This window comes from Hippocampus comes, unplaced genomic scaffold (genome assembly GCF_001891065.2).
Source record: "Hippocampus comes isolate QL1 unplaced genomic scaffold, H_comes_QL1_v1.1 scaffold72, whole genome shotgun sequence".
NCBI lineage: Eukaryota > Metazoa > Chordata > Actinopteri > Syngnathiformes > Syngnathidae > Hippocampus > Hippocampus comes.
In genome coordinates, this window is record NW_017806030.1 from 588,750 (window position 1) to 710,449 (window position 121,700).

The 121,700-nt window shown below is 42.0% G+C and overlaps 10 protein-coding genes across 13 annotated transcripts; 7 read left to right on the forward strand and 3 right to left on the reverse strand.

Moving 5' to 3' along the window:
* Positions 1-365: 365 nt before the first annotated feature.
* Positions 366-17,514, reverse strand: kiaa0753 (KIAA0753 ortholog). The gene is made up of 19 exons (XM_019892805.1): positions 16,881-17,514; positions 16,046-16,348; positions 15,213-15,410; positions 14,930-15,136; positions 14,432-14,668; positions 14,284-14,346; positions 13,967-14,188; positions 13,713-13,890; positions 12,154-12,275; positions 11,947-12,077; positions 11,445-11,597; positions 10,037-10,126; positions 9,830-9,917; positions 7,938-8,009; positions 7,726-7,848; positions 7,573-7,648; positions 6,658-6,778; positions 3,642-3,863; positions 366-646 (listed from the first exon to the last, which is right to left on the reverse strand). The coding sequence occupies exons 1-19, from the start codon at positions 16,986-16,988 to the stop codon at positions 487-489; spliced, it is 2,874 nt and encodes a 957-aa protein (XP_019748364.1). The 5' UTR covers positions 16,989-17,514; the 3' UTR covers positions 366-486.
* A 140-nt stretch (positions 17,515-17,654) lies between these two features.
* On the forward strand, positions 17,655-19,089 carry txndc17 (thioredoxin domain containing 17). The gene is made up of 4 exons (XM_019892806.1): positions 17,655-17,905; positions 18,031-18,112; positions 18,706-18,781; positions 18,859-19,089. The coding sequence occupies exons 1-4, from the start codon at positions 17,761-17,763 to the stop codon at positions 18,925-18,927; spliced, it is 372 nt and encodes a 123-aa protein (XP_019748365.1). The 5' UTR covers positions 17,655-17,760; the 3' UTR covers positions 18,928-19,089.
* A 2,309-nt stretch (positions 19,090-21,398) lies between these two features.
* Positions 21,399-51,739, forward strand: nxn (nucleoredoxin). Its single transcript, XM_019892691.1, has 8 exons — positions 21,399-21,900; positions 41,166-41,283; positions 45,819-45,952; positions 47,308-47,408; positions 47,487-47,593; positions 49,576-49,755; positions 50,398-50,522; positions 51,220-51,739. The coding sequence occupies exons 1-8, from the start codon at positions 21,592-21,594 to the stop codon at positions 51,400-51,402; spliced, it is 1,257 nt and encodes a 418-aa protein (XP_019748250.1). The 5' UTR covers positions 21,399-21,591; the 3' UTR covers positions 51,403-51,739.
* Positions 51,740-51,987: 248 nt separating this feature from the next.
* Positions 51,988-54,405, reverse strand: mrm3a (mitochondrial rRNA methyltransferase 3a). Its single transcript, XM_019892689.1, has 4 exons — positions 53,962-54,405; positions 53,220-53,464; positions 52,649-52,810; positions 51,988-52,585 (listed from the first exon to the last, which is right to left on the reverse strand). The coding sequence occupies exons 1-4, from the start codon at positions 54,312-54,314 to the stop codon at positions 52,044-52,046; spliced, it is 1,302 nt and encodes a 433-aa protein (XP_019748248.1). The 5' UTR covers positions 54,315-54,405; the 3' UTR covers positions 51,988-52,043.
* Positions 54,406-54,831: 426 nt separating this feature from the next.
* On the forward strand, positions 54,832-57,848 carry glod4 (glyoxalase domain containing 4). The gene is made up of 9 exons (XM_019892692.1): positions 54,832-55,010; positions 55,101-55,150; positions 55,212-55,332; positions 55,435-55,579; positions 55,664-55,800; positions 56,366-56,452; positions 56,693-56,806; positions 57,179-57,265; positions 57,584-57,848. Exons 1-9 carry the CDS (start codon positions 54,873-54,875, stop codon positions 57,647-57,649), a joined length of 945 nt encoding a protein of 314 aa, XP_019748251.1. The 5' UTR covers positions 54,832-54,872; the 3' UTR covers positions 57,650-57,848.
* A 1,442-nt stretch (positions 57,849-59,290) lies between these two features.
* LOC109529358 (protein KIAA0100) lies at positions 59,291-80,946 on the forward strand. Of its 2 annotated transcripts, none has more exons than XM_019892693.1 (40): positions 59,291-59,421; positions 59,903-60,015; positions 60,095-60,221; positions 60,429-60,478; positions 61,080-61,224; positions 62,005-62,123; positions 62,197-62,257; positions 62,321-62,501; positions 62,664-62,787; positions 62,869-62,993; positions 63,063-63,130; positions 63,202-63,338; positions 63,453-63,607; positions 64,257-64,450; positions 64,529-64,814; positions 64,886-65,091; positions 65,386-66,424; positions 66,838-67,029; positions 67,348-67,550; positions 68,380-68,498; positions 69,262-69,485; positions 69,573-69,763; positions 70,645-70,744; positions 70,896-71,095; positions 71,176-71,473; positions 71,812-71,969; positions 72,744-72,950; positions 73,568-73,667; positions 73,902-74,084; positions 74,155-74,276; positions 74,390-74,545; positions 75,277-75,398; positions 75,493-75,673; positions 76,380-76,466; positions 78,070-78,180; positions 78,253-78,388; positions 78,909-79,033; positions 79,554-79,655; positions 80,225-80,359; positions 80,755-80,946. In XM_019892693.1, exons 2-40 carry the CDS (start codon positions 59,945-59,947, stop codon positions 80,944-80,946), a joined length of 6,732 nt encoding a protein of 2,243 aa, XP_019748252.1. In that variant the 5' UTR covers positions 59,291-59,421; positions 59,903-59,944. The 2 variants fall into 2 exon arrangements, with proteins under 2 accessions (XP_019748252.1, XP_019748253.1); XM_019892694.1 differs by having other exon boundaries at positions 63,489-63,607.
* Positions 80,947-82,348: 1,402 nt separating this feature from the next.
* On the reverse strand, positions 82,349-85,514 carry sae1 (SUMO1 activating enzyme subunit 1). The gene is made up of 9 exons (XM_019892697.1): positions 85,291-85,514; positions 85,060-85,171; positions 84,418-84,591; positions 83,973-84,118; positions 83,804-83,906; positions 83,208-83,313; positions 82,935-83,079; positions 82,789-82,858; positions 82,349-82,580 (listed from the first exon to the last, which is right to left on the reverse strand). Exons 1-9 carry the CDS (start codon positions 85,389-85,391, stop codon positions 82,488-82,490), a joined length of 1,050 nt encoding a protein of 349 aa, XP_019748256.1. The 5' UTR covers positions 85,392-85,514; the 3' UTR covers positions 82,349-82,487.
* Positions 85,515-86,458: 944 nt separating this feature from the next.
* On the forward strand, positions 86,459-98,275 carry zc3h4 (zinc finger CCCH-type containing 4). Of its 2 annotated transcripts, none has more exons than XM_019892695.1 (14): positions 86,459-86,796; positions 89,928-90,237; positions 90,951-91,058; positions 91,127-91,325; positions 91,812-91,957; positions 92,032-92,110; positions 92,212-92,345; positions 93,314-93,427; positions 93,528-93,639; positions 93,721-93,830; positions 94,141-94,592; positions 94,786-94,997; positions 95,149-95,352; positions 95,792-98,275. In XM_019892695.1, the coding sequence occupies exons 1-14, from the start codon at positions 86,717-86,719 to the stop codon at positions 97,408-97,410; spliced, it is 3,879 nt and encodes a 1,292-aa protein (XP_019748254.1). In that variant the 5' UTR covers positions 86,459-86,716; the 3' UTR covers positions 97,411-98,275. The 2 variants fall into 2 exon arrangements, with proteins under 2 accessions (XP_019748254.1, XP_019748255.1); XM_019892696.1 differs by lacking the exon at positions 86,459-86,796 and adding an exon at positions 86,803-87,909.
* Positions 98,276-105,171: 6,896 nt separating this feature from the next.
* zgc:154093 (cdc42 effector protein 2) lies at positions 105,172-109,114 on the forward strand. Its single transcript, XM_019892794.1, has 2 exons — positions 105,172-105,355; positions 107,902-109,114. Exon 2 carries the CDS (start codon positions 108,068-108,070, stop codon positions 108,830-108,832), a length of 765 nt encoding a protein of 254 aa, XP_019748353.1. The 5' UTR covers positions 105,172-105,355; positions 107,902-108,067; the 3' UTR covers positions 108,833-109,114.
* Positions 109,115-111,040: 1,926 nt separating this feature from the next.
* On the forward strand, positions 111,041-120,283 carry ercc2 (excision repair cross-complementation group 2). Of its 2 annotated transcripts, none has more exons than XM_019892791.1 (23): positions 111,041-111,173; positions 111,340-111,439; positions 111,981-112,058; positions 113,648-113,710; positions 113,795-113,908; positions 114,289-114,405; positions 114,479-114,595; positions 114,768-114,891; positions 114,970-115,066; positions 115,202-115,335; positions 115,406-115,574; positions 115,654-115,772; positions 116,049-116,118; positions 116,532-116,601; positions 116,679-116,780; positions 117,221-117,284; positions 117,684-117,805; positions 117,909-118,001; positions 118,082-118,154; positions 118,777-118,847; positions 118,933-119,076; positions 119,258-119,401; positions 119,845-120,283. In XM_019892791.1, the coding sequence occupies exons 1-23, from the start codon at positions 111,169-111,171 to the stop codon at positions 119,935-119,937; spliced, it is 2,283 nt and encodes a 760-aa protein (XP_019748350.1). In that variant the 5' UTR covers positions 111,041-111,168; the 3' UTR covers positions 119,938-120,283. The 2 variants fall into 2 exon arrangements, with proteins under 2 accessions (XP_019748350.1, XP_019748352.1); XM_019892793.1 differs by lacking the exons at positions 111,041-111,173; positions 111,340-111,439; positions 111,981-112,058 and adding exons at positions 112,560-112,692; positions 112,859-112,958; positions 113,500-113,577.
* The last annotated feature ends 1,417 nt before the right edge of the window (positions 120,284-121,700 follow it).

The following is a 121,700-nucleotide window of genomic DNA, read 5'->3' on the forward strand; positions in this document are numbered from 1 at the left end:
CCTGTATATATATGTATACATATATATCTGGTTCAAAAGTACGTGGTCCTATGTGACCCCCAGTAGCGCTGATGAAAAATTGCGGCCCCCTTCATCAATTAAGCTGTCCATCCCTGACACCGGTGGAGAAAGTGGCAAAAGTCATTTGACATGCAATCACACACTACCATTATTCCCGGACGGAAATAGAATGTGTGAGTAATCCGCGCGGGAGATCCAGTAATCTTATAATCCCTCCACCATAATGTAGTAATGGTCTCTCCAAGCTTATCTAAACTAATTTTCCCGGTGGAATACAATCTCACAGAACCGATGGTGTAGGAAGAGAAGCAGCCCTCAGATCAAAGGCAATGCGGCAATCTTCCTTGTTGGAGCTTTAGTTTATTTAAAAAAAAAACAAATAACACAGACACGCATACTCCCAATTAATTCAATTCCCTCCTGTACAAAATAAATTAAAAAGACAATCCCATGAGCTGCGAGCACCTATTGGTTGACCAAGGAGGAGGAAGAGGAAGCGACGCGAGGCGAGTGGATCAGTTGCAGGAACTCGGCGGTGAAAACGGCCTCGGCGCACTCCTCCATCACGTCCTGGAATTCAGCCGCCACGTCACCGGCCGCGTCCCACAACAACTCGTCTGCCAGGCTGCAGCACGACAAAGGAGACGATGACATAGAGACACACGCACCTCTTGGCAACTGCCTTGACCAGTTTTTGTCTTTTTGTAAATTTTGGAGTGACATCCAGGTCTTGATAATGTCACTGCTGTAGTATGGTAAATTTAATTCCTTGGAAACTCTATTGTCCCTTTCCCATGACTGATATCCTTGAGCAATGAGGTCTCTCTGACGCTGCAGACCTTGGCTTGTGCTCTAAGGTGTGATGAAAAAATGTCAGGAAATATCTAACTCATCAGCCGAACTTTCTTTGGGGTTAATCAGGGACAATTTAAATGATGGCGGGTGTGTGCTGACTCACATTTCACATGAATTTGAATGTGACTGATTAATTTTGATCACTGCCACATACCCCCTAATAAGAGGATGTGCACACTTGGGCAACCACATTATCTCAGTTTTTAATTTTATGTTCTCTCTGTAAAAGATTTGATGTCCTTTTCAGATGAGTTTTACAGCCCTGCATTAATGATTGAAAGCTTTACAATTATTATTTTATTTTGGTTTAATCATAATTATATAAGATGAATCGAAAATTGATATGCCCGCAAGCTGCATGTATGTAAAATAGCACGCCTAAAATGAGCTTCCAGATTCTTGTTTGCCTGAGCACCGCGCCGAGGTGAGTGCTTGTGAATATTCATAAAGTCAAAGAAATAAGCAAGTAAACAAGTGTTTTGTGCGGCTGAGCCGCAGGCAGATGTGACGTACTGACAGTGTTGAAGTGTTTCTGCAAATTAAGCGCAACGCGGGGCACAGATGTGTCTTTCCAAACATTAGCGGGGGGACGCATAAAATGGATTCATTGGTCTGTTTGCGCTCCAACGCAAACTGACTATAAAACCATATGAGGAATCTTTGAGGACATGTAAATGCAAGAGTGGGTGAAAGAGCGCGAGAGTGAACTATAAAAATCTGCTTCATCCGCTTTGGGACTGACAATGCCATGTCATCAACATACACATTCGGCAGTGCAGTTTAGTACAAGTCTAACTGGGATAACCACACACAGGGTTTTCGCTAAGCACAGAGAAGGAGGGTCTGAAAGAAAATATGCAAATATGTGTCACAGGTTGGATTTATACTGCAGGGCAAGTGTGCAAATCCCCATTTCATGTCGACATCCCATTTTTGGGACTGGCTACTTCCAAAGACCATGTGAGTAACTCCACAAGCATTAACGGTGGGTAGTGACGATACAGAAGTAAAGAATAACACACAAACCAGACAAATATTAAACATGATACACTACTCCCAAAAGGTTTGGCATTCAGTTTCGGCTTTCGGGTGAAATTTCAGGACGAGCCTAAAATGCATTCAAGCCGTAACAGGTGAACTTAATGTGACCTTCTCTCAGCTTTTAAATGCACATGTCCAACTGTTAAATGTCTCAGTACTTTTTGCACAAGATGCTGTTTTGTAAGGAGGATCTTAACGGCAAAATTCACAACAGGCATTTGATCCTTGAATCGACCAAGGAATGTCCTGTTTCAATTAGAGATAGTGTTGAAACAGCCATCCGCACCATGTTGTTCGCGTTTTGACATCTTGAGACCAAGACGACACCTCACAATGGATCAACAGTACCTTACCATTGTAATGCTACAAACAGGTCGTTCTCAGACAGAAATAGCCACTGAGCTTAGACTGTCACAGAGTGTCATCAGCACATTACAACAGAGATACTGAGAAACGGGAAGAGTCACAGAAAGATGTCGAAGTGGACGTCCTTTGGTCACATCCCATGCTGATGATCGTGAACAATGCCCTGAGAAATCGGATAATGAATGCCACTCAACTCCAGGCACGTTTAAGGGAGGTGGGGGGCACCCAAGTGTCACGTCAGACCATTCGAAACCGTTTACATTAGGGGTGGCCAACCCGCGGCTGTTTGGCTGGTTCAACGGGGCTCTCGGGCTTTCAAGCGTTGAAAATGCCTCGGCGGTGGCGCTGCCATTCAAACAACGGCGCTAAGTATAGCAGAATTTACGATGTCAGTCTATCATGAATCCCGTTACTTGATTGACATACAGGGCAACCAGTCAGATGACAGATGAATTCTGACCATTAGGTCACCACTCATGCGCAAACAACGGCGCTTAGCTAATCAGCGAATTACCTCTGATTTTAAGGCAGGTGTGCCCAATACGTCGATCGCGATCGACCGGGAGCCAGTGGACTGTTCCCTGGTCGAAAAACTTTGGCGGCCCCTGCCCTATGTTGCAAGCTAGGCACCCTAGGACTAAGTAACCGCTGTAGCTCGCATCCAGACAGTGCCTGCTTCAAGCCAGATTTGAAGAGGATTGTTCAAGAGAAGGAATGCCAGAAGTTCCTGCACTAAGCCGCTAAGCAACATGCATAGTAAGAGAAAATTATTATATTTTGGTTGGTGGACTTGGTTGAACAGGGTTTGTGTGTGTGAGGCAGTGCACACAATATTCATTGGCCTGTGGTCTTCGTACTGTAGGAGTCAATTCCTGTCATTATCATGTCGGTGTGTGACATTTACAATAAATGTGGCTGAGCAGAGGTCTGTGTGTGTCTGTGTGTGTGCGCGTGTGTGTGTGAGAGGAAGGGATGGGGTGATGTTTATGTGCGCCCATGTGTATAATGTGGCTCTTTGCAGTAACACAGTAAAAAAAAAAATGGCTCTTAGTCTCTGACTGCATGGCCACCCCAGGTTTACATCAGAGTGTTCCGCATGCTAGACGACCTGCAAGGGTACCTGACCACACCACCAGGCACAGGCGTCATCATCTGGCATGAGCCAGGGAGCATTTACGCTGGACGAGGGACCAGTGGACCTCATTGCTGTTCTCTGATCAAAGTCGATTCATGTTGAGCAAAAATGGATGCCTGCCGAAATGTGCCCACTACATATGACCTCTCATGAGCCAATTTCAGAGGTTTGCAACCAGAAGCTTACTACAAAGGCATAAAAAAGCATTTGCGAGTCTTGTTACCTGTCTGCGATGGACCAGAAGTTGACATCGCCATTCCCGCTCTCATTAGCCGCACGGTGTAGATATGAATCAAAGTCGTCACGGTAGTGTCGAATGCTTCTCAGCATGCTGCCGGGCACGCTGATGACCGTCCTCACCGCGCCACCCTCCTTGGGACCGGGGAATATCGGAAGGCCGTCTTCCTGGGATGCCTCCTCCATGAGGCTGCTCTCTGAGACGACTCTTTAATGAGACGAAACAAGAAGATGCTTGTGTGTGATGATGGCTTTTCTTCACCCTGAATTTTTCCACAGGAAGTGGGCAAACTTTTTTGCGCAATGGCCATGCCCCTCCCCCCCAGATTTAGACAGTGCGAGCTAGGTCAATTTACTCAGGGGTGGTGTTGTCTGAAGTCACGGTAATGAATTTGTAAAGCGACGGTTTGCAGAGGGCTCAGCTGGGCATAGCTGAGCGCTTTCTAATCCTCCCTACTTGGACGGATCGGCCTGCTTCTTGTGCTCTCTGAGCTATATTTAGTGTTGCGACAGTTCCGACACACACGCCTTTATCAAGAACCACTTGTGCTCCTAAAGAACTGACTTGTGGCCCAAAACATCCTCAAATTTGCTTCATCACATCAATTCTCCGCCCCCAACATTCGCAGGGTTTTTTTTGCTGGTTGTCTTTCCATTTAAGAAAGGGGAATGGGGTTAAGTGTTGATGCACGGATGGCGCAACACCGGGGCTTGGGCCCACCTAGAAAAACATCCTGGAGCCATCCCTGAGTAGATGCGTACTCAATGCAATTTCTTCTCTCAGGAATACGCTAGAAAGACATCTTTTGGTGCTTGACAGGCATATAAAAACAAACTCCACAAGTTTTGAATCATATTTTTCATGATAGACACTCACGAGTAGAGTCTCAACATTGATTCAAGGATGTGTCAATAAAGGAAGACTGAGGCAGAACTAAGACAAAGATAGCTTCAAGATAGGATAGCTCACAAATGGACTGCTGAGCTTTGGAAGAGTTGAAAAAAAATCAATGCTGAGGTAAAAAAAAAAGAAAAAAAAAGGTGTTGTGGTGTGAGGTGATTATTTCAGCAGTCTTTGACATTGACAAACACTTTAATGCTTGGCAATCAATGATGTCCTGAAGTAATTGTGTTGGAGTGGAGAGCACATTTTCTGGAACTGCAGCCCGTCAAACAAGAGAGGCGAGGGGATTAAAATAAAAGAAAGAAAGAATGCATGAAAGGTTTGGAAGATTACTGAGTGGGTCTTTCATCTTTCTATTGGTTATGATGGAAGATGCCTAGGGCCAGCCGGGGTGGCGGCCTGACCGGCGTCTGCGTCTCGACTCTTCACCATGGATACATAAATCTTATCTTGCACCATGAAATCGCTCATGATTCTATCAGTGGCCATGTGGAGTCATTGTTCTAGGTCGCTCCTTGCAAGAAAGAGGACCGACTGTACACACCGGACAGAAGGAATACAGGGGCTTTGACTAATACAGTCCGATTCCTTCCTCTTGAGGAACAAAGCATTCTGACGTGTCCTGATGAATGGATACTGGATATGCCAAATGTCTAATCGAGGTCGTCATATTTGAACACTAAATTAGACAGGCGAAGGCTTAAATAGCGGCAATTTGCAGCCTGTCAAAGTCAACAACTAAACACTTTCTGCATTTATCTCACCCCTAATGACTCCCCCATGTTCAACTTATTTGCCTTGGAGGGAGCTGGGCACGCACTGCACTTGGGAGGGACCAAGTTGCTTCATGCACATTGTATGACTTGAGAGCACCTCTGCTCCTGTTCTCCAGTCAATACAAGTGTCATCTATTTCAGTCAGTCCTTCTGGTAAGACTTGAGAATGATGCTAATGTAATAGCACTTAGGAGTGCTAAGTGGTATATATAAAAAGAGAACATCTATCCATTTTCAGATCTGCTTTTCCTCACAAGGATCGCGGGGTGTGCTGAAGCCTATCCCAGCCGTCTACAGGCAGTAGGCGGGGTACACCCTAAACTGGTTGCCAGCCAATCGTAGGGCACACATAGACAAACAACCATCCGCGCTCACACTCACACCCAGGGACAATTTAGAGTGTCCCATTAACCTGGCATGCATGTTTTTGGAATATGGGAGGAAACCAGAGTACCCGGAGAAAACCCACGCAGGCACGGGGAGAGCATGCAAACTCCACACAGGGGGTCTGGAGCCAGAATCGAACTCTGCACCTCTGTACTGTGAGGCCGACGCGCTAACCAGTCGACCGCCGAGGCCGCCAGAGAACATCAAATATCACATACTATGAAGATGTGTGGGGCGTCCCGGCGGTCGACTGGTTAGCGCGTCGACCTAACAGTGCAGAGGTGTAGGGTTCGATTCCGACTGTCGTTTATAAAGCACATAGTGCTAGCTAAGTTAGGTGGCAAAGGACACACCTAAACTTCGATATTTATTTACTTGATTTATACAGGAAGGATTTAACTTGACAGGCGTTGCACCTTCTGTGTGTGCAATCTGACAGGCAGATGCAGAGGTGGACCACCTTTACTGTATGTGCTGGTGGGAGCATCAAAACATGCAGTCACCCTGTGCGACCAGACGACATTTTCACTAGCACACACGTAAAACAGGGTAGGATTTGCGAGTATAATAACCGCACTTTCAAGCCCTGAAGAAGGGAGGCCTCCTCCTGGGAAAGCACTTACTTTGACACTTCACCAGGAACAAAGCGGAGTGCTGTAGGAAAAAAAAAAACATTTCATCCAGTCTCGAGGCCTAATTATGGAAAATAGCCAATGGCCTCCTGTAGTCATTTGCACACGCATTTGTCCCTCAAGCTACAATCTACACTACAAAAAGCCCATTTTTGTCCTCAAATGCAACCGCTTGTAGCATCTGTGCTCATCATGCATGTACATCTTCTTGGTTGCTAAAACGGCTGTATCATTGAAATGGATAAAAAGAAGAGACAAATGACAGCAGAATACAGAAAAAGATAAAAGGACATACAAACCCACCCTATTTCTACGGGTTCACCCAGAACAATATCAGCGGCCGCAGGCTGGCTTGGCATTCGCTTGGTCATTCTAATTGGTTGTGGAGAGCTTGGCCTCGAGCCTGGAACCTCGACCTGAGAGCCTGGGAAGAACAGCAAGAGGTCGAAGGTGGAGGAGGAGGTGAGTGTGAAGAAATAATTGGATATGGTTACCACCGTAACACGTTCTCCATCTAGAGGACATGTGAGGGAAACTTAAGGGCATCCTCACACTAGGCCATTCTCCATGAATTATTTCCAAACTGTTCTGTTTATTTCTAGTATGCAAAGTGGCGGTTATCCTCAATAACTGCTGAGGGAAGCAATGGCATTATTCACACGACACATTCATTCCACTTGCGCTTGTGACCGATCTTGCCATGGAGGTTTTTTTGACTGTAGTTTATTTCAAGAGGTTATGTGTATTTCTTAAGTGCAAGCTGATGGTTTTCATGAGTATCTGACAGGAGGACCAATCACAATGTGCTCAGTGTCATGAGTAAATGTGTGACTATCTGTGCCGTGGGCTATTTTTTTCAACTATGTGGAAGATTTGGAGTCATTCTGATTATTGCTGTCATGCAAGTGGTGGTTATTATTAAGTGGTGAGAAAAGCAATCGCATTAATCATATGACACAGCTGCATGTGAATGTGCGCATGTGCATGTGTGCGACAAATGTGGATTTTATCACTCTGTTGATTGTTTCTGGCCCACCTTTTCCAATCATGCCAGAGGAGGGGGAGTGTACTTTCTTGAGCATGCAGAAGAACACTCAAACCAAGATGAGTTTAGGTGTCGAGTAGACCGACACATGGCCCAGGTTGAGCTCGCCCTAATTGCCTGAGCGCAGTTAATAGAGCGTTTAAAATGCTTGTGCATGATGAGATGATGAGTACCTGCTGGCTGCTCCCATTGATGAGCATCTGAGTAGGCGATCGAGGCGATTCGTCTCCTCACTTGCTCATGGTCCCTCTGCTCCGAAATACATTCGGTAAAGACATTGAGCCTCTCCGCCGCAAGCAGTAGGGCGTTTCCACGGCGACCTTTACCTGTATCTCCTCCATGCGCTGCAGCATTCCCTCGAGGGTGGGGGCTTGCAGAACCCGCAGCGCTGCCTCCTCTAAGTGATCTTCCGGAAGGAACCCGCCCGCCTCCTCGCCTCGCTCGGCCACCTGAGAAACGTGAACAATTAAGGGAATTGAATTTAAGTGCATCTGAGGTTTGTTTAATTGCCCAGCTAAAAATAGCCTTTATAGTTCACCCTCATTGCAGCCTGCTCTGACAGCTTATTCCTCAGCGGCAAGTCACTCCTGCTCCAGGACTCTCCGATATGCTGAGGTAAACACACAAATGAAGATAATTGGCACTTCAAACGCGGTTACAAAAGCCCAAAACACACACCGAGACACACCGAATCGTTGAATAATGCATCATAGCGCGTCATAGCAAGCCAAAGATAACACAAAATATGTCCCCTGAGGAACTGTGAACCGAAACGGGCGATGAGATCAGACCCACTTCCGAGGAGTCCTGAATGCACTTGAAGATCCTTTGAGATTGGCACGCCACTGTTATTTGTCAACATGATCTTGTCTTTGATGTTCAAGTGGGAAAACCCTATGTTCTAGCATCATTTTTACCAAGCAATACAAATGCTGTTATGTACCATATGCATGTGTGTCTGAATCATCGAGTCCCACAATTTAGTTGCCTTATGAAGGCCTAATGGTAACAGAAGAGACGCAACAGGCACATTCATTTGACCTTTGGGGGTGAAAAAGTCCAGTGATTATACTGTTAATTATGTGGGGGGCGAAATAACACAACCCGATTCACATTTTGTCTTTTAATTGCATTTCAATCGGTTGAGAAATGGTGACACTCTTAACCACCTTTCAAATATTTTGTGTCTAGCGTTTTTGTTGTTTAGTTTTTGTTCCAGAAGAACCTGAGTGAGACTTTCGCTCTGCAATCACTCAGCTAATTTATTCACGCATGAAAGTAAACAAAGGCAGCTGACAAATCAAGATTGAGGTTGCCGCCAAGGCCTTGAATCTAGATATGCACACTTAAGAGTTTAATCTGAGAAAAAGGGGATGTAAGATGAAAATTTTATTTTTTAAGGTTTTCTTTGCAAAACAGTTGTGTCTCAGGAGGGCCTGTCCACCCATCAAGTGTGAAATTAGACAACCAAGTAACGCTGCTGGTTTATTAAACAGTTAGATAACAGTGGGGCTAATGTGCATAACAACCACTCGAACGTTTCCATGACATGACCTCGGCTGGTCGAAAAGAAAGCGTGGATGGGGGCTTTTGTGTGCCCATGTGCTAGAAAAACACTATCATTGTCCTGCTTGCTTGCATTATTGGGCTCTGCTAGTACAAAGCAAGAAGCTGGGCGCTATGAACATCCATCGTTTGAGATGGCCAATTGCTAGCAGGAAGGATCCAGCTCGCTGGTGGTCAATCAAACGAAAGCTGGGCTCACCATTGGCCCAGCAGTAAGCAGGGTTCGGATAAGAGCTAGCTCACTCCATGAGACAGCTCTACCCCAAAAATGAATTTCACCAGGGCAAGAAGTACACAGTAAAAATGTCTCCATATCATTATCTTTGGGGTACTGTGACGTTCGCATGTCCCAGATGTGTTTTATAAAGACACCTGGGGCCTCATACACAAAAGGTGCATACGCATAAAAATGGGGCATACGCACTTTTCTACACTCACGTTCAGATGTATCAAGAGTGAAATGACCATGGAAATGTGCGGTGCTCCAAGGCAACTAGTTGGCTGGCCTACATGTTTTTCTTGCTTTAGAGCCATGGAGAGACATAGAGATGATGCTGGGCAGTAGCGGGCGGGTGCAGTGGCGCGTGAAGGAACAATATATGCCCGGGGTGAATGGACAGTTTCAATGCCCCTGAAAACTTTTTCTGTTGACGGGCTGTCGCAGGGGGCGTTTTGACTATTGCAACGTCCACCCAACTCGGGGATCGAACTCATGCGGCCACCACTTCTCCGCTGAGCTAAAAGTCCAGGCTGCCATCACTGCTCAGCACCCAATTAGAAGTTAATAACTCAGTTAAATGTTAAACTGTGAAAAAGATGAAAAATAATGTCTACACGAGACATACAGTGTGATATCGCGCTCACCTTGGCCTCATCTAGAAGCGGTCCGATTCTCTCTCGCACCTGCTGCTCAGCCCTTTCAGCCCACTGAGTCGGCGAGACAACCTCGGCCCTGTATACCAAAACAGTTTATTAGTTTCATTTGTATCCAGTTGTGAGCATGTGCTCTCTTCCTCTGAGGTCGCAATCAGGCCAGATCTGCATGCATTTGCCCGCTGCCTTTACCCGTACCTCAGTCGTTCAATGCGTTCGGCCTCCACTCGTGTCAGCTGGTTAAGGTCCTTTAGTCGTTCCGCGGTGAGCTTGTCCAACCATGCGGCTCTGTGGTGAACAAAATGTTGTGTGTTCAGCATTTTGTCATAATAAGACTGACAAAACCCAATTTGGTGGCTCCTAAGAGAACCAGTGAAGACATAGGGAGAAGTGTGACCATAGCCAGAGAATAAGAAATGTGTTATCGCAAAGGGCTTGTACAACATGAGCTGTGCAGTTAATTCATTCATCCATCCATCCATTTCCAATATCACTGATCCTGTTCAGGGTCACAGACAGGGTCCTGGAGCCTATCATGGCTGGCTTCGGGCGCAAGGCGGACTAAACCCTGGACTGGCCGTCAGCCAGGCGCAGAGCACATATAGAAATGGACAACTACTCACGCTCACATTCACACCGTCACTGAGATGGAACTGAACCCACACTGTCTGCATCCGAGTCAGGTGAATGTACCACTCCGTCAAGAGTGACCAATGCAATTAATTAGACCATCAATTACACACGATCATGTTAATTTGACAGAGTGAAATGTATATAGCTAATGACCAAAGTGAAAATGAGGATCAGGTTTTTGCTGCATTTTTTCCCTCCTGTTTTCAAAAGGTGTGATAGTTTTGCTATATTTTTGTTTTATTGATCAATTTCACTTCTACAGCTTTTTTTGTGATGTCACCACAGAAAGTGTCATGATAACAACCACAGCCCCAGCACAACATGAGCAATACAATTAGTTGTATGATAATCAACCAACAATAATTAATTTGAACAAGCAGATGGTGGCATAATTAGCATGTAGCACAATCAGAGACAAAAGGTAATAATTTGGACATTTTCACCACGCTGAAAACATGTTCCCCTTCTGTCTTTCAGATGTATTTAGTTTTATATTGACTTATAGGTGTTAGCTTCTCTTTGTATTTGACTGTTGAAATGCACGTTTTAATTACTGCATATTTATTAAATATTTTCATAAGCTTCTGATTCTTTGGGAGGACCAATTGTGGTAATGATGTTTTGATTAAATAAACGTACGCGGAGCAGAAAAACGGGCAGTGAATTAATCTCCCACAAAGACATACGATCTCGATTTAGAATTGAGCGAGCGGTTTGATTAATTTATTGCGGATGGCAAAAAAAAGTGATTGGTGAGTGATGCCTGCGGCTGCGGGTAAGTCCAATCTGACACAGGACTTGGAAATAACATTGAGAAGACAAATGAGGGACTTATTAAACTGCCCTTTGTTCCAGACTTGTTCTCTTGTGCCAACTACTGCTGCAACAAAAAACCCAACTCAAATCTGCATAAATATTTAATACAGAAATACGGTTTCTGTTAAGCATGAAAGAAGACTAAAATTTATGTTACTTGAGTGCTTCATTCTGGGCTTGTTGCTTCTTTTCTGAGCTTGGGTGAGCCGCTTCGCTGAATCCCACATGGGCTTTCTCGGGACTCGAGGAGGACAACAGCTTGGCCGGAGATGAGAGGCATCTTGGCTCGGATGTCGTCTTGTGACGGGAACTGTGGAGGTCCATTACAATCTTTCATTATGATGGGCTTCATTTTAAACATCGACATTCGCTACAATACATTTTTGCAAGATAAAATACTCTCCTATGTAGTTAAAAAAATACAATAACATAAATTCGCTAATAAAAGTAAGGCTACTTTTTTTTTTATATAAATCCTGTTTGCAACCATTCATTATGTCTTGGTGTCCCTAATAAAGTGTCCAGTGAGTCTAGCCAAAAGGATATAAAATGCCTTTTAGAGCAGTTCAAGAACATCCTGAGAGTGTAAGTATAACTTCAACGCTACACAGATTCCATAATCATCACATATTACAGGAATAGACAGCAAAGAGGCTCACCGTGGCGGCGAGAGAGAACACGACGCCGGTATCCACGGCACAGACGGCTCCCTGTGAGGAAACTCATTGACTCGGAGGCGAGAGGAAACTGTGGGTTCTTTGAAATGTGCGTCCTCCTTCCCAAAATTGCCCTAACAGGACATAAACCATTTCATATGCTGCGTGTCAGCGTGGGATAATTGTGACATTTACAATTCCAATAAACACCTTCACTTTTGGAGCCTGGTGATTTTTTTTGCCAGGGGAGTTTCTCTTGAACTGTTGCGGCGCCCCCTGCAGGCCAACCGGCTTGTCCAGTCCACGCCGCTTCTGCATCGCCATTCTCCGAACTGCCAACATAACAAATGGTTGACAATAAATAAGCGGGGTGCCTAAATTAATTTGGGGCAGGAGTACCTTTGAAATTATAGTTAGGGATATCAGCAATTGAAACAAACAAAAACGATCCCACGCCAAAAGATTGAATTTGGAGTTCAACCTAAACATTCTGGAAAAAGATGCCTCAAAATTTAAACCTTGCATACATGTCAGCAAATCATGTTTGACTTCAGCGCCTTGGGCATTTAAACCAGTTTTTCAACCTTATTGAGACAAAGTGCACATTTCACATTTGTAAAATCTCATGGCACAGCACTAAACAAAAATGTTAACATATTCCCAGGGGAAAAAAATCTACTACAGGTCAATTTTAAAAAATATAAAAAAAAAAAAAAAAATTAAAAGTTTTTAATTTGTACAAATGCACTTAAAGATATTTTTAAATCAATGAAAAATGCCCAGAAACACTATTGAATTAAACACAATTACATAAATCCAAAATGTATTACATTTTTAAAACCTCATTAAATGAACAGAAATTCCATTAAATAATTACAAACTTGACCATAACATAATTTTTAACCGCTACGTTTGGAAATTCATGATAATAAACACCGAATAGAGTCAATGATTATTTTACATTTTAATATTTATTTCTTATTTTATCGAATTTATTGAATTTAAACGTCTTTATATTCCTTCAATTTTGGCACCCAGCTGCAGTGCACAAGTTCAGTGAGCTCTCACCATGGCTACTTCTCGGTGGATTGCTGGCCTTCGGGGGTCCGTGAGCCACACCACTTCCCCTAGGTGCTTTGATGGCGGGCAACATCCTGGGATAAGTGGACGACTTCTTCTGTGAAGGACAAGCTGGATCTTGCAAGGCTTGCTGTAAACCTTGCATACATGTCAGCAAATCATGTTTGACTTCAGCGCCTTGGGCATTTAAACCAGTTTTTCAACCTTATTGAGACAAAGTGCACATTTCACATTTGTAAAATCTCATGGCACAGCACTAAACAAAAATGTTAACATATTCCCAGGGGAAAAAAATCTACTACAGGTCAATTTTAAAAAATATAAAAAAAAAAAAAAAAAATTAAAAGTTTTTAATTTGTACAAATGCACTTAAAGATATTTTTAAATCAATGAAAAATGCCCAGAAACACTATTGAATTAAACACAATTACATAAATCCAAAATGTATTACATTTTTAAAACCTCATTAAATGAACAGAAATTCCATTAAATAATTACAAACTTGACCATAACATAATTTTTAACCGCTACGTTTGGAAATTCATGATAATAAACACCGAATAGAGTCAATGATTATTTTACATTTTAATATTTATTTCTTATTTTATCGAATTTATTGAATTTAAACGTCTTTATATTCCTTCAATTTTGGCACCCAGCTGCAGTGCACAAGTTCAGTGAGCTCTCACCATGGCTACTTCTCGGTGGATTGCTGGCCTTCGGGGGTCCGTGAGCCACACCACTTCCCCTAGGTGCTTTGATGGCGGGCAACATCCTGGGATAAGTGGACGACTTCTTCTGTGAAGGACAAGCTGGATCTTGCAAGGCTTGCTGTAATTTGTGTTTGCTGATGGCATAGTCCAAAATCTAATGGGAGACATAATCGTCAAGTGCACCTGCCTGTGATGTGACACCATCATTTATACGTTCATATTTCCTTCACCTCTAATTCACGCAGGATTTCGCGAGACATCTCTGGCATGGGCGAGCCCGGCTCCACTTGTATCCTGGCTGAGCACAGGGAGAGCTGGCAAATGAGCCGGCTCAGTTCTGCACAATGAGGTGGCAGTTTGCTATGACGCTGTTCGGCAAGTTGGCAGTTGACCACCTGCAAAGCTTTCAGGGTGCCACGATGGGCACCTGCAAGACGCTGGATGGCTGTAGACTGTGTGATTAAAAACATCACAGAGGTTGATGTTGACCATTTTCATACCTGATGCTTAGAGTTCTATTGATATTACTGGTACTCTTAAAACAAACCTTTTTATCATCCCACATGCTCTGGTTGTGAAGCTTCTCAATGTACTGTTGTGTCGCTTTGATCTGAAGGAAAAAAAAACAAAACTAAATGTTATTCTAGGGACCCAAAATTATCTTTTTGAGTTTATGAATAGCCAAACTGAAGTACCTGCTGGTGGAGAGCGTAGATGATCCGTGACGAGCGCTCGGACTGCTTCTGCCAGCGTACCTCCAGCTTCTCCTGCTCACCGGGTTCCAGATCTTCCGCCACATTGTGCTCATTTTTAACATATGAAATGTCTCTGATAGACAGTTTCTCCACTTGCTGGATGAAGTTTTCTAGCTCGGCGTGAAGCTTGTGCATCTCTTGGCCTAAGAGATCCAGCTGGCTCACGGACCCCGATGGCTTCAAAAACACACCATGATCCCAATTACAAGATGTAATGGCATTAGCGTGCATCAGTACTTGGTATCAGTGAGTAATGAAATGCTACTTAGACTCGTATTTGGTCTAAAATAAATTGGTATTGCTGTATCCCAACAATTAATAGTGTCTGAGAGGAGTAATTCCATTCATGACATGACAAGTACTTGGCACAAGAATGTGCCTTTTTTGGGTTTTTTTTTTTATTCTCTAGATAAAAAAAAGTAACAATGTAGTAAATACCTGTATTAATGCACTCTCAGAGTTCTTTTGCAGCTTCAATATCTCCTGTCTCAGGAGATCCTCCTGGTCTGGGAAATCTGATGTCCTGAGAATCATATGTCCTGTTGAGGGGGGCTGATGAATGTGGACCCTGGATGTCATGGGGGGCTTCTTGGCCACGTCCTGTTGCTGTCTGGCTCCAAGTGAGTTTACCTCTGGATCCAGGCCCTGCAAAGAAAGAGGTCATATGGGACTTAACACACAATGGAATGGATAAACCAAAATAAATGTAGGTATCAAGTACCTTTTTTAGACTTTCAAGTTCATTCTGAAGCTTGCGGACCTCCTGCCTTAAGAGATCGTGCTGGTTTGCACCTACTACCGGCCTTGTTGAGGTGGCTGGATGGCCTTTTTGCTTGGAATGCGCGGGATGCCTCTTTGAAGCGGGCTGTTTGGATCCAGATCTCGCCAGTCTCTCTTTCAGACTCAGTTTGGTTGTCATCTTCCATGGGAAAGAAGAAATTACCAAGTCATGGCAAATCTTGCTACTTTTTTTCAGCAGTTCACTCTTGAGGCGCATATCTGAAGCTCGCTAAGTGACTCGAATATTTGCTTGCAAACATAAAACCAAACAAAACAAAACAAAAATCAACCAAGCAATGGCTTGGAACCTTGAAGACTCATAAGTTGAGGTTCAACTGTATTAATAGTTTAAAAATTAAATATACCAACTCGTATCCCCAAACAGTTTATTTCAAACTCATTTTACACAGTACACTTTAAAATAAATGGTGCACTTGACTTTGAAAAAAATACACCATAAGGGCAAGAGTACATGCACATGCGGTGAAAACTCTCCATAATTTCTGAACAACACAGGCTAAACATAGCACCTCCCCAACATAAAGCTTGTCACAATTACTACTTTCTTTTTTGCCAGGACATTGATACCATCTTGTGGCATCATGAGGCACAACAGAAAGAGCACAGAAACCAAAAAATGGGAAAGTTTTCTCATCAACGAGCTAAGGATAGGTTCCCCAGAAAAGAAAAACACAAATAGATTAATTTTGGAATAGCAAACAACGAGTAGGTGGGGATTCACTACACTGTACACTGTTTATTCACATTAATTACCTGAGGCAGCGTACTATTGCAAATGTCCACCACGGAAGCATCTCCCAAAGAGTCTGTCGACGGCCTGCACATGGCTTGGAAACGTCTCCGCCTCAGATCCCTCTTGGCTAGGTCTACCGCAGCTTGCAGCTTTTCCTCGGAGAGACTGCTAAAGCCGAGCGAGGTTTTAACACTGCTGTCCACGTCCTTCTGCCGCTCACCTGGCGGTAGCGGGAGTAGCTTCTCAATGACTATGGCGGCCGGAGGACCCACAGCTGTGGCGCGGTTCCTGAAGCTGGCGGCCACAGCTTCATTGAACAGCAGCTGAGTAAAAAGGGACATAGCATGGAAAATCTTACATTTAAATTTTTGTAAACTAATAGTGTGCCTTCCTTACCCATCACATGTGAAATTTAACACCCAAGTGCATCTTCAGTTATCTGCGTATTTCTGAAAATGTTATCAGGCCTAGTGACTGGTCACAATAATTATTGTGTAAGCTTTAATTAACCATTTGAATAAGTAAACTTTTGTGACAGCTCATCGGGTGTGCTACTACGAATTATGGTCTGAAAGTTATTTATAGGATCATACATTTATGCCAAAGACTAATCGTGACAGGCACAGCAAGCAGATTATATTCAATTAGATAGTAAAAAGAATTAACCGCTGTTGCCATTGATACAAAAGAATGAGACAAGGCAATCACACAGTGAGTAAATCGAGATCATTACTATTTCAGTATGTATATATTCTGAGAGACATTTTTCTAATGTGTTGAAATGCCTTGGCTCAAGAAAAATTGGGAAAGACTGGACTGACAACAGGACAATGAGGATAAGAAATCATAGTTTACCTTGGTTTGGGATGTTGCAGTGTATAAATAGCCACCGTTGTGGGTGTTTCGGTTTGAAGCCAAAACAACCCATTCCCTACCATTAGTTTGCTGTCCAGTGGAAATCATCGCGGCGATTATAGTTTAAAAATGAATTCATAACAGCGGGAAGGACCGGCATGTCGGGTCAAATTAGCATAAAAATCGCAAACATCGTATTTTGTTGGACGTTTCCGTCCAATAATTAATAAAAACCAAATGCCGATGCTTTGATGAAACCTTGATATGTATAGTTTCTGTGCTTGAGTAATGATTTAAAAATCCAAATTTAAAGTTGTTCAAACCACTCCGTGATTAAAACAAAAAAAAAATAAACCTGTACCGCCATGACAACGAATCGTCGTTGACAGGAAGTACGAAGTACGGAAAGCGAAAGAGCTAAAATGGTACTGGAGTAACTTTTACAGAATTGTAAGTACAGCACCACTGACAGCAGTACATAACATACGATTTTTACAACAATAATGCATTCTTCCCCGTAAATAGCTCTATTTCCACAGCTCTGAGCAAAGTGATCTCAGCTGTAAGACAAAGAGCTTATAAGTTATAAGAATCGCTTTTACAAAAAAAATTAATGAATGGGTTTACGTAGCCACATAACGTATGAATTACCTTCTTATCAAATTTTAATTGATATTTGAAAACGATAATGACTTTGTTACCAACAACAACACGAACAATGAGGTACGCGTCTCTACTCCGGAAGTGCTCCTGTGGCCTTTTTTGCAACTTGACATAAAATGTTCCTGTCTTGGGAAATGCTATGTCAGCACAGCACAAACCGTAGGCGCCAGTTCTATCTTAACTTATCTCCAAGCTACTGTTTTCGCCGAACCGAACCATGGCCCAGTACGAACAAGTGAACGTGCGTGGCTATAGTGAATTCTGCAAGGCTGTGGCAGACAGACCGGGCAAAGATATTTTTGCGTACTTCTCTGGCGACAAAGACGAGAAAGGCAATAGCTGGTGTCCAGACTGTGTCAGAGGTAAATGTTTATTATGTCGCAACCTGGAATAATACTTTTACAATGATGTTGCTCCAAAGGTCGGTCCCTCTTTGAATACTTTGTGTTTCCTATGTTCATAACGGTTCCCCAATTTTTGCCTGCAGCTGAGCCGATTATAAAGGGAGCAATGAGCTCACTCCCCCAGGGCTCGGTCTTCATCTACTGTCAAGTTGGTGAAAGGAACTAGTCAGTATATCTGTTTTTTTTCTTCTCTGTACAATTTTCCTAAATATGAGGCGCTCTGATGTGCAAATGTGCAACAAGCTTCAGTCTCAAATAAATGGCCATATTCTCAAGAATAGAAAATGACCTTGTTGACCTCTTCTTACAGCCAATAAATATAAATGATGAGAATAAAAGAGATGCATGTGGGTTTTTTTTCCACATTCAGCAAGTCAGGGTTAGAATTACAAAAGGAGGGTGTTGACATCAAATTAGGGTATCAAATCTGGGTGAGGGATTCAAAGTTTTACAAACACAGGTACTGCAAGAAGGTTAATACGAACGTTTTAAGCCAAGTTGACAAAGTCACAGTAGTGCTTCAAGTCTAGATCAGGATTTGAAAATACAGTTTCAAATTCAAGTTAAGATTTTATGTTTGGATTAATGTTTGAAATTAGGGCTTCAAGACGGCCTTATGGTTTGAGAACAGTTTACGTGTTTAAAATAAGGTTTCAAGCCAAGGTTAAGGTTTTCAGTCGGATTACGAGCCTGGGTAGGGATTCAAGTCGGATTTCAAGCCCAGGATATGATTATTATGCTGCTTGTTTTCAATGCAGTTGGAAGGATTCAAGCAATGAGTTCAAGACAACGCTCAAGCTGATTGGGGTGCCCACCCTTCTGCGATACAACACCGTAAGAAACACACACACACACAAACACACACACGTACTTTAGTCACATATTTCGTGTGTCTCTGTGTGATTTTTCAGCCTCAGAAACTGGTGGAGGAGGAATGCTTCAAAGAGGATCTAGTGAGGATGATGTTCACTGAAGACTGAGAGACATGTGCCTTCAGCCACTGTCGGTTGGATCAAGAAACACAATAAAACACTTCTTAATCACACTCAATATAGTGACAATGTAATGCAAAAGCATTATATTATAATTATCCATGTTAATATCTTGTAGTAGCATTGAATAAAGTCATGCCTGATCATGCAGCTATTGGTCACTTTCTTTAAATTAAAATTACAATTTAAGAACATATCAATGGACATCATTCTGTATTTCAACAGGTTAATAATGATGAGAAAAGTAATCAAATTAAGCATGACAGTAGCGCTCTAGAACACTTTCATTAAATTTATCAATATTATTAATGTATGTATAGCAATGTGATTAAATACTAAAATGTAATAGAATTTCTCATTCATATATAGAACTAAACACTACGTTGAAATCATATGAATACATTTATTTATTTATTTATGGATGTATTTATTTAAATGTATGTGTGGCATGGTCGGTCAATTCTGCCTCACAGTACAAAGGTCAGGGGTTCGATTCAAGGCTTTGGCCTTCCCGTGTGGAGTTTGCATGTTCTGCGTGGGTTTTCTACGCGTGCTCCGATTTCCTCCCACAGTCCGAAAACCTGCATAGTAGGTTGATTGAACGCTCTAAATCGTCCATACGTGTGATTGTAAGCGCGAATGGCTCTTTGTCTATGTGTCCCTTGAGATTGGCAGGCAACCAGTTCAGGGTGTACCCCGAAGACTGCTGGGATAGGCTCAGAGATATGTCATAGTATTTCTATATTTTAAAAAGTAGAACTAGATGTATTTAATTTATGTCATTGTTAATTTCAAATGGCCTACTCCGTGTAGGTGTCTTCTGTGACCACTAGATGGCAAGGTATCATCGCGGATTATGAGTACGTTCACCTCCTGAACAATAAAAACTATATAATGTATACAGTACTGTATTTTGTGGTTGTTTACGGCAAAAAAAGACGACATAGGTGACACGAAAATAACGTAAGTGGATGTTTTTAAAGGCTATAACAAAACTATTTTGAGCATGTATTGCGTGTGAAGTTGTTTTATTATCGACCGTCACGTGACCGGAAGTCTTGTGAGTGGAGAAGAACCGCGCAGCCGCAGCTGTGCAGTCAAATTGCACGATACCGCCAATCTCATCGATAGTGATTACAATATCTTTCTGACGAGTAACGAACGCCTCACCAAAGTCCAAAATTAAAATAAAATGCATGTAATTAAATGGCATGAAGTGTAGACAACTAAATAATTTCAAATACTTGTTTTATATGCTTAATTAAATGAAATATTGACATAATTTTGAACTACATCAAGACTACAATGAATGTTATCGACATTTGTATTAATCTACTCCTTACTACGGGAAATGGCTGACTCACTGTGCGCTCCAAAATTAGACAATTTTGAGCCAGGATTATTGTTTAAACGGAGATTGGGTTTATAGTGAAATAATAGTGAGAGATATAACAAATGCCCTTTCATGTCAAATTCAGACTCGTAGAAACAATACTGAGATAGAGCTTGCGATTAAAAGCTATGGACAACCTAGGGTGTTCAATAAATTTAAATTGCACGTTTTAGGAATTTGGGAGAGGCTGGAGTACCTGCTGACCAGTTTTTAGACATTTAGGCCATTGATGGTTAAATCGGCCACTGTCATGAAGTTTGACAAATGTAAATAATACCCTCAAATGAATCAATAAAGACTGACAAATGAACTAAATGTCGGCATTTTATAAATTACTGATTTTAGTATCATGCAATTGGCTGGCAACCAATTCAGGGTGCTGCCGGAAAACAGCTGGGATAGGCTCCAGTACGCCCGTGACCCTAGTGAGGATAAGCAAATTGGACAATGGATGTATGGATGGATTTTAGTAGCAAGGTATCCTCACACTCAAGAGGTTGTGGGTTCGATCCCGGCTCCGGCCTCCCTGTGTGGAGTTTGCATGTTCTCCCCGTGCCTGCGGGGGTTTTCTCCGGGTACTCCGGTTTCCTCTCACATTCCAAAAACGTACCTGGCACGTTAATGGAACACTCTAAATTGTCCCTGGTGTGATTGTGAGCGCAGATGGTTGTTGTTCTTGTGTGCCCTGCGATTGGCTGGCAACCGGTTCAGAGTGTCCCCCCGCCTACTGCCGGAAGACAGCTGGGATAGGCTCCAACACCCCCGCGACCCTTGTGAGGATAAAGATTGATGGATGGATCAGAAAAGTGATGGTTGGGTGGATGGATAATAATCATCATAAGAAGAAGAAGTAATTCAATATTAATAATTTGTAATGGGTATTTATTTGAAAATTAACCTACATTACCAGCAAGGTGTGAAACGTTCCCGTAACTGAATTTAGAATAAACAATAATTATAACAAGTATTGTTCTTTCTCTAGCCATGGGAATCTAATGTATTGTAATTTTGAGTACGGGATATCGACACCTAGTATCGATTTTGCCACATTACTAACGAGACGCATTTAAGTGCAGCACATTCCTGTGCACGGCGCCCGCGGACCAAGAGTCACAGGCGGTGGAGATTCACCGCGACGCCTCGCTCGCAGGGGGCCGGGAGGAGCTCACCCCAAAGACAAAACTCACCTCGGACCGCTTGAGCAAGGCGGGGGGGATCGTCAGCCACTTATCCGTGGTTTGGGGGCCAGGGGAGCGGAGATGTCGGAGCTTCTGCTGAACGTGCTCGGGGAGCGGCTCGTCAACCGCGAGAAAGCCGAAGTGGACGTGCAGGCGCTGGGCGAGCGGGTGTCGCTGCTCGGCCTGTTCTTTGGCTGCGGCCTGAACGCGCCGTGTCGGCAGTTCAACGGCAGCCTGTGCGACTTCTACGGCCGCTTCAAGCAGACTTCGGAACACCGAGACAAGCTGGAGGTAGTGTTCGTCTCCTCGGACCAGGAGCAGAAGCAGTGGCAGGACTTTCTGCAGGAGATGCCCTGGCCCGCCTTGCCCTTCAAAGACAGACACAAAAAGGTAAGAAGTTGTACATTTACACGCATAGGTGCTATCATTTGGATGTCCCATTTCCAAAATGTCTTCTCTCCCCCCTTGTCTAATTAAAACTTCTCCAATTCATTTCGAAACAAGAAACATTGAAGAGCTCAGATTTCTTCTTCTCCCCCACCATCAAGTGTATGTTCTTTATATTTTGTCGTCATTCATTTAACTATATATGTATATGTATGTGTGTGTGTGTGTGTGTGTGTGTGTGTGTGTGCTGTATATATTGTGTGGAACTTTGGTTAGGTACACTAAGCACTCAGCTACAGTAGTTCATTGACCTGCATATATTATATATATATATATATATATTTTTTTTTTTTTTTTTTGAAAAATGCAATGGTTACTCCTTTGTTCACTGACTAGAAACAAGCAATTACAGTTTACTTCAATTGAATCTAAATAAAATTATAAATAAATAATAAACTAAACTGCCATAATGACAACAAAGAGAGAAAAGGAGGCCATCATATGCTCAAATGCAACAAGGCCCATACAAATTTTTTTTTACTATTTACCCTAAAGGATTACATCATCGAATTAAAAAAAAGATACTTTATTATATGTAAATGCTAGTATAGCTGAAACACATTTATATCAAATCCTTGAACTGTCCTTTTTCCAATGTCAGGTATGAGTGGTAGAAGTAGGAACTGTGTGTATTTTTAGCTGATCCTTATTTTTTATATACAGTTAAATTATATGTTTTTTATTAAGTCTATCTTCCCTTATCTGACACTGCAGAGTTGTTAAGTCATTGTTGTGTTATTGTTTGACTTGGAAGCAGTAGCACCTCCACCACCACTGACTTGTTATTGAATTTGTGAGAAATATCTGGCTTTTCGATAAAGGAATCATTATAGAAGGATGGAGACGGTCTCCTCCTGGACTCAAACAATGTCCGCTTCATACATAACCATGCATCGCTGTGTGCGTGTGTGTGTGCGTGTGTGTGCGTGTGTGTGTGTGTGTGTGTGTGTGTGTGTGTTTAAGTTGCCTTTGTTGTAAACAAATGGAGCAGTCAGCAGTATTTCAAACATGAGACATGTCCACAGCATGTGGTACATCAATTTCAACCCCCTTCATCAACATACATTATGCACATTACATTTAGAATGCATTTTGTTGAAATGCATTTGTGCTTCGTGTGTGTGATTTTTAGTTCTCTCTGCAGCATTGCAGCCCACCAGTTAAGGCCATATCTTTTTATATTTAAAAAAAAAAAAACTTTCATACTTGGAGTTTTTAATCATCTGTACTTGACTTTATATGGATATTTTAAAATATAATACATTGAGTATGTTAATTACACATTTGTATGTTATTTTAAAAATGCATTAAAACATGTATGGCCATTTAAAATGTGTACATTTAAAAAAAACACTTTTTTATTTCATACGAGAAAAATCAGTAACTTCTTTGGAGTTTTTTGAAACTTAGTTTTTGTGAAAATACAGATTTTTTTCACATATATTGTTTTCAAATGCAATTATTACAAAAAATGTTTTATAATGTAATGTAATTATTATTAAACTGTCGACATCATTTTTACTTTGTATGTACTTTTTTAAACTTACAGCATTTTTTCAATTTTATTTGTCATTTTTGTGAGTGTAATAAAATCGTTCATTTAACTTTTGTTACAGTAGTTTCTTGCTTTAAAAATTGTTTTTTTACTATTTAAAAAAGGACTAATATTTTTCAAGCCTCTATTTGATTTGTTTGTTAGATTTTTTTGAATAAAACTAATAATGAAAGAGTAGTTTCTGTTATATTTGATATACATTATACTTCATTGAAACTAATTTATTTAATTTTATTTTGTTTTATTTTTTTGCTTCTGTAAAAAAGTATTATCCTGAATGAATGAAGATAATATAAGGGTGGCACGGTGATTGACTGGTTAGCACGTCCGCCCCACAGTGCGGAGGTGCAGGCTTTGATTCCTGTGTGGAGTTTGCAAGTCACCCCATGCGTGCCTGCGTGAGTTTTCTCCGGGTACTCCAGTTTCCTCCCACATTCCAAAAACATACGTGGCAGGTTAATGGAACACTCTATATTGTCCCCAGGTGTGATTGTGAGCGTGAATGTTTGTTCGTCTCTGTGTGCCTTGAGATCGGCTGGCAACCAGTTCAGGGTGTACCCCGGCTACTGCGCGAAGACAGCTGGGATAGGCTCCAGCAAACCCGCGACCCTCTTGGAGATAAGTGGTTTCGTATAATATAATAGAATGTAATATAATATATTTTATAATTTATTTTGGTGTGTTTATCGCCAAATGTCCATATATGGTCATTTGTGTAAAATTCAAGATGGAAGTCTCCATTTCGGCAGTACTCTAGTGCAAGTTAAGATAAGATAAGAAGATAAGAAAACCTTTATTTGTCTCACAATGGAAAAATTCCCAATGGAGAAATTCCCAATTTACAGTAGCAAAATTATGAAAGGGAGAAGTAGAAGAACAAAACGTATATACATGAATATAAATGATAAAATATAGATAGAAGCATATTAAAAATGGGTGGGTGGGGGTGAGTCCAGGTTTTCAGGTCTGTCTTCTCAATAGCCTGACAGCAGTGCAATAAAATAAAGTGTGTGCTATTAACAGAACCAGTCTGAGGTTGCTGTTGTTGACCCAATGGTCATGTGACCACCTCAGGCCTCCAGCCAGAATCTCCTTGTTTTCTGCAGCTCAGCTCCAGCGCAGTGATTTGTCTTCTATTGTTCACACCAGCGCCCAGCACCCCCCTTTTGGAATCCCACACTGTACCTCCTCTTCCTGCTGTGGGTCCTGCCCTCACTATCTCCGCCCCCCTCGCCCCCTGGAAGGTTATCTGGGGTTATCCATCCAAGCCTTCCCACTGCAGGAAACATTAGTCATTCAGTATGTTTACATGCAGTGAAGAAAATCGTACTCATGCACCGATTGAGACCAGGTTTAAAAATGCATTTCAACTGGGACGTGGCACCATGAGATTGGTAAGCATGTGCATCATGAGTGGGTCGACATCAAGGTTTCAAAAAGCCACGTGTGAAACCACACAGGAAGTCAGCCTTTTTGTTTGAAGTTGCCAAATTAGCATCATTTTGGCCATTTCCTAGGGTCCTTCACAGATTGACTCAACAGAGAAAGTGATTTTGTCCAATCGCTTTCAAATATGACACATGTTCATACTAGGAAGATGGATAATGCCAAATTATGAGGGATTTTTGTCATTGTATGTGGAGCAGTCTAATTTGATGACTCGTCATGAAATTTGAAACTGGCTCATGAGTTAAAAAAAAAAAAAAAAAAAGATCCCCTGAAACCTGTTTGACGAAGCAACATGAAGTTTGGAAGACATATGTATGATGAGTAAGCCCACAAAAAAGTTTGAAGAAGCCATGATTAAAAACACACGAAGTTAGCCATTTTGGTTGGCACTGGGAAAGAATGTGAATCCACCGCACCAGGAGAAGCATTTTAAAACGGTACACATATGTACGATAGTTTTCTATCCTTAACACGCTGGAAAAGTGTCAGGTCTCTACTAAGGTAGATAGTGATTTCCTGTTCGCAAACTATTGTATCTATTTTTTTTTCCTGTTTCTTTCATGTTAGGAGCCATTATGGCTGTTGCTCATCATGGCATGTGTACATATGTGCGCGTAGGGTAATGGTTTGATCATGGGGGGTTGGTTGCTTGAAAAGTAGATCTTTGGTCAAAAAAGGTGTGGCACCCCGTGGAGTAGAGATTTCGTCTGATTGCTACCAAATTTAAACCACATGTACAGTACAGCGTGAAAACTAAATTGAACTTGGGAGGATCTGGATTTTTCAATGTTTGTGGGCCGAGCATGGCAACAAAGTTTGACGACTTTCCATAGAAGATGAAACAAGTGCTTGAATTTTTTTTTTCTAATTCAGACCCCAAAATCAGTTTGACATGCCAACATGAACTTTGGTTGACATTTCTATCATGAATAGACTTACAAAAAAAAAATCTCAATAAGCTATGCCCGAAAACACACAAAGTCTGCCATTTTGGTTTTTAAATGTCCATTTTTGGGACTCTTTCGAAAACAAAACTGTCCAGCAGATTTTGCTACCAAATTTGACCCACGTATGCTAGTCAGATGTGTGACAACATTGTTGTCATTAGAGAGAGCGGGAAAAGCTGTTTGCTTGCTGGCGCTGTCTTGACATGATGGATTCATTCTTTTGGAGTGTCACATGTGAATCAATGAGAAGCCGCGGCCAATGGAACGGCTGCTGCAGTTGGTGCTTTCATCTGGGCATTCAGCAAAAGAAAGGGAGCTCTTGTTCGAGTTTGGCCCACTGGACGTGCATTGTGCGGGCACAAGCAACGGCCCGCATGGGACCATCATGGGGGCTCAAGGAGGGCCAAGTGCACTGCAGCATGGCCACAGTGCCCGAGTAGAAGCGGCTCTAGTTTGTATGTTTGTTATAAAAAAAGCAGATAATAATCCAGTCAAAAATAACTTCACTGTTTTTCTTGGTCATTATTTTTATAAAACACACACACGCACACACTGCTTTCTTATGCACATTTGAGTTTGCATCAGTGAATGTAGCCATGTAGCATGAGATAAACTGACGCCTTTGCAGAATCCAAATGGTTTAATGTAAATGTTCCTCGTGTGTGTGTGTGTGTGTGTGTGTGTGTGTGTGTGTGTGTGTGTGTGTGTGTGTGTGTGTGTGCGTGCGTGCGTGTGCGTGCGCGTGCGTGTGTGTGGTCCAGATAACTTCATTCTCTGGGTTAGCCTTGCGTGAGCTAATGCAGTAAACAGCTGAAGATGCGCTAACAAGAAGTCTATTTTTTTTTTTTCCAGATGACTGGCTGATGTGTCATTCAATGAATGCTTTGGCTCCTTTTGCCAGTGTTTTGTGGTAACTGCCACAGTGCACAATTGAAATCGGCAGAATGGCATGACGTAATCCACTGAGGAAAACAAATCGGTGCCACACAGGAGTGCAATGCAATGCACAGATACATGTCATGTCATATAATTAATGCGGTCGCTCCTCTAGCCAGCTATTCATAATAACCATTCATTGCCTTTCACAATAGAAATCATCAGAATGCCTACAAAAAAATAAATAAAAGGTAAAAATTGTCCAGGTCATGCACAAGTGCAATGTACATGTCATATGATGAATGCTTCATTGTACACCCCTTAACAGTTGATCATCATCATCGCCGCTGTACACAATATAAATAAACAGGATGACCGGAAATAATCCACGGAATTAAAAAAAAAAAAAAAAAAATGCCCATATGGGTGAGCGCCATGTTGTCATGTCATAAATGATGTCTTAGCTTTTCTTACTGGTTATTCATGATGACTTTCACTATGGACTATACAAATCAACAGAAATGTATTTGGCCCAAAAAATGTGCATGTGCGTATTCAAAATTGTGTTGAAACTTTGCATTAAACATTTGAAAGTGGAGTAAATGGCTGGCAAGTCCCTGGAGCCGACCCCCTGCCGAGTCTCCTTTCCCGTCTCGTCGGGGGCTAATCGTCACTTCGATTGGTCTTTTCTCGCCCAATCTGTTCACACGCCATAGCAATGGGGCGGCCACGTTGAATGAAAGGCTTTCAGCTTAAGCCTTTTGTAAGAAGTACCGCAGTCCTCATCCTCCAAGGACTCACGCACACACAAACATCCAGCCAATTAGAGATGGTCGCACCACCAAAGAGAGATTAACTAACACGCGCACACAAATGCATACACATAGTTTATTACTCTTCTGAATTACATGATGACGTCTTCAGTATGACCTATAGATGAATGAAGTTTTGATCATTGCGGTTATTCATTATAACCCAGACCTTGCCGTATGGAAATGAACCAAACAAATCCACAAAGGCCGAGTCCACGGGATGCTTTTGTAGTCTGGTAGCTCACCCGGATGTCACTCATCACCTGCTCATGTTGATAGCATAGCTGTGTTGGTCACGGCAGGTGTGCTCTTCTGCTCTGATGATAATGATAACTTCTGCAATGACCGCAGTGCGACATCATCCTGCGCGCTCATATTTAATCACAGCCAAATGCTCTGGTGCACATGACCTCCTGCAGGAATAAAGAGGATTAACAGGGCGAAAGCCTGAAAATGTTTCATGTGAGGAATGTTGGCCTTTTTCCTCCAATTCCATCTGTTATGTGAAGTCAGGCAAATGTTGGCTTTTACTGGCAGTAACCCCTTACACACTGGCCAACTACCACCTTTTTATTGGTTCACTGTTCTGTGCTTAAGGCACCAATGCAGGATAAGGACGTTAGTTTATATTGGTGCACCGCTACTACTATAAGAATCGGAATCAGAATCGCCTTTCTTGTCATTGTATTGCATACAACAAAATTTGGGTGCCACTCCTCAGTGCATTTCGTAAAAAAATGAAAGAAAATAAAATAACGGTTTAATAAATACAAAACTCAACAACAACAACACAACAACAGCAGCAGTAGTGGTAGTGTGGAACTGAGGCTTATATTGCACACAGGACACATATTGCACATTAGTAGCATATATATGAGTTGCACAACACTTATAACTGTGTTAGAGTGGGCGACTGTTGGCAATTAACCAATTCAGTTCAAACTCAGTCGGTACGTGCCGGCCACCATTTAAAGTGCCTCTAATTAGTCCCAAATAAAATTCTAATGTTCTAGGTTCATTTTGATCAAAATTTTTTATATATACCATGAAAACATGGAGACTTATGCACACTGGAGTTCTACTAGTGCACCGTAGTCATTCCACTACAGCGCTGAATTGCGTTACAAATGGGGTCAAAGAGTGCACTACTACACGGACCTTAAGTTCATCTTGATGACTCATTCACTGCCAGCATAGTTAAAATGGATCTTCTTGGACTTCTGTAGCCGTCAATGGCAGTGAATGAGTTTTAAATGGCTTTTCATTTGCCGTCTGACACCAGCCAGATACTGTAAAACTAGAACACAGCAAAGTCCCGCTTCACTGAGTCCTTTCCTAAAGACTCAGACAGATAGAGACCGAAGCTCTTGGGTTGTGGCAATCTGGTGGACAGGCGATGGAAAAAAGGGGTTTCTGTTGGAGCTGGATTCTCTGCAAGTTGGGTCAGTTTCATCAAAGGCGTTTTTGTCGCTTCCCTTGTTGCTTCAGGTGTGTCAAGGAAAGACGTCATCATCATAAAGATGTTCTTCCTGTGGCGCAAACTTAGTGATGGTGTATGTTTATCTAGTCATACTGTCATTTCCCTTAGCTAAGAGATAGGGCCATGTAACCCACTTTGTGTTTTTTCGACAAAAGCGCTACGCTTTTGCCGTTCTTTTCGAGCCAAGTTAAACACGGTCATTTGGCGGGGGCCTTTAAAGCTCAGGATGTTTTTGGATCAAAAAAAGGAGTGCGTCTTAATTTAATGTGTGTGCCGAGATAGCAGATTCGACAGAGGCAGACCATGCACTTTCTTGGAACATTAACCCATGCAAACTCTGGCTTGCACACAAAAATCTGCAAAACACATTTGGTCAGTTGATCTTCTAGGTCTACTGTTTCATTTTTTTTCCCCTCCATTCTGGGAATTTTGAGTTGCTTTTGACTTTGAAAACCAAGTCTAATATTTTTAATCAGGCGGATCTGAAAGCCCATACAGTCACGTGGTTTACCCTTTGTGCTTGTTCTCTGAAGTGCACAAATGAGAAGAAGCGTTTTTTTTATCCTCGAATCACATCTTTGTTGTTCACGATGTTTAAACACCATATAAATATATAAATTCCGATTTCATTTGGATGTTTGCTTCAAACCAGCATCAGACAATAAATGACCAGATTTGGATGACACTTGGTCTGAACAAAGTACTAATTGATTAACTTTTGATTTGTGAAAGGATTTAACATGGATTAAGATTGATTTTTTATCATGTATTTGTATTCTTAATTCTTAATCTGTTTCCTTTTAATATTTTTCTTGTTTGCTTTAATCTGTCTAGATTTGGATGAAATTGGATCCGTAGCATGAAGTTGAATCATATTTGGTTGCTTGGTAGAGATAATGACACTTACAGGCAAGGGAATTGGATTAAATAATGAAACCCTCAGAGATCTTTTGTACCACTTTCATGTACTCATTCAACATTTCTAAGCACAAAGGACAAGAAACAATGAACATTTGATATCTAAGATGGTATCTTGACACATCCTTGAGTGGAACACGCCGGCGTTTATTCTGGATGGAGTGATTCCGACGATAGCCGGCGCAGTTTAATGCTGTTGGCACGCGGTCGAGCCGACGACTGAGAGGGAACATCCTGGCATTTTGTGCAAGGCGAGCAGCTGTAAGCGGACGTTGGATATAATTGCTGCCGCATGCCTGTTTAGTCGACGACTTTGCACTGCAGCTGTCTCTTTTGTCTGTACAAAGCATTGTTGACTTGGAGATCTTTTTTTTTTTTTTTAAATTTATTTATTTTGCAGAGTCCAGGCTACTTAGCAGGATGTTCCTCGGATCGTTAAAACATTTACAGTTTTCATTTCATATGAGCACAAAACCTTGAATCATAATATTTGTCAATCCCCGAGAGTCGTTTCTTCTTCTTCTTCTTCTTCTTCTTCTTCTTCTTCTTAGTGACACAAAGAGGACGGCACGAGCAAAGTGGGTCAGGTTTCTGTCGCATGTACTGCCATTTTCACATCACGTTTGTGTGTGATTGGCAGATCAAAAAGCAGCTATTATTGAGACAACCCGTAAGTGAACCATTTGTAGTTTATTCGGTGAGGCTTGACCATAGGGAGTATTAGGGCGTGTAGCTCTTATTCTGCTTTTATTTCAGAGCTGCTCTAATTGGTCGTGACTTTTAAGTGTGGATTTAGGGGTGGGTGAAATATATTGTCAATGATATCATCAACGTTGCTTTTTTTGAGTCTTGTTACTGTCTCAAAAGAAACACAAATGGGTTCACTGATTGGCTAGAAATGTGAAAATTGGCTAAAAGAGTTTTTTGCCACTCTTTTACTTCCAGGTCTTAACATCCGTATCTTCACCCCCGTAACTCATCATTGACCCATGAGAACCAGAGCAAATTTATTCAATGGACTCAACATTTGGTCAAGCTCTATCTAACCTTGTGGAGCTGACTTGTTCGAATTTTGTATTTTAATGCTTTGCCCCAATGCAATAACGAAAATTCAAATATTTGGCAATTTAGTGCCATCCATCTGTCAACTACAAAAGGTTCAAATTTTGTATAAATCTCAACACATGGCACCACACACATTCAAGATTTTCTTCCACTCACTGATGTCCTCAGAGACAGAAATCACACGTGATCTCTCAAAAATGTTGAAGAGATTCTGCGGGGACATCGATTCTGAAAAGGACCGGAGGCGGAGCGTTTGTAAGAGGGCCATGTCGGCAAGAAAAGACTTGCTTTGAAAAATACATTGCGTCTGAGGAACACGCTTTCATACAAAAAAAAAAAAAAACGACGTTGGCCACGACATAATTTGGTTTTATTTACTACCGCTTCCAAGAACAACCCGATTGTCTTTGTGTGTACTGGGCCTAAGTCAAACTGGCTTTGGGGGCAGAATTTTCAAAACACTTCCAGGATGTGCCACGAAGAGTCATTTTAATGACATCCTTCACCCACATCATGGAATGACCAAAAGTGAAACTGCCTTCGGGGCTGAATGGTAATTGTAGCTCATGTGAGGAGGGGACTCTCCCAAGCTAAAAATGGTTGACTGGAGCAACCCTGCCTCTTGTTCTTGTTCTGCTTGCTGTACTTCTGCTCTGCTTAATTCTGAGCAGACCATGGTGTCAAGATCCACTTGGAAAAAGTCATTAGTGCTTAGGGGGTGGGGGGGGGGGGGGGGGGGGGGGTGGTGTTTAATCATTAGCCGAGAGGAGGAAGTGGTGGTGAGATGAGCTTTTGTGCTTTTTCCAGGTGACGTCTGGCAGGAAGTGTGTGTGTGTGGGGGTGGGGGGGGGGGGTCGGCTGTGAGCGCATTGTTGCGGAATGCTGCTCTCCCGGAGCGCCTCATCAAGATCCCACCATGCTGAAAGAAAGACCCCCAGGGGAGAGGTGGGGGCTCTTTATTGAGCATCAATGCAGAGATTGACTTCAGTGTGGAAATTTACCAGAGCAGGCTGCTACGTGGGATCGTATCATAATGTCTGCGTGGAGCAGTTTAAGACTCATTACCCCAAGTTCTTTCCGCTGGCCCTTGTTCCTCTTCAAAAAATGTCATGTTTTTAATCATGAGGTGGCTTGACGTTTGATAGGAGTGTGACGGGCAGCTGCCCTGTTTTATTTGATAATTTTATACAGCAGCATGACTGGATACATTTCTCATTTGATACAGGTCTGCCTAATGTCACTTCAAAATAAAGTGAGAACAGTTAAGCGGTCATAGTGTGTTTTATAATTTATTATAAAGTAACTAAATATATCATGCTACATCATTATCATGTTAAGATTGCACGATTGTCTGTCTAATGTGTTGTCTTGTATTATTTTGTCATTTTATGTTAACTTTTCTTTTGATGGCGGCGCGGGCACCCGCAGCGGCTCCTCTTGTTGTATGTTGTGAGAGGGAAAAAATTTCATCTGTGCTGTATGTTGCACATACAGCACAGATGAATTTTTTTTTAATTTAAACAATAAAATTGTACTTGACTTGACTTGACTTGATATAAAATGGTCTATATCATCATAGAAAACGTTTCCGTCTTGCCCATCTCTCATATTGTTAGTCATGTAAGTCTGAGAAGCTCTGTACAAGCTCTCATTTTCCTTGCATGGATGAACTAGAGAGAAAACGTTGGTGTTCGCCTTGAGCAATTGTGTTTTTGTGATCACAAGGTAGTTCCGTGTTTAATATAAGAGTGACAGCTGCTCCCATGATAAGCGGAAGACTGTTTTACATTCCTTGCATGTGCTATGATTGGCTAGCAACCGGTTCAGGGTGTCCCCCGCCTACTGCCCGAAGACAGCTGGGATAGGCTCCAGCACACCCTGCGACCCTTGTGAGGATAAAACGGATCATAAAATGGATGGATGGATGGATGCATGTGCTATGTCAAAGTTCTCTGCTTTCTTGCCAGGAATAACTTCAAATTTCTATTTCTGTAGCAACATGTGTCTTCCTTGCCTGTCACTATATTTTTGTGGATTTAAAAAAAAAAAAAACACTGATAAACTGCAACATATTACATGGGTGTCAGGTTCAAAACGAACCGAATCCTCATCATAATGGCCATCCTCATGGCCATTATGTCCAACCAACCCCAACACACGGTTGTCTTGTTTGGCTCTGTTCTGCTCAGCAGGATGTGTATATTCCGGCAAAAAAAACACCATGTTCCTGCTCGTAAGCATTACATCGAGTGCCACTCAACAGTCTGCCAGCAGTGCTCAATCCTATTAGTGTGGAACAGCAACCAATTAGATCCGCTTCGCATTCGGGCGCTACCTCTGTATAACGTCACTGGTATGGTGTGATTGTGAACAGGCGACAGCAAGAGCACAAAGGACCCCCGAAATGTAGAACAACTTTGTTTATGGTGTCATGTTGCTATGCCAATGGAATGTTTTATTGGAGAAGTTGTAGGCTACAAGTTGGTTAATGTTTGTAATGCTTGCACGTATATTCGGTATTGGTACAAGAGCTTACAATTTTTTTTACTTGGACAAACCACATTTTCTTTCTAGTTTATTCCTCACAAGAAAAGGAAGATATGCAATGCAGTGCACAAGGTCGTCCGGGAATTGTTTACATTTAATTGGAATGGGGAGTACACAAAATGACCTTGGCTCGTGATGGTTGAGGCGAAGTTGCATAAAAACATGGAATACAGTACACAAGGTCTTCTGACCAACACTGCTGATGCTGCCACACTTGTAACTTGTAACAAGGAGCCGCCTGGCAAACACAAACGTACAACTTGTTTACTGGGAAACCGTGTTTCTCTGGGTGTTTCCGAAACACCCAGAGTTGTCCATTCATCCAAGTTTTTTTTTTTTTAATTCACTGTAATTATGGTATTGTTTTACTACTGTTACCGTAGGTTAGTGATGCACTCTTGTGCCTCCTGTCTTCTTTTTTTAAAGAATGGTGAAGAGTAGTTGAAACACAAGTAGTTGTGTGTGTGTGCGTGTGTGTGTGTGTATATAAAACTTGCATAAGTAAAACTGGCCTCTGAGGATAATTGACAAGTCTCTAGTATGTTTTTCTAGCCTCCTTTAGGTCATGCTGTATTTAAATTTTTGGCGGCAAAATGAGCGTATTTCAGGGATATATTTCTTTCTTTTTGTGGCATGAGAAAAAGTGGGTCACATTTTGCAAGCACAATCCAATTTTCCACATGGGGACAAACAGGACTTTATGCCCCTTGCCTTTGCTTTCCATTCATACGACGGAAATTTTTCAAAGGCAGTGACTGGCTATTGTTCAGCACCACACATTCCTCACTGGGTTGAGCCTGATGGATAAAAAGCAGGCCGATGTCTATCTAAGTCCTGAGGGATGAAGGCTTACAATATGGCAGATTGATTACCCTCTTAATGTCCTCCGGGCCAGGACCCCATCCTCACCGTCAAATTGTGTCACTATTTCCAAAATCACCATTTAAATTGACATGGAAAATGGGAGTTGCGCCATTAATGTGTCCATATAGCAGATGTATGAATGTTATGAATGCAATAAAACACATTCAGAGTAGCCGCTTGCTTGTTATTTTGCTTTTAGTGATGACGAATGGACTGAAGTTGAAGAAAAATGCCCAAAAAATCATGTTTATAAAGCAGCTTTCATTGAATGATTAATACTACAGTGACCTAAAAGCTAAACGAGGCTAATGTGCTCAAATGGGTGAACAAAGATGTTTTTAAAAAGTGATTTGAAGCTCTTATTCATAGTGATGCATCAGTAAAGGCGAAAAAGATAGGTTGGAGTGAGCGAAGAGGATGCTAAATGGGGCTGTCGACTAGCACAATGGCATCAGCGAAATGCTGAATTCCAGCAAAGTGTCAAATCGGAGTTTTCCGACGTCTAACCAGGAAAGGTACACTGAAACTAGGAGGTCTAAGTCGGAGAAAAAAAATATCTACGCCGACTTCGAGTGTTACTTTGAATGTTATAAAAACGCAACAAGGAAGTGAACATTTGTTGTAAAAAAGGAAGCGTGTGTGTGTGTGTGTGTGTGTGTGTGTGTGTGTGTGTGTGTGTGTGTGTGTGTGTGTGTGCGGTTTGGTTACACCTATTACACACTCGGGTCATTGTCGCAACTAGATGCTAAAAAGTAGGTCTGTCCCAATCACATGATCGTAAATTGGTCCCTATCACATCATTTTCAGCTTATTGGAATCGGGGATGGGGGTTGGGGCAAAATCCTTTTTCAAAATTGTTTGTTGTCGCTGATAGTGTAGTGGTTCACTCGCCTGACTTGTGTGCGGGCAGCATGGGATCGGTTCCCACTCAGTGATGGCGTGGGTGTGAATGGTCGTTTGTCTCTCAATGTGCATTGCGACTGACTGGCGACCAGTTCAGAGTGTTGTATGCCTTCTTCCTGACGTCAGCTGGCATAGGCTGCAGCAACTCCCAGTGACCCTGTTGAGGATGGCTGGATGTTATACAAAATTTTAAGGGCTCCAAGGGAACAAAATAATCCTGAGGGACACAAATATTGCCAAAACAAAAAATATACTGTATACAGTATTCGTTTTACACTACGTAACATTGCAATATGGTCAGAAACTGTAAACCTAGCTAGTGGGGGAACGCTGTGGGGTGAAGCTAGCGTGATGTAACAATGATACACTTAAATTGTCTGCTACTTTGCTGAATAAAGTTGGATACGCTCTGCATTAATGGGATTCCTGCGAGACTTCTCTGAAGTGTACTCAGTCACCCAAGCACTTTTAATTCCAGTCTTTCGCGATGACATTAGGTTAGTTTAGCAATTAGCATGGCTCCTCCGCCTTTCCATGTGTTAATTACTCCTCGTAATCCCTTCGCGAGGACCATACTTGTATAAAGTGTAGCTTATTCGCCGCCATTGCAGTGAGATGATGGAGGCTGTGACTGCTGAGTTAGTAGCAAAACCAACTACCCGGCTGCAGGTGACATGCACAGCCAACCAAAGCTTTTTGGGATGTCTCCGCTGTTCAGTTATCGCAAAAACGTAAAAAAAAAAAGCTATTTTTTTGTGTTTTTATGAGTTTCAAAATAAAATCTGCTATGCCTGTATAATTTTCCTTGAGATGTCCATAAATGGGCGGATCCTTTTATGTGCATGCAGCACAGTATCCCTCACCACCACTATCACCACGTCTCCAAGTTGGCCAAACATTCTGTAATGTGCAACCTGTCAGAAGCTAACCCTGATTTGGACCCCTAACCCAAGCTTGAACTCCATCTTGAAAACCCCTACAAAACGATATTGAATCAGGGCTCGAAGGTTACATTCCTCACTATTAAGTTTTGGGAAGGAGATGCATGAGGTAGGCTGCACCTGGAAACTGGCATACAGGAGGCAAACAGGTGTGAAGGTTTAACGAGGGGAGGAAAAGGCTTAACAACCCGGTACAGTATACTGTGTCACTGAGCTCGGGTAATGCACACACGGTTAACATCCTGGCCCTCAGGAAAGGAAAAGCCCACTTGTATTGTGCGTGGAAAAGCAAATAGATGTAACATGTAGGGACATGACTATAAATAAAGACTCTTTGAATGGACGTTGACATACTTAGCCCTTGGAGCTCTCTGTGTGCTTTTTTTTTTTTTTTTTTAATTACAAGCAGAGATCTATGTCACCATGATTTATGAGGCGACCACTCCGCTTCGGGAAGCAGACAAAAAGTGGGTCACAAAAATGAGATCCATCGTACGATCTGACAGTGTTTGTGCAAAATGTGCTTTGTTTAATGCTTGGCTTGAAAACCTCTTTTGAAAGTCGAAGGCTGGCTTGAAAACCTAATTTGAAACACTAAAACAGCTTCAACCCTTATCTTTAACCCTAAACCTGCCTTCAAACCTCAAATTGAAACCCTAACTTTGCATCAAACCCTAATTTGAAACCTTAACCCATTTTGAAACCCTAATTTTAAATCCTAACCTGGATTTGAAATCCTACTTTGAAATTGTAACTGTATCTTGAATCACTGCACCAATCACTGTGAGGCCGACATGCTAACCAGTAGTCCACCGTGCTACTGAGAAACCCTAACCCAGCAGCGTATTTAAATGTTCCCAACAATCGTTCCTGCGTTTGAAGCCCAGCAGCAATTTGGGTGTGAAGCATGTGCAGAAGAATAATCTTTTTCAAATGATCCTTCGCTGTGGCAACGAGGTGCAAAAGACTCCTAATGCGTGTGAAATGTTCCCCTTTTAAAGTGCCATCAATATTCATGTGTTGTGATGTCGAAAGCACGCGAGGAGGAGGAGGTGGAGGAGCTGTGGGACGTTAGATCCAGGGTCAAATGGAGGTCACAGCAGGGAAGCTTTCCAACCCACCCCCAACCTCCTTTTCTTGTTGCAGAAAGCGGGATACCACTTACTGCAGCCCTATGGAGTCTGCCGTGTGTGTGTGTGTGTGTGTGTGTGTGTGTGGGGGGGACGGCAATGAATGCTGACTGCGGCTAATTGAGCGTCAACGCGTACAAACGAAGCTCATTAATGCGTTTTGTGCAATTATTAATATGTTATGAAGCTGTAAACACTGCCACATTCAGCTTTTACGCCAGCCGCTTTTCCTTTGGGCCTTTTGAGCCTATTGCATCTTATTTCCTCGCGTTACTGCCGGCAGACACAAAGAATGCACCTGGCTTTCCAAGCCACGAGTCGGCCCACCAGATTCAGGCCTGAGGAAAGACATGGAGAGAGTCCAGCTGGTCCATACAAAAGTCAAACCGTTGGCTGGTTGCAGCTGGTCCAGATTACAACCAACCACAGGTTCACTTCTCTATGCCTGGTAGAGCAGGCGTTATTTCTTCCATCTCTGGACGAATTTAATCACCTGGAGTAATCAGTGAAATGTAGATTTTGATTGTTTTTATTATTTTTAATTATGATTATTATTGCTATTAATTGCTAATTGTTTTAATTTTACAATTTTGCCCACACCCTTCAAAAAAGGGGGACAGGGATGAGGGTGGTCTGACAAATGCAAAATGCTGCTCACTGACACATCTGCAATTTTTTTTTTTAAATATACTACCTTAACCTGATTTCCAACTAAGCAGAAAATAGATTGGTTGACATTGTATGTATTTATTTATTTTCATTTTAAATGAACATGTAATATTATTAACACTATTTTGAAAGTTGAACTTAATCTGTTCTTGAACCCCTAATTTGAAATGCTAATTTGAACCTCATTTGAAACCCTAATTTGAAGCTCTAAACTTCTTGTAAAATCCTCATTTGAACCCTAACTCTAGTTTGAAATGCCTATTTGAAACCTTAACTTAAACTCAAATTTGAAACCGTAACCCAATTTGAAACCCTAACATTAACCCATGTTTGAATTAGGGATAGGCCCTGAAAATATAAGTCCCCAAAATAAAAGCATCAAAACATTGAGAAAAAAAAAAGAAATATGCCAATCTGCAGGTTCTACCGTAATCGGTATTGGCCCTGCAAAAACTATATTGGTCTATCTTTACTTTGAAACCGCAAACAGGCTTGAAACCTGAATTTGAACCCCTACCTTGAAGCCGTAATTTGAATCCCCAACCCAAACTTGAACTTTGAAGCCCCAACCCTGTCTTGTAACACTTCTAACCCTCGTTTGAAGTACACATTTGAAGCCCTAACATAATATGAAACCTCAAACCCCTATTTCAACCCCCAAACCAGGCTTCAAACAAAAGGATGTGGGCAGAGCCTTTGACTGTCCGTGCAACACCAAACCCCAAACAACTCCAAAGGGCTCCAATCTTACTGCTCACACACAATCCCCGGTCCAGCGCACCTCCACCCTCCCGACTTGCCCAATGGTCCATTTCGAATAGTTTCCACATTACTCGTTTTTTTTTCTGTCACCTGCTCACTGACACATCTGCAATTTTTTTTTTAAATATACTACCTTAACCTGATTTCCAACTAAGCAGAAAATAGATTGGTTGACATTGTATGTATTTATTTATTTTCATTTTAAATGAACATGTAATATTATTAACACTATTTTGAAAGTTGAACTTAATCTGTTCTTGAACCCCTAATTTGAAATGCTAATTTGAACCTCATTTGAAACCCTAATTTGAAGCTCTAAACTTCTTGTAAAATCCTCATTTGAACCCTAACTCTAGTTTGAAATGCCTATTTGAAACCTTAACTTAAACTCAAATTTGAAACCGTAACCCAATTTGAAACCCTAACATTAACCCATGTTTGAATTAGGGATAGGCCCTGAAAATATAAGTCCCCAAAATAAAAGCATCAAAACATTGAGAAAAAAAAAAGAAATATGCCAATCTGCAGGTTCTACCGTAATCGGTATTCGCCCTGCAAAAACCATATTGGTCTATCTTTACTTTGAAACCGCAAACAGGCTTGAAACCTGAATTTAAACCCCTACCTTGAAGCCGTAATTTGAATCCCCAACCCAAACTTGAACTTTGAAGCCCCAACCCTGTCTTGTAACACTTCTAACCCTCGTTTGAAGTACACATTTGAAGCCCTAACATAATATGAAACCTCAAACCCCTATTTCAACCCCCAAACCAGGCTTCAAACAAAAGGATGTGGGCAGAGCCTTTGACTGTCCGTGCAACACCAAACCCCAAACAACTCCAAAGGGCTCCAATCTTACTGCTCACACACAATCCCCGGTCCAGCGCACCTCCACCCTCCCGACTTGCCCAATGGTCCATTTCGAATAGTTTCCACATTACTCGTTTTTTTTTCTGTCACCCTTTTCATGCTCTTTGTGATCAAACCAAGGAACAAAGAGCAGATAAGAGTGAAGAATGTACCCTCTGCCATTGTGACTGTTGGATGCCTGTCGAATCTCAATGCAGCACGTAGCTACTGAGAGCTTTTGTACTCCTTTATGCCTCCCCCTTGTCCTTTTCTTCCTATTTTTTTTTTAAACTCCATTAAAACTGTTCACCTTACAGAGGCAAAGTTTAGGGCCTCTATTCAAGCGAGACGCTTTTGTGCCCGCACATAAGGTTGCACGGAGGTGGTGCTAGAGGGGAGACCTCGCCTCTCCTCCACCTCCAACCCCCCCCCCCCCCCCCCCCCCCCCAGCACTCTGACATTCTAGCACCTGTTTCCCGTCACAAAACCATTAATTTATCACTGAATTATTAAGCGGGGGAAGCGCACACAATACGTCTGGCGCTCTTTTGACACCGAGGGGCAGGGAATGGTTGCCTTGGCAACAGGAGCGGTGGTAAAGGTGGCGAGACAGCGGGGAAAAGAAGGAGGGAAGTCATCATCGTCTCAAAATTGAATTTATCCCCCTGATCTCCTCGCGATTAAAATGACGGGATCAATAAAAGACGCGGCAATAGCGGGGAGACCCCTCATGTGATAGCGCTTAGATCAGGCGAGCCCACAGTTTTTTTTTGCATGAAAGCTACTTATAAAATGACCCAAAAAGGCAAAATTATATCAAATGTATCCATTTATTTATTTATTGATAAATATACTTACAATCCATCCATCCATTTTCTGAACCGCTTTATTCTCACAAGGGTCGCGGGGGGGTTGGAGCCTATCCCAGCTGTCTTCGGGCAGTAGGCGGGGGACACCCTGAACCGGTTGCCAGCCACTACATGTACTATATGAAGTTCAGTTTTATTTTCTCGGCGGCTGACTGAAAGAGAACAAATAGACCTGCTGTCAGTTGTCCTACGCACTCAAAAGTTGATCAAATTGTTCTGGCCTTTACTGCAGCAGCCGTTTTTAGAAGTGACGTGACGATAAAAGTATCCAGGTGACACTGTTTTCCAAAGTGGGGTTTTTTTTCCCCTTTAGAGACACCAGGCGTTATTGCTTTGTCTCTAATAGCATTCAATGAAACAATGTTTGTTGGGGATGGGGAGTGGATCAATACGGAATGTGATTGTTCCCGCTTATCGTCTCCTCCAGAGACTCTCACCGTGAAAGCTATCGTCTGCGCTCTCTGCCTGGTGTCCGAGTGGTTTGAGGGCAGCGCGGAAAATGCTGAGCTGTATGTTTAAAAATGGAAGACTTACAGCCATTGCTTTTTTTTCCCCATCTGGTGTGTTTGTAGATGAAGCTGTGGAACAAGTACAAGGTGACTAGCATCCCGTCGCTCGTGTTCGTGGACGCCGCCACGGGGAAGGTGGTGTGTCGGAACGGTCTGCTGGTAGTCAGGGATGATCCCAAAGGTGAGCCTTCGCGGTGGCGTAAACAAAATGGACACGATGACGTGGTGTGAGGAAAGGAGACTCGCTGTAAAGCCAACTGCGCATCGGCCCACAGTTGTGCCGTGATATTGCTCACGTCATTCACACTGTACGTCATTTTCAAGATTGTGTGTCGCTCACTGCTGTCAGGGTGTCGTTTTTCCCTTTTGCCTCTTTTCAGGCTTTTGTCGCCCGCTTTTCGCCCGCCTTCCTATGTGCTTCTTTTCGAGATTTTATGTGGCACACCGCTGTCACTCTTGATCAATTTCTCTCTGTGCTTCTTTATTTGTTATGTTTTTGCAGCAATTGTGTGCGCTATACTGCAGTAAATTTGTCAAATGTGGGCATATAAAGACCATCAAGACTCTTTTGTGATTCAGGGTTATGTAAATAACTTTGACTTGACGTGTCTAACTTCTCCTACTCTGTGACAATCTTTTTCCATTTTTTTTTTTTTTTTTTTTTATGGTACATTCATGGTACAGTGCCACTGCTACTTTTTTAGAATTTTGTGCTGTTAGGCTGCGTCATTTCTGTGCTTATTTTTCTGTTTCAGTCACACTGTCACTTTGCACTTCTTTTTCGGGATTGTGTGTCACACGCCACTGTCACTCTTTCATTTCTCTCTGTGCTTATTTTTCAGGTTTTGTTTTGAGCTAGCTTTTTTTCAAGCCGTCGCTCTGTGCTTCTTTTGTGTGGCACACTGCTGTCGCGCTATGTCACTTCTCTCATTTTAAGCTTCTTTTGTGTAGCTGATTTTTGATATGCTGGCACACGGCTGCTGATTTTATGGACTTTTGTGTTGTATGCCGTCTCATGTTGCTGTCAGGCTTTGTCATATCTGTGCTTCTTTTTCAAGATTTTTTTGTGGGATACTCCTATCATACTTTAAACACTTCTCTACACTTAGTGTTTCCTTGTACCATTCGGTGCTTCATTTTCAGTGCAGCACACATGCTGGCACTCTTTTTTCACCTTTTGTGTAGCACTTTCTAGTCATGTTTCTTTGACTTTTTTTGTACTTTTTGTACTTCTTTTTCAGGCTTAGGTGGAACACAGTGCTGTCACATTTTGCTAATTTTTAGGCTTCCGTAATGCACATTCCAGTCATGCTTTTTTACGTTTTTCTTTCTGTGCTTCTTTTTCAGGCTTTGTGTAGTATGTGGCTATTGCGCTTAGTCACTCTCTCACTTTGAGCCTCTTTATCAGGCTTTATTAATGCACACTCCTGTCACATTTGTAACCTTCTTATTCTGTGCTTCTTTTTCAAGATTTTGTGTAGCTCACTGCTGTTACAGTAGCATTCTGCTTCTATGTAGCATGCACTCCCGTTCTTTTTTGGGGCTTTTGTGTAGCACACAGCTGTTACATTTTGTCACTTTCCTCACCATGTCCCTCTTTTTCAGGCTTCTGTTTAGGCCACTTCTGTATGGAGTATTGAGATTAACGTAACGTTTACATTCTTTTCCATGCTGTCGCAACTTTAGTGGTGTACGAAAAAGCGATTAGTCATGTGAGAGAATTGTATGCTGAAGGCGACATAGTAGAGAACCAGAGTGGATTTCTTTTCTTTGTGACAGCTTTTACGGGCTGGCTAATGAAAGCCAGAACAACCCTGCGGTGCTCGTTGCATGATTCATTAACTGTGCTTGCAAACGAATTGGCGATGGAGAAGACATAAATCTCCTGTTGCAGAACAACAACATACAATTCACTTGTATTACGGTACTCATTATGTATGTATTTTTATTTTAAGGGGATTGTTTTTCTTGTTTTATGTTTTTATTTGCTTCACGGGATTTTTGTTCACATTTATTGCCATTTTTGTGTACTTAATTCATATCAGTTTACTTAAAAGAAGTTTACATTTTTATATATATATATATATATATATATATATATATATATGCGTGCATGTGTGTGTTGTGCACCAGTGATGACAAGTGGGGAAAAGAAATGTGAAAGTGAAAATTTACACAAGCAGGCATAATTGGATAATAATGTCTCAGTGAAGCAGCACGTGGCTCATTTTTGCCTTCACTGCTTCTGTTTCTCATGATCGGTGTAAAAGCAACTGGTGAGTTCGTGAGAAGACCTTGACGTCCATTCTGTGCGTTTTCTCGATAAAATCTCTCCCCTTTTTTAAGCAAGGTGTAAAATACAAAGAAACTTATGGTTTTGCTTCTTGGTGTTTTCCAGTAAACGTTTGTCACCACAACGCAGCTAAAGTGTAGTAAGTGTGACTGTAGCTGGCGAGTTCGTCAGAAATCCTTGTACACTGCATTCTTTGTGCTGTTGCTCCTCATTAAGAGGAATAAACTAGGAAGGCAACTCTTGGCATTTTGCCATATACGATGTATGTTTGTCATCATGAGTTTATTATAAGTCGCCGTGTGACAGCAGCTGCCATGTTAGCCAATGTGGGTGTATCGTGGCGAGCGTTCTCCGCATGGATGAAAAGACTGACTGGAGTGCCTGCAGCCAGTGTGAAAGATGGAGAGTGTGCGAGTGGCCTTTTTAGCCTCAGGACCACAATGAGCGGCTGTTGAGCCGCAGACGTGTCATTCCTGCCTAATGAAGCCCCGTGCATAAAGCCGCCATTATGGAGCGGCTGTACAGGCCGTTATTTAGGATTACCTCCGCTGCCCGCCCTCCCCGGATAACTCCACTTTCTGCTGCCCGGGGCAAACAATGAAGACACCATGAAAAGGAAGTGAAAGTGTGAACCAGCACTGGAAGGAAGGAGAGGATGAACTGCATCATATCTCTGTTTGCATGGACTGACAGCACTCTCCAAGACAGTTTGATTAGACGTAGCTAGATCAAATTTGATGGGCATGTAAGGCACAAAAAACGTCTTCAGAAGCCATGCATGAAAACACAGTGGAAGTCAGCCATTTTGACTCGAAGGGTCCAATTTAGGCTCAATTTCTGTTTCCAATGGTCCTTTGGATACTATCTTGCCCTAAAAAATGTGTTTGATTGCTAGCATTTGAAGCATATGTACTAGAAAAATTCTCAACACTAAATGTAGATTGAGTTTTCATCATTGTGTCATGGCAGGTCAAACAACTTCGCCCGCTCATGTTTTTTTTGTTGTTGTTTTTCAATTCAAACCCCAAAGCTATTTTGACTTTGTGACATCAAATTTGGGATGTGTGTTTATCATTATTAGACATTGTTATGAGTATTTGTGGTGTCAAACAAATCCGTTGAAGATGCTGTTTGATGCTTATGAAATGCATCTGTTACGTTCATCAAAAACTAAAAATTGCCCTCGATGGTTTCAAAAACACATTAGGTTCTGATCTCAAAGTTTCAAAAAACAACACCCATGTCAGGTTCATTCGAAACTCTCAACAGATTTCAACATAATCTGTGGTTGCTTCTTCAAAGACAGGAAATAGTTTTGGATGGCGATGGAAACATGTTCATTAAATGAATCCTCAAAGACTCTCCATAGTCTTTGTTTTTAGTTATCTTCCAGACTTTCCAGATATCCAAATAACTTCTAAAGTCTTTCGCACAGTGTGGAAATGTGCAATTGCGGAGTTCCTAAGACTTTCTCCATTGTATTGGGTATTGCTCATACCCACTTAAGTACAACTGTTTCACCTGATGATCGTGGAATTGGCACTTGTTTTAACATGTCCCCTCTCCAAAAGACTTTTCCAAAATCAAAACATTTCTCCTTCTTAGTTCCTACGACTTCACCACAGTTCTGAGCATTGGTCAATCTGTTTGCGTGCAGTTGTTTTCATCGAAGCTCTTGAAATCTGCACTTGTTTAGAAAAGGCTCCAAAAGACTTAACCCCAACTTGGCGCATACATCTGTAATTGTCCTTCTTGGGTCTTCAGCAAATTCCTTGGAATTTTCCTGTTGTTCTGCGTATTGGTCGACACTTAAGTTGCAATACAATACGTGCGATCATTTCCCCAGCATAGAATGCAGCAAATGCTGTTTTTATACTGGCAAAGAGCAAACTTCCACCTGCAGTCACTCATGATCACGAGAAGGAAGTTCAATAAAAAACAAATTGGGCCGGATATTCATTGAACTGATTTTTACATTTGAAAAATTAAAGAAAAAAATTGTGAGATTGTCACATTCAACTGAGGAAAAACTTCTATTTTCTCACATTCAGATGTCTTTACAAGTTTAAATTTTAAAATGCTCTTCTGGATTTTCATCAAACTGTGTAATGTTTAAAATGCAAAACTACAAGTGTGATCGTGTAACATTGTGATTTCTATGTAATTTTAAATGTAAAAATAGTATGCCAAATATTTATTCAACTTTTTACAAAAAAATAAAAATAAAAAGTAATACTATGCTATCGCTAAACTGTGCTGAAAAAAAATACCAATGACATCATTGTTTAATCAACTTCAATTTTGCAGTTGACTACAAATAGTCTTTTGTCATTCAAACTTTAGCAGCAGAGGTTCCAAATGGACCTCTAGGCCGGTATTTGGACAACACCTGCCTTATATTGTTCCCGCCCTCCTCTTCACAGGCCTGGAGTTCCCCTGGGGGCCCAAACCGTTTGCAGAGGTAGTGGCGGGGCCTCTGCTCAGGAGCAACAGGCAGTCGACAGACAGCGCTTCCCTGGAGGGCTACTATGTGGGGGTCTACTTCTCGGCGCACTGGGTGAGCGTCTTTTATGACGTGACATTATTGACTCTCGCCTCAGAGGCGGCGAGTGAGGTTTGCATGAAGTAAAGATCTTCGCCATGGTTGACTCTACCCCTACTTTCATCTTTTGTCATATTGTTTCATCGTCCATGGAGTTTGAAAAAAGTCACAAGACTTATTTGGCAAAGGAGAACAAAATATGCATACCCATGTTTGAATTTGGGGATTAAACGTGAGAAATGTGCAGGAAAATAAATACTCAAATACAGAAACATGAAAATGCTCCTAAAGTACAGTCATGATTTATTTTTTTATACTCTCATCCCAGCACTGGCGCAAACGCTGGTCCCAGTTGACCCTGAAGCTGCCAATAGCTTCTATTGAGGGGTTGGCTCGACCAAACCACAATCACGCATGACACTGAGATGGACCAGAAAGAGAATTGTTTTGCACCACAATACCACCAAGCACCAAGTCATTAGGACTGCAAAGGCAGAAAACGGGTCTGTCGTACGCCGTAAAGCGCCCCCAAGCGATGAAAAATGGAATTGCATTTTGGGGCAAAGGTTTGAATATTCCTTGAAGGGAAAAAACATCATATTACAATATTGTAGGAGTAATATAAGGAGAGTAAAATAATCAGTCAGAATCGTGAAAAATGGCATTGCATTTTTGGGGCAAAGGGTTGAGTATTTGGGCCTTGAAGGGGAAAAAAACATCATTACAGTATATTACAATGTTGTAGTAGTAATATAAGGAGAGTAAAATAATCAGTCAGAATCTTGCATTTATTAACACTTTAAAAAAATTCACAATTAGGACTAAAGTCGGACTTTACAAAACGAAACAAATTTCACAATTACACACCTTTTCTTGAAAAAATATACAACTGTAGTGTGAAACGAAAAAAAATTCTTCTCAACACAATTAGTACTAAAGTCGGGCTTTACAAAACAAATTTCACAATTACACACATTTTCTTGAAAAAATATACAACTGTAGTGTGAAACGTTTTCAACTATTTTTTTTTTCCATCCATCCATTTTCTACCGCTTCTCGGGGGTCGGGTCCTTCAGACTTCCCTTTGCCCAGCCACTTCTTCTAAGGGAGAGTCTGGACACCCTGCGGAGAAAACTCATTTCGGCCTCTTGTATTTCTATATTTTTTTTCCTTCATTGTAAATAATAACAAAAGTAACTTTTCTCAATCGATTACAACATTTTTCTTGAATAAATATGAGTACTACCAGGAAAAAGATGCTTCATCTTCATGATATACCTGTAATACATTGCTTTTGTCTTAGAAAAAAAATGACCACTTTGTCACAGGAATAATAAAGTCTACCTATTATCTGTTTTGATGTCTTTTAGTGTCCACCGTGCCGTAGTTTGACACGAGTGTTGGTGGAGTCGTATCGCACGGTCAAAGAGTCGGGTCAAAAGTTTGAGATTGTGTTTGTCAGCGCTGACAGGTAAGCTACCATTATACAGTGTACTGGATTAGGTCTATTTCTTGAGAGACACACATGTCTAATTTATCCTTCCTGTAGGTCTGAGGAGTCTTTCCAGCAGTACTTCAGCGAGATGCCCTGGTTGGCGGTGCCATATTCAGACGAGGCTCGACGCTCGCGACTCAACAGGCTGTATGGGATTCAAGGTGACAATGTGCTCCTCTCGCAGTGCATTCAGACACACGGTATAGAAACACAGTGTCCCAATTTAGGAGGTTTTTGTTGTTGTTTGTTTTGTTTGGGTTTTTTTTTTGGGGGGGTGGGCGAGTAACGATCGGTCTATTTTTTTTTTTGTTGTTGTTTTTCTCTTTGGGTTGCACATGAAAATTTGACCTACTTACGCGCTTTTTTTTCTTACCATGATGTCAATTCTGCACGCCTCCAAGCGTGCTGTGTGCAGTTTAGAAGATGTCCAACAGTTTTCGAAAGGAAAGGAACCAAATGTTGGCTTGAAGCTGTTTATTGCCATTCCCAGTTGAAGTTTACTGTCAAAGTAAACATAAAATAGAGAATTGTACGTTGTGTATTTAACCAAGCCACTTTACTTTGTCTTACATAAGCAACAGTACTGTTGCTTCAAACAACTGGTATGTGAACACAAATGGTGCAGCAACATGTACCGTATAGACCGAGCATACACACAGACATAAATTGAACTGCGCAACACCACATTTTAGTCAGAGATAGCTTTTTGTGTCCCTAAATGTATTTTCTATGCTGATTTAAAAGAAATACATCTTTGCTTTTTTTTCTAGCACCTCAAATTTTTTAAATATTTTCATTTATTTTTCAAGCAACTTGAAAGTGTTTACAATACAAAATATATGTGCTTGCTTGATTCATTTTAGCGTGTTTAATGGATTATAGTTGAAGAATTTTAAAGTGGCCCTTGCATCCTTGCATTTTTATGGATGCGGCCCTCAAATGAGAAAGTTTGGACACCCCTGCTGTAAATTAACAGAATGGCTATAAACAATCCATAGTCAGAAAATTTGCATCTGGAACATCTTTTTTTCTGCCTTAGTAGCTCTTTTCTGAATTGCTTAGCTACTGTAGAATCCACACTTATATTTTCACGGTTGACATCCTAAATTGTCAGGATTGTATCTCTCATTGCAGCTTGGAATTTTTATGAGCTCCTGGATTTGCTCTGTCATCCAGTTTGTGCTACTATGCTCCCCACTCTTCCTCTTCATTCCCTGACTCAAATAAGTGAAGCTAGGGGGGGGTTGCGAGGTTTTTCCTGCAAAGCATGTGAGGAATGCACAGAGATGTCAACGCTGCAACCCCCACCCCCCTCCCTCTGCCACTCCCACCTGCTTGACCTACTCTGGCCTGCCTGGAGTCCACATGAGCAGACAAGATTTTCATAAGATGAACAGTGACACTCGCCCCGGCTGTGCTCCTGCATCACGGCTGTTTCTGATAAGGCTGCTCAGATTATGATCACAAGATCCACAAGCAGCCCTACGGGGAACAATGTGTGTAGGCAGGGAGTCGACTGTTTCTAACTCCATGGATTATTTGATTACTTCTGTTGTGCAAAAGAATTGCAGAGGAGTGATTGCATTGACAGTCATTTTAGGACACGACACGTCTGTTGTGCACATGACTGAGTGTTCCATTCCCCCTTTTCTTTTTTCACTTTGTGGGTTTTTTTCTAGTTGACTGCGGAATAGTTGGAGGTACTAAAATGATCACCCCAAGTCAGCTAGGATAGGCTCCAGTCACCCGCGATCCTACTGAGGATAAGCAGGATAGAAATGGTCGGATCCAAAATACACTTGACCTTTGCCTTCTTCTGTGACATAAAATCAACAGAGCAAAAAGCATGCCTACTTTGGGGGTGGTCTAATTTTAAGATGTATACTGTCAAAAACACAATTTGTATTTTGGGGGCTCAAATAGTAATGTAAGTTAGAAAAACTTGAAAATAAAAATGTAAGTTGGGGTTCCGTAAAAGGGACAACTGTTAAGTAAATTCTTATTTCTTTGTTGTGAAAATAAAACAAAACAAAACCTTCATACAGCAAAACAAAACAAAACAAACAAAAAAAAACAGAATGGCGTCCAGACAATCATCCACTTCCTGTCCTGTTCTCTTTTAATCCCCTTTATCACTCCTCAGGTATTCCCACCTTGATCCTGTTGGACACCGAGGGTCATGTGATCACGCGACAGGGCCGCGTGGAGGTGCTGAACGACCCGGAATGCCGGCTTTTCCCGTGGCACCCTCGCCCCGTGCTGGAGCTCAGCGAGGCCAACGCTGCGCAACTCCACGAGGGACCCTGCCTCGTCCTCTTTGTGGGTGAGTCGGCGGCCATTGTCGATATCGATTGAAATCTCTCGCTGTATGTTGTCGCCCACCTGTCAAGGATATACATTTCCAATTTGGGAGCAGTCCAACTCAATATCTAGGACAATTAACCCCTTGAAGGACCCCTAAAAATGGCCGCTTCAAATCAAATGGCTTATTTGCTGTGGTTTTTATTTATTTAATTAGTTGCAGACTTGGCTTCGTCAGGCTTTTGGAGTCAACTCATGATAGATAGTAAATACCTAATTTCATGCTAGTAAGAAAAAATTGGTTTGGGGGGCTGCAATTCAAACAAAGAGCGAAGTTACTAGTTTCATGGGATGGGATTTGAAAATAATGAGTCTGTCAAAATGCTGGAATGGCCACTTCAACCCAACTACAATGCGTCAAGAATTTTGAAAATAGAGTGATGCGTTCTGGAGATGTTTAGATTTTTGTGTGAAAATTGGCCGACCTTCCGGGCATGGCTTCTTGAGATTTATTTTCCCTACACCCATGATTGACATGTCTTCCAAATTTTTGAAGAAGGAAGAGTATTTGGCAGGAAGCGACTAAATTCAACACCCTCCTGATGTGTGTCGAGGTCAAACCGTATAGCAAAACACGACACGGACCATCTGTTGTTCTCTTCAGACGCCGAGGATGAAGGCGAGCTGGAGCCGGCCAAGGAGCTGATCCGACCCATCGCCGAGAAGCTGATGACTAAGTACAAAGCCAAGGAGGAGGAGACGCCGCTGCTCTTCTTCGTGGCCGGAGAGGTGAGCAAAAGAAAACATCCTTTCCATCATGGGCTGAATGGCATTTAGCGCACATGTGCAAAGAAGTAGATTTGAGTGGTGGGAAGTAATCTGTAGATTCCAGTTTGTATTTCACTCAACAAACTGACAGGGGGGAGAAATGTGCTCTGTCTGCAGCCCATCACCATGTTGGCCTAAAAGTCTTGGTGTGAATACATCCTAAAAATGAATCCTTCATAAGCCAAATCAGATATTTTACATCCTCGAAGCCTTCAGTTTAATTTCCTGCCTTTACCTCTGTCGCCTGTGAAATCAGCAAGTTTCATTTTCACATCCTGATTGCGCTCACATCTCACTTCCTGTCTGAGGACGTTCAGAATACACGTGGCTCACACTCGTATACACACACACACGTACGTACACACTTAATCAGTGTCAAGCAAACTGTTGGGATTCAGTGGACAATGTGCTGCCCCCTCTGCACCTCAGAAAGCCCAGCAATATTAATCATTCCCCACAGAGGATAAAGAATATATGCCATGTGAGTCATAATATTATCTGGCGACTTGTTGCGCCACTATTTGTGTTCAAATATTCATTGCTTACAGGGTTATAACGCCATGACACTGTACTTATATTGGAGTTGGACGAACAGCAAATGCCCTCGCTGGCACCCACAGGACATGACGGGCCCCTAATGTCTTCATTGTCTCCGCAGGACGACATGAGTGACTCTCTGCGTGATTACACAAATCTGCCAGAGGCAGCGCCGCTACTCACCATCCTCGACATGTCAGCACGGGCCAAATACGTGCGCGACGTAGAAGAGATCACGCCGGACGTGGTGGAGCAGTTTGTTGGCGACTTCCTGGCAGACAAGCTCAAACCCGAGCCCATCTGAAACGGGAGGTCTAAATACAGACAAGAACGGGACTCTTCACAATCATCATTAATGCACTCCTTCAGCGTCATCCTTCACTTTTTACTATTTTAACTTTTTTTTTACTCTCTCCATCTCCTGTGGTGCCTTGCATTGACTCTATCACCCCTACAGTTAATATATATATAAAGATTATTTTGTTTTTCCACATATGGCATTATTAAAATAGCATTTCTGGATTCTAGCGAAGCCCAGCGGACCTACTTGTCACTCACATCTTTTTCACGCCTGGACCATGGAACTTTGAAAACAAACAAAAAACAAACAAAAAAAAGAATAAAGTGAATGCAGAATTTTGTTTGAGATTGTGTTCAACTCTCCTGCACTGAATTTTTAAAGGGAATGAGTGGAGTCAATGATATTGTCTGTGAAACAAGCCGGCTGTGTTCACTCCTACAACAGCGCAAACGCCCCTTTGTACCTGAACCCGTCTATGAAAGGAGAAAAACTCCACCTCCGTGCCGTGTGTGAAGTGGATTCAAACAAGGTTTGAATGGTCAACAGAAGGCATTTTGGTGTTTTAAAGCAAAAATGATTACTAAAGCGTTTGAGATAAGAGACATTTAATTTGGAAGTTGAGTACACAGCACAATGCCTTAACATTATGAAACGTGTCGTCCTGCATTGGTCGTCCACTTCCTTCCAGAGTTTTGCATAGCTGTCAACAGTTGCTTCCTGCCCTCAAACAACAGGATGCTGGCCGCCATGGCTGAGTTCAAGCTGTCCATGTGGGGAACCATGGGAATGAACAGCCTGCGTCCCACTCTCTTTTCTGCCAGTTCCAGCGCCTCTACGCTAAGCCCGTGTGTCTCTCCGCCGACCACCAAGGCAACTGGTCTCCTCGCCCAGTCATCATGGTACGGCGCAGCGTCCACTCTGGGCAGGGAGAGCTCTTCTTCATCGGAGTCAGATTCCTCGAAGTGGACGTCACGGTGAGTATGTGTCGTGCTGATCCAGCCAAAATCGCTGGGTTTGTGAGAGGAGTTCACTTCCTGGTTTTGTTGGCTGTCAGCCACATGAACACAGACGTGCTCGGGGAGATGATGCTCCACCTCCTCCCACTTCAAACTAGAATGAATGGGAAGGTGGAAGTGGGCGCCCATCGCTGCTCGCAGAACTTTGGGCTCCCACATGTCAACGCAGCCTGGAGATGGCGGGAAACCATTATTTCATAGAACAATTAAAATGTTCATACCTCTAGTATTACCTTTAGTGAGCAGTACTTGGTGGCAGCCGGAGGCGGCAGCGCATCTCAGTATGGTGCCCAAGTTGCCAGGGTCTCTGATATTGTCGCATATGAGTGATAGAGGCACAGAGTGTTTGCTGGCAGCAAAGCTCAGTCGAGATGCGTCAGGACGAGAAAATATACCTGCGCATACATACAAAACTAAATCAATAACAATACAAAACGTAGTATTAGAGTCACATTGGGGAAAAAAACAAGTTCATATTGTTTGTAGAGTTACCGTAACTTTTTTTTTTTTTTACAAGTTGTTTTAAAAAAAAAGTTTAATTTTGTGATGACTATTTTCTCTGAAAAATTACTTCATTTTCATCACTTTTACAAAAATAAGTGTTTATGGCAATGCAGTATTTTTTTCACAAGTCTTGGGGAAATGACTCAATTTAAAGATTGACTTTTTTGTCTAAGCTTTTTGTAATCTAAAAGAATATGTTCTTATTTTTTGGAGGGGGCGGGTGCAAACTTGGGTTTGTAATCTAATGAGAATTCCGTCTGAGATTAACCCTGTAACATTTACCGTAAAAGCCACTCTCACCTATGACTCCCTGCGGAGCCACCATGTCAGACCACAATTTGATGTCTTCAAACTTGACTTTCAACAGCGTGGCCCTCTTTAGCTTGTCCAAAGGAAGTTCCCGTAAGCGCTCGAGGGTGCTGAAGAAGATGGTTTGAGGAACAGCGCCCGCGTTCAAAGCGTCGCATATCAGACGACGACCCTCCAGCAGGACCTTGCCTTGGTGCTCCCGAAACGTTCTGGAACGGGCCACGCTCACCAACCTCCTGCAAGGCAAACGACATGACTCTGGTCTTAATAGTTCTATAAGGCATTACCGTAATCATTTTTATTTGAATTATATATTTTATTAAATCAGGCTGTCTCAAATACAAATGTTAGAAAATGGTAACTGCTTTTCCTATTATGCATGTATATGCCCACCAAAGAACTAGGTCTGCAACGTAAATTCCAGTACCTGTGAAAATATTTTAATGAGGGTTTTTTTTACACGTTTTTGCCGTTGTTTTACACATAGACTTTACACATAAAACATTCCCAATGTATCAATTGTGCATAAACTTTTGCTTTTTAATTCCATTAAAACGAAATAACAGAAAAACAAAAATTCGATGGATTGAACTCTTCTGAAAATAAAAATCTAACTTAATTTTGACATCATATTGTAATAATACCGAGAGCTATTTTGTATGTTATGAACCATTTGTCAGAAAAATCACAAGCAAGCCGAGAGAGGCAGTGGGGGTGTGCGAACAACACTCACGCCAGGCTCTTATCCCCAGGTGAAGCCCTCTCAAAGCGGATTCCATCAAGTTGATCACTTTTTCCACCCACATGAGCCTTTTTTGGCGGTGATATCTCGCCATTCCTGCGCTTCACACCACCTCTGTCTCCAAGGTTCTGCTCTGCTCTCAATGGAACTCTTACCACCTTTTTTTCCTCCGAAATTGGCAGCTTTACGTCTCCTCTATTTGGTTCATTTTCTGGAAATATCACCCTGACCGGCCTCCTTCTCAGTCCGCGCACGTATCGTTTAGTTTCCACGCTGAAGATATTACCCCGTGGAGAGAAAACAGCTCGTTCCAAGGAGAATAGGCAACTCATGTAGGTAGCCATGTTTCCTTGTCTTCTTCTCTTTTCGAATGTTATCACTGCCAGCCTATAGCGCCATCTTAAGTCTGGCAAGAGTTTTACGTACTACTGTATTCGACATATCTACTGTTTTTATTACCGATTTGCTTTACTGTTTGTTGTATATGTTAATTTGCTCCATGTACAGCACTTTGTATGCAGCGATGGCTGTTTGAAAGTACTCTATAAATACATTTGAGTTGAGTTGAGTTGAGTTGAGACATCATTGTGAGTACGATGTAATATTTGATCATAACCCCTCTTTTCTCTACTTTACAGCGCCCTCTACCTGTTTTGTATGGATAACTGAAGTATCGCGAGAGCTTGACATTTTAACCGAAACGAGCCTACGTTTCTGCTGTATTTTATAAAAATTATGTCATTTAGTAGTGATCTAATGCTATTTTACTATACAACAGTTTCTCTCGATCCAACATGTACTATTATTACCTGTTGTCACTAAGAAAATGTCGTGTTGGCGCTTTGCTTGCAGCTAATAGAAGGCAGAGAAATCGATCAAGGCGGAAGTTCAGTCTCAATCACATGACACAGATAATCATAATAAAAAACAAACAACGACAACGTCTTTCGAAAAACATGAGACGAGCGCTACATTTCGTTTTTAAAGTTGGCGACCGAGCCAAAACGGCAACATTTTACCGAGATGTTTTGGGAATGAAGGTGGGTTTTTTTCCTTATTTTTTATCATCCCCAATTAATGTGGACAATGGACGTGTTTCACAACTAAGTGTCCTCAAATGTGAATTGCAGGTTTTGCGTCACGAGGAGTTTGTCGAAGGCTGCAAGGCAACATGTAATGGGTGAGTTACACCCTTAACTTTGTGCACGTTATAAAGTTTTAAAATTAAACTCTTCACACAGTCCATACGATGGCAAATGGAGCAAGACTATGGTTGGTTTTGGTCCAGAGGACAATCATTTTGTTGCTGAGCTGACCTACAATTATGGGGTAGCTGAGTATCAACTTGGAAATGATTTTTTGGTAGGTTTGAAGACATCTTTGGAGTAATCGGGCTGAAGTGACTATCGAGTCGAGATTTGTTGTTGTTGTTGTTGTTATGACCGCTGGCAATTTGTTTTGAAGGGGCTCACCATTCAGTCAAGCCAGGCCGTCAGCAATGCCAAACGTTTGGGCTGGCCCCTCACTCAAGTTGGGGACAGCTTTTACCTGACACAGGCTCCAGGAGGGTATTCCTTCTACCTGGTAGACAAAGAACAGCCCTCCACAGGTGAGTGTCAAAGGTTTCTTTTGTGTCAGGGAGTCTTTTCTTCTTTTTCTTTCCATTGTTGCTATGATGATTTCTTTACTCCAGATCCTGTGCAGAAGGTTTGCCTTGGAGTATCGGATCTCCCAAAGTCCACTCATTACTGGTCAAAATTGTTGGGAATGACGGTTATTGAAAAGGATGATGACAAGAAAACAGTGCTGCTGGGATTTGGAGAGACACAGGTAACTCGTGTGTTTGAGGAGATCACAGATTAATTTGTTTTGTTTTCTAGAATAACGTTTTTTAAAGACATATTGTAAGAATAAGGTTGTAAATTTTCCAGATTCAAGTAATATTTTTCAAAGGAATAAACATAATATTGCAATCAAATATGAACTTTTTGAGCATATACCATAGTCATTTTTAAAGAAAAAGGCATAGTATTAAGAAAATTTGGTTTTTTAATAGCCATATTCATTCGTCGGGAAAATTTGTGTATTATTAAGGGAATAAAGTTGAGGAAAAGAAGCATTTAAGACAAGAAATTGGCATATTAGATTAGTCATTATTATTTCATAATATTCCAGAAACAACAGTAATGCTATATACTATGAAAATATCAAAGTCAAATTCTATCAAACATATACCGATAGTCTTTTTGTGTGAATACAGTATAACTAAAATAAATTTTAACAGGTGACGGAAATTCACTTTCAATATAAGACTTTTTTTATTTTCTCTGAATTTGAACTTTAATCTCAAAAGACTCCAACATTAATTGCCATCCATATATGTTTGTGTGTATAGTGTAAACTGGAGCTACAAGACATCAATGGGACTGTAAACCATGGAACAGCATTTGGAAGGATTGCCTTTTCATGCCCTCGGGATCAAGTAACATATACATTTTTTATTGGTATTATTTAATGTGTGAGTGACTTATGAATTAAAGGCTTTTTGTTGCGTAGCGGCTCACTTCAGTGGACAGGTATTCAAAACCTTTTCTCATCTTTTTGCATGAGACTTGTCAAAGTTGTGAATTGGTCATTACAGTAGGCACGAGTGTGTCTGGCCAAATTCTATTCAGTGGGATCATGACTTCCTTCAATATTAATTTGACGCCGATTTCCATAGCTTCCTGACCTGGAGGCCTTGATGAAAAAGGAGAATCAGAAAATTCTCACACCCTTAGTGAGCTTGGATACGCCAGGAAAAGCCACTGTCGAGGTGGTGATTCTAGCTGACCCAGTAAGTATTTTAGAAAAATACACATAATTAACTCTAAAAAATATATATTCAGTGGTAACTTCATTTACCCCGACTTACAAGTTTGTTGGTTATTTGAAAGTGTATAGTGTTTTTGTCCTGACTTACAAGTTTCTTGGGTGTGTTGTGGGTTTTTTTTTTGGGGGGGGGCAGTGAATATATTTTGGCAAATGTCTTTTTTTGTATACATGAGTCCTTAATGAGTCCTTAGATAGTGAGTGCTGAAAATAAGCGGTTAATGTCCATTGAATCAAATTGTTAAATCATACAAAGTTGAAAAACATAATGATGTCAAAGAATCTTGGATTAAAAAAAAAAAATTGACCTTTGGTTGTTTTTTTTCCCCCCTTTTAGGATGGTCATGAAATTTGCTTTGTGGGTGATGAAGCTTTTCGACAGCTTTCCATGGTGGACCCCAAAGGAAATGAGCTCCTTGATAAGGTCAGTGATTGTACTGCATTTCATTTGTAAGCGTTAGGACAAACAGTATCACAATGACGTAAAACATGTTGCAGTGACCACAGACCCCTAACTTAACGCTTCTAACCATTCCACCACAAACAAGGCAAGTTTGCCTCAATAACTGCTGAAAGAGAAGAAAAACACTTGTGAAAATATTGTCATTGAATGACACTAAAATATTTATCACACTGTTATGACCTGTATTGCAACAGACATTTTTGCCCAGAATGAAGTGCCCTAATAAGTGTGGAAAAAAATACATATAATGCTTACAGTCTTCTTTTTCTTCTTTTTCAGGGAATGGCTGATGACAAAAGCAACGAGTGGTTTGCCAAGCACAACAGACTGAAAGCTGCTGCATGAATTGAACGACGCAGTCTGGAAAAACTCAACTTTCACAGCACTTTAATACAAAGTCTGATCATAAGGTCCCTACACTTTCAATTGTGTAGCACTTAAGGACAAAACTCTTCATTTTTATGTCATGCTATGCTATGAAATTAGATGGACAACTACAAAAGTGAAGGATGTGGGTCTAAAATACAACATACATTGCACTGAGTTTGGAATATACTGTTCTTATTGTATTGTACAAATCCACTAATACAATACACAATACATCCTGATTTATATCGCGCTTTCACAACAGCTGCAGCTGTAACAAAGTGCTTTACAAAACAGTCAACATAAAGTAAAATAATAAACACAACAATAAATCATATTGTTACATTTGTTTGATTTGTAATAATAGAAAGCAATGATTTGGCACCACGTTTCCTGTGTTACAAGGGTCATTCCAGAATTGGAGGCCATTTTACACTCACACACACACACACACGCACGCACGCATACACACAACCAAATTATTCGTATTATTCTACAGTATATTGTTTTTCTATACTGTATCACGTAACAGCAGCAGTGGAAGCCATGGAGCTCCCTGAGGTGAGGTTTTTTTTTCCCCTCCATGTCACCTTCGGGCACAGGTGTCAAACGCAAGACCCGGGGGCCAGATCTGGCCTGTCACATCATTTGATGTGGTCCGCGAAAGCAAATCAAATACAGTATGTTGACTTCCATGATGATTGCTAAAGTTTTTAACAAAATTTCAAATTCTCGTATGTAATATAAGAGAGCTAGTGTAAGTTTTCTTTTTACTAAAACCCTCATTACAGTAACTTAAACTATAGTTGAATAAACCATTATTATTGACTTCCTTTTGTGGTTTCACAGTCATAACGGCCCTCCAAGGGAACCGGTAACTATAATCTGGCCCGCGACAAAAAGGAGTTTGATACTCCTGCCTTAGGGGCTCCGTCTGTAGCTCATGATGATGGTGGAATAGTTGCCAAATACCAGATATTCAAGTCAAATTTATTTATGTTGCCCCAAATCACAAAAGGTCTAAGGTCTTCGCATGCCCACACCTGACAAATATGATCGACACCTCTGATCTTAACCCCCAGGAGGGCAAGGAAAACATCTAGACTAAATGAGAACTCTTGAGAAAGGGCTGCTGATGGGAGAATCCCCCTTCCAGGGTGGCAAAGCTGCAATGGATGCCGACTTGAGTTGATCACGGAGATGACGACTCATGTCATTGCGACTTGGATTCGAATCACAGTTTTGAAGACTTGTGACTTGACAAAAACTCATTACTGAACTGCATTCATTAAGTAACTTGGTTTCCCAATGGACTTGATTTGATTTGACACGAGTTAACCCGTAACTTGACTAGCTTGAAGACCCGAAACTTTTAGTTGAGACTTGCACATTTGCGACTTGATTCCCATATGCGTCAACTAATTGTTCAAATCTATAAGACATTTAGAAACGATTAGCAATTCATTTTTTATAATTCCAATTATTGATCACCAAACCAACCTTAACTTCTAAATTTGTGAAAGCTGTATTTTTGTGTCAAGACAATTATTAGTCATTTCGATGAAGGGAAAGTACATGTTAAGTTACAAATACACTACTGTATATATAATTGTATGCTCCACAACGTCTCCTCTTCTGGAGCCGAGAGGGGCGGAGTGTTGACGCTCGCTGCGGGCTAAAATGTCAGCTGTCACCGCTCCGCTTTGCGGTGCCACAGGTAGCCCCTTGACGCCGTAAAAATGCCAGGCTAGGTGAGTTTGTAAACTTTGGACGGATAAATCAAAGACAGCCTCTATACACTGAAAGAAAGTTGATTCCTCTCTCCTAGTGGAAGCTAACAGCATTAGCCATAGCATTAGCCTGCTAGCACAGATTTACTGCAGATTTTTTTTTTTTACACTTTGATGACGAGGCGCTCCAGTTTTGGCGTAACTAAACCCTTACGTTATTATCTGACTAACTAATATACACTGTCATCTTTCACATGCACGTTAGAATTTTTCGCGAATTGTTAGCTTGATGCTATTCTGCGTTGCACTGTTTTTGTACACACTCAATTATTCACTTCTGTCAGAAAGTAGTAGTTTGCAGGGTTAATAAGTAAGCACATATTTCGTCTGACAATTTAATCCGTAACTGCGTGCGTGTGTTTTTGCGTCATACCTTTCTTAATATATTGAAAGTAAGAGATGTTAAGTTAAGAGTACCGTTATGTCTCTCTTTCCATGACAGAATCTGGGAAAATAGCTCCATGTCTACACAGCTTGAGACGTCATGTCTTTCCTGCTCATTACCTTCCTCATAATCCTGTTTCTTGCCATTGTCTTGTCATGCATCATATTCCGGTAAGTGTTCAATTTAGGAGCATCCAACTAACTGGCTGTCATGGTTGTAATTGTGTCTTACTTCCCCTTCCCATCTAAGATGGCTGGTCAACACTCTGGCAGTGCGACTCTTCCAGACAAAGCTGAATGCAGACTTGACGATCAAATCAGTGGGGCTGTTCTCAGTCAAAGGAGTCAGTATCCACTTTCACCCACTGCACACTGTGGTAAGTGACACACTGTCTACGTGGAACATAACTGCAGCCACTCTCATGTCCCTCAAAATATAAGTACAGGGAACACCAGCACAATGTGGCCCTAAAATTGACACATTGTGTTCGTGGAACATAACGGCAGCCGTTCCTATGTTCCTCAAATGATAAGTACAGGTTACACCTGCACATGTGTTCCTAACAGTTATTCCTTCATGACAGGAAATTGACCGAATATGGATTTCAAGCAAACTTGTGAACCAGAATTTACCGTGAGTAAACAAATTCTGCATTTTGACTGAATATATTGACATGTTGTGGTTCTTTCGGCATACTCACACTCGGCCAATCCTTCCTTGTGTTATTATTGATAACAGGCACCATACACAATAGAAATAAATTGAATGACTACAAATCATTCAGAGAGTTAAATAAAACTCCACAGCATGCACGGGCACATGAGCTTGTGCAATGCATTTTTCATGTGATTAACGTGATAGCCCCTCTGAGAAGTTATTCATCAGAACCTCATCATTGCGCAATAGCGACGCTACGCTTCAACCACACTCACAGGCACATGCCCGAACACAACATACTGTGCAGTTACTATGATGAGTTTAACAGTTTTTCATGATAACTGCAACTTTGCGCAATAGAAATGGATAGAAGCACTATAAGTCATCTAGAGTCAAAAAAGTTGCAATAATGTATCGATTGGTCACCTGCATGTCCTCAATGTACCTGTATTTGGCCTATGATTGTTCCTCTCACCAGTTAAACAGAATATAAATTGGTAAAATAATATCTAAAGTACAAGCATTTGTGTATTTTGGAGTGTGTGTTCGTGATGCTTTTTTTTGTTTGTTTTTTAAGTAAATACTTGGCATTATGCGTGGGCGAGACAAGAGTTCGCTTTGACCTTCAAGTGCCTCTCGGGCCACTGACGAAGAGGACGAGCCATGGGAAGAAAACGAGAAAGGTTTCCATCAGTGCTACAACACTTCGCTTCCTATCACAAGTATGTATCAGAATACAATAGAACCCATCCATCCATGACAGAGGATTCCATCCATGCACTCATAAAGTTTGAATGTTTTCGCACAGGATTACATCGATGTACACGTATAACACTTTGAATCAAATGCTTTCATAAACAACAGAGTTATTCATTGATTATCACACCTACTTTTTTTGCAAATCCGATAGAGAAAACAGGTCTTCGAAGTGCTTGTAACAAAGAATGCTTGTCGACACCGGTGTCAAATTGTGCGAGAACGAAACTGTATCATTACAATATTTTGGTCCACTTATGTGCCCTATTATTTTCTTTTGGCCACTCAAATAACTGTTTGTTTGTCTGAATGTGAGCAGTGCATTGCAACACAGCGCCGAGGCATTTCACCGAATGATTCGATAACAATGGCAAAGAGCACTTAACAGGTCAATCAACAATGCATTACAATGCCTGACTGGTGACTCGGCATTCTGTAAATGATGTCACTCGCCGGAGATTGCCAAACAAAAGCGTTTTTGTTGTTAAGCGCGTTGCCATGGGTCTATGGGTTGTGTTAAAAAAAAATTAACGAAAATATGCTTGAAATAATTTTATCCCCAAATATGACTGAAAAGATGGTTGGCCAAGTTTACTCCACGCTTGACCTTTAAGTTCAAGGTCGTACTGTAGTGCATTTTAAGTTCAGCTTGTAATTTCACCTGAATGTGTGCAATTTTAATAAATACCATGCATATGAGTTAAGTGGCTCAAAAAAGCAACTCACTTTCCACACTGTTCTTGCAGCTGTTGTCGTTTCACATCAGCTCGGTCAATGTGATGGTTCTTAACATGGCACTCTCCGAGTCGCTGTGGCACATGACCGTCACGTGCATCACGTTGCTGCTAGACCCCCACAGTAAGAGGTATAACTAACTGCTTTCTGGGCACACAGTTGTCTTAATTACTTTTTGTGAACCAACATGTTGCTCATTACAGGCTTTCGTGGGACTTTTCAGTGGGACAATTAAGCAGCAAAGTTCTCAAAAGCAGCCAGCTGGTGAGTTTCCCAGTACAGGCTGAATTCTAAATCAGCATGACTAATGTGGTCTCCATTTTGCAGGACATTTGTCTGGCAGAGGTGGCATTCAACCTGCTGCTGTCGGGCGATGTGACTCTCCCTGAGATGAGACCTGGCTTGCTGTCGCTCCGTGTCGGAACACTCCTGGCTGAGCTGCATGAGGGCCTCTTCCTCAGCTCTGTGCTGGTGACGAATGAAGACCCGTCTGGTGAGCAAATGCAAGGTAAGTTATTAGTTATTCCACTGAACGAATTAGGTTAATTGTAGGTGATTTCTATTACGTAAGGTGGCGGTTATTATGAATAACTGGTGATAGGAGCGATCATGTTTAAGCATTGCATAAGTACATTTTAACGTTTTTTTTTTTTTTTTTTGTGTTGTTCAGAGTGTATGGGCACAGAATTCATCCAAACAGAAGATGTTGAACAATTCCACAGCATCATCCCGCACAAGGCCAACATAGAGTTTGACAACACAAATGTCACCTTGTCCATGCACAGTCAGAAAAAGTGAGTCATGCTTTGATTTTGTATTCTGGCCAGAACCTGGTGTTCTTGACTCTTACCACCCGAACTCTTTCACTTGTGCAGACACCTGAACTGGACGCTGAAGTCGTTAAAGCTTTGCTACACTCGTGACAGTGAGCAGCTTCCTTTGAAGAGCTTCACCCCCGAGCTGAGCTTTCCGCAGAGTAGCCTGGGGCTCCTTCTGGAGGGTCAGTGCATAGCTGGGCTTCGCATGGTGTGCAAAGAGATCAACTAGTAACATTCCTTTTTTTTGGCAGATGGACTTCTTCTGTCACAAAGCAGGCAAAGAATCGTCTGTGTAAACACACTCAAAACATCCCTGCAGGCAAGGAAGCTTTTCTTTGTTGTGTGAGGAAAGCCTAGAAAGATTTGAAATCTGTGGTTCTTTGCTTGTAGGTCACATCCATGGACGTTTCTGGCTCCTTTGCTGTGAACACTTGCATCGTCCATTATCGTCACCAGGAGTTCTTCCACTGGCTCAATCTTATTCCATGGGCACAACTGATGCACAAGAAGGCGTCACGTCGAAAAAGGCAAGTGGTAATACACAGGGGGAAAATATTTCTTCTCCATGGTGATGATAATCCATCTTTTTTTTTGTTTGTTTGTTCCATCCACATCCGCATCATTCTGTCTATCATGTGTAGTCTATTAGATTTTTTGCCCACCCGTCTCTTCCTCAGGCGCCTTCCCCATCTGGATGCCCCCGTGATGATTTCCTCCTCCGTGTCCAGCCTCAATGTGTCCGTACAGCTTGGAGACACCACGCCCTTTACCCTCGGTTTCCTCTCAGCCAGCGCAGGTGGTACAGTCTTAATGTCATGGCGTGTTGCGGCTGTAATGCAAAAAATGGGGCTCATTTTACCTTTTATGCAAGTAGCAACTTTGCAAATATTTGCTCAACATAAAAACAGGAAGCGAGGGTCCCCATGAAAAATGGTGGATACATTAACAGAGGATAGGTAAAAAAAATACATCAGCAAATACAGTAGATGGATTCACCAAATGGCGACTCTGGGGGGGTTCTACTGTATCTTTTTTTTTTCCCAATGCTTGATTTTTATGTTCCTACTGCATTGTCACTAACACTGTATAAGCCATCAATTATCAAAAATTGATCTTTAAGAATGAGTTGACCATGCTGGTGACACATTGATTTGTGGGATGCAAGCAATTTTCTAATCCTTGTCAAACTTGTGAGGATAAGCAAATTAGAAAATGGATGAATGTTTATTTACTGACTATTTATTGTTAATAATATCCACAATTCAAGTAAAAAATGTGAGTGTGTGTATGTGTATATGTATTTTGTTTTTGTGTAACAATAAAAATGAATTTATTTTATGATCTTATTTAGTTTTTCTATTTAATGTGGATGTGGTACACCATTTTAGTCAAACATTCTGCTATCCTTACATTGATCTTGTTATTTTCGCCTTTTGTTTGTGCAGAATTACAGCATCTTTTGGACTTAAAGGTGGACCAAGGCAACCCGGAGTCTCGCAACGTGCACCAACGGGCCTCATTAAACCTGGACAGCTTCTGGTGGCGAGTGGGCCAGGGCTCTCATATCCAGCAAGCCCCACATCCTCCCGGCAAACATGTATGGGGTGAAGCTCTCGTTCTTGATTCGCTCGATCTTCAGGTAAGAAAATTCAAGAAAATCATGTCATAATGCATTTATTCAAGTGCTGAATTAAGCATAACTATTCTGTCAATCAAGGGGAGCTGGAATCGAGCCAGCAATGAGTTGAAAGGCAGCACTCCATCTTTGAGTGTGGAGTCCAGCCTGAAGGGACTCCAAGTAGAGTTGTCGGAGACCTGCGCGCTGTGTTTGTCTCGTCTGCTCTCTGTCATCTGCACTCCAGATGGAGTAAGGCTGTCAGATGAGCCCTCGCTGTCTCCCGCTACTTCCTACACGGGACAACCCTCCTCATCCTCACCTCTGCTATTCAAACTGGACTTCCATTTGGAAGATGTTAATGTTTTCACAGTCTCGAATCTAGCAGGCAGGTTTGATTTGAAACGGTCTTTAATGTGTATTTCGCCTTTGCATTAAGCCTATTTAATGTCAATTTAGGAGCTCTGTCTTTGCGAATGGATGCTGTCCGAGTGATGAGCTCGGCCGAGAGCTCGCAGGTTTCCCTGCAGGGCGTTGGCTTCTCCGCCATCAAGACACTCACAGAGAACACCGAGACATGCTGTCCTTCCTCGCAGGTTGCTGAGACCATTGGCAGACTCACCGCCATGGCACTCTGTTACCACGTCAGCACCCATACACTGCAGGTAGATGCCTATATTTCTTTCTTTCCGACGTATTTGTTCTCGGGGACATTTTAGATTAAATACATTTTCAACAATAAAATGTAAATGCACAAAATTAGGTTAGTTTGGCAACTAGGCCAGGTTGTACCATGCCTCTTGCCCAAAGTCAGCTAGTATTCAACAACTTGTGACACTAATGAGGACAATCGATGTAGAAAATAGATAGATGGCTGAAAAAAAAATGCCTAATATGTGTTCTTGAAGGTATACCATCGTACATATCCTTTAAGTGTTAACAAGTGTTTTTCCAAACAGGTCCAGTGTGAGGATAATTTGGCCGTGGTATGGACGCCAACAAACCACATGTTTTTGTATCAGCACACGATGGAAGCCCTGGATTGCTGGCATATACTCTGTCGTGAACGAGAATCTGAGTGCGCAATAAACCCAGACAAAAGGGATCAAAGAGATCTGAGTGTGCTGCTAGAACTGGGAACTGCTCGCGCGACGGCACACGTGGGCGAGCACAACTACATCCTCCTCCATGCCGAAGCACTGTCCCTCTCCAAGCACACCGGCTCACTGCATGTTCGCACACCCGCTGTGGCGTTTAACTTCGACGGCCATGATATCCTCTCCTTCAAAGGCTTGGATGTTGAAACGCATGAAGAGCTACCAGAGATGCAACTGCACAGGAATGGCTTTACCTCCTTCACCACGCCTCACAACCGTGTCTGGGTTTTCACCTGCCCATTCCTCTCCGTGGAGTTCCCCTACCAGTACAACTTCTCCGACACCTTCGACAGGGCTGTCAGCGTGCAGAAGTGGTTAAAGACCCTACACCGCCCGCCCTGCCCAAGCTCCTCTGTTCATCAGTGCCCTCCTCCAGACCTAATCTTCAAAATCAGCCAGTTTTCCTTCATCTTCCTGGACGACATCTTTGAGATCAAGCTACGTGACAACTACGAGCTCATGAAGGACGAGAGCAAAGAAAGCGCCAAGCGTCTGCAGCTGCTGGACAAGAAGGTGGCCGACCTACGGAAGCAGCACGGCGAACTTCTGCCTGCCAGGAAGATTGAGGAGCTGTACAGCTCGCTTGAGAAGAAACACATCGAGATCTACATTCAGCGCTCACGGCGCCTCTATGCCAACACGCCCATGAGGAAATCGCTGCTGACGTGGACAGTGTCCGACCTGGAGCTGGTTGTCCTGGCTGACCAGTCGCTTCATGGCCCGGAGCGGGTGAGAGAGCAGCTGAGAGACATCGACAGAATCAGCCCCTTCCCCAGAGAGGGGCTCCACTTGGTTGTCCAGTGGTGCCGCGCTTTCAAGTTCAAACTGGCTTCATTTTTGGGTTAGTTTCCAGAGGTGTCGAAATTACGCACACTTTATTCTTTCGAAGTACAGAGGCTTGTGATTAAAAACAGTGTTGACTGTAGGATTGAGCTTTTGTGCTCAAGTGAAAGTTGAAGTACAGATTCTGAAATAAATTTTTTTGGCTGAAAAAGCAAAACAATTTTGCTTTTCGTATTCCGTATTTTGACAAATACGGAATAGAATGTAAAGTTGTTTGTTTTCAAACGTAGGGGGTAAGAATAAATAGTTACCAGGAAACTAAATTCTCAACTAAAGAGTTGGAAAAAAAATTACTTGAGTAAAGAAAGTATTTGCTGTTCGTTACTTCCCACCTTGGATAATTTTACATAATTTCAACGAATAACCACTGACTTCCTGCCCTCACAGCTCACCTTTTTTGTGTTTATCCAGTGAGAATTCGGGACTACCCCCGCTACCTGTTTGAGATACGCGACTGGTCACTGTCGGGGCGCCTGGTCGGGACAGAGCAGGACGGACAGGCAAGGGCTCACCGGAAAGAAATGTTTTCGCTCGGCCTGCCGTGGGGAGATGTGACGGTGCACAGGAATATGCCACCCCTCAAGTTCTATTACGACTTCAAATGTGAGTTCATGTGCTTTCACAATGTCCCTTATATTGTGGCTTGCGGTCAAGTACACACATACCAGCAATCGAGGCAAATTTCAGCATTTTCCCTCCCGTCCGGTCAAAGTCAATGAAGGCCAGACTGTCAGATGTCTCTAAAACATGACCGTGAGAGATTGTCCTTTGTTGTTGTGTGTAAGAGTCATTATTCTGAAGTTTGAGGTGTGTTCAGATCCATCATTTGCTTGGTCTAGTAAGATGATTGAAATCACTGAGTGTACCTTGCTATACTAAGAAACCTGGATCTGCTGTTGACTTACTACTGTTTGTCTGCAGCCAACATTTGCCTCTACACCATCGTCTGGGGGCCATGTTGGGATCCGGCGTGGACCCTGATCGGCCAGTCGGTTGACCTGCTCACCAAAATGACGGCGGACCCATCGCCTCTGCTCACCTGGTGGGACAAAAGTCGCCTCTTGCTCCACGGACACTGGGTTATGGACATTGACCAGGCCAACCTGCATCAGCTTGCCACAGAGGTAAAACTTTACATAATAATTACAGTTGAATAACAAGATTTTAAATGTTAATTCAGGTGTCTGTTGGTGGTAGGTGCTGCCGATTTGATTCGAAACTCAGCAGTTAGCTTTTAAATGTCAGTGCTTGAACAGCCATGTCGATGAATGAGGTAATTACATTTAACATCATTTTTGTTCCCCTGATGGAGAAGAGAGAGTTGTCTGTTTGCAGGAAGGGTTTATTCATTCAACTCGATATCAGGATCCAGCAGCTGACTGAAACACGGCATCTTTTAGAGGAGGGACTATAATTTGAAGAAATACAATAATGTTGCGTGTCAAAAAAAATAGTTCTGACCTAAGTCAACACACAATAATAAAGCAGAATTCTTTCACGTTCATATTAATCCTCATAATTTGCATTAATGTTAAGGCGGTGATAGGTCAGTTTGACCCTGAACAAAATCGATGTCTCATGTTTATCAACATTACACACTGAAAAAAAAATGCACTGGCATTTAAAAACGTTGTCTTTTAAAGATATGTCTTTCCATGCATCTTGAAAGGTTTCACCTGCACTGTTTATGAAAAATGAGTGAATTATCCTCACTGAAGCATTATTTGTGCTAGATGAAGAACACAAATTGTCCTGGATGCAGATTGAAATAGTTATTGAGCCTAATAAAATTAATAATGATTACCGGTATCTGTTTCTGGAACTTTCGTATAATGAGTAAATTGACCTGGTAACATAATTACTGTTCCTGAAAAACATAACAGGACATTGAACAAAATGTTAGTCCTACTGTCCTTTCACCCATTCTAATATGAGAACTTTGCATTGGTACAGGATCCGTACAACACCACAGAGAATTTGCACTGGGAATGGAGCAAGCTCAACTTTGACTGGAACCCTGGCCAGTTTGTTTTTAAAGGAGATTTAAATGTCAATGTCAGGACGGCATCAAAGTGAGTATGTTTAGTTTGAGTCAGTCTCAACTTACAGTAAACATAGACATAAGATGTCAGGGATTTTTTTTAAACACTTGCCTGGTATTTTATTCAAATCACTCGGTTTTGGCGGATAGCGGGAAAGGGTCCTTGCTCATGCTAATGCTGAGCACAGTGCCGGAACATTGCAACAAAGTGAAGCTGACTCAGTGTTGCCAGCATAGCTACTTTGATACTATATTTAGTGGTTTTGATGCTGTATTCAACAACTTTAATGCAATATTTAGTATATTTGATGCCATATTTACCTATTTATCTGTTTTTCCTGCCCCTTAAAGGACTGTTAAAAAAAAAGTGCAACACCTGAGGCCTTTTTTGTGGCGTTCTTGAAGCCACATTTCCTTTGATAATTTAACCATACCCCGTCCATAGAGGTTCGATTGTGTTTTACTGGTGGTGAGTGCAGCAGCACTTCTTCATCAAACCACCAAATTTCACTTTGTCTATTACTGTAGCAGGTCTGTTCATGTGATTCATGCAGCAGGCACGTTGCCACTCACGGGCAACCCCCACTGCCATGCTGACAACTTAGCCGAACATTTCAGTGTGTACTTGTTATGAGAAGCTAATCCTGCAATCAAGAATTCTGAAGCTCTGTTCTGCATTTGGCTTTGACATGCTACCTTTGTGTGTGAGAGTGTCATTGTCTGTTTTACACTGTTTCAGTAGGAATGGGAATGCACCACTGGGGTTCACTAGAACTTTCTTGTTTCTATCTTAGGTACGACGACATCTGCTTTCTGCACCTTCCCAATTTATGTATGACGCTTGATCTGCAGTGGCTCTGCCATGGCAACCCTCATGATCATCATGCCGTTACACTCTGCTCTGCCGAGAACATTGCAAGTGTGACCTCGGGACAGCCTCACGACTCCTACAGGGCATTTCGCTCAGAAAATCTCAACCTGTCTATCACCATGGACCTTAACCAGCACTGTGGCTCTGGTAAGAGTGAGCGTGCATGCATGCTTACATGTGTTAGTTCCACATTAAAACTATCCTTCTGTTTCGCAATTTGCTTTTCTTTTCCAGAATCATCCCAGCCAAGAATCTTGCTGTACAGTAGCACTCTGCGCTGGATGCAGAACTTCTGGGCCACCTGGACCAGCGTGTCCCGACCCATATGCAGAGGAAAGCTCTTTCACAGCCTCAGGCCTGTGCGTAAGAAGCTGGGTCAGCATTACAAGCAGATGTCCTACACGGCTGCTTTCCCACAACTACAAGTATGTGTATAGCCTGTCCTCATTGCATTATGTAGGCAGTAGGGGTGCCTACATAATACATCTATTTAATCGACGTATTCATTGGTGCAGGTTGACATCGAAGTTGACCACACATCAACACAAGTCAATTTAATGTATGTAATTAACAACATTAAATTAGTTAAGTTAATAAGTTGATTTTACAAGATTAATACTTGTGTGTGTATATATATTTTTTATTTTATTCCACAAAAGAGAATGTTGAATATTATTCAGATATGAATCACTTTATGAAGAGTTTGTTTTCATTGATGTTTTAATGCAAAAAAAATCTTATTCTGTTAATAAGGCAAGTTAGTATATAAAAAAAAAAAACAAATGTAACATTTTACATTTTGGAATCAGTAAAGTTGAGTTGGTTTTAAAAGGTAATACAGTGGTACCTCTACTTACGAAATTAATTGGTTCTGGAAGAAATTTCTTAAGTAGAACATTTTGTAAGTAGAGACACGTTTTCCATGTAAATGCCCTAATTTGTTCCGAGTTTTTCAAAATTACGTACCGTTGTTTAGATGATTTTTTTTTCTTGAAACTTATATTTCAAGATGCAACTGTATTTCCCAAAATGTGCCTGAGAGAGCATGTCTGAATTTTGCTGAATTGGGGCATAACTGTGGGGATATTTTACATAATCCTGTCACCACCCTCAGTTTCTCTGCCCATGACTAAGCATGGGTGTAAAGTGTGCTATAATTGTTTATCATTGGGGTATTGTACTGTATTGTGTTGTGTAACATTGAATTAAGACTCCAGAGAATAATAGTTTTCCTTTATGGAAAACAGTATTTCAAGTTGTCGTTCTTGTCAACTGAATCTTCTCTCTCCATTTGTGTGTCCTTCAGGTTCACTATTGGGCATCCTTTGCCCAGCAAAGAGGTATCCAAGTGGAGTGTAACAAAGGCCACGTCTTCACTCGAGGGGCTCAGAGATTAATTCCACAGGGTATTTGTATATGTGGGGTGTATGTGTTGTGTGTTTTATTAACATATCTAACATGCAAGGAGAGATGTCAGATAGAAAGGGGCGCACAAACAATGCTGCAGTTTTTTTTCCCCTCTCTTCTTACATACAAAATACATGTCTGCTGAAACAGCTGGCACTGTGATGAGGAGGCTGATCTCTGAATGGAACGTGACTCAAATGGTGAGTGAGCTGTCACAGGTGACTGTGCACCTCATGGCCTCCACGTGGGATGAGACGGCCGACCACCAGATCAACGCTCAGGTGAACAAGACCCACCTGCTCAGCCTGTCCTCCCTGAGTTACCAGCGACAGAGCAACCGCGTGGAAGAGGTAACACTGTACATTTACAAGCGGCCATGTTTACAAGCAGCTGTGGTCCTCTGTGTATTATGTTGTTTTGTTCTTGCCAGGAAGTGAATCCAAAGGATGAGACAAACGCTTCATACACTCACAAGCTGCGCCTAGTTGACTTGCGCGCCTCCTGGACCACAACCAACAGGAATATAGCATTCGGGCTGTATGATGGTTACAAAAAGGCCTCGGTCCTGAAGAGAAACCTCTCCACAGAGGCGCTGAAGGGCCTGCGCATTGACACGCAGCTACAGGCCAAGAAGCTGAAGCGCTCGCCTTCAAGCTACTCGCCCACCACAGCCCCTGTTACACCTGTTGTGCCCACACTAACTCGAGCTGAGAAAAGTCCACATGAGGGTGAGGACTGCGCTTTTGCGTATTTAAAAAGATTAGGCCATACATAACACTATAATAACGAGGGAAAAATACATTTACGTGCCATATCATTTCATGATCACTATTTTTCCTTACACGGAAGCTACACCAAATGTTCTGCATGCAAAGAGTCCACAAAAGTAAACTCCAATGAAATCATCAAATCACCTATCATATCATTAATGCAAACACTCCATCCAGCAGTTTTTCTTTTTTAACCTCCACTGTGCACAATAGAAATAAGCATGACAACTGGAAATAATCCACAGTGTTTGGGAAAGTTGCTATAATGCCTGTCCCGTTGCTCCTTCTCTCTGTAGGAGCATCAATGCTCCAGAAGCTGATTGAGGAAACAGACAAGTTTGTGGTCTTTTCCGAAGAGGACTCGGGTGTCAGTGATCAGCTGTGTGGCATCGCAGCATGTCAGACTGATGATGTTTACAACCGAAACTGGTTTATTGAGTTGGTCAACTGCCAGGTAAATTCGCTGCATGACCACTCTGAGGGCCTGATTTATAAAGTCCAAATAGAATCCACTAAATTGCATGTTCACTCTAACTGTGGTTGGGTGTGTTGCGCGTAATATACTAAGATTACAATTTTGTGCTAAGATCCCCCTAAACTTCGTGTTTAGTCTGATAGCTCATACTGTTTGCAGCAGATGTCCAAGTGGTTGAGACTTCCATATTTAAAAGAGGATTTTGCAATTAAAAGTAGCTTTGATGGTTTAAACTGCATTGAACATTTGGGAGAGCACGGCAATTGCAAAATGTAGTTTGAAGTGATGAAATTCAAAGTGTTAGAATGGAAGGGAAACATACATATTTCTGAGATAAAGAAACAAAGCGTATCAATCTGATATGCAACATCACGTAATTTTTGTTTCTGGCATTTCATTTTGCCTGTGCCCATGCCGGCACAACTGCGTGCCGGTTTATGCATGCCTTTCAGGTAGTATTTGAAGATGCAAAATCAGCCATCGCAGTTCATCCAAAGGTTGATAAATCATGTGTGCTAAGTCAATCGATTTCTATGCACTGTTCCCAACATGTGAAAAATAAAACTGTGCTGCAAGTTGCCCGTTTAGCCGATGCAATCCTGGGTACGCCCAGTTAGTTGATCAATCTCCACATCTGTTTGGTGAGCAGTCAAGTATGTACTCGTTTTTACATGCACAGACTTTCAGTAAATCAGGCCCTGAATAAATTAGCCACAATTTGTCTGTGGTTTAAGAGTCTTGCTCCATACACAGATGATGCTCCGTGGGACAGAGACGGCCGGCTGTGTACTGGTGTCTGCGGCCAAGGCCCAGCTGCTGCAGTGTGAGCACCATCCAGCCTGGTACAACGACACCCTGAAGCAGAAGACCACCTGGACCTGCCTGCTGGATGGAATGCAGTACTTCGCTACCATGGAGCCCAACCCATCGGAGCAGGAGGACAGACAGCTGTGGCTGGAGGTGAGACATAGGAAGTTGGCCAATTTGGCTAGAAGCGTTCCCTGCAATGTTACAGTACTTTGGTCATTTTCTGAGGTGCTTCAAAGACTGGCAACTCCTTGAGATTTTTTTCAGATTCCTGTCAAATGGAAACCTCAGATTTTTAATTTTCATCATTGCATGTGGGCAGAGCATGGCAGCTAAGTTTGATTACTCTAGTTAGCACTACCTGGACTTTTGGGGAGATTAAGTGCCAGAAGCTAGTTTCACTTAACAGCAAAATATAACAGACATGAGTAAGATAAACAAAAGGTCTCTACATGCCATCCCTGAAAAGACACAAGACCTAAGCCATTCAGCAGACTATTGTAGGGTGATTTTGGCTATTTTGCAGGGGTTTTGCAATGATGGACTACTCGTAGAGATTTAAAACAGTCGATAAAGACCAAGTGCACTCGACAGATGGGAGATGTTATATACTGTCAATGTCATTGTGTTTGGGTGTGGCACCGAAGTTTGATGACCTGCTACTAAACACTACAAAGTTTACAGCCTGACCAAATGTCCTGCGTGTGATGACAATCACACCCGGAAGACATAATCTGTGTATGCCCCTTCAACTGTGACTTTCTATTTAGGTGAAAAACATTGAGGAGCACCGGCAGCGAAATTTTGACTCAGTGCTGGAGCTAATGGAGAGTGGCCAGGCCGTGGGTGGAATGGTTTGCACCACTACAGGTAAAACTGGTGACAGACACGCATACACTGCTCACACAAATCTCCTTATTAGAGAAAAAAAGTAAGTTATGCAGAAAAAAAAATTGTACAATTAAGATGGCCTTTAAATCTTATAATGCATTGTAGGTTCATCTTAAAATGTCACCTGGAAGCTGAGTACCCAAATTTTTTATGAGGTTTTTTTTTTTTTTTGAGAAGCATCTAAACCGACTTCAAAGTTGTATTTGCATTCAGACTGGAACCAGCCCGCGCAAGTGAACGAGGCCCAGCAGGTCCAGCGTATTATCTCCCGCTGCAGCTGCCGAATGCACTACATCAGTTACAGCCACGATATCAACCCGGAGCTCGCCACACAGATTAAACCCCCTGAGCTGAGAAACCACCACGAGAAGGAAGACCTGCTGAAGAAACAGGCCGGTATGTCTGCTTCCCATACAGATTCTGCATTTTCAGCATCAATTTGCTGATGATCGTACTCATGTCCCAGGGGCTGTGGACACGTTCACGCTCATTCACCATGACCTGGAGATATCCACCAACCCTGTTCAGTATGCCATGATCCTGGACATCGTGAACAACCTCTTGCTCCATGTGGAACCCAGACGCAAGGTGGGGCAATACAAGAGCATCTGCCTCTACTTACATGTGGGTTTTTTTTTTTTTTTTTTGGGGCAGATGACATTTTTTTTTTTTTTTTTTTTTTTTGCCTTCCGCCTGTGCAGGAGCACAGCGAGAAGAAGCAGCGTGTTCGTTTTCAGTTGGAGATCTCCAGTAACCCCGAGGAGCAGCGCAGTAGCATCCTTCATCTCCAAGAGGCAGTTAGGCAGCACCTGGCCCAGATAAGACGCCTGGAAAAGCAGATTTACTCCAACATCAGGGTGCGTTTTACATGCTCACTTTGCAAAGGTGCTAACGGATTTTTGACAAATAAAAATATACTTGTAATGTCATACATTTTAGTTTAAAAACCCAAAGAAATTCACATTTTTCACATTAAGCTTGTGAAACTACTTCAGCCTGAAATGTAATTAGTGTATTATTCACCCTTTATGTAATTAGTTTATAATACAGCATGTTAATATCTTAAAAATTATTAAGGAGCAAAAATAGCGCATACACAGCCACTTTATTGTTACAGACACACGTGGAGCATTATCCAACATCATTATGGACACATACTTAGCAATTCAGTAGCAAGGTACCCTTCACAGAAAACAGTAAAAGATGAGAATGTTGCTACCACTATTTGGGTGGCACCATCCAGTGGACAAAAACAGAAGTTAAGTTGTCCAAATAATAATAATAATAGTGATAGTGATAATAATAAATATGATAATAAAGCATCAGATTTAAATGCCGCTTTTCTGGACACTAGACATGCAAAGTGCTCACAATGGATACAATATAAATGTTGACAATAATTTTTAAGATTTGGAATGTAGGATAGCAAATAGCATTATCTGTCACAAGTTACAAATGTCTTTTTTTTCTCATTTACAAAAAAAAAAAAAAAAAAAAAAACACACAAAATGGTGTCAATTCTTTAAGATATCCATGCATCTAACCCCAACCCTGTCCTAACCTTTCTTTGCTGGTCACCAAACCTTAGGCACAACCTGATGAACTCAGTATTGACGAACTGAACGAGATCAACACGCAGCTGCAGAACCAACTCAACCAGGAGAAAAATGACATGCAGATGAAGAGCGAGGAGCTCAACATCCTCATCAGGTCCGTACCACATCTGTGCTGATTCAGTGTTTGTGGTTCTAAATCAGGGTATTGCACGTGGGCCATGTGTGCTTAACATCTCATTCCTTCTCAGGTGCTTTAAGGACTTCCAATTGCAGCGGGCCAACAAGCTGGAGCTTCGGAAGCCTCCTGAGGACGTGAGCGTGGCAAGGAGGACGGAGATCTACTTTGCTCAGGCGCGCTGGTGTCTAACCGAAGAGGATGGCCAGTTGGGCATTGCTGAGCTAGAGCTGCAGAGGTTCATGTATAGTAAGGTGAGGGACAACCAGGGCACCTTAAAGTAAAATCTTGTAATTTTTGGGGATTTTTTTTTCCTTCTTAAGGATGACGTCCTTTACATCCTGACGGTATTCAAAGCAAATTTTGGGATATGTTTTATTTCTCATGATAGCAAACAATTTTTCATACTGTTTTTTTATGATTTTTCTTCCAAAACATACCCCGGAGCAAAAGTTTCCAAAATGTTGATTAATCACTGCTTTTTTGCAACATATAAATGCCGCAGGGCTGCCAACTGTTATGAATTGTTTGTCTTTTGTTTTGGAAATCACTTAACGCTGCCACAATAGTAACATTTAATATTACGATCTTAAAATAAACAACAACAAAAAAAAAGCCGATTGCTTTGGTGACATAGTGACACATTGTCATGATTGTCTTCCACCAGTCTCTTTTGTAACATGGAAAACAATCTACTTTCGTTGTCCGTTTAACAGGAATTCAAGAAGCATTTTATGAATGTGTACATGAATTTTATGTCACAACAGCTCTCGGAAAAGTCACTCACTAGATCCGCCAAATCCCTAAGCTGGCCACATTGACTCTTAACACTAACAAATAAATCGTTTTGACAAATAAAATCTAATTAATAAATCGAACCAATTAATCGCCAGGCCTAGGGAAAACAATGCTGGTCTTTCATCTGGTCTTCTGCAATTGACTCGTTTTCTCACCACACAGCTCAACAAGTCTGACGACACAGCAGAGCATTTGCTGGAGTTGGGCTGGTTCACCATGAACAACCTGCTGCCCAATGCAGCCTACAAGGTAACATCTGTCATGTCCATTAAATCATCATCAGAAGTGGTTCTCAAACTGGGGTAGCCAGACGCCCAGCATATACAAACTTTAGCATCAGCTCTTTGCAATAATGTTGTTATTTATAAACTCAACAAATGTCTATTATTACAGGAGCAAAGTCCAATTTTTTTCCTGAAACAAAAGGTGCATTTTTTTTTTATGGTATGTTTTTGTTTTTACCGGACAATTGTGTAATATTACAAGAATTAAGTTGTATTTTATTAACTCGTTTGTTAAAACATGACTTGAAAATTCCGACTATCTTAGAAAAACACAAATTAATTTCTTTATGATTATTTCTTTTTATCTAGACAAAATATTTGTTCTTGTAAAGATTTTTTTTTAATTATCTTCTAAATTATATTACTTTACTTTTTTTTCCTTGAAATTAGGCATTTTTTTTTAAATTCAGGAGGTAGAATTATGAGGGGGACCTTGGAAAAATTCATACCGTATAAGTAGTCCCTGGAACCAAAAAGTTTGACTTTTAAATTTATTAACTTGGTAAAGCCAATGTGTTGTCTTTATATTCTCTGCCTGGTTTCCCCACATGCAGCGTGTGAGGGTATGTATGCACATCGCTGTTAGTCTGTGTTGATGGATACCATCTTGTTTGTCTTTATGACATCGTCCACTGAGACTTGAGTGCTGCATGCACAAGAATCATCATCCTGCCTCACTCATTTAATGTGTCTTCCGAACACATTCGCGCAAGGCCATTCCTGGATTCTAGTCGTTGTTTATTTGCTAGCGAGTATCATAAAGAACTAGAGATGCATATATTCGTGAAATGTACATAGGCCCACACATGGATTTTTTTTCTGTTTGTTTGTTTTATACCCTGGATGTTAATTTCTGTTGTGCAAGGTGAAGGTTATCCTGAATAACTGGCGAGAGGCGCAGTCGCATGAATCTAATCTTACAATGCATCTGCTCGTGCGTGACAGAGCACGTTATTTGACAGATCTTCAATTTTTATGGGTGGTAGGTTTCCATTTATTCCTATTGTGCAAATTGGCAGTTATCATGAGTACCTGTCAAGAGGAGTGATTGCTTCATTCATGTCTTTGCCCATGTTTGAACTTATTTTTTTACTCTGAATTATTTCTACTTGTATTCATTACTATTGTGCACACTTAGCGGTTATCATTAATCCTGACACATACATTGCACACATTCATGTGCCAGGGCGGGAGCTTTTATTTTGACTATAGATTATTTCTAGTACTTCTGTTTATTTCTATCGTGCTAGGTTACACTTATCATAATTGGGAAGGAGAGCCTTAATTGATTTCGTGACATGCACATTGTGCCATCTGTTTGGTCAGTCAATTGATTTTTTTTTTTACCTTGTAGGTTATTTTAAGTCATTGTATTTAAATTACGCAAGGTGGCCAATATCATGAATAACTGATAAAAAATAATGGATCTGACCACTCACAGTGACCAAATGTACCAGACTTTAGGTGTCACATAGGCTCAAGCACAGTTAGAATGGCCTAGAATTAATACCCGGCAAAGGTATGGTAGTAATATATATTTTTTTTCATGACACCTCTTCTTCCAATAGGTGGTGCTTCGCCCTCAGAGCGCCTGTCAATCAGGACGTCAGTTTGCCTTGCGCATTTTCAGCAAAGTGCGGCCCCCAGTGGGTGGGATCTCTGTCAAGGAGCACTTTGAGGTGAAGAAAGTCACAAACCTCATCATCGTTTCATCCCCCACATTGACAATGAAAACACTCCCGTATTTTTAGGTGAACGTGGTGCCTCTCACCATCCAGCTCATGTACCACTTCTTCAAGAGAATGATGGGATTTTTCTTCCCTGGGAGGAACGTCGAGGAAGAGGAGGTGGCTGACGAAGAGGACAAGTTCCGACTGGTCACCACAGGTTTGTTTTTACGTTTGTGTCTTGTGTGTTTTGTATTTTCATATCAACAAGAAGGCGGTTGCCAGGGAGAAAACCACAACCAAAGTCTGTGTCCACTCATTCCTGTAGTGAAGGGAAGGTTTTACATGCATCGAATTGAATTTTTGTCAATTATTTTAAAACTATTCATAAACCACTGTTTCCATAGTAGTCCGATGTGTGTTTGTTTATTTATTTTTTTTTTTTAATGTTTTTCACAGCTTTTATGCTAATGCCAAGACAGACTGAAATTACTGAAAGGCTCGAATTGTGCAAATAGTCCAGCAATGCCTCTTTATACGAAAAAGAACATTGGTTTACCACTTTTGTATTTTGGGGATTCAAAATTAAAATGTAAACAAAATATACAGCTAAAATTTCTTTTTGTCACATTTCTTTCTCCTTTTGTAATATCACGATAATACGATAATTATCTTTTGGATTGTGATAATCTAAGATTTTCATTCATTCATTTGTTTTATCTCTACCGTCCACATGGCAGGTATCCCCGTGAAGAATCGTCAGTCTTCCGAAGATACCATGGGTGCTATGGGCCCTGGTAAAGGTGTTGCTCAGGGGATTAACCGCAGTGCTGGTGTTAGGAGGTCGTTCAGAAAACCCCTTGAGGTATTGATACTTTTACAAACCCATTCCAATAAAGTTGGGGCATTATGTTTAACATAAATAAAAACAGAGTGCAATCATTTGCAAATCATGTTCAATTTATGTTTAATTGAATACACAACAAAGACATGATATTTAATGTTCAAACTGCTCAGCGTTTTTAACAAATAATTATTAGCTTAGAATTCTATGATTGCAATATGTTCCAAAAAAGCTCGGACAAGTGACAAAAAAGATGGAGAAAGTTGAGGAATGCTGATCAGACACCTGTTTGGAACGTCCCTCAAGTGAACAGGCTAACTGGAAACCATGATTGGGTAGAAAAGGAGCTTCCCTGAATTGCTGCCTGTAAGCGGCAAGGCTGAAAACCAACATTGAATGTCTGTGACCTTTGATCCCTCAGGCGGGCACCTCATCAAAAACTGACAACAATGTGTAAACATCCCAACCAACTGGAATTTGGTTTGTAATTGACAATGCCTGGATTAACCTCAAACGAGTGCTTTCTTCTTTCCCTCACCAGCATCCTGTTGATGACATTGACAAGATGAAAGAGCGAGCGGCCATGAACAACTCCTTCATTTACATCAAGATTCCTCAAGTGCCTCTCTGTGTCAGCTATAAGGTGATTAGTGATGGCTAGATGTAGGTTTAGAGCGTATCGATTGTATGAAACTGATTTCTAGCGATCTTCGATACCACTTTTTTCAGACCAATTAAGTACGAAGACTCAACCCTTGAGTACTCACATACCTGATACTCAGAATCTGATACCATTAGTCCTTTTAACATGTCAAGTTTCTATTAAACCGATGTCAGATAATTTTAAAGATTAGCCTATCATTTATTTCTGAATGAGGGCAGTCACTCTGAAATCGAAAATGTAACTTCAAAATAAAATACAACTCCCTACATTGCAAGTTATAAATTAACTAAATTCAATTAACAAAAGAGCCACATGAAACTGACAACTACCTAAGTTTTGGTCGTTGCTGAAAAATGTATTCGAAAATTATCATTTCAAATAAATTGTATTGCAGAATTAATCAGCCAAGAACGTTTTGTCAATTTCCCACCCTAGTTGTTAGACTTGACAGTCTATGCTCCTGTCTCTTTAAGGCTCCTTGTTTCCAAGCCACTTTTACACCACCGAACAAAAACGTGTGAGCCAATGTCATTGATTATCTTCTTCAGGGAGAAAAAAGCAGTGTGGACTGGAAGGACCTCAACCTGGTGCTGCCATGCTTGGAGTACCACAACAACACCTGGACGTGGTTGGACTTTGCCATGGCCGTGAAGAGAGACAGCCGCAAGGCTCTGGTTGCACAAGTATGCCGCTGGCCAACTAGCTAAAGAACATGCAAACCATACAGTAGCAGTCTAGATCCACATCCACAAAGTCCTCATGTTGGGAGAAAAAAAAACAGACAACAAAAACAGGGAGTAGCAACCTACTAGAATAAAACCAGTAACAACGTTAAAACATTACATCACAACTAGTGGACATATGGCGGCTTACCAAGTTGGTGGCAACCTAGAGCAAGACACTGACGCAAGAAATCAACTCGTTGCTTACAAACCTTTATTAGACCAAGGCACATATTCCACATCGGAAAAAGATTCACGGCACACCACTTAGGAAAACGATTCAGATCTAATTAGATGTTATTTTAGTGCTTCTAGTGAATTTTTCAACAAGCCCTGATCTTCTTCCTTCATCTCAGATGATCAAGGAGAAGCTGCGCCTGAAACCGGCCGCCGGTGGCGCCGACCCGCGCGGGAAGACGTTGGACGGCAAGGCGGACTCAGGCCTGCAGCAGCAGCAGGAGGAGGACGAAAAAGCTCGGCTGCTCATTGGCCTCAGTGCTACCGACAAGAACTCAGGAAAAAAGAGCATTTTCAGCAGACGCAAGTGAGTCGCTGTCGGGAGGGCCGAACTACCGTTGGGACTATTTTGAGGGGGTTGTGGTATCATTTGATCCTGCTGAACTTCACATTGAAGTGGTCAAAGAGCAAAGTCCTCAGGTGCCTGTTGATGATGAATATGACCAAACGCTAACTAAGCAGCATCACTGCATTTCAGCCAATGAGCACAATTGCTTGTTAACTCTTTGTGAGCGTTTCCCGCTGGTTCAGGAACACGCTTGAGAACCTCACCGATGTCGTCTGCTGTAAGAATTCCATTAGTACACAAAAAATTATGACTCACTGGTTTATATAAACAGACGCATTTCAGTAAATTAGGACTGTGTTTCCCCAACCGTTGAGCCAAGGCATTTATTTTACAAAAGGAAAATCTCTGGCACACCACCAAACAAAAATGTCACAAATTATATAGTCTACTATGATGCCTTGAGATATACACTGTTGTTTGGCCAATTTTTCCTCGTTCAATATCTCTGAAAACACTCGCAATTGTTCACAGCTCAGTGGACTAGTGGGCTGCACATGTATTCTTTCCTGATTCCAAACACATGCGTGTTAGTTTCATTAACGACTCGAAATTTTCCAGAGGTGTGATTGGTTAGTTGTCACAGTTGTGCCATGTGATTGGCTGGCAGTAAAGAGTGTACTCTCCCTTTTACCTGAAGTCAGCTGGGATTAGCTTCAGCTCACACGTGACCCTGATAATTGCTATAGAAAATGGATGAGAAAATATAGAAATGATTCCGTGACAGTGTAATGTACTGTATATGACTTCCCCTTTTTGAATTGAACTATTTAAGTTTTCTGCCATACAATGCAGTCCCCCCGTGCACAGGGATAGGAGCTAAGTCCTGCCCACTCAAAAAGGTTTTTCTGCCTAATAATGCCACAAGATGGTGGTAAAGCAACACATTTTCATTATAGTGTCTATAGCTTTGGTCTTCACACACAAAAAAAGCAAATAGGTGAGTTTTTCAGCGAATAATAGAGGATTCACTGAAAAAAAAACAGATTGCAGTACTGAGTATGCGGGGATTCACAGTATTCTAATTTACTGAGATGCAGACTGCTTTTTTACTTCTTAATATAATAAAATTAATTGCACAAAGTCTTGGTTTTTGTTTGTTTTATGACACTCCCTTCAAAAGGTTTTGAAACTGAGTGATATTAAAAGACAAAGTTCCATAAAGTGCTTGTTTTTCACCCATAGGTATCTGTGGTTTTCATCAAAATAAAAAAAAAGCAAGAGATGTAACTGAAACCCTCCGTTTCTCGCATTTTAAAAAAATTGTTTAAGTAGCTTTCCACTGGTCCTGCTAATTAAGTAACTAACCGATCAAGCAAAGTATTTTCACAATCATTTCAACAAATACGGAAATACAGAGACAGGAATGATGCTTTTCTGAAGCATTCTTTATTACCAAATGTAAGAACATGTCAAAAGTCATGAAAATGGTGAGCGATGCCATAAATAAACAAATGCTATTGGATGTGAGATGGATAGATGGTAGAGCGAGCTGTCTGCACACACTCAGTTTGGTCCAAAATAGTCCACCATGCCGTTTCCTTTTCGACCATCGAAGAAAAAGAAATTGCGATGTGGAGCGTCTCTCTGGGACAGAGCCTGGACAACAACAACAAACATGTTGAGTGGTTTGGGCCAGTCTGGGGTTATCTTAGTGGGTAGTGTTAATTTAGGATTTGGGGTGGTTGAGGTTTGTTTGGGACTCGGGCTTGTTTAGGATGTCAGTGTAGATTTAGGGTCTGGGGTTACGGTTAGTTTCGCATTAAATACCAGATCTGTGCGTACATATGCGTGCACGCGTGCTTACCTTGACAATTTCTTGTCCAAGTACTCCTCCCACAACTGCGCACACTGGTGACATCTCTGAGAAGCAGAAACTGAGGAGGACACACCAGTATACGGTGGGTACTAACGAACAGGATGCAGCCTCTGCCTCATCACTCAGAACCTTACCTGATAAAGTCATCGTTGAGTACCTCGCTGGCCACCCCCAAAGTGTCCAGGACATCCTGGCGGATCTGGCTCAGCAACTGGCTGTCCTCTGCAAAGCATTGTGGGTCGGGATCTCGGCCCTTGTCCGTGCGGAACTTCAGCAGCACTAGGGACCGTTGATTGTAATTTCAATGAAATATTTACATGCGGCGAATAGTCAAACTTTTCAAAACACAAATGTCCTCTGATGTCTTGTGTCACTTATCCCATCATAAAACACTGAAAGGTGAGTACCGTGAAGCAGGAAGTAGTCGACGGGCGTGCGCTTGAGGGCGGCTTTGGCCTTGTCGCTGGTCCAGTCCACCTCCAGAGCCTCCTTCAGCCTGCAGAACTTGGATGTCTGGTTGAAACGACACGTCATCATATCAGACACTTGTTAATTCATTCAAACTCAATACATTAGCAAAACAAATGAATCCAACATAAGTTTGTACAGTTTAACATGAACATTCTACCGGTTAAAGTAATGTTTTTAAGGTTAGCAGAAAATGTTGGTTTCACTGCAAAAACACTTTTTTTTTTTTAAGATTAACAGTATTTTTCAGTTTTGACAGAAGTAATAGAAGACTTTTGTATGAGAACATTTATGTCTATAAGCCCCCGACAAAGTGATGAATGTAAAAGATAAGTTTGAAAACATTAGTGGAATAGCTTTGTTCAGCAAAAATAATTAGAGGGGCTGATTTTTTTTTTTTTTTACATTTAAAACAAAGTCAGACTAAGGTTATATTTTTGTGATTAAAACAAGTTGGATTAATGTCATTTATGTGTTTACAAATGGGGGGGGAATCGATGAAATGTTTAAAAAAAAAAAGGTGGTTTGCTCTAACCTTTTTCACCATAGTGGTCTCATTGAGGTCCACTTTGACCTTCTTGGCGTCAGGACCGTCATTTGAGTCTCCTGAGGACTTCTTCACCACTTTGGGTTTCTCCCTGAACAACAAAGCGAAGCCTATAGCCGAGTGAACCTGGCTTGACGGATTTCATGTTCAAACTCACTCCACGTAGTTGTGTTCAGGCCCTAGGTTGCAGAACATGTAACCGTAGTAACCATGGACATCTCCGCAGAAGACCAGAATGTTGTGCTGCGAGCACAGCTGGTCGATGCGCACCATTACATCTTTGGAGCAGCCAGTGAGACAAACCTGCATTCAAAAAAAGAAGTTTGGTAGTTGCACTGCCAACAGCACCAATTCTTCTTGTAATCAATGTTGTCTTAGCAACATCCCAAATAATGATGCAATTATTGGTTGACAGGTAGCATGAATGTCGTTCAACAAAATTATCAGTGTCCATCTGGGGTTTAAAAGAACATGTATTTGTTTCAGGAAAAAAAAAGATGCCGCATTTTGCTAGAACTCAAAACTACTATCCATCCAACCAGTAGATTTGATTTAAGCTGTTTTACTGGAAACCCAACTACCGGTACATAATGCGCACTCACTGCATTGAACTGCAAGAAGAAAGTGTCGGGTTTGTCTTCTATTCTGTCCGTGTCGGCGAGCACCTCCACCATGGGGTTGAGGTTCTGTGCACGCTCCAGGGACGCCCGGGCTCGATTCCGGCCGTGCTCGGTCACCGGAACCAGGAACTGAGCGCGACACGACTCCTCTGTCACCTGGTGAGACAAACACATCAAATATAACCACTGGGAACAACAGTAGCATTTATTTATGCAAGCTTGTTGACTGTTGACTTTCCTTTTTTTTCTCCTTTCAAAACTATTATCCCATACGATACATAGAAATGTCTCTCATCGCAACAACGATAAACATTAACAGTACAGTGATTTAGAAACATTTTAACATTCTTAACTATTTGTTATAAAAGTATAAAAATAAGTCAGTGAGTTGGGTGACTGGGCGTGAGCTGTGGCCGATAGCAGCTACTGAATGGATGAGCATTCTGTTACAGCTTGTGGGAATAAGGCCACTTGCAGAGCATCGGCAACGGTTAACGTCCTTTAAACACAAACCAGGCCGTTACGATACATACATAATTGCCAATGTTTACGTGGACTATGTTCATTAAAATACTATCAAAGTTCAAAATGATGTGATATATTCGTTAGATTCTGGCAGTTTACCTTCTCATGATCCAGTAAGGTGAGTCCTTTCACTCCAGCCAAGATTAAATTCTTGGCCACCTCAGCCCCCAGGCCACCCAAACCTGCCAGAAGAACCCGGGAGCCACGCAGTCTGCAAGCAAAGTGCACATTGATGACATCAATTGTATATTCAATCGTTTAAATGTACAATAATGTGCCAAATTATGGCAACACTGGCACGAATAGTTTTAGCATGGCAGGCTAACTTGCCTCTTCTGGGCATCCAAGCCCCAAAGCCGGATCTGGCGGTCGTACTGAGCCGCCTCTTCCTCGGTGATGACCGGGTCCTCCTTTTCGATCATATCGATCATGTTAAACTTCTTGGGGGGGAAGGAGAAACAGCTTCAAAAGTGACTGTTCAATGAAGCGACACCACCGATTGTTTCAAAAGCCGCGATAGTCCCGCTGAAGGGTCGCTGTTTGATGACGCCATTGTAACAAATTACGTCTTTTCGTCATGATGTTTTTTTGTGTTTTGTTTTTGTTATTTCGAATAACGTTATTTTTACATTGATGTAATGGTTAACGTAATTCACCCCAATCAATTATTCATCTTTACTCATACATTAAATTGTAAGTTAACTCATGATCGTTTCATGGAATTTGCCCTCAGGTTAGACTTACGACCATTTTAAGTGTTTCTTCAGAACGATATAAATTCGATACTATAAATTCATAAATTAACACCTAAAATGTTGATAAGCTACTACTCAAATAATAATGTTTACAAGGCTTTGCATAAAGACAAAGACTGGGACCATTATTTGAAAGGAAGAGAACCATATCATGTCTTGAATGTTTCGAGTATGATGTGCATCATATCACAACGCTGCTTAAAAAGAAGAGGGGTGAGGGAGAAAAAAAGTCCTAAGTAGAACCAAAGATGATAGACATCTCCATTTTTGTGCCTTTACATTACTGGATAAAAAGCTCACAAGATGTAGTAAAATAAACATATTTCGGATTTTTTTTATTTTTTATGGAGCAAATAACACGTGATGAGGATATTTACAGGCTGGGTATATAACGAGACGAGTTTAATTGAACTCCACTCTATAAAGCACATTGGTGGTGAAATTATAGTAAAACCATCATAACCATCCTTCCTTGATAGACATTGATAGGCTAGTGCAGTGACTCTCGAAGTGTTGCACGAGGAGCAATTGTAGTCCGCGAAAGAATCGCTGAATTAATAAATACATGTAAAATTTACCGTTTTAAAACATACAATGAAACACTGTACAAGCAAAGGTCTACTAGTCAAAATGAAGGGCTCATTTTCGGTCCAAACAATTCGATGGTGTCCGTGAGACGCATTTTAAGGACGTCGAGTCAGTGACATCACGCCAAGGAAAGTCCGCCCCGTTTGTCTCTGAAGAAGACGGTCGGCCATTTTAGGCGCATCAGTCGTCATTTCACAGCGCTTCAGTAGGACGGAAAGAGAACTCTGGACTCAATTTCATCAAATTTCTCTTACAACTGTAGTGGAGAATTGCCTACTGCCTATGAACTGAAACTCAACTAATTCCAAAACCAAGTAGATCCTTGTGAAGTGACGCATAAGCCAGTAGATTTCCAGTGTCGAGAGGTTGCATTTTTGGGTACCTCCATGTTAGCTAAGGGTTAGAGAGAGGAAATGGCTGTGGAAAGCATGACTGTCCATCCAAACTCCCCAACAACCAACCACGAACACAACAGTCTCCTGACTGACGAAAGGTCGAGTAATTCTACAATCATATTTCAATGAAACTATTTATTTGTCCTCTGCTTTTTTTTTACACAAAAAGCCCGGGGATACCATTTTTTCTTTTTTCTTTTCAAAGAGGGATTAAACTCGCCTTTTCTGGAAAACGGGTAAAGCTGTAACGGACTTGTGCATTGACACGACGGCGCCAACTGGGAGTCCAAAATAACGTCGGAGATAACGTTTTCCCTTTATTTTATTACGTTATCTCACCTCGACGGAGAACCGGCTCGACGCGAACTGATATGACGAGCAAAAAGAGCAGGCCGTCGCTCCTGAACATACTTTTCTTTGGCACGTCCGTCGACCACCTCGACGAATGCAAAACCATCGCCCATTTGCCGTAAACTAAATAACCAATTGTTCAAACTAAGTGTCCGTAGATAACAAATTTACATTTTTATTTTGTCGTCGAAAATAAAACTTGTGGATTTAAGGTGTGCCCATTCCGGCATGAGCCTAGCCACATTAGCTTCGTAACGGCTCGCCGTAAAAGTTGTTTTTTAATCACCATTAATATCGTTACGTTTTCTTCTCGTTGGTCCTCGCGTCATATACCAAGCAACACTGTCAACGTTACCCACGTGTATTCAAAGTTCTTTAAACAACTACTAACCTCACACGACACAAACGTCTTAATGTAAATTATAGATCAAGAACCCCTATTAACAACTTAATTCACCTAATCTCCCACTGCTACCTATTGGTTACACTTTTAACCTGCGAACATTATTTTACAGGATTGGATTCCTCCGACCATGTAACCTTTAACATTAATTTAAAGGGCACAGTAGCTGTCAAACAGCTTTTTGTTTCATTCTTTCCCCACCCTGAGATTGTGCTGTTTCTCTTACATGTTCAAAACTATGTACCAACGCTGTGTGTAAAATGTCTGCAAAGCATCCCAGAAGTCAAACACAAGAATCAGTTTGTAATGTAATCACCCAGTTCCTAGTTGGCAAATTGGTTGAATGTTTTAGTAAATTGAATTTCCAGCCCCCACAAATCCCACCAGTGACCCTGAAGTGTTAGGGGGAGGACTTTTTAATGGTTGTGATTGCAAAATATGAAGAAGGCCTGTCACAGTAAGTATCCCCCCCTTTTTATCATGGCCCTTCTCTAATTATAATATCTCTTAAAACATGCATTTTGCATTGAGATTAATCTTGTGCTTTGTTGACTTATGAGCTCGGTGAGGTTGTGTTGCGGATTGGTAATCAGACATAATGGAGAAATACCATGTTCTTTGTCATTGCTTATCCCCAGAGATGCAATCAGAACCTTTTTTATCTAGCTGTGTGTTTGATGTATTGAACTCGGTCTTCTGGCAGGGTGCAGAATAACCTGGTTAGGATGTGTTTGTACGTGGGTGCGAGCGGTCACACAAGTGTCCAGAGTGAGTTAATGCCAACGTTTCTTCATAATGGAGTCAGAATCCTTGAACTTCAGGATAAATAATTGCCTCTGAAAAGTTGACTATTAAGTTGTTGTTGTTGGCCAAACTGGATTCAGACCATCGTCACACTATCTACAAAAAGACTCAGCCAAGCATTCAATCAGAATTGTTGGATGGGGCTATTTGTATGGTAAAAGTTGCACTGTACAGTCAGATAAATAAATGGTGTTAGCACCAACTGGTGACAGTTGCTTTCATTGATATTCTTGTGTCACCATTCTGGCTGAAAAATGTTGTCTTTTACATCCAGTGTGGAATGAGCTCTTTATTTTGTGTTGTGACACATTACCATCCAGCAAAAACTTCAATGTTTTCAGTTAAATATGGGGAAAGTTTCATATTTTTTTGTTTGTAGCTGTGTTAATAATTGTGACTGCTGTGCTTAATTGTTAATTAGTCATTTATATGCCCCCCCCCCTTGTAACCCAGGCCCGAACCGGTGGTCAAGCGATATCATGTGGTCCATATTAATAACACTTGTGGGGGGTCTATCATTGTCCCTTAAATGTGGCATCACTGTTAGGGTTGTGGGGGTCAAACATGTCCTATTCAAATAATGCTCTCATGCATATTATATGCATTTAAATCATGCATAATAGCCCCTATTGTTATTTCTGTAGCGGTTACCAACTAGATGTTGTTACCTGAGCCATTCACAGTGTGAATGTAGGCACCCTTCAGTGCGTAGGCCAAAACCATCTGATGACAACGTTGATGTAGTGCGCCATGAAATCCTATAAATTAAACATTAGTAGGACTGTTACAAAAAGCCCCAACCCCCCACAAAATCTCATAATATGTGATCCAACATTTCTTTGTCGTATTTTCTGGTACGTATAGTATACCTGTAGCACTTGCAGGACTCTATGAAAAGTGCTAAGAAAAGGTCCCCCCCCCCCCCAACCCACTGTTGAATTCAGGATTTGTTCATCTATTTTTTCCCTTCAAAAACTTGTGAAAGATTCATTGAATATTTTAAATCTGTGAATCCACCCGTTGCCGTTCATTCAGCAGAATAAGCCATGGCTTCCTGCAAGTATATCAGTTTTGTGGTCAATTAAACAAGCCCAGATTTCACACTCGGTGAGTATATTTATGAGTGAATTGACACAAGATAATATTTATTTAAATATTGATACATTTGGTGACATTTTTGTTTGATGGTGGCGTGCCATGATATTTTGTAATGTAAAATTGGTGTCTTGGTTCAATAGGGGTTGGGGAAAACTGCTGTAAATTATGTTTCTCCAAATGTCTTTGCCAATGACACATTTTATTTTAGCAAAAAAATCCCATGGCACACCACCAACAAAAAGGACGCAATAAGTTGGTATGCAGGTTAATGTTTGTAACTTCTTTCATCTTGTGGAAGAGCATTTAATTATTTGACTTGTCACTATACATAGTTGGCATAGATATATATATAGAGATGCATCCTAAATAAATAATTTTCAGGCCAAAATGGATCATTTTCCTTGTCACATCTGAAGCTCTCGCACAGTTCAGAAATATGCCACAGCACACTGGTTGGAAATCGCTGCTCCATTTAATGGACATGGATTACTCTGCAAGATATTTTTAATATAAAACACTGAGTGAAAAGTCAATATAATTCCGATAACACTTCTCTATGTTGTGTGCACATAGGCCAGAGGATGGCGAACTGGAGGAGGGCGAGCTTGAAGATGATGGGGGCGAGGCGGAGATGGGAGGCGACGCATCTGGTGGTGGAGGAGGAGTTGCAGAGATGGGCGAGGAAGCAGGCGGCGGTGATGGCAGCGCGGCAGGGGACGCCGGTGGTGGCGGCGGCGAGCGTCCCCCACGAAGCCGGGAGCGCCACGCTAGCAGCAATTCAGATGAGGAGCGCTCGCACCGGCGCAAACGGAAGAGGAAGAAGGAGCGGGAACGTGAGCGGGAGAAGAGGCGCATAAAGAAGAAACGCAAGTCCAAACACAAAGTAAGAAAAACTGTCGCGGGGTTCTGATTTTTAGCAATCTTCACTGATTGTTAGAATGTTAAGCCACATGACAAGGGAAAATGTGTCGTGTACTCTTAAAGTATGTGATATACTCTATATCAGTGGTTTTCAATTGTTTTCACTGTTATTTTCACCACATTGCAAAACACTTTTGCAGAAGTGGAGAAACATATAGAAAATGAAGTTCCAAAACATGTATGGTATACTTTTAAACATAACATGTTTACACGTTCCAAGTGCCTTTCACAGCACCTTACCATAAAAGGTGCACCTAAAAGCCTTCCATTTTCTTAAAAGCTCATAGCGCCTTAAAATCCGATGTATGAAAAAAAAGACAAAATAGGCCATTCATTGAAGGTGCACCTCATAATCCAGTGCACCTCTTAGTGTGGAAAATACGGTACAGTACTAGGAAACTCAGGATGAACATGAATCCGATGTACAAAAATGGATCAAGTAAAATTAGCTATCACAGTTGCACAAAATATGCCCATAAAATTTCACTCATCTTGGCACCGAACTACTCTTTTTAAGAAAGGCAAAATAATTGTTCAGGATCAACTTTAGAGAGTGTGATGATTAGATTTTGGCTGGCTTGATCAGAAATGGGTGAAAATACTTAAATTCAGCCTGATTTTCAGTTTTTATGTATCCCACACCCCACTTTAACTTTGTAATACTTTCTCCTGCAGCGTCACGCTTCATCCGACGACGACTTTTCGGACTTCAGCGATGATTCCGACTACTCTCCCAGTGAGAAGAGGAAGTATAGAGAGTTCAGTCCCCAGTATCCTCCCACTGTAAGTCAACGAGCAACACACACACAAAGCATTGCCTCGGCCTGTCTCTTCACATGATTGGTCTGCAGTCGCATGGTGGCTACGGCGGGTCCAAGAAGGGCAGCTACATGAAGATGGACAAGCAGGGCTACGGCGGCTATGACGACTACGAGGAGGACAACTACGAAGGGGAGGAGGAGCAAGACATGGGCGGTGAGGAGTACGACGACTTCACCAAGGAACTCAACATGTACCGCAAGGCCAAGGAGGGAGGGCGTGGAGGACGAGGTGGGTGTGATGGGAATCTTTCCCCTCTTGTTATATTGAATGACAAATGACCAGTTTTAGGTGCAAGAAAAAATAAGTTGGAACAAAGTAGAAAAGTTCACTTTTTTCAGGAATTCAATTCATAATTGGGAATTTTTCCATTGTGAGACAAATAAAGGTTTTCTTATCTTACAAAGTAAAATTTGTATAGCTTCATAAAATACATGGGCAAATACTTTTCTAAATTGTAAGGTAAAAAGATTTGAGATTTTTACATGATATTCAAATTCCTTGTGATGGCGAATCTTGAGTTTTTGTTAGCTGTAAGCTGCAATCATCCAAATGATAAAGAGTGTGAACGTAGCCTTTGAAGAAGCCTCAGTGACGTCATCAACATAAAATGTCTGCTGAACAAAGCTGAAGATTTATTTTTTTTGTTGATGAGCTGACAGCACAAATAGAGACATTTTTGTTGTTCAGTGAGCGAATATCATCCTGTCCCTGCAGGAGGTCGTGGTCGCATGAGGAACATGAGGGGCCGCGGTGGAATGAGAGGCGGGCGGCGAGGAGGACGAGGAGGCAGCCGAGGAAGAGGAGGACGAGGCGGAAAGATGGGAGATGGTGATGGAGATGGTTACGGGGAAGAAATGGAGGTGAGTGCTTTTGACATGCCTTTCTTTTTTGCTGTGGATAAATGGAAGGCTCTCATCTGTTTTTATCTCTTTAGTATGACGATGATTATGACAACATTGGGGAAGATGATTATGACGACTATCAGTACAAGCGGTCCAAAGACAGAGGGAGAGGTAAGTCCTATATTCTTGTAGAAGCAACTTTTCAGGGTTTTTTTTTTTTTTTTTTTTTTTAATTGCCCACCCTGAACACATGTCTCTGTATTGGACTCCAGGCAGAGGCGGCCGTGGTAGAGGTCGAGGTAAAGGAGGACGTGGCATGATCAGAGGAGGCAAAATGAGGAGCCGAGGACGAGGACGAGGAGACATGATCCATGACGATGACAACAACGGAGACGTGGACAACGGGGTATGGTCTCATCTTCTTGTATCAAATGAGTGTACGGTATTACAGCTTCGTTTCCACTTTCTTGTGTGCCATAAGTAATACTGTCTTTCACTCCAAGGAAATTATAGTATGTTTTTATTTAGACTTTATCTAACTAAGGCACATAGTATGTTCTCTTGACCCACTCCCAAAAATGTCACAAAAGGTATATAGTGTATACTGAAATAATGCTGAGGTTATCAGAAGTCAAGTTATTTTCCTGCTGAATGAATGACAACATCTTGACACACATGCATAATTTTGTGCCTTCTGCCACCTCGTGGATAGGCATTGTTGTGCCTGTCATTATACTCTGGTGGTATGGAGAGGTAGACTCCATATTTGCAGGGAATATATATGTGTGTGTGTGTGTGTGTGTGTGTGTGTGTGTGTGTGTGTGTGTGTGTGTGTGTGTGTGTGTGTTTTGACCAATTAAAGTACACTTGATGAGCTCTCTCACCAAACTAATGTGCTGAAGCATAGTGGTTAGAAATAACTGTTAATTGTGTTTGGTGAGTATGTGATTTGATCATATCTTTTAGAGTCCTGAACACAATCCCTCCAAAACTTGTTCAGAAACACCTCCTTGTGGGGAAAGATGAGCCCCAGACTGTAGTTTCACAGTTTCACCTGAAACTGGGTGCATAAGGCAAACCTAACAGGATGCACAAAAAAGTCCAAAGGATCGACTGATAAAATTAAAGTAACGATATTTTGGCTTGAAGCAGCTCAATCCCAAGCCAAAGCAGTTGTACTAAACAGATGTGCGATGCTAAACTGCCAATGTGTACAAAGCATGGCTTCAAAACCTGATGAGCATTTTGTGTATACGCCTTAGAAAAAGGGATGTGGAATCCATCATTGCTGCTTGTAATTTTGATGTGCTTGGTCCCTTATTTACATCTCTTCATGTGTTGTCCTGTCCTTGTGCGTTTGTATTTTCTTTCAAGGATGGAGGAGGCGATACTGGATCAGGAATGGGCAAAAGGAGTCAGAACGAGAAGTACCAAGATAAAAAAGGAAAAGCCATCTGCAAGTATTACATGGAAAACAGATGCACCTGGGTGAGCCAAAAACAATATCTGTTGCTCACTAACATTTTATTCATTATCTAGGTCTGATTATATGTGTTGTTTTATTTATACTTCCCCTTTTGATCACTAGGAGGAATACTGCAACTTTAGTCACGACATCGAGTTGCCCAAGAACAAAGAGCTGTGCAAGTTTTACATCACTGGTTACTGTGCTCGAGCCAACCACTGCCCTTACATGCATGATATCCTTTCACCGCTTTTAAAAACAATCAATATTACATGACCACAAGTTTAGTGCATTTGTGCCTTAACGCTGACGCCACGTGAATTCCCCTGCAAGCTGTTCCACACTACGGGCAACTGTGTCAATGGCAACGAGTGCATGTTCTCCCACGAAAGCCTCAACGACGACACCAAGGAGCTGCTCAACAAGGTCTGTCCCCTCATATGCACAAATAATATATATATTTTTTAGATTGCATTGCGCCGCCACTATTTGAAAATGTGAGTAATTGACATTGTCCCTTAAAATGCTTATTGTTGCCTATAGGTGCCACAAGAGGGCAGCAAAGCGTTTCTATTATCAGTCGAAGCGCCTCAACTCCCTCCAACATAGTTCATGAGCAACACCTTTATATCACACAGCAGCGACCAGATTGAATTTTGAGAATTGGCCTCATTATTCCAATACTTTTGAAGGGGAGTTGAACTAATAATATTTCCCCATTTTGTTGTGTGTTCAGATGCTGGCTGAGGACGCAGAGGCCGGGGCAGAGGATGAGAAGGAGGTGGAAGAGCTGAAGAAGCAGGGGATCAACCCTCTGCCCAAGCCCCCACCTGGAGTGGGCCTACTGCCCACTCCTCCTCGCCCGGCACCCATCGAAGCCAACACTGGGGCGGGGGATTTCGGATGTCCAGCAGCCGGTGACTTTGGGGGCATCCCACCTGCCAACCAGGTGTCCGTTCCTGCTATGGCTCCCCCAGGTGGGCCTGGGATGGTCCCTTCTCCAAATTCCTGTGCTGGTGGTCCTCCCGTACAAAATCCAGAGGGAGCTCCATTCCAAGCAGCAGCCCTGAACCCCAGTGGACAACCCCCTCCTGCTGGTGGTGGAGGGTGTGCCGGGAAGAAGATTCCCTCCTTGTTTGAGATCAAAGTGCAACCAACCGGACAGCTGGCTCATAAACTGGCTGTTCAGTAAGTCCGCACAATTTTACTTAAATTTCAAGATTAATTATGTATTCTTTGATTTCACACCTGATGGCTACGCATGCCAGAAAAACAACTGTTTGAACACAAACCATAAAAAAGCCAGCTTTCCATGAAACGTTCCCTTAAGTAGTTTTGTGTATTGTTTTTCATTCACTGATGGGGTCCTTTCCCCAAAAAGCCAGGTACCCAGCAACACCCAGGGAGCAACCCCAGCACCCGGTGCACCAGGGGCACCACCAACCTGCTTCTCAACAGAGAACATGGGCACGTTTGCATCCGGTGATTGCCCTCCTCACGGGGGCGCAATGCAACCTCCTCAGGCTGGGGGGAACTACTTCAACACGTTCTTCAATCAAGAGGGAATGAAGATGGAAGGAGTGGTGGAAGAAGGTGAGAATAATGATTCGCCTTCTGTTCGGGTTTGGCGATAAAATCTGTTTTTTCCTCATTAAAATCCCATTAGGCCTGTCACTAACGAATCAGTTTTCAATAACTCTGGTTATGTGCTTTGTTTGTTGGCTTATGTCACATCTCCCCTTAGGTGACGACTTCAAAGGAGGTGCTGGCAAGTTAAGCTGCCAGGAGGATTCCACCAACGGCGCAAGTCAGGGAGGAGTATCCGTCTCAGACCTCCTCCCTCCGGCACAGCGTGTCCTTTTCATGAGAATCCAACAGAAGCAACAGGAGGAGGATGACCGAGCCCGCCGCATGGATGGCGGGGCAGAGAAGAGCAGAGACACTGAAGGTTCACATCTGACAACACCTTTGCCATCCATCTTGATCTGGTTCAAATGGAAGCCATAGTCCATCCCCCCAATTCAGGCCTACACTGAGCTGTTGAGGAGTCAATCCAAGGACTGACATAGGCGAACCTTCATAAATCAGTACAACTCTCTCTGGATTGGTGTTTAGTTGACTTTTTTGTCCAAGAATAGCGACTCTACTTTTCTGCTTGTTTGGTATCCCCATGAATTAAGCAACTCCCAGAAAGAAAAAAAAAACAAACAAAACTTGTTAATGTTATTTTCAATAGCTTTGTTTAAATATGTGAAAGGGAAAAAATCTAATGACATGGGAATGTATTTTTTATGGGAAAAAATGTGGGCTTTACTACAAGACCAGGTGGCCTAGCCCTACAGTCCCCTGAAGTTCCAGATGTCTGATGGATTCTGTCTTGTTTCCAGGTGACTCTGGCAACTGGTACTCCAGTGAGGACGAGGACGGTGGTGGCAGCGTGACGTCCATCCTGAAGACACTACGGCAACAGACGCAGGCTCCTCCAAAGTCAGATGCGCCGAGTGACCCTCGCCTCCAAAAGACCACCATCCCCCCAAGTCGCCCCGCTGACCCGCGCCTTCCTCGGGACCCGCGCCTGGCCCGTGGCGCCGGACCTGATCTGACACCGCCTGTTTCCTCGTCGGGTCCACCGGCAGACCCGCGGCTCGCCCGACTGGCTGCCATCTCGGCCGGGTCTGCTGCCCACCAACCGGCTGCCCCCAAAGTGGAGCAACCTCTGATATACAAACCTCCACCGCTCACTGCGCCGGCAGCGGAGGAGGAGGAGACTGAGCGAGTCCTGCGGGACAAGCCGGTCCCAATCCCTCTCGATCCCTTGATGGGAATGGCTCTGAGGGACCCCCGTTCCCAGCTGCAGCAGTTCAGCCACATCAAGAAGGATATCATTCTCCACATGCCCACTTTCTCCAAAACCATCACCTGGTCCCCCGAAGATCTCCTCCCAATCCCAGTCCCCAAACAAGACCTGCTTCCTCTCCCCCCAGGCATTCTTCCAGTCTCATCCCTTGACCCACGTCTGTCCCGCATCGTCCATCCCCACTCGCAGTCTCCTCCCATAGCGGCACCCCCTTCTTCGGAACCCCCGGCCTCCTCCTCGTCCTCACTCCCGGACTTGGAGTTGCTGTCTCGCATCCTGAAGACAGTCAGCTCCAGTCCTTCCCAGTCCTCATCCCCTCCGCCAGCGCCAACCCCCGCACCCCCGCTGGCTCTGTTGGCTCAACCCTCCTCCCTTCCATCCACACCCTCAGAAAAGCCTGTCGACCCCCGCATGGCACGGAAAGGTCTCACGGACCCCCGCATCCAGCCACAGAAGTCAGCCCTCAAGCAGCCGTCGGAACCTCCGCCCCCCTCTTCTGAATCCTCTTCCTCTGCCGGGTCCACATCCTGCTCCTCGCCCCCCACCGTCGCTCCCTATGATCCAAGGGTCCTTTCCTCTGGCGGGACAGGACGCAGTGCAGCATCCGGCGCACCAGGGGGCGCCAACGTACTGAGCAGCATCAGTCTGTATGACCCTCGGACTAACAAACCAGGAAGCCCTAGTACGGCGGAAGGCCCCAACAATTCCCCCAACTCGGAGTCCCGACAGAGTGAGCCCTCAACTGGCAAACCCAAACCAAAGGAGCCCTTGTTTGTCCGCAAATCTGCACTTGAGCAACCCGAGCCAGAGAAAAGCGGCGAGCAGGGCACCGACCGGTACAACAGCTACAACCGACCCCGACCCAAACCCACACCCTCACCCAACTCCGCTGCACAGGGAGGACCCCCCGCCGGGGGTTCTGCCACTGCTGGACCCCTGGTGGAACAGGTGCCCGCCGGTGTCCACAACCTGCCCGTGTCCACCCTCTTTGGTGTGGTCAAGCAGGCAGGCAAGCCCGGTGGGACCAGCAGCCCATTTGGGGGTAGCAGCCCGGCCCAGGCAGAGCAGCCCACTGCGGAGCAGGACAATGGGTCACTCAAGGAAGTTTTCAAGGGCTTCGATCCCACCGCGTCACCCTTCTGTCAGTGATGCCAATCAACTCCTGACATGTTGTTGATCCAACATGGACACACGAAATGAGTGCGAAAAACTTTGGGATATGGGAGAGTTAATTGTCTATTTTAAACAGAGGAATTGTTGTATAAGTGTGGACAGAACAGACAACATTTTAGCCTCCGCTCATTACCTCACTTGTCTCACCTCCAACCAACGCATTGAATAATGATGGAATCTGAATTTTCATGATTTATGTTTTGTTGTTATGATTAACTCAGCAGCACCACTGCCCATCGACCCATACCCAGATTTGTTTCCATTTTTGAATATTTATTTTTCTACTTCTGTGCACTGTACTCCCATGGAGGACCCTGTTTTTAATGTCTCTCACCGTTTCAGTAAGGTAGTTCCTTCTTCTCGTTATCCCCAGTCCTGTTGCTCCTTTTGTTGAAGAAGAGAAATCAGTAGATTGGCAGTGGGAGCGTCCATGTTGGGTCTCTAGCGTTCTTCATGGCGATGTGACAATCACAAATGTTTAACTGCTTCTCGCCATTGAAAACACAATGAAGTTCTCTCTGAAGACATGAGTTTTGAGACCAACTCCATCAAACAGGACCCTTTTTTGTAAAATAAATAAATACAATTTCCTTTTAATTTATTTTTATACTTAAAACATACTTCTACATACTTACCATTTGTTGTTTTAACAAAGGATTTTCTATTAGGTTATGTCGTTGAATTTTTTTTTGTTTGGCTTTGTAAATTTGCTTTTATTTCTTGGCAATAACAACAATATCCATTTGAGCTGTTTCTTGTCCATTATAATGGAGGGGTGGACTTTTCTAACTGTTCACCATTGGTGAATATTTGAATAAAGACACCAACCAGATTCAATGCAGCTACCTGGCTCTCCTTTTCATTTATGACTGACTGTCAGAGTGAGGTACCTTATTACGTTCTGAATTCAGAATCATTTTCCACAGGCGTCTTTGGGGGTCTCTGTTCCTGCTGGCGGTGGCGTGCGTCCCGCTTCCTGTTCTCACTGCGATCCCTCACCGCCGCTTCCTGTAACCCCACCCCATCCTTGTCGGGTCGGCTCCAGTGGGACTGGTGAGTGAACCTCAGAGATTTCCTCTCACTGCTCCACACCACCTTCTGGAAAACTGTACATAGACTCACTGGCCATTATATGAGATGACTAAATTTGGAGTATTCAATCAACTGAAGCAGACTCTTGACACGAGAAATGGGATACACCCTGGACTGGCTGCCAGCCAATGGCAGGGCACATTGAGTATAGAGACAGAATTATTCATTTCAATTCTCACATTTTCACTTTTTGGCCATTTAGAGTGCTCAGTGTCTGCTTACTTGGTGAGAGAGCTAGTGTGCACCTTATACTGGTGTGATGTGTATGAGTTTCCCTTTTTTTATCACTTACTTTATAAAACCTGGTCACTCAATGCATTTTTGGAACAATAGTAAACCATGGTAACTGTTACACTACAACTTAAGTTCAGAGTAGATGCAGTTTAAAAACAAATATAATGAATAATAATAATAAAAGAATAATAATAATAATAATAATAAAAAGAATAATGATCGCTCACAATGTTGTGGAGTGATCCCATAACAGTGGAACACTAATATAAATAAAACTCTACTGAAGGTCATTGATACTGCCAGGGAAAGTCATTTGCACCAAGATGCCATACTTGCCGATTAATCTGAGACCAGATTTACGGGCCTTTTGCTGCTGTTTTGGTGAGCCACAGTATTCGATTGGTCTCAGAAGTCAACACTTTAATGCCCACTTGTGAACAATAGTTTTCATAAACTGAAACAGGATACAAATAACATTGAGCTTAAGAATTATTTTTATTTGAAGAATTACCTTTTTGGGGCAGGTTTGCAGATTTTTATGTGATAAGAGAAGGCACAACAGCGGGTGGATGTCTAATTGTCTTTGATGGCTAATCTTCTTAGCTGCCGCTACCTGCGGTGAGTGTGGACATATATCTATATATATACACATATAAATATATTTAGCACATGAATCCTCTTAAACCTTTGACCGGGATTTGGAGATCTGACGACGGCAAAGGGTCCCTGCGCTGCTCGCTGGGATCTTGCGGGGGCGCTGTGCTAGGGAGTCAGGTGACAAGAGTATAAATGGTAGCTATTTTCAGTCCATTTAGGGATTGGTGTCATGTCAGCTTGGAGAAGTCTGTCTTGCAAATGTACAAAGCGGTACTTAAGTTGATATTCGTCTTTATAGGCTTAAAGGGAAGTAGACTATTTCTACATTTTGTGAAATGTATGAAAAATCAAGAAATGATATGTACATATAGTGCATACATCAGCATTGATGCATCGTGGCATCTTTGGTTTCACAAATTTGAGTCGGCCAAAGTTGCTGGTCCCAAACATCCCCAAACTTGCCTGACTCGTTTATGATGGGACTTGACCTTGACTTCAAGTTAATTCCCTTAGGTCAAAGTTAATTGTTCAAGTGAATAAGGTTCACTTTAAAAAAATGAATTGAAATGAATTAAAGCCAGTAATGAAGGTTTGAGCTATCCTTAGTTTGGCAATGCACCCTTATAAAATAACCGACACTGTGACCAGAAAGCCCGTGTGGAAATGTCACATTTCACACAATTGATACAAGTCACTGACTTTGGGTTTGAATGCAACTTGATGAGACATTAACTGAGAGAATGGAGGTAAAGTAGATCTCGATTAACCTGAGGGTACAAAAGTAGCCACTTAGGTCTTGGCTTGCGTCCTGCACTGGCTTCAAATAGCTGATACGTGACTCTCTGGCGGGAGGCCTTAATCTCTTAATGTCTCCTTGTGTGTCGTAAATATCAGGACACTGGAAAGTACCCACACAGGCAGCAGAACTGTTACCACATGTTCACCAAAAGAAAGACAAATGTACTTTTGTCATATTTGTACGTCTTGAGAAAATCAATCTAACGAGGCACTCCAAGGGATCCTTGCTCATGACGCCACTGTTGCTCTGTTTGCACAATACCCCCCTCCCCTTACCCCTCACCCGTCTTCACAATGGGTCATTCCGCTAAATCTTCTTGCTTGTAGCTTTCCCGTTAAAGTCGGAGGAAGGTTTTTACGTCAGGTGACATCCAGCCCACATTTACCGGTACTTTCATACTCTTTCAACTTTTAGTGAGCTCTTGCCTTTTAATCATTCTGAACCGGAATGAGGGATTTCAAAACTGACTTTACCTTTTGATACACACATTTGTCAGAGCCAATTGACTTCCGGATGATTTCAACACGCTCAGCTCAAAAGATTTAATAGAACACGCATGCTTTGCCTCTTATTTGGAAATTTGCGTGCGAGAGAGAGCTCTTCAAAGTGTGTTGGAGTCCATGCTTACCTCAACTTTGTCGCTATCATTTTTAATGTATTTAGAAAAAGCAAGTTGTCTTGTTAAAATAAATTGCTATGTGTGTAGCTATGGTATGATTTGTCATAATAAAGTAATAATAGTTGCTTAAGAGGTTGGAAAACCTGCTAAATTTTGCAAAAACATTGCTGAACTGGCACCGCTGCAGACACAAGTCGTAGCTCTTGCTTGCTACCTGTCCACACATGTGCACATGAAATAACAGCGCTACTTTCAAATTGAAAGCACTGCATAATTTATGTTTGATTTCAAGGTCACTGTGAGGGAGACTGGGCGGGCTGCATATGGCACCCAGGCCGTATTCGACAGGGTCTGCTCTAAAGGAAGAACACCGCTTGCTGCCCCTTTCACACTGCCCCGCAAAAGCTCCCCTTTCACAACTTTTTTTCTCCATTTAGTCTGAAATGTGACTGCAAACAGCTGTGTGAGTCACAAGACCTTGTTTGCTGCATTTCTGCCTCTGCCACGCACAATCTCACCTCTTTCTTGCAAGCAATAAACTATAAAGAGAACTGCTGGGGGTTTCAGTCCAAGAACAACATCTCGGCTTCCTGTTGTGAAGCACCAACTTGAAACCACCTCGGCCCGGAATGTTCCCGACAAACGCTGACACGGGATTCAAGCCCCTCCTGCACTTCCGAGGAACTTGTTATTGTCGTCTCACACACACACACACACACACACACACACACACACACACACACTTGCAAAGTCATGTGATGTTTGTTTTCCGCTTACAAAGATTCCCAACTCGGACACATGTTAAAACAGTTTTGAGTTTTGATCTTGAATCTTGATCCCCTTTAAAGAGCGAGCCGATTGGTCGCCACTTAGGCTTCTGTCTTCCTCCTCGTCTATTTCGGAATGTTTGTCACTGGAGGGCCCTGACCTTCCCGCACTTCAGCGGAGCCTCGAGAACAGGGGCGGGTGGGGGGTAGCAGATTGTGGGAATGAAGGATGAAGGGCGGGACCATCAGACCCTGAAGGGAGGCGGGAGAGAGCGAGCAGGGATTCGTTTCCCATCCTGCGTTGAATTTGTGATATCGTGCTTTTATGTAAGTCACTCCACAAGCAGGGAGTGCGTAGCTCCTTTCACCAGGGTCTTGCATTCTGAAAAATGTAAAGAAGGGGGCGGGGGGAGGAGTGTAGAAGCCAGCTTTGATGGGGAGTGTGAAAGGGGCTACATGTGACATTCCACTTTTGACTTTTGGGAGGTTTCTTAAGCGTCCCATTGTATGAGGACCTTTCATACTAAATCTTTTGGTGCTCTTGTGTATTAATTGGTAGGTATCGGTGTAAAATGTGATTTAAGTCAACCCGCAACTTTGTGTGCTTCTAACATAAAAACGCAAAGTGGAATGTCAGCTGCCCCTTTCACACTACCTGTTGAAGCCAGGCTTCTTCGCCGCAATTTTGTCCATTTCACACTCCCCTTCAGAATTGGCTTTTTCTCATATTTTTCTTTGGCTTTCTCTTTGTTGATTTCAACTGCCATTCTGTATCGGTACCTTTAATGCAGGAAATACCACCCGTTGAATGACCAACAACCCTGATCCACGTTCATCTATAAAACTAGCTGGACCACACGGTGCCTTTGCTCTCTGTTCACCATGCATACCACTACCTGCACACCAATTTCCAGCGATATTATTTAACCATGTCATTTACAATGTCTACACTACTTTTGAAAAAACTTCTAGGCAATATTCTGCCTCAGACGACTGGAAAAGTCTGCAACAATGACAACAACAAAAATTCACCAGGTCCATCCCAGTAACATCATTGAAAACGTTAGCAAGGAATAACGTTTTATTCACCGTGTGCTATGATGCTTCGTAACACATTATGTAACTGTGTCATACTCTACAGTTTGATCAGTGTCGCTCTGTTTCCTAACTGAGGTGACATCATCTTTATTTCGTGCTTCCTCATTCCTGGTTGGGAATGTCACAGTTAGTGTTCAACATGACGAAGTAAATCCTCTCATTTTTGGGCCCCTCGTGACAGCAATCACAGCGAAGTGGATCCACATGGATGTCTTATGGACGGATTCCCAGAATTCCCCATGATGATGTCACTCCAGCGTTACAGCTGCATGTCAGTCCTCGTCCAGGTTTTGAGTGTTTAGGTTTTGATCCAAACAACTGAGGATGCTCAAAAATCCAGAGAAGGTTCCATTCCACCTGTTGCATAATAGCACAGAGCTGGAGAGCATAGATCTGCTGTAAAGGGGGGTAACTTGGCACAGCGCCAACGTCACAAAGTGGCATGAATATGGACTATTTCCTGTTTGCTCTCCTTCTGTTCCGTAACTTCCAGCACATCCCAAAGGTTGCCAAAATAACACCCAAAGTAGTGTGTGTGAAATTATATGTGATGGGCATTGTGAAAGGGGCAAGAGGCAGTATTTTGCTGGTGATCCTACGTCATCCATCCATTTTCAATTGCGCTTATCCTCACAGGGGTCACAGGCGTGCTGGTTTGCCACTCCAACAATCGGATACTGTCGGACGCCTGCAAATTCACAGCTCAACTTAAATTACCCATTCTGTACCTTTCACACAAGACAAACTACCAGGGAAAAACTTGATCGGCAGTGTGAAAGGGACTATCTGTGTTGTGCTGTTGTGGACCTCACATGGGGCCTCCTGGCTGGGCTGGAGGGGGTTTTGGTGTGGGGAGAGTGGGGGGTGTCTCAGCATGTGGTGACACCTGGGGGGGCTGGGGCCTCACCATGAGGTCAAGTGGAGAGCCGTAATAATTACATTTTGATTTATTTAGGTGATGTCATACCCCCCCCAACGCGCACGCGCGTGTGTGTGTGTGTGTGTGTGTGCGCGCGCGTGTGCGTGCGTGCGTGTGTGCGCACGCGTGTGTGATGTAGGCACATGTTGCAGAGTCCTTGTATTTATCTTCTCTTCACATTCCAGTCACTTTTCAAAGGGTCGGGAGAAAAAAAATGAGGGTTTCTACAATGTGAAATTACATTGGATGTTACGATGTAGTGATATGATATTGATGTTATCATGCTACGGTCTTGATGTTGTGATGTTGTCATGCTACAATGTTTAATGTTACAGTGTTATGATGATGCGTTGGGACAATGTCGGGTTGCTGTTTTGCTTGAGTTACAATGTCATTATGCAATGTTTGATGTTACCATGTTGTGAGACTATTGGTACAATGTTGGCATACTGCAATATTGTGAAACTTATGCTACAATGTTGTAAAGGTACAATGCAGTGATGTTGCAATATCGTTGGGACGATACTAATTTTCTGTTATGTGTTGTGATGCTGCTTCATCAGAAAAAATGCTACTCAAGCACAAAGCACAAATATTTTGTAAAGTGTGTGTGTGAGGGAGGGGGGCAGGGCGGGGGGGGGGGGGAATTTTCCCTCCAGGTTCCCTCAGGACTGTAAACTGTGAGAGCCAGCAGACACAATGCTGACAACACACATGTGCCTAATTATTATCTTCATCATCTTCCTCATCACACATAAGAGTACAGCTGAGTGTGTGACTCTTCCTGTACATATTAGCACAAGCAATACAGTATTTGTAAGATTAGAGTTAACATGTTTTGAGAGCCCAGCAGCAAAATGCAAATTGTCTCGTGTAACCCAAACTGCATAAGCGTTGATTAAATATACAGTATTGTCACATTCAGCGTGTCAGGCATTAAATTGTAAATAAGACAACTTGAGTGTCTTATTTATAACCTGCACAGGTATGTGCAGGTTATGAACATATAATGACTGATCATGAGTACAGTAATATTATGATGCTATGTTAATATGTACAGTTTAATTAGGCAGTGTACAGTCCAAATACATGATGTATTTTCAGATGGACCAGTTGGGGTCTTTGGGTTGTTTTTAGTTTCTACTATCCTGCTGTTAATCAAATTAAACCACAAGACACACACGCTCGCACACAATCCACAATCCACAATAAGAGATCCGGTAGTGATCAAAGGGGTTATTTTAAACCCTCCACGACCATTAGCACCTTTATAGCACCTTAGCACCTTTACCTATTTAATGAAATAACCATGCGCGAATCCTCTTAATCCACACGCCAGCACTTTGATTAGCATTTTGTGGCTCATCAAGTCAAAGGAAATCATACCGGAAGCCAACCTTGCCTTGAAAAAATGTCAAAGTAAAAGAATAGGAACTAAAAGTTTATGTATGTCCTTATAAGTTGTTAATAGTCATTAAATACATTTTATTTTTAATATAGTTGTTCTGATTGACACTTATTCACCAAGAATCGTTTTAAACAATAGGAACTGAAGACTATTATTTTATTTTGAAAATAACTAATAGGATGTGTTTATCTCCATCACTTAACACTTCTTGGTGGCCACACACTAGTTGTCTGGTCCACCGGAGGAGTGTCTACCGACAGTCCGTCTTCAAGAGGTTTATTTAAAGGTGGGCTCCGTCGTCGCCACCACGAAAACGTTTGCTTCAACGAAAGAGGATGAAAATATGAAACGAAAGAGGATGGTTTCGGAACCACGCGTCCCTTTTTAGGTAAATATCAGCCGCACACACACCAGTCAAGAAGTGGGGGATTTCATTATTGACTCAATATTTTTATTAACATGAATAACAAAAAGAAAAAACGATAAAAAAGAAAAAAAACGTCAGAGTAAGCTGTGAACACGCTGTGATACGCCCTTTGCGAGCAGGAGGTGGTTTCTATCTACCTTTAAAACCGCCTTAAAGCAATCTCTGTTGCATTTTTGCGACGGAGTCGCATTTTTAACGCACGTGAAGATGTTGGTGGAGATAAAAACTGGTGACATCAAAAAACTGTGTGTGTGTGCGCGCGTGTGTGTGTGTGTGTGTGTGTGCGTGTGTTTGTCTGTGCGTGTGCTTGTGTGTGTGCGTGCGCGTGTTTGTGTGTGCGTGTGTTGTGCGTGTGCGTGTGTTTGAGTGTGTGCGTGCGCGTGTTGTGTGTGCGTGTGTGTGTGTGTGTGTGTGTGTGTGTGTGTGTGTGCAGAAGAATATTTTATTTTTTGTATATGTTTTTAAAGTTTAAAACTAAGACCAACAAGACAACAAATTTGGCTACTTTTGAAATGTGACTAGCAAGAACTACATAATAGCAACCGTGACAGTTTAGATGATGACGTCTGTCCTGCGTGAGTTACTCTCGTGACATCACCGTCAAGGGTCCCTGAGTGGGACACAAACAAACAGAACAGCAGCAGTGCAGGAGAGGTAGATGCCAAGCTAAAGTCCTTGGCTGTGTTCAAATCACTCCTGATCTACAACATTGGACCCCCCACATATTTGTGGTTTGGCACCCGCGGATTCACCTCTTCGCAGATTTTTTTTTTTAATTACTATTTTTTTCTTAATCTCTCTCTCTCTCTCCCTCTCTCTCTCTCTCTCTCTCTCTCTCTCTCTCTCTCTCTCTCTCTCTCTCTCTCTCTCTCTCTCTCTCTCTCTCTCTCTCTATACTCTCTGTACTGTAAAAATGTTATTACTGTTCCATTTGACAATATATTTATAGCTTTGTATTATTGGTCACTTTGTAACCTATAAAATTTCAGAAAATGAGGAAAACCAATCTTTGCCCTGAGCCCCACTCCGTCACAAAACTTCATAGGAATATTTATCCTCATCCTCCAGGTAGTAGTACTGTATATGCTTGTCATTATTATTATTTCACTGTGATTGGCTGCTTGTCTAGAGAATCACTTGCTGCTAGCAGCTCTGGAGCTCGCGGAGATTTTGTAAAAACGGAGTACCGGTACTGATCCAAAAAAGACAGCGTTTTTGACTGATAAGCTTTAATGGGAGTCACCTGGAACAAAAGCAGAAAGTAACTAGTGATTTACCAGAAATATGGAAAAAGCGGAGATTCATTAGACAGCTTCGATAAGCATGAATAACGTACCATGCACACCAGTGGTGTTGTGTCTTTCAGCATGTCCCAATGCACAGTAATTCTACTTTATAAAACCAATTTATTTCTTAACATTGTCTTTTCACAATTCATCCCTATTTCGTAATTAATTACATGGAGTAAAAGTTTCCGAACACATTGCAAAAGTAGGCAAATTTGTTGCCAAGTGCTTTTTGGAAACAAAGTCGCTCGGGTAGTCTGAAGAGCTGTGAAATCAAGTAACAAAAAGTGGACAATTGGTGCTCTCATGCATTCCTTTATGTGTATGCATCTTAAGTAGAGGATGATAAGTAAGTCAACAGCTAAAAGAAGAGGGGATGGAAGGGGTGGGGGTGAGGGTGGGGGGTCTGTATGGTCTTGGCGCCAAAAAGGATGCTTAGAACAGAACCAGATGTCACAGAGATGACATCACCAGGTGTTGGAATGCTTGTTTGTTTGTGAACACAGTCAGAAAAAAGAAACCTTTCCAAGTTAAGCTTTTTCCTCAGTTGAAATGCATACAGCTCTTAAAAGTTCAGCAGTTGACCACTGTTGATGATAAAAGGCAAAAGCAATTAGTCTTAACTTTCATGGTGAATTTGATGTCACTTGAAGTTTCATTTGCATGCAACTCTGTGTTATGTAACATTCTTATGCTCAAAAGAAAATGCTAAATGCTTTGTATGTGACATCACTTCCTTTCTTCTTTCCCCTAGATGACTACTTTTTAAATATGGCCAAAAAAAAAAAAAAAAAGCCAATAAAAAGCAAAACTCATGCATGCAATGAGTTAATTCCTAGATATGTATGTATATGATATTTATTGTGTACCTAATGAAGTGGCCAGTGAATGTACAGTGTGTGTGGCTTTCTAACTGCAGTTAATGCAATTCTATGGACTGTTACACACAACACAGATAAAACTGTGTGTGAGTGTGAACATTCACAGGGGCGCTTCACATGCCATCGTCATGACGACACAGACTGAAAACTCACTGCCCGATTGTAACTTGGCCAAACCACAATTACTGTACATTAGCTAACTGAGGACGATTGTTAGGCCGCTTTTGAAGGAATCCTACTACCAATGTACAGTAAATCTACTAAAATGTAATAAATTAATAAAAATACCCCTGATTAAATGCAAACATTATTAAATACATATTGTTTGCTCTCTGCTCAGATTCAAGAAGAAGACGAAAAAGTCACCCAGAGAACTTTGCGCCGTCCTGGGTGTGGAAGCGTCTTCCTGGACCGTTTGTACGCCATCGTGGTGGTGTCTCCGACATCTTCCGAGCACGCCCAAGTGGTCCGAGGTATCCGGTGGAGGCGACGAGTCGCCCCGCAGGATGCCCGCCAAGACCCCCATGTACCTGAAGACCACCACACCCAAACGAGGCAAGAAGGCCAAACTGCGTGACGTGCTGTCTGGTGATATGATCAGCCCCCCGCTGGGCGACGTGCGCCACAGCGCCCATGTGGGGCCGCAAGGCGAGCAGGACATGTTTGGAGACGTGGGCTTCCTAAGGGGAAAAATGGACATGTTACCGGCGCGTAACGGTGACGCTCGCTCGCATAGCGTGGACGAACGCCACGGAGACGTGTCCGCCACCTCGGACTACTCCTACAATGGATTCCACTACCAGCCCTCGTCCTCTGGCTTGTTGAAGAACACCATCTCCATGCCCGTCTTCATCGCACACGAGCAAGCGCCGCCCAAACCGCCACGCCTGCACCTGGATGATGCCAAACAACGGCACTTACAGCCTGCTGACAAGCAGCAGGGACAGTGTACCTCGGAGAACAGCGGCCGGGACATCTCCCTGTCCCCCTCCCTCCGCCGACTGGTGCCCTCATCCGGATCCTTCTCGGAGGTGTCATCGGAGGAGTCAGTGTTGGACGGGTGCATGCCACTAGATGAGCAGCGAGGCCTCAGTCTGGACTCGGACGCCGGTCTGAGCAACGAGGACCTGCGCAGCGATTCGCCGTGCGGACTGTTCCTGCGATCGGACTCCGCGGCAGACCTGGACCTGGATCTAGGGCCCTCCATCCTGGATGACGTGCTGAGGATCATGGACCGCTACAAGGATGTGGACCACCGATGCGAGCTGTGAGCAAATGGAAGATAAGGTGGACAATAAGGCCTTTTACTGAGTCAATGTACTGAAAACCTGACAACATGGCGGACATTTTGGATACAGCACTTCCATAAAGTACTTACAACGCTTAACTGTTTCCACATTTTATGTTACAGCTTCATTGCAAAATTTATCAAATGTATTATTGTTCCTCAAAGTCTGCACATATGATCCTAAAATGACCAAGTGAAAAGTTATCTTTTTTTATTTTTGCAATTTTGTAAAAGGTAATGAACTAAATGTGGTAAAATTGAAGTGCTGTGAATGAAAAATGTGTCACTTTTCTTTCTAAATTTTATTACATTTTCCTCAGAATTCCTAGGCACAATACCCCATATGACGTGAACATATTTTTTTTCAAATTTTTGTTGAACTAAAGGCAGAAAACTTTGTTGTACAACGCGTTTGAATAGTATGCACAATGCTTCACTTTATTTTTTTTCCTCATTTTACAGTATGTTACAGCCTTATTTCAATTTTTTCACACCCTTTAAAATTCTATACGCACCATCCTGTAAGGACAATGGTGAAACATTTGTTTCAAATTTTTCCAAATGTATAAAATATGAAGTCTAATTTTGTGCTTTGTGGGAAAAAAAAAGATGGAAGGGGTTGATAATGTTTCAAGGGTATTAAAAATCACAAAAAAAACAAAATCACATTAGGCTTTGGTGCATCGCGTGGCAATTTTTTTTTTTAATACCATAACCCAAATTTCCAGAAATCTTCTTTCATTTTGTCATTATGGAGTGTTATGTGTAGAATTTTGAGTGGTAACAGGCTACAACAAAACATTGAAACATTAAAGTGCTGTGAATACTTTGCGGATGCTTTGTTTTTTGCTAGGTGGTGACAGGCTCAGGCTGGTCCTCAAGAGCTTTATCGCAGCAATCTTTAATACCCGTTAGTGTCATTTTATCTCATGTGAAGCTGTGAACACCTGTAGTCCAAAATCATGCAAACGGTTAACAAATGCTTTCTATATAATAGAAGAAATCAGCATTTTTTCCACAATTTAAAACAGATTTCAGGTGTTTTACTATGACGTTTGCGGCATGCTTTTGTCCAACTATTCCAATGATTTACACATCCTTCATAAGCCTGTTTTGAGGTCCTGGCTCATACAAAGGAGTCACTGCTCACCCTGCCCCCCCTCGACTGTGAGCCCAACCCCGAGTACGGTTTTAGTTACTTGTGATCTCAAAAGTGCGATATACTAACAGACACATTTTCAAAAATAGTCAGGGAACTAAAGATTGATTTGTTTGCTAATTTCACACTTGATGGGTGGGCAGGAGCTCATGACTATGTGTATGAAACCATTCCAAAATCACTTTTAATAATGTGACCCCTTTAATACCATAAATTCTCTGCAATAACAAAAATTGTTGTCATATTATTTATATGTATATTCTGTCCAAATTGGCCACTCACATCAGTAATATATAACTTGATATGTGTCTCAGAAGCTAATGGAAAACTGCTTTTACATAGCTAACTAAAAATGTAGAGTGCTTCTTGTCCAACTGATTTTGACTGACACATACATAATTCTCTTGTTCCATAAGTCATGCATGCTGTGTACATTTCTGTGAATATATCAATAAAAGTCAATTGTGAATAAAAAGAGTCTGATATGGGTTTCATCATATGAACGTAAGTAGGTTATCCTGTATTATTTGTACTAGGCGCAGTATAATTTATGAACATGTCTTCTTAAGATCATTACCTTTGAAAAGTGAAGATAGTCTTTTATAATTACTATTGAACCCAGGGTCAGTAAACAAATTTGCATGCTGTGTACATTTCTGTGAATATATCAATAAAAGTCAATTGTGAATAAAAAGAGTCTGATATGGGTTTCATCATATGAACGTAAGTAGGTTATCCTGTATTATTTGTACTAGGCGCAGTATAATTTATGAACATGTCTTCTTAAGATCATTACCTTTGAAAAGTGAAGATAGTCTTTTATAATTACTATTGAACCCAGGGTCAGTAAACAAATGAAATGCTTATTTAAAACCCCGTAACAAAAAGTCATCAAGAAGAAATTCCATTAAAAAAAAGAAATACATTTTTAAAAGGAACATTTACTTTGACGAATAAAAACGCAATGTTGTAAGCAATATTTGTAGTCCTATGCTACACTAGGTGGCAGTATACCAAATTTACGTCGTCATTTAAGAAAGCGAAGAAGAAGGCACCTGTGTGTCCAGCTTTCTCCTCACAACAAATTTGTCTAGTGTCCATGCAAGCTTGTTAACGCATGAAGTGAGAAAGAGTCACAGAAGGGAAGACATTTAGGAACGATGAAGTGAGTATTCCGTGTGGTTAATATTGACTTTATTCTACTTGAAGACAGACTACCGGCTGTTACGTGCTAGTCATGTCATTTAGCTTCGCGTGAAAACTCAAAGCTAGCGTGACTAGATTGACTTGGATTGACCAATGTTTTTATTTCAATGTTCGTATGATTTCAGGCTCAACATCGACGGTCTGTTGGTGTATTTCCCCTACGATTACATCTATCCTGAACAATACTCGTACATGCTGGAGCTCAAGAGGACGCTCGATGCTAAGGTGGGCAAAGCACATAAGCATATTCTAAGGATTTCATAGCAAAATCTTGGATTTATATGCCGTAGCGTCTTTCAAGGGACTCTCAACAGTAACTAACGGGGGCAGTTAAAATGTATTTCTTGTACAGTGGCAAGTAAAAGTTTGTGAACCCCTTTTAATGACCTGGAGTTACTGCTGAACTTGGTCATGAAATACGATTCGTGTAACGCAGAATGAGTCAAACACCGTAAAATAATAATAATGACTCAATATTACTTTTTGCATTAATAATGCGATGGCATGTTTTAATTTGACACACCAGGTAAACAGTCGGCATTGTTGGAAAAAAACCTCGTGCTGACTTCACTCAGGCGTCAGGAGTCAGCCAGGTGATGTAGGTGTTGGTTAAAGCTGCCATGCCCTAGCAAAACGCTGGTTTTGAGTTTGCTGTACCCTTGTGGATTGCTGTCATTGAAATAATGACCATTTTGTTCCCTTGGTCAGCAACGGTAAGACCAGCAATTGAACAAGAAAAATTGTGTTTGTCTTCTTGCACTTTCAGGGACACGGTGTCCTGGAGATGCCGTCAGGAACTGGCAAGACCATCTCACTGTTGTCACTCATTGTTGCGTATCAGAGGGTGAGTTTGACCCAGTGTTTATTTTCTGGTTCTGTTCCTTGCTTGAGACATACATAATTCTCTTGTTCCATAAGTCATGCATGCTGTGTACATTTCTGTGAATATATCAATAAAAGTCAATTGTGAATAAAAAGAGTCTGATATGGGTTTCATCATATGAACGTAAGTAGGTTATCCTGTATTATTTGTACTAGGCGCAGTATAATTTATGAACATGTCTTCTTAAGATCATTACCTTTGAAAAGTGAAGATAGTCTTTTATAATTACTATTGAACACAGGGTCAGTAAACAAATTACAATTGAACCCAGGGTCAGTAAACAAATGAAATGCTTATTTAAAACCCCGTAACAAAAAGTCATCAAGAAGAAATTCCATTAAAAAAAAGAAATACATTTTTAAAAGGAACATTTACTTTGACGAATAAAAACGCAATGTTGTAAGCAATATTTGTAGTCCTATGCTACACTAGGTGGCAGTATACCAAATTTACGTCGTCATTTAAGAAAGCGAAGAAGAAGGCACCTGTGTGTCCAGCTTTCTCCTCACAACAAATTTGTCTAGTGTCCATGCAAGCTTGTTAACGCATGAAGTGAGAAAGAGTTACAGAAGGGAAGACATTTAGGAACGATGAAGTGAGTATTCCGTGTGGTTAATATTGACTTTATTCTACTTGAAGACAGACTACCGGCTGTTACGTGCTAGTCATGTCATTTAGCTTCGCGTGAAAACTCAAAGCTAGCGTGACTAGATTGACTTGGATTGACCAATGTTTTTATTTCAATGTTCGTATGATTTCAGGCTCAACATCGACGGTCTGTTGGTGTATTTCCCCTACGATTACATCTATCCTGAACAATACTCGTACATGCTGGAGCTCAAGAGGACGCTCGATGCTAAGGTGGGCAAAGCACATAAGCATATTCTAAGGATTTCATAGCAAAATCTTGGATTTATATGCCGTAGCGTCTTTCAAGGGACTCTCAACAGTAACTAACGGGGGCAGTTAAAATGTATTTCTTGTACAGTGGCAAGTAAAAGTTTGTGAACCCCTTTTAATGACCTGGAGTTACTGCTGAACTTGGTCATGAAATACGATTCGTGTAACGCAGAATGAGTCAAACACCGTAAAATAATAATAATGACTCAATATTACTTTTTGCATTAATAATGCGATGGCATGTTTTAATTTGACACACCAGGTAAACAGTCGGCATTGTTGGAAAAAAACCTCGTGCTGACTTCACTCAGGCGTCAGGAGTCAGCCAGGTGATGTAGGTGTTGGTTAAAGCTGCCATGCCCTAGCAAAACGCTGGTTTTGAGTTTGCTGTACCCTTGTGGATTGCTGTCATTGAAATAATGACCATTTTGTTCCCTTGGTCAGCAACGGTAAGACCAGCAATTGAACAAGAAAAATTGTGTTTGTCTTCTTGCACTTTCAGGGACACGGTGTCCTGGAGATGCCGTCAGGAACTGGCAAGACCATCTCACTGTTGTCACTCATTGTTGCGTATCAGAGGGTGAGTTTGACCCAGTGTTTATTTTCTGGTTCTGTTCCTTGCTTGAGAGCATCTTCTGTTTTCTCCTTAGGCGTTTCCTCTGGAAGTCACCAAGCTCATCTACTGCTCCAGAACGGTCCCCGAGATTGAGAAGGTGACTCAAATCAAACCCCTCAAGATGCGCACATGCAGTATGAGATGATACTCTTCTGGCTCACTTTTTTGATGGTGTGTCGAGGTGGTGGAGGAGCTGAGGAAGCTGATGGAGTTTTATTCCAAGGAGACAGGGGAGAGAAACAACTTCCTGGCTCTGGCACTCTCCTCCCGCAAGAACCTCTGTGTCCACCCAGAGGTGAGCCTGTTTTTTTTTTTTTTTTAAATGTAATTAATTAATTTATTTATTTATTTAAAATAAAGTAATGCAAATTATCTTATATCTAATTTTTATCTGATTCATCTGTTAATTGACAGATTAATTTAGAATTAAAATCCCTCAGGGGATATCATTGTCATATATAAAATTATCTCAATAATTTAAAAATATTAAAATGTCAATTGGCAATTAGTGTTCCAAATAGTCATGATGTTGATATGATGTCATGAATCATTGTATTTGAACCTAGTTAATCTTTTTTTTTTTGGATTGTTTCCCAATCAAAATGAACACTTAATTTGTAACTTTTTCTTCTCATTACAATGATTTGAAATACCTTTCTATATTGGCTGTTTCAGGTGAGCAGCCTGCGTTTCGGAAAGGAAGTGGACAGTAAGTGTCACAGTCTGACAGCGTCGTACATTCGCGCCCAACGTCATAGCAACCCCGACCAGCCCGTCTGTCACTTTTACGAGGTAAACCCCACACCGCTTACCTCCACTTCCTGCTCGATGAGAGCTGAACAAAGTTCTCCGCTGTGCTCACCAGGAGTTTGACGCGGTGGGCCGGCAAGTGCCGCTTCCCGCTGGCATCTACAACCTGGACGACCTGAAGGACTTTGGCCGCAAGAAAGGATGGTGTCCCTACTATCTAGCACGCTACTCGGTACAAACAAAATACAATGAAAAAAGCAGGGACCTAAATTGAATGCTCCAGAACACCATACACCAGTCACACAGACCCCAGGAAAGGCAGGATATTGTCACGACAATGCTGTAAACACGAGTTCCTTGATTGGAGATCACAACAGCGTCCATGTTTGTGTTGCTGTGGTCAGATCCTGCATGCTAATATTGTGGTGTACAGCTACCACTACCTGCTGGACCCCAAGATAGCAGACCTGGTGTCCAAGGAGCTGGCCAAGCAGTCTGTGGTGGTCTTTGACGAGGCGCACAACATCGGTGAGTGTCACTTTGCTCTGTTCTGACTGCAGCTAAAATTCCATACGTGACTTATGGAGCGTTTCCCGTCCTCGGTAGACAATGTGTGCATCGACTCCATGAGCGTCAACATCACCAGGCGGACGCTGGATCGTTGCCAGGGTAATGTCGACATGTTGCAGAACACCATACACAAGTAAGAACATGTCTGACATATCTTTTAGTTTGAGGAGGAACTAAAAGTTCCCGGTACTTGCCGTGGAAATGCAGTTATGAGTTCAGGGACAATTAAGGACCTAAGTTGATATCATCAGCTTTTTGCCTTTGACAGCATCAAAGAGACTGATGCTGCCAAACTGAAGGAGGAATATCGACGCCTGGTGGAAGGCTTGAAGGAAGCCAATGTGGCGCGGGAGACAGACGTCTACCTCGCTAATCCCGTGCTGCCGGACGAGATCCTAAAAGGTAAAAGAACGCCCCAGGCATGAATATTGTAAATTTTCTGATTGACTGATCGTTTGGATGATGGTTACAGAGGCCATTCCGGGCACCATCCGGACCGCCGAGCACTTTGTGGGCTTCCTGAGGCGCTTCATGGAGTACTTGAAGTCCCGCCTGAGGGTGCAGCACGTGGTCCAGGAGAGCGCCCCGCAGTTCCTCAAAGACATCTTTGACAAAGTCTGCATCGACCGCAAGCCTCTCAGGTCCCCACCGCCACCATCACTTATCAGTCCTGTGACATGTCACATGTGGCCTCACTCCTGATTGGACGGCGTCTCGCAGGTTTTGCGCCGAGCGTCTGCAGTCGCTATTACGGACGCTTGAGATCACCGACATTGCTGACTTCTCCGCCGTCACGCTCATCTCGAACTTTGCCACGCTGGTTAGCACATACAGCCAAGGTGCGATTGCCAATGGAATCCCGACCGCCTTTTTACTTCAAATGTTCATATTTATGTGTGTGACATAAAAATTCTGAAGGATCTTTATTTATACTCTAAAGAGCCTCAATTTAAATCTAAAAGTACCTCCAATTTGATTCAACGTTAAGCTCTCATTTTGGTTTAAAATTCCCGCTTCCTGTGGTTTAAAAAAAATCCTTTTTGAGTCCATAGTTCCTCGGTTTTGATTCAAAACGACCTCCATTTTAGCACTAAATTTAATCTTTCACCTCAAAGGTTTCACCATCATCATTGAGCCCTTTGAAGACAGAACGCCGACCATCGCCAACCCCGTGTTGCACTTCAGGTATGTGGCCCTTCAGTTTTGCATTCCTGCCACCTGCAGGACTGGAGGGGAATTGTATAATTTGAAACTTTTGGTGGTTAATTGTTTAAATCTTATCTTGTAGAGAACTAAATTTGAGAAAATATTTAAATTTTAGAGAAATTTTTTTTTCTTTTTTAGGCAAAAGGTTTTTTTGGGGGGGGGGGGAGAAAAAAAAATATCATGTCTGGAGGGGAATTGTATAATTTGAAACTTTTGGTGGTTAATTGTTTAAATCTTATCTTGTAGAGAACTAAATTTGAGAAAATATTTAAATTTTAGAGAAATTTTTTTTTCTTTTTTAGGCAAAAGGTTTTTTTGGGGGGGGGGGTAGAAAAAAATGTATCATGTTTCAAAACGTACTATATGATCTCTGACTTGTCTCTGACCCTCAGCTGCATGGACCCGTCCATCGCCATCAAACCTGTCTTTCAAAGGTTCCAGTCAGTCATCATCACGTCGGGGGTAAGTCCTTCGGTCTCCGCGTACAGGTTTTGCCCTGTCTGCAACCCTTCACCATCTCCCATGTTTGTTCTGGCCAGACGTTGTCTCCGCTGGACATTTACCCTCGCATCCTGGACTTCCGGCCTGTCACCATGGCGTCTTTCACCATGACACTGGCGCGAACCTGCCTCTGCCCGCTGGTGTGTGTGCACACGCTAGTTTGAATAGCTACAGTATGAAGACTAAAATTTAACTTTTTTTTTGTTGTTGTTGTGGCCATATAGACACATTTATGGCTTATTATATATGGCCACCACTTGGGTATAATGTGGCTTTAATGTCATTCCCATCAACAACTTTGACATCTTAGCTTACAAAATACAATGTGTAATGTTCTGTACCTTAAAGTTTTCAGAGAAGGTGCACTCGATTGTTTTAGCCACCTGTCCAGCAAAATTAAATATTACTAATTGTATTTTGTGTGAACGCGCTACCTATTTTGTGGGCACATGTTTGAATGACGTGCCCGGAGATGATCATTATATGTTTGCATTATATCTGCAGTGAGGTCGCAGTTTTGCCCCTATGTCACTTCTGTCATCCTGACTTGCTTCACCTTTCCATTTTCCTGTTTTTCCAGATTGTCGGGCGAGGAAACGACCAGGTGGCTCTGAGCTCCAAGTTTGAGACTAGAGAAGATTTTGGTGAGTAGAAAGCAGCATTCCCAACATCTTGGAAATATTAGGGTTTTTTTTCTGTGTCAAATTCAGATAATTGTACATTTCATCTATGTATTATACTAAAATACAAAAAAATGTATGAATACACTTTGATTAGATTATGTATCAAAAAAGTAAGTGTGTGTGTGTGTGTGTGTGTGTGTGTGTGTGTGTGTGTGTGTGTGTGTGTGTGTGTGTGTGTGTGTGTGCGTGCAGTTCAACAGCAAAATAACTGAATTTCAACTTGGCTAAATGTGGCCCTGCTCAATGGTATTTGAAAATTGTCTTGAGCAGTGCCGTTGACACATTTAAGTAAATTTAACCTCCAAATTTCCTCTTCCAAATTTCATATGCAGAAAAATTAAAATTGATTTTGTTTTCTAGCTGTGATCCGTAACTACGGCAACCTGCTCCTGGAGATGTCCGCTGTGGTTCCTGATGGCATCGTGGCATTTTTCACCAGCTACGTCTACATGGAGAACATTGTGGCATCCTGGTACGAGCAGGTCAGCATTTTGTTTCCTCGCAAGCTCTCTGTTAGCATCAGGCTCACATAGCGACTATACATAGGTTTGTTTTTTTTTTGTTTTTTTTTTTTTATGGTCTCAGGGAATTCTGGAGAACATTCAGAAGAACAAGCTGATCTTCATCGAGACGCAGGATGCCGCAGAGACCAGCATGGCGCTGGAGAAGTACCAGGAGGTGATGTCTATGTCGAAGTCAGGATTTTAAGGGGCTTTGCCCACCACCTTCTTCCTCCTATTTTGTCTTTCTCTTGACAGGCGTGTGAGAATGGCAGAGGAGCCATCCTGTTGTCAGTGGCACGGGGGAAAGTATCAGAGGGGATCGATTTTGGTAAATGTGGGAAAAACAAATTTGTCATAGTGTTGCCTGAAATTACAACAATTTCCTGATGAACTAGTAAAGGGGGGGGAAAAAGTCTACCAGCCGTTTTAGATCATTTTAATATTTTGTTCTTTTTTTAAATTTATTTGTATTATTTTATTATTTTTATTTATTAAATATTTTGTTTTATTATTTTATTAATTATTTAATATTTTCAGACGTATGTGTACAGTTAAACACACACACCATATGTCTCGAAAATGCTGAAACGTTAATTTTTAAGGTCTTATTTTTGTTCAAGTTCTATTTTAAGGAAGGGTCGTTCTTTCAAGAAAATGCTTTGTTCTTTGTGGTTTTTTTTTTTTTTACATTTTGAGAACTTTTTCTATGAAGAAGAGAGGTTGTTTTAGATTTTTTGCTTCATTCTTATTTTTTTGAATTAAAAGATTTTGTTGGGGGCAGGAAAAGATTTTTGGGAGAAGAAAACCATTCTTTTGTTTTTTATTGGTGTGGGAGGTTATATTCTTTAAAGTATTTTTGGAAAGTAGAAATCATATATAACCGTAACCTTATTAGAAAAAGTGAATACATTGCATGTCAAACATTCAGTAACTGTTTTGTTTGTGATCAGTGCACCACTTTGGCCGAGCGGTCATCATGTTTGGCGTTCCGTACGTTTACACACAGAGCCGCATTCTCAAGGTAACAGATCTCCTCCTCCTTCGCCCTTGTACTGTGAACACGCTTCATTTCTACTTGGATGATGTGGCTGTGTGCCGTTGCACAGGCCCGTCTGGAGTACCTGCGTGACCAGTTCCAGATCCGTGAGAACGACTTTCTCACCTTCGACGCCATGCGACACGCCGCGCAGTGCGTCGGCCGAGCCATCCGAGGAAAGACCGACTATGGACTCATGATTTTTGCTGACAAGGTAATTTGGTGTTTTGTTCACGTCAAGTGGCATCAGTTTCAATTTTGTACTGCTGCTGTTACCCTCAAAAGATGGACACTGATTGGGTTTATTTTGAGCTAGCTAGATCATGCCCACTAAAGATTAGTTTGAAATTTTTTATTTCTGTTTGTTTGTGATGGCTGTCCTCTTCCTACGGCAGCGTTACGCCCGAGCGGACAAGCGCGGGAAGCTTCCTCGCTGGATCCAAGAGCACATTAACGATGGCAGCCTCAACCTCACGGTGGATGAGACCGTTCAGCTGTCCAAGCATTTCCTCAGACAGATGGCTCAGCCCTTCAGACAGGTCAAACTCAAACAAACATAGCCGACCGTAAACTCCCGTTTTTATCGCCACCTGCCCTAGAGGAAATTCCATGATAAAGAGAGAACAGAAAGCATTTTTGTTTTCAGTTGTACCAGTCCCACATGCTTTAAACACATGTCCACTTACTAAGTCACATCTGTTCTCATTCTCACTCATTCAGTTCTCCACCTGAGTGGGTAAGCGTGCTAAGATGTTCGTCACTCTCAAGTTAAATTTTCGGCAACGCTGACACATCAAACAAATTAAGCATTGTATATTTAAACGCAAAAATGTTCCAACGTATTCTACGTTCCGGTCATGATTAACTGTTCACATGAGTACTTCTCACCAGGTAATCAAGCCACCATTATTTTTTAGAGCGACTCAAGACGTTTGGTATCGCTAACCGTTCTGTGCACCATGTGTCACACCCTGCTGTACAGGAGGACCAGCTGGGCTTGTCTCTACTGACGCTGGAGCAGCTGCAGTCGGAAGAGATGCTAAAGAAGATCGCTCAGATGGCTCATCAGAGCTAAAAGTGCTCCCGGTCGACTCCCAAAATCATCACGATCATAACTATGTTGTTAGTGCAAACCAGTGATAACACATGAGTGGAAAGTCACTCTTCGGATCGTCTGTTGTACAGACATTGATGTACTTAAACTGTTCATGTGACATTTTATGTGTAGATAGCTTATCATTTAGTCTTTTTTTCAGTTACACCGGAGGTCACTGACATAGTTAAGTGCCTTTTAATTTTCTTGTCAGATTCACTCAGTCATCATGGAAAATGGAGCAGAATAATTAATTCGGGTCTTATTGCAAGAAGCAAAATATTTCCTCGTATACCAGTAGTGATGGGTCCATGAGGCCTCATAAGGTGTGTCGACACACTGTGTTGATACTGTGCTGATACTGTGTCGCTGACCACGTCCATGCATTCATATTGTATCATTCAAGGTTAAGATTGCACGATTGTCTGTGTCTCATGTGTTGTCTTGTATTATTTTGTCATTTTTTGTTAACTTTTCTTTTGATGGCGGCGCGGACACCTGCAGCGGCTCCTCTTGTTTTATGTTGAGGGAAGAAATTTCGTTGTATCTATGCAATGACAATATAGTTGATTCTGATTCAATGTGTCTCAATAATGTGAAAATCATGTGAATGACGATGCTTGTGGGCTTTGTCTTCACAAATTTTTATTTAGAAAAATAAGATGCTGCAGTCTTTTAAATTTCAGTTTGTTGCGTTTCTTGCATGCTAGTTCCCCTGCTGTGGAGAACACACACACAATGGAATAAGACATGTCAAAAATCCGAGAGGCACTTGGTGAGACAAGGAGCATTGAATAAAAATACCTTATTCTCCAAAAGGAGGTCAACACGGCGGAAAATTTGCGCTTGTCCAGAAGCTGCTCCATAATATGCACGTACTGGAGCAACGTCACTCGAGTGAAGCGCGTCTCAGCAGTCCATAGTCCCCTGTTCTCTGCTGTGCGCGCGTGGTCGTGTTTTTCGGCTAAAAACGCCTTACTCGACATGGTCGTTTTTTTCGGGTTAAAACGCCTGACAATAAATGGTCGTTTTTTTCGGCTAAAAACGCCTGACTATACATGGTCGTTTTTTTCGTCTAAAAACGCCTTACAAAACATGGTCGTTTTTTTCGGCTAAAAACGCCTGACTATACATGGTCGTTTTTTTCGGCTAAAAACGCCTTACAAAACTTTTTCGTTCAAAACCGCCTTACAATACATGGTCGTTTTTTCATTTAAAAACGCCTGACTATACATGGTCGATTTTTTCGGCGAAAAACGCCTTACTATCCATGGTCGTTTTTTTCGGCGAAAAACGCCTTACTGTACATGGTGGTTTTTTTCGGTTAAAAACGCCTTACTATACATGGTCGTTTTTTTCGGCTAAAAACGCCTCACTGTACATGGTCGTTTTTTCGGTTAAAAACGCCTGACTATACATGGTCATTCCCCCTTCCGATACATGGTCGTTTTTTCGGCTAAAAACGCCGTACTATACATGGTCGTTTTTTCGGCTAAAAACGCCTTACTGTACATGGTGGTTTTTTTCGGTTAAAAACGCCTTTCTATCCATGGTCGTTTTTTTCGGCTAAAAACGCCTTACTATACATGGGCGTTTTTTCGGTTAAAAACGCCTTTCTATCCATGGTCGTTTTTTTCGGCTAAAAACGCCTTACTATACATGGGCGTTTTTTCGGTTAAAAACGCCTTTCTATCCATGGTCGTTTTTTTCGGCTAAAAACGCCTTACTATACATGGTCGTTTTTT

Coding starts and splice junctions, on each gene's coding strand:
- kiaa0753 (XM_019892805.1), bottom strand. CDS start 16,988: ATGATTTCCACTGGACAGCAAACTAATGGTAGGGAATGGGTTGTTTTG. Junction 14,669..14,929: donor CTGAGAGTGCATTAATACAG/GTATTTACTACA, acceptor GTGTTTTTGAAG/CCATCGGGGTCCGTGAGCCA. Junction 14,189..14,283: donor GCATGTGGGATGATAAAAAG/GTTTGTTTTAAG, acceptor TTAATCACACAG/TCTACAGCCATCCAGCGTCT.
- txndc17 (XM_019892806.1), top strand. CDS start 17,761: ATGGCCCAGTACGAACAAGTGAACGTGCGTGGCTATAGTGAATTCTGC. Junction 17,906..18,030: donor GTGTCCAGACTGTGTCAGAG/GTAAATGTTTAT, acceptor TTTTGCCTGCAG/CTGAGCCGATTATAAAGGGA. Junction 18,113..18,705: donor CAAGTTGGTGAAAGGAACTA/GTCAGTATATCT, acceptor TTTTCAATGCAG/TTGGAAGGATTCAAGCAATG.
- nxn (XM_019892691.1), top strand. CDS start 21,592: ATGTCGGAGCTTCTGCTGAACGTGCTCGGGGAGCGGCTCGTCAACCGC. Junction 21,901..41,165: donor TCAAAGACAGACACAAAAAG/GTAAGAAGTTGT, acceptor GTGTGTTTGTAG/ATGAAGCTGTGGAACAAGTA. Junction 49,756..50,397: donor CTGCCTCGTCCTCTTTGTGG/GTGAGTCGGCGG, acceptor TGTTCTCTTCAG/ACGCCGAGGATGAAGGCGAG.
- mrm3a (XM_019892689.1), bottom strand. CDS start 54,314: ATGGCTACCTACATGAGTTGCCTATTCTCCTTGGAACGAGCTGTTTTC. Junction 53,465..53,961: donor CCTGGGGATAAGAGCCTGGC/GTGAGTGTTGTT, acceptor TTTGCCTTGCAG/GAGGTTGGTGAGCGTGGCCC. Junction 52,586..52,648: donor CCAAGTACTGCTCACTAAAG/GTAATACTAGAG, acceptor CGCCATCTCCAG/GCTGCGTTGACATGTGGGAG.
- glod4 (XM_019892692.1), top strand. CDS start 54,873: ATGACACAGATAATCATAATAAAAAACAAACAACGACAACGTCTTTCG. Junction 55,333..55,434: donor AACTTGGAAATGATTTTTTG/GTAGGTTTGAAG, acceptor TTTGTTTTGAAG/GGGCTCACCATTCAGTCAAG. Junction 57,266..57,583: donor GAAATGAGCTCCTTGATAAG/GTCAGTGATTGT, acceptor CTTCTTTTTCAG/GGAATGGCTGATGACAAAAG.
- LOC109529358 (XM_019892693.1), top strand. CDS start 59,945: ATGTCTTTCCTGCTCATTACCTTCCTCATAATCCTGTTTCTTGCCATT. Junction 62,124..62,196: donor CTAGACCCCCACAGTAAGAG/GTATAACTAACT, acceptor TGCTCATTACAG/GCTTTCGTGGGACTTTTCAG. Junction 70,745..70,895: donor TCAGAGATTAATTCCACAGG/GTATTTGTATAT, acceptor CTGCTGAAACAG/CTGGCACTGTGATGAGGAGG.
- sae1 (XM_019892697.1), bottom strand. CDS start 85,391: ATGATCGATATGATCGAAAAGGAGGACCCGGTCATCACCGAGGAAGAG. Junction 83,907..83,972: donor CCTGAACACAACTACGTGGA/GTGAGTTTGAAC, acceptor TTTGTTGTTCAG/GGAGAAACCCAAAGTGGTGA. Junction 83,314..83,803: donor AGACCACTATGGTGAAAAAG/GTTAGAGCAAAC, acceptor CGTTTCAACCAG/ACATCCAAGTTCTGCAGGCT.
- zc3h4 (XM_019892695.1), top strand. CDS start 86,717: ATGGCTGTGGAAAGCATGACTGTCCATCCAAACTCCCCAACAACCAAC. Junction 86,797..89,927: donor AGTCTCCTGACTGACGAAAG/GTCGAGTAATTC, acceptor GTGTGCACATAG/GCCAGAGGATGGCGAACTGG. Junction 95,353..95,791: donor GAAGAGCAGAGACACTGAAG/GTTCACATCTGA, acceptor TCTTGTTTCCAG/GTGACTCTGGCAACTGGTAC.
- zgc:154093 (XM_019892794.1), top strand. CDS start 108,068: ATGCCCGCCAAGACCCCCATGTACCTGAAGACCACCACACCCAAACGA.
- ercc2 (XM_019892791.1), top strand. Junction 111,440..111,980: donor AGAGGACGCTCGATGCTAAG/GTGGGCAAAGCA, acceptor TTGCACTTTCAG/GGACACGGTGTCCTGGAGAT. Junction 115,575..115,653: donor ATCGACCGCAAGCCTCTCAG/GTCCCCACCGCC, acceptor GGCGTCTCGCAG/GTTTTGCGCCGAGCGTCTGC.